The sequence below is a fragment of the Pongo abelii genome, chromosome X, assembly GCF_028885655.2.
Source record: "Pongo abelii isolate AG06213 chromosome X, NHGRI_mPonAbe1-v2.0_pri, whole genome shotgun sequence".
NCBI classification, from domain to species: Eukaryota; Metazoa; Chordata; class Mammalia; order Primates; family Hominidae; genus Pongo; species Pongo abelii.
Genome location: NC_072008.2, coordinates 43,432,221 through 43,576,399, shown reverse-complemented (window position 1 = coordinate 43,576,399; position 144,179 = coordinate 43,432,221). Strand labels below are relative to the sequence as shown.

The following is a 144,179-nucleotide window of genomic DNA, read 5'->3' as shown; positions in this document are numbered from 1 at the left end:
AGCAAAAGCCTTAAGCCCCTGGCGGAAAGACAGAAAATACTCTTTTATTCATGGTCCTGGGAAAGATGCATTGCTTCTGGGGAAGGTAGAAAAAAAACCTGTCTGTCACTGGGATAAAGGTAGAAACCCTTTCTGTGGCCCAGACAGATTCATTGCTTTGGAGAGAGGGGTAGAACAAAGGCCATTTGTCCATAAGATAAAAGATTTTTAAAAATCATCCTCTCCCTAGTCACAAGCAAAAGTAAACTGCCATTGTGGGAGGTGCAGGAAACTTGTCATAAACAAACTATTAGCCTGAACCAAATGACAAGGAATAGCAATCTACCATGTGGATAAGGAACAAGAAACCCTCTCACTACAGTTCCTTCCCTAAAATACACTACTGTTCAAGGAAGACTAAAATCGAAAGCTTCTTCCACCCAAGATCCTCTTCAGATACGAGAAAGAATTTTGTTGCCACAGGGGTAGGAAAAACAGGAATGCTCAGAAATTTCCACTCTATATTCTCAGGCATACATAGCCAAAGACTGAACCTGGATGAAGAGAACTGAGAATTTCCTCATTTCCTGCTCTCAAGATGAGCCCTACACCAAGTAACAAGCAACAAATACTTTGCTCTGGAGGAGAGGCAAGGGCATGGACAGAGATCCATGTAATAAAAGGTGTGCAGGGTCTGTTGAAAGCTGAGGGTGAAAACAGGCAAGCATGGGCAAAATCTTTTAATGCCCAAGACCCCATATGAAGAAAAAAGTAACAGCAGCTTACCACTGGAGGAATTTTAAGTCTATGGTACACTGAAGATGACTAAAATTAACAAATAAGATGTAAACCCAGCTAAACTAGTAAATAGATTGACTTAGACTACTACATACTAACAGCCTGACAGAAGAAAGATGTGATCATTTCTAGGTATAAGTATCACTTACGTCACTCTCTATACAATGTCTAGGATTCAAACAAAAATTATAAGACACATACAAGTAAGTTTATTAGTCCATTCTTACATTGCTATAAAGAAATAGCTGAGACTGGGTAATTTATAAATAAAAAGGTTTAATTGACTCATGGTTCTGCAGGTTTTACAGGAAGCATGATGGCATCTGCTTCTGTGGAGGCCTCAGGGAGATTTTACTCATGGCAGAAGGCAAAGCAGGAGCAGGAATCTTACATGGCAGGAGCAGGAATCTTATAAGGCAGGAGCAAGACCAAGGTGGCAGGAGTGGGGGGGGGGGAGATGCCACACACTTTTAAACAACCATATCTCACTAGAACTCACTATCAGGTCATAGTACCAAGGGGAAAATCCACCCCCTTTGATCCAATCACCTCCCACTAAGCCCCACTTACAGCATTGAGGATTACAGCTTGACATGAGATTTGGGCAGGGACACAGATCCAAACCATATCAGAAAGCAAAAGTGACTCAAGGTCAAAAAATAAAACAATAAACAGAAACAGAACCTGAGATAATCCCAATATTAGAACAACGAAATAAGACGTTTTATATAACTGTAATTATTTAAAAATAAACAGTAAATTAAAGTATTTAGTGCAAAAAGTAGAAAACACCCATGAATAGACGGAGATTTTGAGCAGACAGAGGGAAACTCTAAGAAAGAATTAAATGGAATATGCCGAGCACAGTGGCTCATGCCTGTAATCCCAGCACTTTGGGAGGCTGAGGCGGGTGGATCACCTGAGGTTGGGAGTTCGAGACCAGACTGGCCAACATGGTGAAAACCTGTCTCTACTAAAAATACAAAAATAGCCGGGCATGGTGGCAGGCGCCTGTAATCCCAGCTACCATGGAGGCTGAGCCATGAGAATCACTTGAACCCAGGAGGCAGAGGCTGCAGTGAGCAGAGATGGTGCCACTGCACTCCAGTCTGGGTGACAGAGCAAGACTCTGTCTCAAAAAAAAAAAAAAAAAAAAGAATTAAATGGAATTTCAAAAGTTAAAAAATTAGCAATAAAGAATTTGTTTAAAGCATTCATTAGAAAACTGAACAGAACTGAGGACAAATTAGTAAACTTAAATATAGGCTAATAGGAATGATCTAAACAGAAATACAAATGGATAAAAAGAGTATAGAAACAGAACATCCAAGAGGTGTGGGAAAATAGTAGAGAGCTAACGCAAATATATTTGGAGTCCCAGAGAGAAAATAGATCAGAAGCCCGAGTGTGTGAGAATATTGATTGAGAATTTTCCAAAATTAACGAAAGATAATAAATTATAGATCCAAGAATCACAGAAAAACAAAAGTACAGGATACATTTTAAAATAAAATGTATACAGTTGGACCTTTGTATCTGTGAACGCTGCATGTATAAATTTAACTAATCACAGATCAAAAATATTCAAACAATCCAATAAAAATAACAATAAAAATCAATACAGTATAACAACTAGCATTTACATTATGATTTAAAGTATATGGGAAGATGTGTGTAGGTTATATGCAAATACTATGCCATTTTATATAAGAGACTTGAGCATCTACAGATTTTGGTATTCACAGGGGATCCTGGAACCAATCCCCCATGGATACCAAGGGACAACTGTATAAAAATACCACTAGACATAATCAAATTAATGAAAACAAAAAATAAGGAGAAAATCTTGAAGCCAACTGGAATAAAAGGAAACATTACATAAAGAACAAGTGAAAATTAAAGTAGATTTTATGTCATGAATTATGCAAATGGAAAACAATGGTTCAACTTCTTTAAAGTATTGAAAAAAAATAAGCTATCAACTTAGAATTCTATACTCAGTAAAATTACCTTTCATAAATGAAGGTGACAGACTTTTCAGAAGGTGACAAACAAGAAGGAAAAAATGTCTAATGCCAACAGACCTGGTTTACAATAAATATAAGAGGAAGTTCTACAGGAGAAAAGAATATGATAACATACAGAAATTTTAATCTACCTAAATAAATACTGATTGCTGGAAATGGTAAAAATGAGAGTAATATAAAAACACGCCCCCTTTTCTTATTTTTAAAGGAAATCAAGAAGGGTAACAATGTATTGTGGGATTTCTATGTTAGAAATAACATATACTATGTGTGGGAGTAAAGTGTATGACAGCAGTACCACAGAGGAAGAAAAGGAAGAAAATAGAAGTGTATTCTTATAAGGGTTGTATACATGAAATATATAATATGATTTGAAGGTATAATGTGATAAATTCAATTTGTGCACTGTAAACTCTAAAGCAACTAAATAAAGCATAACTAATAAATCAATAGTGTAGGTATAATAGAAACAAAAATATTCAATTAATACAAACATAGGCACAGAAAAAGGGAATAAAGAACTAAGAAATTATGGAAGTAGTGAAAAAACAACTAGCAAGAGTAAAGATTATAATACAACCATATAGACAATTATGTAAAATCAAAACACCTCCAACATTCCATTTACAAGACAGAAGTTTTTAGGTTGATTTTAAAAAGTAAAATTCAACTCTATGCAATCTGTCAGGATCCTACCTCAAATATGAAGTCATAGCAACATTAAAAATAAAAGGATAGAAAGAGATGGACTAGGCAAACACAAATCCAGAGAAAGCTGGATTCACTGGACAAAGTAGACAAAGTAGATTTCATAATAAGGTATATTACTAGTGGTAAATAAGGATATTATATGAAGGGATTAATCATTCAAGACATCATTACAATTCCCAATGTATATGCAGTTGACAACAGAGCATCAAATACTTAAAGCGAAAACTGAAAGAAATGACACAAGAGATAAATGACACACCATAATCTTAGTTGGCATTTTCAACACTTTTATCTCGCATTAATTGATAGAACGAATAGACAAAAAAAAAAAATCACTGAGAGTATAGAGGACTTGAATAATACAATCACACAACTTGATCTAATTAATATATAACACTTTACCTAATAACAACAGAATACACATTCTTTTCAAGAGTACATGGGGCATTCACTAAGTTAGACTATATTTTGGGCCACAAAATAAATCTCAGCAAATTTAAAATTATTTAAAGCATCAAAAAATGTTTTGTTTCTAATATGGAATTAAACTAAAGATCAATAAGAGAAAAGTAATTAGAAAAATCTCCAAATATTTGGAAATTAAACAACCCATTTATCAAATAAGACTTTTCAAGGATAAATTAGTAATTTTTAATTCAAAGAATTTAAAACAGCAAATCAAAATTTGTTGTTCATGCCTAAAGCCATGTAAGTTTCCATTTTAAGAAACTAGAAAAGGAAGGGCAAATTAAGCCCAAAGCAAGCAGAAGGAAGAAAATGATAAGAGTGGAAATTAATGTAAGAGAAAACAGAAAAACAATAGAGAAATCAATGAGGGGATATCCTTATCACTGTAAACATAAAAATGAATCTGGCTTATTCTACTGTCCAACAGCAAGTGAGATAAAGTGCCTGATCAATGAAAAATTAGAAAAAGAATATAATCTAAAAAATTTTTCATTCGGGAAAAATTCTTTCTTTTGTTATGCAGTTCTATCAAAATTCTATTTCTATCGATTATTTTTCTTTAATTTTTTCTTGTTTAAGTTACCATAATGTTAATTTTTGTTTATTTTCTCTCCAATATTAAAATAATTGTCTCCATCATTAGACTATCATATTCATTTAATTTATAAGATACTATATAAGGAAATAATTTTACTTTTGTAGTTTTATGTAGAATATTTATTTTATAACATGTACAGTAGTTGTGGTTATGTATTATTTTAACTGTTTTCTTTAATGTCTCTAACATTTCCATAGGTTTAAGAAGATGATGTGCCTTCTAAGTTTAAAGAATATATATACTTAAATAATTTACCAGAGAGTATTCTAGGGTACCATGAAATTTTTTCTAGAATCTAAATTTGCATTTAGGAGAGGTGTTTAATTCAGGTAAGAAAGAGAAAAAAAAAGCAGATAACATTCTGTAAAAAAGGTTATCTTTGTTCATACTTACTTGAAACCCACAAGTATTAAATGAGCTTTATTTACATTATATTGGCTTTTTTCAGGGGATCAGTGAGGGCTCAAAGAAAAAGAGTTTTTTTTTTTTTTCTATTGTGCATGATGGATTCCTGAGTATAAAAATCCCAGCTATGCTATTATTGTCAGAAATAAATCTTGAGGCTTCTGGTGTTTCCGCTGGGGCCACAGGGCCATCCTTCTAGGATAAAGGTTATTAAAAAGTACCATCATGAATCAAATCAGTGTATGAGCAGTATGTGCAAAACATAGTCACCTTTAAACCTTCTGTTTAGAAACATATGGGAGTGCAGAAGAGCAATATATCTGAACTTTCCAGAAAGTTAATAATGAAAAAGTCCCAAGGTCCTTCATGAATATTAAGATGACCTTTTCTTTTGATCATAAATGTATTCTGGAAAAGCTAGTAGAAGGTTATAATTATTGTTGTTAGGGTTTGAGGAGTAAATAAAATCCTAATTCAAGTATATTTGAGGAATCTGATAAACCCAGGAAAAATTCAAAATATATGATAAAAAGATAATTTCTTTATTATCTTTTGTGTGACTCCAGGCCAAACAGGTTTACACCATTATCCAAATACATGTCACTTACGTTTCTCCATGTCTGTACTCATGCTGTTCCCCTTCATGACCTTACCGGAAACATTCTCCATCTCTTCCTGCTCATGTATATATCACCCATATTCCTTGACTCTACTACACCATTAAATAATTGCTGATCACTTTTTTACAGTGATTTTTGCCCTTCTCTGATATCTTGTAACACTAGTTTAGAATATTCATTTACCCTAAACCACGTCTCTTATAATGTACATCCAAAAGTAAGTATTTATCTTTTTAATTAGATTATTGACTTTATTTTAGGAATTAAACATTATGTTGGGTTTTCCAAGGCAGTATTTTTCAAACTGTGAGTTGTACCCCATTAGCGTATTACAAAATCATCTTAGTGGCTTATGGCCAGCAAATTTTATCATAATGTCTCTACCATTGTGGTTATGATACAGAATTTGAGAAGACAGTAAAAATTCACCCCAAATCCTACACCCAGAAATTTTCATAATTAACATTAAATAAACACCAGAAAGTCATCAAAACCTCAGTGTGTATGGGTAGATAGATAGCTAAATAAGTAGGTAAGTGAACAGAAATTACTCTTAAAAAGAAGATTATTCCACAAATTACTGTGTTTCATAAAATTGTTTCATATAATTTACTTAAAGTACCACTTGGTTTATAAATTGTGCTTAAACAATAGGGAACCTTGTCTCTTGTGATCGTGTTGGACCCCATCTGACTTAATATCACTATCAAAACCCCGAAAAAATATTGTTTTGGTTTATTTTCCTGTGGGGAGTTGAATACTTAAAAAGGGTTTATACTGAAAAAATTCAAACATACACAAAAGTAGATAGAATATCATAATAAATCCCTATACTCCCTTCACCTAGATTAAATGGTTACCAAGATTTTGCCATATTTGCTTTATCTAATTGTTTGTTTTTGCCTTCACTAAAGTAGTTTAAAACAAATCCCAGATATAATATCATTTTTAACTCTACATATTTCAGTATGCATTTGTGTGTGTGTGTGTGTGTGTGTGTGTGTGTGTGTCACAGGGTCTTGCTCTGTCATCCAGGCTACAGTGCAGTAACCTGGAACTCCTGGGCTCAATCAATCCTCCCGCCTCAGTAACTGGGCATGTGCCACCACAACTGGCTTATTATTATTATTATTATTATTATTATTATTATGATACTTTAAGTTCTGGGGTACATGTGCAGAACATGCAGGTTTGTTACATAGGTATACACGTCCATGGTGGTTTGCTGCACCCATCAACCCGTGATCTATATTAGGTATTTCTCCTAATGCTCTCCCTCCCCTAGCCCCCTACCCCCCGACAGGCCCTGGTGTGTGACATTCCCCTCCCTGTGTCCATGTGTTCTCATTGTTCAACTCCCACTTATGAGTGAGAACATGTGGTGTTTGGTTTTCTGTTCTTGTGTTAGTTTGCTGAGAATGATGGTTTCCAGCTTCATCCATGTCCCTGCAAAGGACATGAACTCATCTTTTTTTATGGCTGCATAGTATTCCATGGTGTATATGTGCCACATTTTCTTTATCCAGTCTATCATTGATGGACATTTGGGTTGGTTCCACGTCTTTGCTGTTGTGAACAGTGCTGCAATAAACATACGTTTGCATGTGTCTTTATAGTAGAGTGATTTATAATCCTTTGGGTATATACCCAGTAATGGGATTGCTGTGTCAAATGGTATTTCTAGTTCTAGATCCTTGAGGAATCGCCACACTGTCTTCCACAATGGTTGAACTAATTTACACTCCCACCAACAGTGTAAAAGTGTTCCTACTTCTCCACATCCTCTCCAGCATCTGTTGTTTCCTGACTTTTTAATGATCACCATTCTAACTATCGTGAGATGGTGTCTCATTGTGGTTTTGATTTGCTAATTTTTAAAAAAACTTCTGTAGAAATGGGATCTTGTTATGTTGCCCAGGCTAATCTCAAACTCCTGCCCTCAATTGATCTTCCTGCCCCTGCCTCCCAGAATGCTGGAATTACAGGCCTGTGCCACTGCACCCAGTCTCAGCATGCATTTCTAAAAATTATGGATGTATTCTTCATCACAATTAGCATGATTACCAAAATTAGCAATAATTCTTTGGTGTCAACTAGTACACAGTCATATCCAAACGTCTTTAATGGTCTCAAATTGTCCTTTTATGTTAGCGTATTTGAAGCAGGGTGGAAGCAATGTCCACACATTGCCATGGGTTATTTTCCTTAGATTTCTTTTAATGTACATTAGTCATTCCTTCCATTCTCCTTCTGTGCTTCTACTTTTTTTTTCCTGCCATTTTCTGGTTGCAGAAGTCAGGCCCATTTTCCTGTAGAATGGTCTACATTATAAGTTCAGTAGATTGCCCCTTGCTGTGTCACTTATTCTTTTATATCATTTGTATGTTTGGTAAGTGGGACTTAGTACTAGAGGCTTGATTAGATTCAGCTCCAATATTGTTGGTAAAAAATCTTTTACAGGAGAGGCTATGTGCTTGATATTGCATAGCACCTCAGAAGGTTTACAGAGTAAGTTGTCTTTACTATCCATGATGCTACAATTAATCAGTGAATTTAGTTGCCAATAACCTGCTCCTGCCATTATCAATCTTCTACCCAAACTTCATCTAATGGTTTCATCTACTGATAATAATGGAAGAATCAATTATTAGGGATTGAAAGGTGGTTATTTTCTAATTGGTTACTGTAAAAAAAATGATTCATAGAGGAAAGGCAAGGTAAATGCTTATTTATTTATTTGCCAATTTAGATAAAGACTTTATACCCTTGTTTCTTTCATTTTCATCCAATCATCCTATTTTTTCTCTTATTTACTTTTAAATACCATTAGACACATGATAATATACTCAGTATGTGTTATCATTTGTATTCATCATTCAATTTAATGTTCAAATTGTCCCATTGTGGCCAATGAAAATCACTTTTGTTGGCTCTGGTCTCTTCTTGTCTCTACTTTTTAGTCTTTGATAGCTTTTTCCTTACTGGCACAACAAGATGTTTGTATGTTTTCTGACCCAAATCTGGTAATAGACTCCAGGGAACCGTGATTTCTTTTGGTGAGGAATGATATTTTGAGACCATAATCTGGGTGCTTAGTTGTGCTCACTATAGTGTGAACTATTATTGTTTCTAGGTCTTTTCAGTAGATGGAGCTAAGACCTATGTATATTAAAAGAAAAAGTAATAATTATTCTTAATAATTTCAATTCAAAGTTAACATTATCTTTTTATTTAAAATATTTGATTTTATACTTCAATCTTTTTCTCTTATAATATTCCCAACACTAGTCCCATAATTACTTATTTGCATTATTTATAATATTAAAAATAGATTCAAAATAATACAGATACCATCACTAACAATTTGGTTAATGAATTAAATTTAAGATTTCTTTGCAGCTCTATTTTTCTTATGAATATATTTCACTAAAGATGTACAGTAAAGTGCCAGGTTCTAAAGTTACTTAAAAGGTTACTTAAAACCTTTTGGTTATGTCACCAAGTTGATATGTAATTAGGTTAATTTATTTTAAATTATTTAAAATATTTAGATATTGCTTCTTTCCTTTTACATTTAATTTTATGTTTGAACATGTAAAACAATTATAGGAGTCCAAAGTCAAAATTATGTAATAAGGCATATTCAGAAAAGTGTCTTTCTTTACTCATCCATCTACCATATGTTTTCTTCACACTAAAGATAAGCATTTTTATTAGTTTTGGTTTACCCTTACAATTTTTTTTCTGGTGGCAGGGGTAAAAATATACACATGATGTATATATATATATTTCCTTTTTCCTCATTTCTTACACACAATGTAGCATATTACATATACTGGCCATAACTCCAGAAAATCATTCCAGATCAGTGTAAAATGATCGTCTGCATTTATTTTATGGCTATATAAGTACTCCAGTTAGTAAATCAGCTCCCTAATGATAGAAACATGTATTATGTCTGCTGTTTTGCTATCACAAATAATGTTGTAAATAATAACTATGCATAAATGATTTCAGGTGTACAATAGTGTATATTTGGGACAGAAGTGATATTGCTGAGACATAAGCTGTACACAAACATAATTTTCTTAGATCTTGTCAAATTCACCTCCATAGGAGCTGTATCATTTTGCATCCCTACCAGTGATGTATGATTATGAACGTTTCCCTATGGCTTTACAAATGGAGTATTTTGTTAGAGTTTTAGAGTTTTGTCAACTAGCATGTAAGAAGTAGCATCTCTCTGTAGTTTTAATTAACAATTCTTATACGATAAGCAATACAGAGCATATATTCACGTTTAAAATTTATTTCTTATTTCCTTTGTGAGTTTAAGATCATATCTTTGTCCATTTATCTTTCATACTGTTGGTCTTTTATGCTTTCTTTTCAGGATCTCTTTGTATATTAGAGACATTAGTCTTATTTCTGTGATATAAATTGCAAATACATTTTCCCAAGTTTGTCTTTTGATTTTGCTTAAAGTGTTTTTTGCCATGCAAAAGATTATAATGTAATAAAATTTATTAGTCTTTTATTTTATTGTTTCTAAATTTTGGATTATAATTAAGGAAGTTTTTTTCACCCCCAGGTTGTAAAGAAATCTATTTGTATTTGTATTTACGAAATTACTTACATAATTTGATATTTTATATTTAAATCTCTGATTTCTTTGAAATTTATTATTTTGCAAAAAGATCAAGACCTTTTAAGGGGGAAAATCAGATTTCCTTTTTGACATGAAGGCCTTAAGCCAAATGAGAATAGAGTAACATATTTAAAATACTCAATGAAAGAACATATGAGCCAAGGATTTTATATCTAGCCAAGCTGACTTTCAAGTATAAAGGCTACAGACATATTTTGAGCATACAAGAATTCAGGGGATGTTTTTCCCATGAATACTTTTTCAGAAACCTACTGGAGCATGAATTTCAAAAATCCAAAATGGCTGAAGAGACATTTGCATACAGACTAGTTTTAAGCATCAAATATATAATTTCCAGTAGAGTTGAGTCTAAATAATAGATGTAGAAGAAAACATTATAGTGCAAAATATTTATATGTTAGGAAAATGGACAAGAGGGAGAGTATATCGGAAATAGAATAAGTTTGCTGATTGCTTTGTACATACTGTATTATTTTCCTGTTGCTGCTGTAATAAATTCCACAAATTAAAACAACACAAATTAATTTTCTTATAGTTATGGAAGTCAGAAGTCCAAAATGGTTCTTCAGGGTTATATTCCTTCTGGAGGCCGTAGGAGGGAATCTATTTCCTTGCCTTTTCCAGCTTCTGAAGTTTGCCTACCCTTCTTGGCTTGTGGCTTTCTGGGTGCATCACTCCAACCTCTGTTTCCATCATCATATTGCATTTGCTCTGACTCTCTTTCCTCCCACTTATAAGGACTCTTGTCATTATAATCCAGAATAATCGTATAATCCAGAATAATCGTCTCATCTCATGGCACTTAACTTTAATAACATATACACAGTTCTTTTTGCCATGTAAGGTAATAATTTGGGGAATTCGAACATGAACATCTTTGGGGAAGGTATTATTCTGCCAACCACAGGTAGTAATGGGATTAAAAACATAATACTTCATATAAGACCACGGTTAAGAGGAAAGTAAGGGAAAAGAAAATACAACTAACATGTTTCTATAGTGTTCATAGCAAGGAACCAGTAGAGAGCATCCAAAAACGGGGAAATGTGTATAGATCTTTGAACAACATGGGTTTGAACTGTGCAGGTCCACTTATATCTGGGTGTTTTTCAACCCAAACTCAGATACAAAATACAGTATTCCCTGGATGTGAGCTCCACATATACAGAGGGATGACTTTTTATATATGTGGGTTTCATAGGGCCAACTGCTGGACTTGAGTATGTGGGGATTTTGGTATACACAAAGAGGGTGTGTCCCGGAACAAATACCCTGTGTACACCAAGGGATGACTATATATATATGTGTGTGTATATAAAATGATATTAGTATAAAAGTAACCATAAGTACAAAATTACAACCTTTTCTAAATATCAAACGATATAACAAAAAGAGAGCAAATTAAAACATACTTCCAAGTAAAATATTGTATATATGAGGAGTCTTCAAAACATTAATGGAAAATGTGTATTATGGAAAAACTACTCATGGATTTAACAATTTTTTGCATGCTAACTTCTTGCTACATGTCTGAGCAGGATCTGGTTTGAGGCACTAAAAGAATAAGACAACAGGGAGGCCGAGACAGGTGGATCATGAGGTCAGGAGATGGAGACCACCTGGCTAACACGGTGAAACCCCGTCTCTACCAAAAATACAAAAAAATTAGCCGGGCATGGTGGTGGGCACCCGTAGTCCCAGCTACTCAGGAGGCTGAGGCAGGAGAATGGCGTGAACCTGGGAAGCGGAGCTTGCAGTGAGCTGAGATCGCGCCACTGCACTCCAGCCTGGGCGGCAGAGCGAGACTCCGTCTCAACAACAACAACAATAAAAACCAAAAAAACAAGAAGACAACGGGCTGGGCATGGTGACTCACACCTGTAATCCCAGCACTTTGGGAGGCTGAGGCCATGAGGTCGGGAGATTGAGACCCTCCTGGCTAACACGGTGAACCCTCATCTCTACTAAAAATACAAAAAATTAGCTGGGTGTGGTGACGGGTGCCCGTAGTCCCAGCTACTGGGGAGGCTGAGGCAGGAGAATTGCTTGAACCCGAAAGCCGGAGGTTGCAGTGGGCCGAGATTGCACCACTGCGCTCTAGCCTGGGCGACGGAGTGAGACTTCATCTCAAAAAAAAAAAAAAAAAAAAGAATAAGACACCAGTTTGAAAAGAGCATTTGCCAGTGCAACATGAATTGTGCTAAAATTGAAGCAAGAACAAAAAAATTTATGGTGAAGTTTGGTTGGAAGAATGGTGAAAACATTGATGCTTTATGAAAAGTTTGTGGGGACAATGCCCCAAAGAAATCAGTAGTTTAGAAATGGGTAGCTCATTTAAAAAAGGGATGATATGATATTGAAGATGAAATCTGAAGCAACAGTCCATCCACACCAATTTGTGAGAAAAAAATTTATCTTGTTTGTACCCTAATCGAAGAAGACCAACAATTAACAGCACAAACAATAGCCAACATCATAGACATCTCAATTGATTCAGCTTACACAATTCTGACTAAAAAGTTAAAGATGAGCAAACTTTCCACTGGACGGCCACCACAATTGTTGTGTTCAGATCAGCTATAGACAAGAGGAGAGCTTTCAATGGAAATTTTAAACAAGTGGAATCAAAATACTGAAGTATTTCTTCAAAGAATTGTAACAGGAGATGAAACATGGCTTTACCAGTATAATTCTGAAGACAAAGCACAATCAAAGCAATGGCTTCCAAGAAGTGGCAGTGGTCTAGTCAAAGCAAAAGTGCAAGGGCAAAGGTCATGGCAACAGTTTTTTTTTTTTTTTTTTTGGATGCTCAAGGAAATTTGCTTATTGACTTTCTGGAGGGCCAAAGAATGATAACATCTGCTTATTGTGAGAGTGATTTGAGAACGTTAGCCAAAGCTTTAGGAGAAAAATGCCCAAGAAAGCTTCAACAGAGAGTCCTTCTCTACAACAGTGTTCTCACTCATTTATCTCACCCAACAAGGGCAATTTTGTGAGAGTTTTCATGGAAAATCTTTATGCATCCACCTTACAGTCTTGATTTGGCTCCTGCTTTTTTTTGTTTGTTTGTTTATTTTTATTTTATTTTATGATTATTATACTTTAAGTTTTAGGGTACATGTGCACAATGTGCAGGTTAGTTACATATGTATATATGTGCCATGCTAGTGTGCTGCACCCATTAACTCGTCATTTAGCATTAGGTATATCTCCTAAAGCTATCCCTCCCCCCTCCCCCCACCCCACAACAGTTCCCAGAGAGTGATGTTCCCCTTCCTGTGTCCATGTGTTCTCATTGTTCAATGCCCACCTGTGAGTGAGAATATGCGGTGCTTGGTTTTTTGTTCTTGTGATAGTTTACTGAGAATGATGGTTTCCAATTTCATCCGTGTCCCTACAAAGCACATGAACTCGTCATTTTTTATGGCTGCATAGTCTTCCATGGTGTATATGTGCCACATTTTCTTAATCCAGTCTATCATTGTTGGACATTTGGGTTGGTTTCAAGTCTTTGCTATTGTGAATAGTGCTGCAATAAACATACGTGTACATGTGTCTTCATAGCAGCATGATTTATAGTCCTTTGGGTATATACCCAGTAATGGGATAGCTGGGTCAAATGGTATTTCTAGTTCTAGATCCCTAAGGAGTCACCACACTGACTTCCACAAGGGTTGAACTAGTTTACAGTCCCACCAACAGTGTAAAAATGTTCCTATTTCTCCACATCCTCTCCAGCACCTGTTGTTTCCTGACTTTTTAATGATCGCCATTCTAACTGGTGTGAGATGGTATCTCATTGTGGTTTTGATTTGCATTTCTCTGATGGCCAGTGATGGTGAGCATTTTTTCATGTGTCTTTTGGCTGCATAAATGTCTTCTTTTGAGAAGTGTCTGTTCATGTCCTTTGCCCACTTTTTGATGGGGTTGTTTTTTTCTTGTAAATTTGTTGGAGTTCATTGTAGATTCTGGATATTAGCCCTTTGTCAGATGAGTAGGTTGTGAAAATTTTCTCCCATTTTGTAGGTTGCCTGTTCACTCTGATGGTAGTTTCTTTTGCTGTGCAGAAGCTCTTTAGTTTAATTAGATCCTGTTTGTCAATTTTGGCTTTTGTTGCTATTGCTTTTGGTGTTTTAGACATGAAGTCCTTGCCCATGCCTATGTCCTGAATGGTAATGCCTAGGTTTTCTTCTAGGGTTTTTATGGTTTTAGGTCTAACATTTAAGTCTTTAATCCATCTTGAATTAATTTTTGTATAAGGTGTAAGGAAGGGATCCAGTTTCAGCTTTCTACATATGGCTAGTCAGTTTTCCCAGCACCATTTATTAAATAGGGAATCCTTTCCCCATTGCTTGTTTTTGTCAGGTTTGTCAAAGATCAGATAGTTGTAGATATGCGGCATTATTTCTGAGGGCTCTGTTCTGTTCCATTGATCTATATCTCTGTTTTGGTACCAGTACCATGCTGTTTTGGTTACTGTAGCCTTGTAGCATAGTTTGAAGTCAGGTAGCGTGATGCCTCCAGCTTTGTTCTTTTGGCTTAGGATTGCCTTGGTGATGCGGGCTCTTTTTTGGTTCCATATGAACTTTAAAGTAATTTTTTCCAATTCTGTGAAGAAACTCATTGGTAGCTTGATGGGGGTGGCATTGAATCTATAAATTACCTTGGGCAGTATGGCCATTTTTATGATACTGATTCTTCCTACCCATGAGCATGAAATGTTCTTCCATTTGTTTGTATCCTCTTTTATTTCATTGAGCAGTGGTTTGTAGTTCTCCTTGAAGAGGTCCTTCACATCCCTTGTAAGTTGGATTCCTAGGTATTTTATTCTCTTTGAAGTAATTGTGAATGGGAGTTCACTCATGATTTGTCTCTCTGTTTGTCTGTTATTGGTGTATAAGAATGCTTGTGATTTTTGTACATTGATTTTGTATCCTGAGACTTTGCCAAAGTTGCTTATCAGCTTAAGGAGATTTTGGGCTGAGACAATGGGGTTTTCTAGATATACAATCATGTCATCTGCAAACAGGGACAATTTGACTTCCTCTTTTCCTAATTGAATACCTTTTATTTCCTTCTCCTGCCTAATTGCCCTGGCCAGAACTTCCAACACTATGCTGAATACGAGTGGTGAGAGAGGGCATCCCTGTCTTGTGCCAGTTTTCAAAGGGAATGCTTCCAGTTTTTGCCCATTCAGTATGATATTGGCTGTGGGTTTGTCATAGATAGACCACTAGCAAGACTAATAAAGAAGAAAAGAGAGAAGAATCAAATAGACGCAATAAAGAATGATAAAGGGGATATCATCACCGATCCCACAGAAATACAAACTACCATCAGAGAATACTACAAACACCTCTATGCAAATAAACTAGAAAATCTAGAAGAAATGGATAAATTCCTCAACACATACACCCTCCCAAGACTAAACCAGGAAGAAGTTGAATCTCTGAATAGACCAATAACAGGATCTGAAATTGTGGCAATAATCAATAGCTTACCAACCGAAAAGAGTCCAGGACCAGATGGATTCACAGCTGAATTCTACCGGAGGTACAAGGAGGAACTGGTACCATTCCTTCTGAAACTATTCCAATCAATAGAAAAAGAGGGAATCCTCCCTAACTCATTTTATGAGGCCAGCATCATCCTGATACCAAAGCCGGGCAGAGACACAACCAAAAAGAGAATTTTAGACCAATATCCTTGATGAACATTGATGCAAAAATCCTCAATAAAATACTGGCAAACCGAATCCAGCAGCACATCAAAAAGCTTATCCACCATGATCAAGTGGGCTTCATCCTGGGGATGCAAGACTGGTTCAATATACACAAATCAATAAATGTAATCCAGCATATAAACAGAACCAAAGACAAAAACCACATGATTATCTTAATAGATGCAGAAAAGGCCTTTGACAAAATTCAACAACCCTTCATGCTAAAAACTCTCAATAAATTAGGTATTGATGGATTTGGCTCCTTCTAACTTCTTTTTGTTTCCTAATCTTAAAAAACTCTGTAAAAGGAACCCATTTTCTTCAATTAATAATGTAAAACAAGACTGCATTGATATGGTTAAACTTCCAGGACCTTCAGTTCTTTAGGGATGGATTAAATGGCTGGTATGATTGCTTACAAAAGTGTCTTGAACATGATGGAGCTTACATTGAATAATAAAGTTTATATTTCTTATTTTCATTTTTGAATTCAATTTTCCATGAGCTTTTTGAAGTCTCCTTATATGTATACATGCATATGTACACATACATATAAAAAAATTATATGTGTTTGCATATATATAAAAAAAGTATTTGTGTAAATATGAGGAAAAATAGATGACAGATACACACTAATAGACCTTTATATAACTCTCAATCTAAGAATTAGTCAATAAAAATTTAGAAAGATCCAGGAAGCAATTAATAATATACATCTCATAGCAAACTCTTAACCTATAGAATAGAGAATATACTTTCTTCAACTATATATGAATCATTAATAAAAATTGACTAGATCTTAAGGCCACAACAAAAGCTTCAATAAAATCCAAGAATAGAAATAATACAAACAAGTATTTCCTGATCACACTGCAATAAAACTAGAAATTAGTAACAACAATTAAAAAAAATGTTTTCTACCTGAAAATTACAAAAGACGACAACCTCACTAAACAGCTTTTGAATCAAAGGAAGAATGCAGACCCAAAACTGCAGAATTCTTGAAACAACAATAAAAACATATGATCAGTATATATGGTTACGGCTAAAGCACTTACCAGAGGAAAATTTATAGCTTTAAATACTTACACAAATAAAACGAATATATATTTTTCTTGATAACTGCCTCAGCCAGAAATCCAATTGCCTCAATCGCAACTGCAGTAGATACAGTGCTAGAGCTGGAACTTATCCTTTTTTAAAATTTTAATATTTTGTTCATCATAACATTTTTGCATTAATTTTGATTTTTAAAATGATTGCATCAAAATAGTTTTTATCTTGATTAATGCGTTTTTTCATACTTTCTTAAATTTTGCACCCAAGGTGGGTGCCTCACCTACCTTTATCCTAGTCCCAGCCCTGAATTAGACCTCAGAAATCATCACTTTTCTTGAAAACACAGTCGGGCATGGACAGCACCCACCACGCTAAGTTGAGTGAGTTACCTTCAACTGCAGCTGAGAAGCTGGTGGAACTTCTGCATTTATCTGAGCTGGGGAGGGGAGTGGCGAAGTTTGATGGGACTAGCCATCCCATCAAGCATCAAGAGTGCTTACAAACTCCCATGGGTCTTACCACAAGTCTAGCAGGTTTTCAAGCATAAATGCCCCTCGACTATTATAAGTCTTTGTCAATTTCCAGAGAACTGAAATGGTGGTTTTGTCAATTTTGTACAGCTCCATGGTTGTTATTTAGGGAGAAAATTCACCCATGTCCTCGTGTGGCCATAACCAGAATTCTGGCCTCAGGCCAGCATTTTTTTGATGTCAAAAACTAGAGGATTTTCAAGAAGTAAAAGGAAGTAATAAGCCAGTAAAAACCAGTCAGATCTGCAGGCTATTTTCAATATTTTTAAAAGGCCTAACTGAAATAACATATTCATTTCAATAAAGATGTCCAGAATAACTTAAAAAGTTACCTTACCTTGCTTCTGTTGTAATCACATTATTTCAGGGTAGAATGACACTCAATGCTGTTCAGAAGCTGTGTTTGGTAGTTATAGATGTTTGTGATTAACTAAAAACAGAAAAGCAAATGATGTCTTAATGAATACAGTTTGTTTTCTAGACACTGTCTTTCAAAACGTGAAGTCTGTTGGGGAAAGAAGTAATAAATAAGTGGTGTTTAGTGGCTGAAAGGCTGAATCAGTACTTTAAAGAAAATTTACAGCAGCAATGTCTCTTAAGCAGAGGGAATTTGGAGAGTTGGAAATAAGGTAAACACACACTTCAAAGGCTTCCTGAGGAATGGCCCTGGGATTAGGAATTTGGATCTCTTTCAGTAAAAGAAATTAATACACTGATTAAAAAACCTCAGTTGGGCACAGTGGCTTACACCTGGAATCCCAGCACTTTGAGAGGCCCAGGCGGGTGGATTGCTTGAGCCCAGAAGTTCGAGACCAGCCTGGCCAACATGGCGAATCCCCATCTCTACTAAAAATACAGAAGCTCTAAAGTAAAACAAAACGGCTCACTTTTCAAATCCTCCTCAGATACCAGTAACACAACAGATTTGTGCATTTTGAAATATGTTCCAGTAATGCTGGGGATCCTTTTTCTTGCATCCCTTTCTGTTCTCTTGCATCTCGTTGTTTTTTGTTTGTTTGTTTGTTCCATTCAAATTCTCTCAGATCTGAAAAGAAGTATCCATCTACAATGTTGCCAATGGCATAAACCACAAACTTTCACAGCATTGAAAGGAGATGTGAGACTGCCTTTAGTTTTTTTTTGTTTTTGTTTTTTGTTTTTTTTTTTTTGAGACAGAGTTTTTTTGCTCTGTTGCCCAGGCTGGAGTGCAGTGGCATGATCTTGGCTCACTGCAACCTCCACCTCCTAGGTTCAAGCGATTCCCCTGCCTCAGTCTCCCGAGTAGCTGGGATTACAGGCGCATGCCACCACGTCCAGCTAATTTTTTATATTTTTAGTAGAGATGGGGTTTCACCATGTTAGCCAGGCTGGTCTCAAACTCCTGACCTTAGATGATCCTCCCACTGCGGCCTCCCAAAGGGCTGGGATTACAGACGTGAGCCACCCTGCCTGGCCTTGCCTTTAGTTTTGAAAACTCATGAGAAGAGATGTGGAGAAGCACTCCCATGAGGCCAAAATGGCATCAGTTATAAAAGTGGACACTTACCATAGTGAATTGTGCTGTACCAATACTGAATGCCAGATCAGGAGTGCCAGAGACTCCCATGTGTCCTTTTTTACATTTTTTATGTGTGTATATTTGTGGCACTGGGATCCTTGAAAGCATGAGCCTCAGGGCAGGTGCCCCTCTTGTCCAGTTCTGAAAATGGTACTAGTGAATTTAGGCATTAAGTATGGAAAATTGCAAAGAGAGACAGGAACCTCAAGAAAAGACGTTACAAAACAAAAATTTTTAATGAGTTTAAAGGTTTTTCGGTTGTAATTGGGAGACATGTGGACACCTGAAACCACCTCGGTTTAAAAATATCTAGGTTTCAGTTCAAGATGGCTGACTAGAAGCAGCCAGTGGGGCACCTCTCTCATGGAAAGGAATCAAAATAGTGAGTAAATACTAACACTTCAAGTAGATCATCTATGAGAGCATGCTGGAATTGATCAGAGAAGTGACAGGAATCACAGAAAGCAGAGGAGAGTGAAGCCAGGCAGCCTGCTGAGCTGGGACTGGCACAGGGCCAGGAGAGGTTTTCTAATGTAAGGAAGGGATGAGTGAGTGAGAGACCCCTGGGGTTTCATACTTCCACCATGGACCTTTATAATCCTAGCCATGAGGGAGCCCCCTGGACCCTCCCAGGCCTACATACTAACACAGGGACTGCCTGGAAACTGCAGAGGCACTGCCTGAGCTCACATGGAATCCTACAGGCTTTATCCCTGAGCTGCCCAACATCATCTGCCCCCACTCCACCAAGAAGGGAGGCTGGGCACTTTTGCACACCCCAAACACAGATACCATAGCCACAGTATGGAGGAGAGGGCACACTTAGCACCACACAACTCCCCACGTCCACTGCTCCATGCTGAAGAGGGCCCAATCGCTTTGGTTTCAAGTCCCCAGCACAGCAGCTCTACCCCCATGTGAGCACTATGGCTGCAGCCCGACATTCTTCTGAGAGCCAAGGCCCCAGAGGCCAGTGATGTACCTTTCAGTTCCCACAGCAGTTGCCACCACCAATGCCGCCACTACCACTTTTGACACCCCCAGGCCAGGGAGAGTGCATGGAGGCTGGGTGTATTAGTCCATTCTCACACTGATGTGAAGAAATATCCAAGCCTGGATAACTTATAAAAGAAAAAGGTTTAATTGACTCACAGTTCCACATGGCTGGGGAGGCCTCAGGAAACTTACGATCATCATGAAGGGGGAAGCAAACACATCCTTCTTCACGTGGCGGCAGGAGAGAGAAGTGCCAAGTGAAGGGGGAAAGTTCCTCATAAAACTATCAGATCTCATGAGAGCTCACTCACTATCACAAGAACAGCATGGAGGAACCGCCCCGATGATCTAATCACCTCCCATGAGGTCCTTCCCCGACGCATGGGGATTATAATGCGATTACAATTCAAGATGAGATTTGGGTGGGGACGAAGAGCCAGACCATATCACTGGGCATCTTCACATGCCACCAATAGCAAAATCCACCATGGGTTCTGGGAAGGAAAGTGTGACTGGGCCATGCTGCTAGTAGATCTCAGAGCTGCTAGTCTCCACTGCCCCAGGTGAGTGGGCCCTGCCTTCCCCAGTGAAAGGCCTGCAGCACAGGTGCCCTGCTCCTACCTGACCATTTCAGCTGTGGTCTGGAGCCCTTCTGAGAGCCTAGCCCCACAGGCCTGTGATCTTTTCTGGGGTTCCCACCACCTGAGCATTCTGCTGCTGCCTGAACATTCTTCCTGCCCCTGCCTGAGAGTTCTGCTGGTGACCCAGGAACCAGCCCACTCCTCTCTGTCACAGCCAGCTTGTGAATTCTGTGGCTTCCAAGAACAAGTCTACAGGCCTATTCCTGTTTCAGTCCCCTTAGGACTCATACATGCCATTTAGTGGGCCATCTGGGGGCCTTGGGATCAGAGGTTTGCCTAGCCCAGTTCACCACCGTTGGCCTCTGACTACTCCTTCCATGTGACTCAAAGCAATCTACAGATTCAATGAAATTACTATCACATCACCAACACCATTTTTCACAGAACAATAACAAAAAAAATTAAAATTAATACAAACCCCAAAAAAGAGCCCAAATAGCCAAAAGAATCTTAAGCAAAAACAATAAATATGGAGGATCAAATTACCTGACTTCAAATTATATTACAAGGCTAAAGTAACTAAAACAGTACTGTACTGGTACAAAAATAAACACATAGACCGATGGAACAGAATAGAGAACCCAAAAGTAAAGCCACATATCTACAACCACCTGATCTTTGACAAAGGTGACAAAAGTAAACACTGTGGAAAGGATGTCCTTTTCAATAAATAGTGCTGGGAAATTTTTCTAGCCATTTGTAGAAGAATGAAACTGGACCCCTATCTCTCACCATATACAAACATCAACTAAAGATGAATTAAAAATGTAAATTACAAAACATAACTTGAACAATTCTAGAAGAAAATCTAAGAAATACTCTTGTGGACGTTGGCCTAGTAAAAATTTATGACAAAGACCCCAAAAGCAAATGCGACAAAAACAAAATATACAAATGGGACTTAATTAAACTAAAAAGCTTCTTACAGCAAAAGAAATAATCAGAAGAGTAAACAGACAACCTACAGAATAGGATAAAATATTTGAAAATTATGGTTCCAACAAAAGACTAATATCTAAAATCTATAAGAAACTCAATTCAACAAGAAGTAAGCAAACAACCTCATTAACAGTGGACAAAGTACATGAACAGTCATGTCCTCTTAAAGGAAGATATACAAGTGGCCAATAAAGCCATGAAAAAATGCTCAACATTACTAATCATCACAGAAATAAAAATTAAAACCACAATGAGATACCATCCTACACCAGTCAGGATGGCTATTATTGAAAATCAATTCTACATAACAACCAGCTTACAATACAATGGCAGGATCAAACCTGTGCATATCCATATTAACCTTTAAACAGGTTAAACACCTTTATTTAAAAGGCACAGAGTGGCAAGTTGAATAAAGAAGCAAGACCCAATTGTATACTGTCTTCCAGAGACCCATCTTACATGCAAGGATACCTATAGGCTCAAAGTAAAGACATGCAGAAAGATCTATCAAACAAATGGAAAACAAAAAAAAGAGCAGGAGTTGTTATTCTTATTTCAGAATATAATGGACTTTAAACCAACAGTGATAAAAAGTCGCAGAGCCAGGCATGGTGGCTCATGCTTATAATTCCAGCACTTTGGGAGGCCGGGGTGGGTGTATTACTTGAGTCCAGGAGTTTGAGACTAGCCTGGGCAACATGGTGAGACCCCCGTTTCTACAAAAAATACAAAATTAGCCAGGCATGGTGACATATACCTGTAGTCCAAGCTACTCAGGAGGCTGAGGTGCAATAATTGCTTAAGGAGGTTGAGGCTTCAGTGAGCTGTGATTGCACCATTTCACTCCAGTTTGAATGACATAGCAAGAACCTGTTTTTAAAAAGAGACAAAAAAGGGCCTCATACAATAATAAAAGGATCAATTCAACAAGAAGACTTAACTGTCCTGAATATATGTACCCAAAACTGGAGCACCCAGATTCATAAAATGAGTTCTTAGAGACTTATGAAGATACTTAGATAACCACATAATAATAGTAGGAGACTTCAACACTCCACTTACAGTACCAGACAGATCACCAGGGCAGAATACTAACAAAGATATTCAGGACATAAATTTGGCCCTTGACCAATGGACCTAACAGATATCCACAGAACACTCCACTCAACAAAAATAGAACATACATTCTTCTCATCTGCACGTGGCACATACTCTAAAATTGACCACATGCTTGACCATAAAGCAATTATCAACAAATTCAAAAAAACTAAAATCATACCAATCACACTTTTGGAACACAGTGCAATTAAAATAGAAATCAATACCAAGAAGATCTCTCAAAATCATACAATTAAATGGGAATTAAACAATCTGCTCCTGAATGACTTCTGGGTAAATAATGAAATAAAGGCAGAAATTGAAAAGTTCTTAGAAATGAATAAAAACAAAGATACAACATACCAGACTCTCTGGAACACAGGTAAAGCAGTGTCAAGAGAGAAGTTTACAGTGCTAAATGACCACATCAGAAAGTTAGAAAGATCTCAAATTTTAAAAAACACTAATATCACACCTAAAGGAACTAGATAAATAAGAGCAAAGAAAACACAAAGCTAACAGGGAAAAAGAATACAAATCACAGCTGAACTTAATGAAATGAAGATGAGAAAAACCGTACAAAAGATAAACAAAACCAAAAGTTGGTTCTTTGAAGCAATAAATAAGATAGACCACTAGCTATACTAATAAAGAAAAAAGGGCAAATAAACAAAGCAGTAATGACGAAGGGGACATTACAACTGACTGCACAGAAATACAATAAACCCTCTAAGACTATTATGAATAACTCTATGCACACCAACTAGAAAACCTACAAGAAATGGATAAATTCCTGGAAACATACAACCTCCCAAGATGGAACCAGGAAGAAATTGATACCCTGAACAGACCAATCACCACTTCTGAAATTGAGTCAGTGGTTAAAGACCTACCAACCAAAGCCCTGGACCAGGCAGATTCACAGCTGAATTCTACCAGACATATAAAGAGGAGCTGGTACCAATCCTACTGAAACTATTCCGAAAAATTGAGGAAGAGGGATTCCTCTCAAACTCATTCTATGAGATCAGCATCATTCTGATACCAAAACCTGGCAGAGACACAACAACAAAAAAGAAAACTTCAGGCCCATATCCCTGATGAACATTGGTCTAAAAATCCTCAGCAAAATACTAGCAAATCAAATCCAGCAGCACATCAAAATGTGAATACACCATGATCAAGTAGGCTTTATTCCTGGGATGCAAGATTGGTTCAGCATTTGCAAATCAATACATGTAATTTGTCACATAAATGGAATTAAAAACAAAAGCACATGATCATCATAGCAGACACAGAAAAGGCTTTTGATAAAATTCAACATCCCTTCATGTTAAAAACTATCAACAAACTAGGCATTGGAGGTACAAACTTCAAAATAATAGGAGCCACATATGTCAAACCCATAGTCAACATCATACTGAATGGGTGAAAGCTAGAAGCATTCCCCTTTAGATCTGGAACAAGACAAATATGCAAACTCTCTTCATTCCTATTCAGCGTAGTATTGGAAATCATAGCCAAAGCAATCAGGCAAGAGGGAGAAATAAAAGGCATCCAACTATGAAGAGAGGAAGTCAAACTTTCCCTTTTTTTTTTAGATAACATGATACTATAAAAAAAGCATCACGATACTAGAAAACCTCATAGTCTCTGCCCAAAGTCTTCTAAATATGATAAACACCTGCAACAAAGTGTCAGTGTGCAAAATCAACATATAATAATCAGTAGCATTTCTATATGCCAATAACATCCAAGCTGAGAGCCAAGTAAAAGTTGCAATCCCTTTCACAGTAGCCACAAAACGAATAAAATACCTAGGAATACAGACAACCAGGGAAGTGAGAGATCTCTATAATGAGAATTACAAAAAACTGCTACAAGAAATCAGAGATGACAGAAACAAATGGAAAAACATTCCATGCTCATGGATAGGAAGAATCAATCTTGTTAAATGGCTATATGATCCAAAGTAATTTACAGATTCAATGCTATACCTACCAAACAACCAACAACCTTTTTCACAGAATTGGAACAAAAGGGTTCTCAAATTCATATGGAACTAAAAGAGAGCCTGAATAGTCAAAGCAATCTTAAGCAAAAAGAACAAAGCTGGAGGTATCACACTACTCAACTTCAAATCATACTACAAGTCTACAGTAACTAAAATAGCATGGTACTGGCATAAAAACAAACACATAGACAAATGGAACAGGTTCCAGAAATAAGGCTGCACACCTACAGCCATCTGATCTTTGACAAAGGTGACAAAAACAAGCAATGGGGAATAGGCTCTCTATTCAATAAATGGTGGTGAGATAACTGGCTAGCCATATGCAGAAGATTGAAGCTGGACCCCTACATTTCACTATATATAAAAACCAACTCAAAATTGATTAAAGACTTACATGTAAAATGTAAAACTATAAAGACCCTACAAGAAAATCTAGGAAATACCATTCTGTATATTGGCCCAGGTAAAAACTTAATGATGAAGACTCCAAAAGCAATTGAAAAACAAATAAACAAAAATTGAAAAGTGGGTTATAACTGAACAGCTTCTGCACAGCCAAAAAAAAAAAATTAACAGAGTAAACAGACAACCTACAGAATGTGATAAAATATTTGCAAACTATGCATGCAACAAAGGTTTAATATCCTGAATCTATAAGGAACTCAAAGAAATCAACAAGCAAAAAATAACCCCATTACAAAATGGGCAAAGGATATAAGCAGACACTTCTCAAAAGAAGACATACACACGACCAACAAGCATATGTAAAAATGCTCAACATCACTAATTATTGTGGGATTGCAAATCAAAACCACAATGAGATACCATCTCACACAAGTCAGAATATCTATTATTAAAATGTCAAAAAATAACAAATGCTGGCATGTTTGCAAAGTAAAGGAAACACATACACTACTGCTGGGAAAATAAATTAGTTCAGCCATTGTGGTAAGTCTGGAGATTTCTCAAAGAACTTAAAATAGGACTACCACTGGACCCAACAATTTCATTACTGGGTATATACCCAAAGGAATATAAATTATTCTACCATAAGGATACATGCACACATATATTCATCGTAGCACTATTCATAATAGCAGAGACATGGAATCAACCTAGATGTCCATCAGTAGTAAACTGGATTCAGAAAATGTGGTACATATATACCATGAAATACTACGCAGCTATAAAAAATGAGTTCACGGCCTTTGCAGCAACATGGATGGAACTGGAGGCCATAATCCTACGTGAATTAATGGAGGAACAGAAAACCAACTGTCACATGTTCTCACTTATACGTAGGAGCAAAATGTTGACTATGCGTGGACACAAAGAAGGGAACAATACACACTGGTGCCTATCTGAGGGTGAAGGGTGGGAGGAGGGTAAGGATTTAAAAACAACCTATTGGGTATTACGCTGATTACCTGGGTGACAAAATTATCTTTACACCAAATCCCCACAACATGCAACTTACCCAGGTAAAAAACTTGAAAACTTGCACATGTACTCCTTGAACCTGAAATAAAAGTTGGAAAGAAAAAAAAACAAGTCAAAAAAGAACAGCCCCCGCCCCCGGCCCGCCCGGCCCGAGGCTGCAGCTTGTCGGCCGTGCGGCCTCAGCAGCAGCAGCAGTGGCGGCGGCGGCGGCTGCAGCGGCCGGCGGCGGCGTGGGTGTTTATGTCGGGGTCTCGCGGCAGCATGGCGGACTACCTGATCAGCGGCAGCACCCGCTACGTGCCCGAGGCCGGGCTCACCGCGCAGCAGCTCTTCGCCAGCGCTGATTGCCTCACCTACAACTTCCTGATTCTCCCAGGATTCATAGGCTTCATAATTGATGAGGTGCACCTGACCTCAGCCCTGACCCGGAAGATAACGCTGAAGACGCCGCTGACCTCCTCCCCCATGGGCACTGTGACAGATGCCGACATGGCCATCGCGATGGCTCTGATGGGAGGGCTCTGATAGGAGGTATTGGTTTCATTCACCACAACTGCACCCCAGAGTTTCAGGCCAATAAGGTGCAGAAGGTCAAGAAGTTTGAACAGGGCTTCATCACGGACCCCTTGGTGCTGAGCCCCTCGCACACCGTGGGTGATGTGCTGGAGGCCAAGATGCGGCATGGCTTCTCGGGCATCCCCATCACTGAGACGGGCACCATCGGCAGCAAGCTGGTGGGTATCGTCACCTCCCGAGATATCGACTTTCTTGCTGAGAAGGACACCACCCTCCTCAGTGAGATGATGACGCCAAGGACCGAGCTGGTGGTGGCTCCAGCAGGCGTGACATTGAAAGAGCAAATGAGATCCTGCAGCGTAGCAAGAAAGGGAAGCTGCCTATCATCAATGATCACAATGAGCTGGTGGCCATCATCACCCGCACCGACCTGAAGAAGAACCGAGACTACCCTCTGGCCTCCAAGGATTCCCACAAGCAGCTGCTGTGCGGGGCAGTTGTGGGCACCCGTGAAGATGACAAATTCCGCGTGGACCTGCTCACCCAGGCGGGCGTCGATGTCATAGTCTTGGACTCTTCCCAAGGGAACTCGGTGTATCAGATGGCCATGGTGCATTACATCAAACAGAAGTACCTCCACCTCCAGGTGATTGGGGGGGAACGTGGTGACAGCAGCCCAGCGTGGGCATGGGCTGTGGCTCCATCTGCATCACCCGGGAAGTGATGGCCTGTGGTCAGACCCATGGCACTGCTGTGTACAAGGTGGCCGAGTATGCCTGGTGCTTTGGTGTGCCCGTCATAGCCGATGGCGGCATCCAGACCGTGGGGCACATGGTCAAGGCCCTGGCCCTTGGAGCCTCCACAGTGCTGGCCCTTGGAGCCTCCACAGTGATGACGGGCTCCTTGCTGGCCGCCACCACGGAGGCCTCTGGCAAGTACTTCTCAGACAGGGTGTGGCTCAAGAAGTACCGGGGCATGGGCTCGCTGCATGCCATGGAGAAGAGCAGCAGCACCCAGAAATGATACTTCAGAGAGGAGGATAAGGTGAAGATCACGCAGGGTGTCTCGGGCTCCATCCAGGACAAAGGGTCCATTCAGAAGTTCGTGCCCTACCTCATAGCGGGCATCCAGCATGGCTACTAGGATATCGGGGTCCACAGCCTGTCTGTCTTTGGGTCCATGATGTACTCAGGAGAGCTCAAGTTTGAGAAGCGGACCATGTTGGCTCAGATCAAGCGTGGTGTCCATGGCCAGCACTCTTAGGAGAAGTGGCTGTACTGAGGACAGTGGTGGAGGCCGAGGTGGTTGAGGGGGCACACCCCAGTGTCCACCTTCAGGCACAGCCTCCCTCCATAACTGAGTGGTCCACAGATTTGCACTACGGGTTCCCCAGCTCCTTTCCAGGGAGACAGGAGGGGAGGTCCTGAGGTGTCTGGGGCCCCTCACTGGGCATCCCCTGCAGAGTCATTACTGCTCCCTGGGTCAGGCTGCCCGGGGAGCCCCTCCTTCCCCACCCCTCCGCCGCCCCGCCCCAGTCAGCCGAGCTCTCAGGCCCTGAGCCTGCCTCAGGTCTTTCTTGCTGCAGCCTGCTCCAGCCCAGCTCCCACCCCAGGGGCAGGCGTTCCCTCCTAGCTTCTCCTGTAGGGCACCTCCTTGCCCCCAGCCCCCCAGGAAATTGTGCTGTCCTGGCCCTGCCTCTGGCCCTTCCCAGGCCGCTTCCCCCTCAGCCATGTGGCACTTCTGAACTCCTGACCTAGGCCAAGGGGAGGTCTCTGCCCCCTTCCCCGGCCCTGGGCTACCCTTGGGTCCTGCTCCTCAGGCCACTCCCCTGTCCCTGGCCTTGGGGAGGAGGCTGCCCTGGTCATGGCCGCCTGCCTGTCGTTCCTGACTCACCACCGTCCCCAGGTGTACCATTCCTACCCTCTCCTCAGCTGCAGTTGAAGACTTTAACTTTGCACACTTTGGGATCATAGTTGCGTCATTGTGTATTAAATAATTGGAAGAAATCAAGCAGGTCTCAATGCCTCCAAAAAAAAACAGATGTTGGCATGGATGTGGGGAAAGGGGAATGCTTATACACTGTTGGTGGGAATATAAATTAGTTCAACTTGTACACAAAACAGTATGGAGTTTTCTTGGAGAACTGAAAATAGAACTACCATTCAACTCAGCAATCCCACTACTGGGTATATACTGAATGGAAAATAAATATTTTTTTCAAAAAGATATCTGTACTCATATCTTTTTATTTTTTTGAGACAGAGTCTCACTCTGTCATCTGGGCTGGAGTGCAGTGGTGTGATCTTGGCTCACTGCAACCTCCTCCTCCCAGGTTCAAGCAATTCTCCTGCCTCAGCCTCCTGAGTAGCTGGGATTACAGGCATGTGCCACCATGCTTGGCTAAGTTTTTGTATTTTTAGTAGAGATGAAGTTTCACCATGTTGGCCAGGCTGGTCTCGAACTCCTGACCTCAAGTGATCCGCCCGCCTCAGCCTCCCAAAGTGCTGGGATTACAGGCAAGAGCCACCACGCCCAGCCTGCACTCATATCTTTATCACAGCACTATTCACAGTAGAAAAGTCATGGAATCAACCTAAGTTTCCATCAACAGTGAATCGGATAAAAAAAAAAAATGTGGGTATATATACACCATGAAATATTAAGAAGCCATAGAAAAGAATGAAATTATGTTATTTGTAACAACATGGGTGGAGCTGGAGACCATTATCCTAATTGACGTAACTCAGAAATAAATTATCAAATATCACATGTTCTCACTTATAAATGGGAACTAAACAATGGGTACACATGGACATAAAGATGGAAATCATAGACACAGGGGACTCCAAAATTAGAAATGTTGGAAAAAGGGTGAGAGTTGAAAAATTACCCATTGGGTACAATGTTCACTACTTGGGTAATGAGTACACTAGAAACCCAATCTCGATGATTACACAATATACCTATGTAACAAACCTGCACATGTATCCACTGAATGTAAAATAATAGAAAATTTTAAAAAATTAAAATGTCTAGATAATTTTATATTGCTTATTAATGATTGCACATATCCTTTTGCAAATTGCTTTTTTCTCTCTAGTTATTATAAGTTTTTTCAGGTTGATGCATATGGATTAGCCCAAGTTCACTGATTGTATTGATGTATTATATTCCATGGTATAAATATACTATAAATTATTCATCAATTCCTTAGTTGATGAGCGTTTATGTTGTTTTCAATTTTTCACTATAAAAATAAATCCTGACATAAATATTTTATATGTCTCCTTGTGCTAATGTGTTTCTCTAAGATATAGCCCCAGAATAATATTTAGGTTAAAGGCTATGCATATTGTCAGTTTTCTAGTTATTGCCAAATTGTACCAATTTGCATTCCGCCACCAGCATATGAGAGTCTTCATTTTTCTGCATCCTAGTCCAAACTAGGTAATGTCAAACTAATGATAGATATAAAACCATATCTTATTATTTAAATTAGTATTTCCCTGATTACTAGTGAGGGTGGTTATTTTTTCATATGTTAATTGACCTTTCAGAGTTCTCCTTCTATGAAATGCTTATTTAAATTCTTAATTTTGGATATTTTGTTTTTATGACAATGGGGCTTTAATTAATTGTTCACATCTTCTCCTAATCCTTAGGATACCTTTTTCTAATTTTTATTTTTTTAAAAATTGATAATATATTAATTTGGCTTAGGTTTATGTAAAAATGTATTCAGGAGAAATCTCATTCCTATTCCAGCCCCATTAACCCCACTGCCATGCAAACCCTTCATTGATAATTATTTTTCAATTTGCCCTTTTAGTGTTTATTTATTCTTTATTAAAGAATAAAATGAAGAGACATGCACTCACCACTCAACTAAAGAAATACACCATTACCATGACTTAATAAGTTCCTTCTTTGTTCTTCCTAGGTTAATTGCATCTCCCTTCCCATCACTAGAGATAACCGCTATTATTAGTTAGCTTTTCTTTCTAGCTTACCTTCATTTATGTATTTATTCTACCTTCATATTTCATTGATGGTTTGTATGAGTATGGGATTCCAGGTTGGAAATATTTCTCCTTCAGTACTTTGAAAATATTAATCCATTTTATTCCAGCTTTAAGTCTTGCTAATGAAACACCTGAAACCACGTTGACTCATGGTTCTTCAGTGTCATATGACTTTCCCCTCATTTCTGGAATCCATGCGTAGGCATATTTTCACCTATTGTGCTGGGCGCTTGGTGGGTTCTTTCAAAATGAAAACTTATTTCCTTCTGTTCTGATCAATTTTGTTGAATTATTTCATTCATGATTTCCTCCCCTCCACTTTCTCTCTACTATCTTTCCATAATTCCTATTATTCTGCTTATAAAATTCCTGGACTGTGCTCAATTTTTTTCTTTTTCACTCCAACTTTCCATTTCTTTTTTATTATTCTAATTCTGGGGAGATTAGCTAAAGGAACTTGAATTCTAGACCCAACAATATCCTAATGATTATCTTGGTCACTCTCTAAATTTCAGTTTCATCAGGTTTAAAAGAAATCAGTTGGCTGTAAGTACATGAGTTTATATCTAGGTTATCATTTCTGTTCCATTGGTCTATGTGTCTGTTTTTAAGCCAGTACCATGCTGTTTTGGTTACTGTTGCTTTGTAGTATGTTTTAAAGTCAGGTAGTGTGATACCTCCAACTTTTTTTGTTCATGATTGCCTTGGCTATTCAATGTCTTTTATGGTTGCATACAAATTTTAGGATTGTTTTTCTATTTCTGTGAAAAATGTCTTGCTAAAAGCACACATTGGAGAAAAGATAGTTCCTTCAATAAGTGGTGCTGGGAAAACTAAATATCTACATGCAGAAGAATAAAACTAGATCCTTATCTCTCATCACTGACAAAAATAAACTCAAAATAAATTAGAAACTTTAATGTAATACCCCAAACTATGAAATTACTAGAAAACATAGGGGAAATGCTTTATTACATTGTTCTGGGCAAGCATGTTTTTTAATAACACCTCAAAATCATAGGCAATAAAAGCAAAAACAGACAAGTAGGATTACATCAAACATAAAATCTTCTGCCCAGCAAAGGCAACAGTCAACAGAGTGAAGAGACAACCTATATAATGGGAGAAAATATTTGTATACTATGCTTCTAACAAGGGGTTAATATCCAGAATATGTAAGGAACTCGACTCAATAGCAAAAAAACAAATGGTCTGATTTAAAAATGGGCAAAAGATCTAAGTAAACATTTATCAAAAGAAGATATACAAATTGTCAACAGGTATATGAAGAAAACACTCAACATCACTAATCATCAGGGAAATGCAAATCAAAACCACAATGAGATATCACTTCACATCTGTTAGAATGGCTACTATAAAAAAAAAACAACAAAAAACAAATGCCAGCAACGATGTGGAGAAAAGGGAAGTAATACACTGTTGATGGGAATGTAAATTAGTACAGCCATTATGGAAAACAATATGGAAGTTTCCCCCAAATTAAAAATAGATCTACCATATGATCCAACAGTCCCACTAAGTGTCTATCAATAAACGAATGGATATAAAGGGCTGGTGTATATTCACAATGGAATACTATTTTATTTTGTTTTTAATTGACACATAATTGTACATATTTATGGGGTACAGTGTAATTTGTTTCTTTGTTTTGAGACAATGTCTTGCTTTGTCACCCAGGCTGGAGTGCTTTGGCACAATCATGGTTCACTGCTGCCTCAAACTCCTGTGCTCAAGCATTCCTCTTGCCTCAGCCTTTTTTTAGGCCAAAAAAAAACAAAAGGCAAAATCCTGTTATTTGCAACAACATGGATGAATGTGGAGGACATTATATTAAGTGAAATAAACTAAGCATAGTAGGACAAATATCACATGATCACACTCATAAGTGTAATCTAAAAATGTTGATCTCATAGAAGTAGAGAGTAAAATACTGCTTACCAGAGGCTGGGTAGAGTAGGCGGGAGAGAAGGAATGGGGAGAGGTTGGTTGATATGCACAGTAGTAGTCAGATAAGAGGAATAAGTTCTAGTGTTCCATTGCACAGGAGAATGATTATAGTCCACAATCATGTGTACTTCAAAATAGATAGAAGAGAGGTTTTCAAATGTTATCATCACAAATGACAAATGTTTGAGGTGATGGATATACTAATTACCCTGATTGAATCATTACACAGTGTATATTTGTAGCAAAACATCACAGTGGGCCCTGCGTGGTGGCTCACACCTGTAATCGCAGTACTTTGGGAGGCTGAAGCAGGAGGATTGCTTGAGGCCATGAGTTCAAGACCAGCCTGGGCAACATAGCAAAACCCCATCTCTACAAAAAAAAAAAAAGTTAGCTGGGTGTGTTGGTGCACACTTGTAGTCCTAGCTACTTGGGAGGCTGAGGCAAGAGGAATGTTTGAGCAGAGGAGTTTGAGGCAGCAGTGAACCATGATTGTGCCAAAGCACTCCAGCCTGGATGACAAAGCAAGACATTGTCTCAAAACGAAGAAACAAATTACACTGTACCCCTTAAATATGTACAATTATGTGTCAATTAAAAACAAAATAAAACTTATTTTTAAAAGGAATAAGTTGAATTATATAATGCTTAACTTGCCTTCCATCTCTCACTTATTATGAGGTTCACATTGAACCATCAGGCAGGCAGACAGGCATACTGTTACCTATGTGTACAGATGAAGGAATTACATCTCAGAGAGTTTAAGTAAAATAAGAATCAGAACACATCCTTCTGATTCCTGTTTTAGTCTGCCTTCCATTAGGTTATATTATCTAGGACAATACTCATAATAATGTGGTCATGAACAGAGACTAGTTTGACTAAAATCATGAACAGAGACTAGTTTGACTAAAATAATAGTTTGTTTTTGGGCTAGCCTTCCTGTACTATACACATATGTAGATGATCTCTAAAGACTCTACCTATTCTAAATTTATCTTTCTATGATAATAATTCTTACTCAAGGAGATAGTAGCTACTACTATCAGTAGGTATAATATACTGCTAATGAAGGATAATTAGTTTTCACACTATGAAATTAAATTAACACTTTTAACACTCAACTTTTTCCTTGAATAAACTACATTACAAGTTTTAATGGAATTGGAGCATTTAAGTTTAGTTTTAAAGCTGTGGTTCTGAATCTAAACTGTATCTTTGTCCTAATTATATAATACAGATTTTTGTTCTAAGGCCTCTAGTTATGATTATTTTTATTTACTTAAATGCCTATCTTCACATCTTTCTCTTCCTTTCTTTTTCTCCATATTTAAATGGTGAAAAATACCATATACACAAGATGAAATATAAAATATATTTGAGGTTAAAATAATAAAAATTCAAAAACTTCTACATGCCCATAATTCACATGAAAATATAAAAAATTATCATGGCCTTAGAAAATCTATCTATGGCCTTTCATGATTGCATCCCTCTGCCCTTACCGCCAGACAAATCCATAATCCTGACTTTATTAGTGTACTCAGGCTGCCATAATAAAAATATCACAGATTGGGTGGCTTAAACAATGGAAATTCATTCTCTCACAGTTCTAGAAGCTAAAAATCTGAGATAGATCAAGGTATGGCAGTAGGTTTCGTTTCTTGGGAAGCTTTTCTTTCTGGCTTACAGATAGCTGCCTTCTTGTTGTGTGTTCACATGTTCATGTCTGTGCGTCTTCACACGATCTTTCCCCTGTGTATGTTGTGTCCTAATCTCTTCTTATAAGGATACCAGTCGTATTGGATTAGGAAGGGTCCACGCTAATGAGCGCATTTTTACTTAAGTTACCTCTTTAAAGGCCCTATCTCCAAATACAGTCATATTGGAAGGTACTGGGGGCTAAGACTTTGACATAAATTTTGCAGGACACAACTCAGCTCATAACACAGACTTTTGTGTTAATCATTTACATATATATATTCACCTATGTGTATATACTTAAACATGACTCAGTTTTGCCAATTTTTGAACTTTATATCAATGGAACCAACACTGGGACATGCCTCTGTCATGGTAATTATATATATTTTGAACTTTTATAGTAGGTTTATTTTCATTTATTTTGTATTTTTTAATTGATGAATAATAATTGTACATATTCATGGGGTACATAGTGATGTTTTGATACATATAATGTATACTTATTGGATCAGGATAACTAACATATCCATCATCTCAAACATTTATCATTTCTTTATGTTGGGAATGTTCAATATGCTCCTTCTAGCTATTTGAAACTATGTAATATATTATTGTGAACTGCAGTAATCCTACAATGGTGTATTGAAATATGTGGTTGATTTCCACTTCACTATAGCAGTTTATTACATGAAATATACTACAATTTTTTCATCCATTCTACTATTAGTGACATTTCATTGTTTCTAGTTTTTTCATATTATGAACATTGCTATTATAGACATTCTTGTACATGCTTTCTAGTGTGTATTTGCAAGAATTTCTCTAAGGTGTTTAAATAGTAGTAGAGGGTTGGGTCGTGAGATTTGTATATGGTCAATTTTACTCAAGGTGTTTTTTATTTCTGGGAACATTTTAATTATTTCCACTCAGTGGCAGAGACTTTCAGTTGCTTCCCAATAGACATTCTCCTCTTCTTTCTTTAGCGGAACCCTGATTTTTAGCTGCACACATGACTATGCAGAATAGACACTATTCTCAGCCCCCTTGCTGAAATGAAAGCATAAATGTTGGGTAGAAGTTTTGAGGAGACTGCTTAAAGAAAGCTGATGCTGCAAGATTGCTTTTTGTCCTTCCTGCTACCTGAAATACAAGTTAGATAGTAGAGATCCAACTGCCATCTTGACTTTTAAGGATGGAAGCCATGTACTAGTATGTTGGAGCAAAGATATTCTGGTTCCTTAAGGACACTGTTGACGTTCCTACCAGTTTTGGACTTTCAAATTTCAGAATCTTTTAATGTGAGAGAATAAATCCTTATGTGTTTAAGCCACTATTTTGAGTATGTGTACTTGCAGCCAAACACAATTCCTAACTGAATTCACTTTCAAATTTAATTTGATAATCTGTATCTGATATTTGAGCATACAAACAGTATTTTGAATTTTCAGTTTATGTCTCAAGTTTGGTAATTTCTTGATATGTTTTAGAGAAACTTTTTTTTTTTTTTTGAGACAGAATTTCACTCTTGTTGCCTAGGCTGGAGTGCAATGGTGCGATCTTCGCTTACTGCAGCCTCCACCTCCCAGGTTCAAGCAATTCTCCTGCCTCAGCCTCCCGAGTAGCTGGGATCACAGATTCCCGCCACAACACCTGGCTAATTATTTGTATTTTTAGTAGAGATGGGGTTATCAGATCAGGATAATTGAGACAATGGATATGTTAATTATCCTGAGCCATGTTGGTCAGGCTGGTCTGGAACTCCTGGCCTCAGGTGATCTACCTGCCTCTACCTCCCAAAGTGCTAGGAATACAGGCGTGAGCTACTGCGCCCGGCCTAGAGAAAAATTTTCATTTCAAAATGTCAGTTGTTCCCCCAATAAATAAGAGATTTTTGATAGGCACACTTGATAGTCCTGAAGAAACCATAGCAGTGATTCTCTATATAACAAGAAGCCTCTGCCTTTAACAAGTATGCCCATGCAAAGGAGAAATGAAAAGGATGAAATAATTATTATCTAAGTTGTGCTTAATCTTACTATACACATTTGCCATCTATCTATATGTTCTTCCCAGTCTCACCCCCGGCCTCCCCTCAGAATTAACCATTATCATTAATTTTTAAAATAATTTCATAGCTCTGAACATATGACTCAAGCAATACGTTGTCAGATTTATTTGTTTTGGAGTCTATACAATTGCACTTTATATTCTGGGATCTGCTTTTTTCCTCTCAAAATTAGGTTTCCAAGATTCATCTGAAATTTAATAAGTTGCTAAAAGCATGATTTAGGGTATAATTATCAGTCATAATAGGTAAACTCTCAAATCTCAATATTACAACTCAATAGAAGTTAATTTCTTTCCCATATAAGATCTAAAATGTACTGCATTAATAGTGGATGGCTCTCATCCAAGTGGTGAGTCAGAAACTTAGCATTCCTTCATCTTACTCTCTGCTGTCCTCAGCATATGGCTTCCTCTGTTGCCATACTTATCTTCCTCTAAGCTGCAGAGAGAGGAAAATCATGGAGGATCCATATAAAATATTGCTATGGGTCAGTACTAGAAGTGGCACATATCATTTCTTCTCTTGTTTCATTTGTGTAAGCTCAGTCACATGGTGTGACAGCCATGGAGGTGGGCTTCTCAGATCTCCCTCCAAGAGAGAAGATGCTAGAAAGGGTCCAGTGAGCTGACTGCAGCTCCTTCAGGATCTCTCACAACATTCAGGCTGAGGCCAGGCTTTTCTCAGGCAGTTTCTAGGCGACGCTGAGAACAGTAAGTATACTAGGGCCTGGACATTTCTGCCAAATGTAGGATTCATCTGTGGGTAGTCTTTGTGTTGGAACCCAACACTGGGAGTATGAAACTTTCTCAGCTTTATTGCAGTCTGACTTTTTCCTACCCACCCTTCCTTTGTTATCCTCTCCTTTCACAGAGGTCAGACAAGCATCCTGGTCTGAAGTCTCTCTCCACCTACTTTTGCTCCCTCTTCCCTTTGTTGCTCACAGAGTTCATCCTCAATAACATTCTTGTACTTCTAGTTCCATCTTTGTGTTGGCTTCCCATAGGATCCAAACTGAGACATACGCTGACACATAAACACAAAGGAGGCTGGAAAATATGGTTTAGGTACATGCCCAGGAAGAAGAGGAGCTAGCTTCAGTGAATAGCCACCCAGTATCTGCCATGATTTAGCTCATTGACTTTTACTGATTTATGACAGTTCTTTTGTGAATATACCACAGTCTACTGTATTTATTCTCCTGTCAGTGAATATTTGGGTTGTTCTGAGTTTTAGGATTTTTGTTTTTACCATTACAATTATTGATGCAATAAAGAATCTGGAATATATAAACTAGAAAACCCTAAAGATTCTACAAAAAGACTCCTAGACCTGATGAAAGACTTCAGTAAAGTTTCAGGATACAAAAGAAACATACAAAAATCAGTAGCATTTCTATACAGCAATAATATTCAAGCTGAGAACAAAATCAAGAACAAAATCCCAAGATGTAGAGCAAGATGGTGGAATAAAAGGCTCCACTGATCATTCCCCTGAAATACGCCAATTTAACAGCTATCTGCACAGAAAAGTACCTTCATAAGAATCAAAACTTAGGTGAGCACTCAACAATACCTGGTTTTTAACTTTGTATCACTGAAAGAGGCACTAAAGAGGTAGAAAAAACTGTCTTGAATAGCCGATGCCACCCATACCCTATCCCCCAGCAGCAGCTGCACGGTGCGGAAAGCATTTCTGTGTAATGGGAGAGGGAGAGCACAGCAATTGTGAGGCACTGAACTCAGTGCTGTCCTGTTATAGCCAAATGGGAAATCAGACCAAGCTCAGGTGACACCTGCTCACAGACGGAGCATTTAAATCAGCTCTAGCCAGAGGGGAATTGCTAATTTCAGTGGTTGGAACTTGAGTTCCCACAAGCCTCACCAGTGAGGGCCGAAGTGCTCTGGGGCTCTAAATAAACTTGAAAGGCAGGCTAGGCCACAAGAACTGCAACTGTTAGGTGAGACTTAGCGCTGAACTAGGCCCAGAGACAATGGACTGTGGGGGCACGTGACATACTGAGACACCAGCTATGGTGGTTAAGAAAGTGCTGGCATCACCCCTTCCCTGTGTGCTCCAGGCTACACAGCTCATGTCTCCAAAAGAGATCCCTTCCTTCTGCTTGAGGAGAGGAAAGGGAAGAGTGGGAAGGATTTTGTCTTGCATTTTGGGTACCAGCTCAGCCACAGCAGGATAAGGCCCCACTCAGAGTCCTGAGGCCCCCATTCCAGGCCCTAGCTCTCAGATTACATTTCTAGACATACCGTGGGCTAGAAGGGAACCTAATGCCTTCTGAAGGGATGGATCCAGTCCTGGCAGCATTCATCACAGGCTATATGAAGATCCCTTGGGCCCCCGAAAACCAGCAGCAATACCCAGGTACTACATCAAGGACCTTGGGTAAGACTCTGAGGCTTGTTGGCATCAGGTGAGAGAACATTTCCAACTGTGGTGGCTATGGAGTAAGACTTCTTCCACTTGAGAAAAGCAGAGGGAAAAGTAAACGGGACTCTGTCTTACACCTTAGGTACTCCCCTGCTTGGCCAAGCGCCAAGCAGGCTCTTGAAGGGGAGTAAAGCGCCAAGCAGGCTCTTGAAGTCCCTGATTCCAGGACTTGGCTCTTGGACAGCATTTCTTGACCTGCCCTGGGTGAGAGGGGAACCCACTTCACTGAACAGTGAGTCCCAGCCCAGCTAGCATTTACCACAAGCTGACTGAAGAGCCTTTGGGCCATAAGAGAACATCACCTGTAGTCTGGCAGTACTCCTTCTGGTTCTGTGGTGGTGCAGGCCATGGGATAAGGCTGCTCTGCCTTTGGGAAAGAGACAGAAGAGTGGTAAGGATTGTCTTGTGATTTGAGTGCCAGTTCAGCCACAGTACAATAGCACACCAGGTAGACTTCTAAAGTTTTTGACTGTAGTCCCTGGCTTCATATGGCACCTCTGGACCCACCTGGAGCATGGGTAATTTTGCCAACCTGAAGAGTGGCCTGACTGGCTTTGTCACTTGCAAATTGCAGAGCACCAGAGCCTTGAGAGAACATAGTCAGTAGCTAAGGAGTGGTTACAGCAAGCCTTGCATGAAACCCAGTACTGTGCTGCTTTCAGGTCTAACCCAGCACAGTCATATAGGTAGTGGCACAGGGGTGCTTGTGTCACTCCACCTCCAACTTCAGTGGCTCAGAACAGAGAGAGAGACTTCATTTGTTTGGGAGAAAGTAAAGGAAGAGAACAAGAGTCTCTGCTTGGTAATCCAGCTAATTCTCCTGTATCTTATCCAATACTATCAAGGTGGTACCTCTATGAGTCTGCAAAAACCACAGGATTACTGAGCTTGGGGTGCCCCCTAAAGCAGATATAGCTTAGATCACAACACCCAAGTCCTCTCAAATATCTGGAAAGCCTTCCCAAGAAGGACAGGTACAAACAAGCTTACACAGTAAGTACTACAATAGATACATAACTCTTCAATGCCCAGACATCAAAGAACATCTACAAGTATCAAGACCATCTCAGAAAAGATAACCTCACCAAATGAACTAAATAAGGAACCAGGAACTAATCATGGAGAAACAGAGATATGTGACCTTTCAGACAGAGAATTCAAAGTAGCTATGTTGAGGAAACTCAAAAAAACTCAAAATAATACAGAAGGAACTCAGAATTCTGTCAGATGAACTTAACAAGGAGATGAAAATAATTAAAAAGAATCAAGAAGAAATTCTGGAGATGGAAAATGCAATTGGCATACTGAAGAATGCATCAGAGTTTTTAAATAGCAAAATTGATCAAGTAGAATAAAAAATTAGTGAGCTTGAAGACAGGCTATTTGAAAATTCACAGTCAGAGGAGACAAAAGACAAAAAGAATAGAAAACAATGAAGCATGACTACAGGATCTAGAAAATAGCTTCCAGAGGCAAATTAAAAGGGCGAATCTAATAGTTATTGGCCTTAAAGAAGAGCTACAGTAAAAGACAGGGGTGAGCTGGGCACAGTGGCTCATGCCTGTAATCCCAGCACTTTGGGAAGCCGAGGTGGGTGGATCACCTGAAGTCAGGAGTGTGAGAGCAGCCTGACCAACATGGAGAAACCCTGTCTCTACTAAAAATATAAAATTAGCTGAGCATAGTGGCACATGCCTGCAATCCCAGCTACTTGGAAGGCTGAGGCAGGAGAATCACTTGAACCCAGGAGGCAGAGGTTGTGGTGAGCCAAGATCACGCCATTGCACTCCAGTCTGGGCAACAAGAGTGAAACTCCAACTCAAGAAAAAAAAAAAAGAAAGAAAGAGAAAGAAAAAGACAGGGGTAGAAAGTTTTTTTCAAGGAATAATAAGAGAACTTCACAAACCTAGAGAAATTTATCAATATCCAAGTACAAGGAAGTTGTAGAACACCAAGCAGATTTCACTCAAAGAAGACTACCTCGAGGCATTTAGTAATCAAACTCCCAAAGGTCAAGAATAAAGGAAGGATCCTAAAAGCAGCAAGAGAAAAGAAACAAATAACATGCAATGAAGCTCCAAGACATCTGGCAGTAGACTTTTCTGTGTAAACTTCACAGGCCAGGAGACAGTGGCGTGACACATTTAAAGTGCTGAAGGAATAAAACTTTTACCCTAGAATTATATATCTGACAAAAATATCCTTCAAACATGGTGGAGAAATAAAGACTTTCCCAGATAAACAAAAGCTGAGGGGTTTCATCAACACCAGACCTGTCCTACAAGAAATGCTAAGAGAGCACATAAGTCAGAAATAAAAGAAGGTTAATGAGAAATAAGTTATCACCTGAAGGTACAAAACTCTCTGGTAATACTAAGTACACAGAAAATCACAGAATATTACTACACTGTGACTGTGGAATGTAAATTACTCTTATCCTACATAAGGAAGACTGAACAATAAACCAATAAAAAATAATAACTACAACAACTTTCCAAGACATAAACAGTACAATAAGGTATAAATGGAAACAACAAATTTAAAAAGCAGGGAGATGAAGTTAAGCCATAGAATTTTTATTTGTTTTCTTTTTGCTTGTTTGTTTGTTCATGCAAACAGTGTTGTTATATAGTTAAAATAATGAATTATAACATAGTATTTGCAAGCCTCCTGGTAACCTCAAACCAAAAATCTTACAATAGGTACACAAAAAATAAAAAACAAGCAACTAAATCATATCACTGGAGAAAATCACCTTCACTAAAGTTAAACAGGAAAGAAAGAAAGAAGGAAGAGAAGACCACAAAACAACTAGAAAACAAATAAAAAAATGGCAGAAGTAAGTCCTTATTTATCAATAATAACATTGAATGTAAATGGACTAAACTCTCCCATCAAAACACATAGAGTAGCTGAATGGATGAATAAACAAGACCCATTAATCTGTTGCCTGCAAGAAACACACTTCATCCACAAAGCCACACATAGACTAAAGGGATGGGAAATAGATATTACATGCCAATGGAAACCAAAGTAGAGCAGGAGTCACTATTCATATATCAGATAAAATAGAAGTCAAGACAAAAACTACAATAAGAGACAAAGAAGGTTACTATATAATGATGAAGGGGTTAATTCATCAAGAGAATATAATAATTTTAAATATATATGCACCCAACACTGGAGCACACCAACCTGTAAAGAAAATATTATTAAAGTGAAACAGAGAGATGGGTCCCAATACAACAAGAACTAGAGACCTTAACACCCCACTTTCAGTGGTGGACACATCTCCCAGACAGAAAATCAACAAATAAATATTAAAATTAATCTGCACTACAGACCAAATGAATCTAATAGATATTTACAGAACATTTCTTCCAATGACTACAGAATACACATTATTTTCCACAGCACATGGATCATTCTCAAGGTTAGACCATATGTTAGCTCACAAAACAAGTCTTAAAACATTCAAAATAATTGAAATAATATCAAGCATCCTCTCTGACTACAATAGAATAAAACTATAAATCAATAATAAGAGGAATTTTGGAAAGTATACAAATATATAGAATCTAAACAATATGCTCCTAAATGACAAATGGATCAATGAAAAAATTAGGAAGAAAATTGAAAAATTTCCTGAAACAAATAACAATGGAAACAAAACATACCAAGACCTATGGGATATGGCAAAAGCAGTAGTAAGAAGAAAGTTTATAGCTATAAATGTCTACATCACAAAAGAAGGACAACTTCAAAAAAATAAACTAATGATGCATCCTAAAGAACTAGAAAAGCAAAAGCAAACAAAACCCCAAATTAGCAAATGAAAAAAAAAAAAAGATCAGAGCAGAAATGAATGAAATTGTAATGAAGAAAAAAGTAAGAAAGATCAATAAAACAGAGTTAACTTTTTGGAAAGTTAAACAAAATTGACAAAACTTTAGCCAGACTAAGAAAAAAGAGAGAAGACACAAATAAATAAAACCAGAGATCAAAAAGGAGACATTATAATTGATACTAAAGAAATTCAAAGGATCATTAGTGGCTACTATGAACATCTATATGCCAATAATTTGGAAAATCTAGAAGAAATGGACAAATTTCTAGGCATATACAATCTCCCAAGATTGAACCAGGAAGAAATACAAAACCTGAACAGATCAATAACAAGTAACAAGATTGAAGCCATAATAAAAGCTCTCCTAGTAAAGAAAAGCCAGGAACCTGATGGCATCACTGTTGAAGTTTAGCAAACATTTGAAGAATAACTAATACCAATTCTACTCAAAATATTCTGAAAAATAGAGAAGGAGGGAATACTTCCAAACTCATTCTACAAGGCCAGTATTGTCCTGATACCAAAACCAGACAAAGACACATTAAAAAAAAAAGATAACTACAGAGCAGTATCTCTGATGAATATTGATGCAAAAATCTACAGCAAAATACTAGCAAACTTGATTCAACAATATATTAAAAAGATCATTCATTATGACCAAGTGGGATTGATCTCTGGTATGCAAGAATGGTTCAACATACACAAGTTAATCAATGTGATACATCATATCAACAGAAAGAAGGATAAAATCCATATGATCATTTTAATTGATGCTTAAAAAGCATTTGATAAAATTCAATATCCCTTAACAACAAAACCCTTACAAAAACTGTGTATAGAACGAACATATGTCAACATAATAAAAGCCATATATGACAAATCCAGAGCTAGTATCATACTGAATGGGGAAAAATTGAGTCTTTTTTCTAAGCTCTGAAACATGGGGAGGATACCTACTTTAACCACTATTATTCAACATAGTACAAGAAGTCCTAGTTGGAGCAATCAGACAAGTGAAAGAAAATAAAGGGAATTCAAAATGGAATGGAAGAAGTGAAATTATCCTGTTTGCAGATGATATAATCTTATATGTGGAAAAACCTAAAACCTTCACCAAACAATTATTGGAACAAATAAACAAATTCAGTATTTTGCAGGATACAAAATCACTAGCATTCCCATATGCCAACAGTGAACAATCTGAAATTTCAAAAGTAATCCCATTTACAGTAACCACAAATACAATTAAATACTTAAGAATTAACAAAAGCAGTGAAAAATATTTATAATGAAAACTATAAAACACTGATGAAATAAATTGAAGAGGACACCAAAAAATGAAAAGATATGCCATGTTCATGGATTGAGAGAATAAACATTGTTAAAATGTCCATACTGTCAAAAGCAACCCACAGACTTAGTACAATAGCTATGAAAACATCAATGACATTCTTTACAGAAATAGATAAAACATCACTGATCATTAAAGAAATGCAAATCAAAACCACAATGAGATATCATCTCACACCAGTCAGAATGGCTATTATTAAAATATCAAAAAATAACAGATACTAGTAAGGTTGTGGAGAAAAAGGAACTCTTATACGCTGTTGGTGGGAATGTATATTAGTTCAGGCATTGTGGAAGATGGGGGGCAATTCCTCAAAGACCCAAAACCAGAAATATCATTTGACCCAGCAATCCCATTACTGGGTGTATACCCAAAGGAATAAAAATCATTCTATTATAAAGACACATGCGTGAGTATGTTCATTGTAGCACTATTCACAATAGCAAAGACATGGAATCAACTTAAATACCCATCAGTGATATACTGGATAAAGAAAATGTGGTACATATCCACCACAGAATACTATGCAGCCACAAAAAGAATGAGATCATGTTATTTGCAGGGACATGGATGGAGCTGGAGGCCATTATCCTTAGCAAACTAACACAGGAACATAAACCAAATACTTCCTGTTCTCACTTATAAGTGGGAGCTAAATGATGAGAAAACATGCACACACAGAGGAAAATAACACACACTGGGAACTTTGGGAGGGTGGAGGGTGGGAGGAGGGAGAGGATCAGATCAAATAACTAATGGATACTAGTCTTAATAGCTGGGTGATAAATAATCTGTACAACAAATCCCCATGACAGAAGTTTACTTGTGTAACAAACCTGCACTTGTACCCCCAAACTTAAAATAAAAGTTAAAAAAGGAAAAAAAATCCTAAAATTTATATAAAACCACAAAAGACCCAGAAGAGCCAAAGCTATCCTGAGGGGGAAAAAAAAACAAAACAAAACTGGAGGAATCACATTACCTAACTTCAAACACAGACACATAGACCAATGAAATAGCATAAAGAACCCAGAAACAAATCCACACACCAACAGGGAACTCATTTTCAACAAAACTGCCAAGAACATACACTGTTTAAAATAAAGTCTCTTCAATAAATGGTGCTGGGAAAACTGGATACACATATGCAAAAGAATGAAACTATACCCCTATCTTTCACCATAAATGAAAATCAAATCAAAATAGCTTAAAACTTAAATCTAAGACTTCAAAATATGAAACTATTAAGAGAAAATATTGAGGAAAATCTCTAGGACATTGGTCTGTGCAAAGATATCTTGAGCAATACCCCACAAGCACAGGCAAAACAAGCACAAATGGACAAATGGGATCGCATCAGGTTAAAAAGCTTCTGCACAGCAAAGGCAACAATCAATAAAGTGAAGAGACAACCCACAAAATGGGAGAAAATATTTGCAAACTACCTATCTCACAAGGAATTAATAACCAGAATATATAAGGAACTCAAACAACTCTTTGAAAAATCTAATGATCCAATCAAAAAACGGGCAAATGATTTGACTCGACATTTCTAAGAAGACATACAAATGGCAAACAAGCATATGAAAAGGTGCTTGACATCACTGATCATCAGAGGAATGCAAATCAAAACTACAATGAGATATCATCTCACTCCAGTTAAAATGGCTTATATCCAAAAGACAGGAAATTACAAATGCTGGTGACAATGCGGAGAAATTGGATCCCTTGCACCCTGTTAGTGGGAATGTAAATTAGCACAACCACTATGGATAACAGTTTGGAGGGTTCTCAAAAAACTAAAAATAGACCTACCATGTGATTCAGTAATCCCACTTCTGGGTATATACCCAATAGAAAGGAAATCAGTACATCGAAGAGGTATCTGCACTCCCATGTTTGTTGCAGCACTGTTCACAATAGCCAAGATTTGGAGGTAACCTAAGTGTTCATCAACAGTTGAGTGGATAAAGAAAACATGCTGGTTATACACAATGGAGTAATATTCAGCCATACAAAAGAATGAGATCCTGTCAGTTGCAACAACATGGAGGGAAATGGAGGTCAGTATAAGTGAAATAAGCCAGGCACAGAAAGATAAACTGTGCATGTTCTCACTTATTTGTGGGATCTAAAAATCAAAACAATTGAACTCATGGATATAGACAGTAGAAGGATGGTTACTAGAGGCTGGGATGCATAGTTGTGGAGTGGGGGGGTGAAGTGGGGATGGTTAATGCATACAAAAAAATTAGTTAGAAAGGATGAATGAGACCTAGTATTTGCTAGCACAAAAGGGTGACTATAGTCAATAATACCTTAATTGTACATTTTAAAATCACTAAAAAATATAATTGGATTGTTTGTAGCATACAAGATAAATGCTGAGGGGATGGATACCACATTTTCCATAATGTGATGATTACACATTGCATGTCTGTATCAAAACATCTCATGCACCCCATAAATATACACACCTACAATTTACTCAAAAAATTATAAATGATTTTTTTTTTCAAAAAAGAACACAATCCCATTTACAATAGGCACACACATACAAAAATAGAATACCTAGGAATGCCTTTAACCATGGAGGTGAGATGACTCTATAAGAACTCCAAAATACTGTTGAAAAAAATCATAGATGACACAAAAAAATAGAAATTCTATGCCTGTGGATTAGAAGAATTTATATCATTAAAATGCCTATGCTGCCAAAAGCAATCTGTAGATTCAGTGCAATTCTTATCAAATTACCAATGTCATTTGTCACAGAATTAGAAAAAAAAAAACTCTTCTAATATTCATATGGACCAAAAAATGTGCCCGAGTAGCCAAAGCCAAAAAAGCCAGAGGCATCAAATTACTCAATAAATAGTGCTGGGAAAACTGGTTAACCATATGCAGAAGAATGAAACTGGATCCTTACCAAGTTTCACCATATGCAAAAGTTAACTCAAGAGGATTAAAGACTGAAATATAAGACCTCAAAGTATAAAAATCCTATAAGAAAACCTAGGAAATACTCTTCTGGACATTGGCCTAGGCAAAGAACTTATGAGGAAGATCCCAAAAGCAAATGCAACAAAAACAAAAATTGACAATTGGAACCTAATTAAATTAAATGAAAGAGCTTCTGTGCAGCAAAATAAACTATCAACAGAGTAAACAAACAACCTACAGATTGGGAGAAAATATTTGCAAACTATGCATGCAAAGAAGGACGAATATCCAGAATCTATAAGAAATTTAGACAAATCAACAAGAAATGAAACAGAAAAACATTAAAAATTGAGTAAAGGATATGATCAGAGACTTACCAAAGGAAGACATACAAGTGGCCAACAAACATATGAAAAAATGCTCAACATCACTAATTATTAGAGAAATACAAATCAAAACAACAATGAGATATGGTCTCACATTCATCAGAATGGCTAGCATTAAAAAGTCAAAAACCAACAGATGTTGGCGAGGTTGTGGAGAAAAGGGAACTTTCATACACTGCTAGTGGGAGTGTAAATTAGTCCAGCCACTGCATAAAGCAGTTTGGAAATTTCTCAATGAACTTGAAACAGAACTACCATTTGACCTAGCAATGCCATTACTGGGTATCCACTGAAAGGAAAACAAATTGTCCTACCAAAAAGGAACATGCACTCGAATATCTATCACAGTACTATTCACAATAGCAAAGACATGGAATCAACCTATGTGCCCATCAAAAGTGGAATGGCTAAAAACTGTGGTACATATACACTATGGAATACTATGCAGCCATGAAAAAGAATGAAATGATGTCTTTTGCAGCTATCTGGGTGCAGTTGGAGGCTATTATTCTAACCGAATTAATGCAGAAACAGAAATTCAAATACCACATGTTCTCACTTATAAGTAGCAGTTGAATGTTGGGTATACATGGAATAAAGATGGAAACAATAGACACTAAGAACTCCAAAAGCAGGTAGGGATGAGGGCACGGGTTTAAAAACTATCTGTTGGGTACTCTGTTTACTACTTGGTGGCATGATCAGTTGTACCCCAAATCTCAACATTATGCCATATATCCATGTAACAAACCTGCATATGTACCCTCTGAATCTAAAAAAATGTGATATATATTCTAGAACATATGTGTGAGAATTTCTCTTAGTTATACATACTTAGGTGTAAGATTGCTAAACTGTAAGATGTACACATGCTCAGGTTTGTCAGATTATACTCAATTATTTTCAAAAGAAGTTGTATCAATTTATATTCATGCTAGCAATATATAAGAGCTCTCTTTGATATACATCATCCACCTTCTGTTGTTTTACTACAGTTCTTAATTTTTGCCATTATGGTGAGATAGGAATAATATTGAATTTAAATACTAATTTTCCTCTGTCTTTCATAGGTTCTAGGATCTAGTACAGAAGGTTTATAAGCATAAAGTCCTAGTATATCCAGCCCCTCTCACTATTAGCTCATTCATACCATTCATCCCACTCGGGTCTATCTATTTTTATTTTCCTTCGTTGTTACCATTCATCATCTTTTGTTTCTATATATAGAGTTTTTCACTTTGTCTTCCTCTTTTAATACTCTCAGATTCTTTCCTTATTAAAAATATTCCATTTGACATTTTCTTTTGATTAAGCTTAATATCAGAACCTTCTTACTTAAAGAAAATTAAGCCACACTAAATAAATAGGACAAACTGGAGAAAGGGGATCCATGAATCTACATTATACACACAACCCAGCAAAATTTGATGGTTCTCCTTTTCTCATTCCAACTCACTGAATACATATATACACGTGCACACACACACGTGTGTGTATATATAAGATGAATGTGTGAATATATACATATATACACATATACCATAACATATCTGTGCATTATACATTTGCATTATGTGTGTGTGTGTGTGTGTGTGTGTGTGTATGTTCATGTGTGTGTATTCAAGGCACCTAACAGAACACTACCCTGACTCGATGTTAGAGGTTGTCACCTCCGTCTATGGCTTGCTGAGATGTACTATTGGGCAGAAATGGCCATTCCTCTCCCCCATAAACTCAAATAAGAAGTCCTAAAGGAAGAGTCTTCTTTAGGAAGATTGTTATGTTTGTGGTCAGAGTCATTTCTTCTTCTTCTTTTCAAAGGCCCTAGATTTTGGAGCCACTGAAGAAATTAAAGATTATAACATTTTTGGGGTCTGTCACTGCATGTGGCAGAGTCACGAACTTTAGCAGAATGTGGGGGGAAGCAGCTGACCAATGCCTAGGGCAGCAGCATAAGAGAGAGTCTTCATTAGTGCGGCTTATGAGAGCTACCACCTGCCCACAGAATCCGAAGCCAAGAAGTCATAGTGGCAATTAGAACTAAGCAAGGAAAGGAAATCAACCCCACCATGGACCATTATGTAATGGCACATTAGGCTTTCCTCACTCTTTTATGTACAAGTTATTGCAAAGAATATGAAGTGGAAGGTGGTTATAAGAGTGGATCTGGTGCTTCACCTTCACCCTCAGACCCTTAGGATCCCCTTCATGCAAGCTGATAGTGACACAAATTTATCTTTTCCTCTGGAGAAGAAAAAAGCTTTGGACTGAATATGGCATTGACTTTGTAAAATGAACAGGGTTAAATAATGGAAACTTGAATGGATAACTGAAAGCGTCAGGAAAGGCATAAAATTAAGATATTATTAAACTCCTCCCTAAGAAAGAATAGATTTGGAGCACCGTTGGAAACAGTAATTGAAAAAACAAAAACGTTTTATATTTCTCTCTCAATGATTTGTGACCCTTCACTGAACACTACAAATGTTTCTGTGAGTTTAAAATACAGGTTCTACACTAACTTGCCAGAGTAAGAAACTTGATATATCAGTGAACCTCAGTTGCTTCAGTTATAAAACTCATGGGTTCACTCATACAATCCATAATTATTGTGTACCTTCTATATGACAAGGACTCTGCTAGGCAATTGAGGTACATTATAGTGGTCATACAAGATTATTTCTCTAATAGTCTATAATTCTGTTATTACATTTATTTTTGACATATATGTAATTAAAAGACAAGCAATTCTGTGAAAATGAGTGTCACAACTCATGACTGTGGGGAGGGCAGTTGAGGGTGAAAAGTTGGAGTTTACAAACTGATTCTAGCAGGGGAGTCAAAGCCCCATTTACTAAATTTAGCAGAGAAAAGGGATGAGGGCATTTTCTTACTGATGTGTCAGCATGACCCTTTGTATGGCATGTGTGTGTTGAAGCAGGAGAGGAGGAGTATGGGCACGTAGGCACCATTAGTAGGCTGCCACCTGCTGAGCTCAGTCAAGAATATGATCAGATTGGAGGCCAATGAAAGAGAAGGGGCCAGGGAAGGTGCTAGGAAACCAAAGTTTAGTCAAGAAGCAGAAATGGTCTTCTTGCACCATAATTGCAACATTCAGTTCTAGAAGACCCTGTTTACCAAGATTAAGAACGAAAGATGTCCTCTGTTGCCCCTTCTTTCAGGTTACCAGGGCTGCCCATTTCTTTTGCATAGCCTTAAGATGGTAGATAAATGGGAGTAGCACCTCCGACTAATATGAAGTCAGGAAATACAGAAAGCTCACTTTGCCTGAGGAGCCAAGAATCAACAGATTTTGTTTCATGTTTTAGAGCAAAATGGGATGTTTTAAACTCAGCCATTTGATGTCATTTTGTGTTTAAACGAAATGAGGGATGAATGTGAGTGAAGAAAATGACTCCTGATCCCAGTGAAGTCTTATATGAAAACAGTGCTTTGCAGGCACCCAACTCACCTGGGAAATTGCTGTAAAATCTAGCAAAATATTGAGTCTGTTGCAGCTCAGACTCCGTTTTTGGAACCATGAAGAGAGGCAGAAAGTCAATTCAGATACTTTCAAGATCATCCTATTTTTAAAATTTAGGTTTATATTGTAACACTGATTACCATTTCATAAGCAGCTTAACTCTCGGTTCTGATGAGGTAAAGTTACAAACTCCCGCACCTGGGCCTGGTGGTTCACTCAGGGACAAAATAGAATTAACCCACATAATTAAATAATGTAACACCTACGGATGTGTCTTAGCCACGGCTGCCATAACAAAATACTACAGATAGGTAGCTTAAACAATAAACATTTCTTTTCTTTTTCTTTCTTCCTATTTTTTTTTTTTTTTTTTTGAGATGCAGTCTCGCTCTGTTGCCCAGGCTGGAGTGCAGTGGCATGATCTCGGCTTACTGCAACCTCCGCCTCCCAGGTTCAAGTGATTCTCCTGCCTCAGCCTCCTGAGTAGCTGGGATTACAGGTGCCCTCCACCATGCCTGGCTAATTTTTTTTGGTATTTTTAGTAGAAACAGGGTTTTCCCATGTTGGCCAGGCTGGTCTCGAACTCCTGACCTTAAGTGATCTGCCCACCTTGGCCTCTCAAAGTGCTGGGATTACAGGCATGAGCCACCACACCCGGCCCATTTATTTTCTCACAGTTCTGGAAGCAGAAGGTCTGAGATCAGTACCAGTATGATTGGGTTCTGGTAAGGGTTCTCCTCCTGGTTGGTAGATGGCCATCATCTTGTGTGTTCACATGACTTCCGAGAGAGAGAAAGAACAAGCTCTCTGGTGTCCCTTCTTATAAGGGCACTAATCCCATTATGAGGGCTCCACACGCATGATGTCATCTCACTTTAGTTACCTCCTAATGGCTCCACCTCCACTGGGGGTTAGGGCTTCATCATATAAATTTTTGGGGAAAAAAATCAGTCTATAACAGGGTGCTTCGTGCTTCTTGCTTCTTGTCAGCTTTATCTACAGCTAAATTGACAGGGATTTGGGGCTTTTCAGCTGTTGCCCTGGTTTTATTAAAGGATGGATATTCCCAGAAATTCCAGAAACACCTAATGTATGCAGAAGCAACTTACGCTTAGGGTGTAGTGTCAGAAACCTCCTTCTTCCTCAGTCTCTTACGTCTTAACTCAGTTATGAGTACCAACTTGTCACCAGCTTTGCTTTCAGGCCTACTACCGTAATGAGTGAGAAAGAAAAAAGCAGGCTCTCACATTCAGAATTGATCTGACATTCACAGCTAGACCTCAATATTATTTATAAGTTAGTCTGATGTTCAAGGCAAGGCTATTTTGTTCTTTCTTTGGAGACATACAATCTCACAGAACACCAACCACAGACAAGGTTACTCTGAGACGATGATAAAATGAAACAAAACAAGGCCACGTTCATAATTTTGTCTAAGCACAGACAAAATCAAGGTCACTGTGCCACCCGTGAAACACCTAACCATAGAATTGCCCTCACTTTCTTGCAGTATCCAATATAGAGTGAATTCTTGCTTTCTTAGACCCTCCTCCAAATCATCCAACCAAAGCCCAAATTCTATAAGAAGTTATTCCTATTATCCTCTTACTGAGACAGGTATATTTTTGTGCTTATAGAGAAAGCAGGACAGAAGCCTTGTCTTCAATTGACAGCAGTTTACATACAAGAAGTTTTGTTCTTCCAACCTGCTAGATGCTCTGTCTCTACTGGCTGGATCATTGCTGGTGGGTTCAGGTGCTACGCCTTGGCTCCATCAATTTATGCTGCACCTGGACAGTCTTCTGCCAACTTTGCAGAGTTCCTTGTCTAATATCCATTCCCCAGGGCTGACACTTGAGAGGTCAGAAACCTAGTTTACTTCCCCAAAGTTCAGGCTGTGTTAGCTGCCCCCTTGGGTTCTAAAATGTTTATGGTTATTTACTATCATTGCTAAGAGTTAAACTGTTTTGCTTAGAAAGAGAACATCCAGACTCCATCCTGTTTTCCCCAACTTGTGTTGAAGTCATCTCAAAAGAGACAAATATTTATTTAATCAGCCAAGCAAATTTGAATTGGGTACCTAGAATGGGTAAGGCACCATGTAAGGTTCATTTGGAGGCACAGCCAAAAATATAAAACAGTCTTTGTATCCAAAAATCTGTCTGTTGGGAAAGATGCACACAATCATATCAGGAGACAAAATAAAATGCTACAATATAGGAAAAAGGAAAGTGCAGATAATTTAAGTCTAACTTAAAGAGAATGGAACCAAATATTTACTTATTCCACTGGAATTTTCTCCTCCCAAATAAATGAGAAATTACAACTATCTTTGCTTATTTCTCTTACCATTGCAATACACTGAATATTATAAAAATTTAGAGTTAAATTGATTTGCATAATATGTAAGAAGCTTTAAAATATGGGTGCATGATATATCAAAATTTGCAAGTCTGTCTTAATATAATACATAGTGTAACCCAGTGATTCTGTGGGACATACTAACTTCTCAATATGTTTCTTAATGTCTTAAAGTAGAACTGTAAAAGAACTTAGAATAAAAGAAAAACACAATAAAACCCAGAATTGGGACATGATACTTGGTTACTGATATAGTTTGGATGTTTGTCCTCTCCAAATCTCATTTTGAAATGCAATCCCCAATATTGGAGGTGGGGCCTGGTGGGAGGTGTTTGGGTTGTGGGGGTAGATCCTTCATGAATGGCTTGGTGCTGTCCACAAGACAGCGAGTGAGTTCTCTCGATATCTGGTTGCTTAAAAGTGTGTGATACCTCCCCACTCTCTCTCTTGCTCCCACTCTCAACATGTGAGATTCCAGCTTCCCCTTTGACTTTCACCATAATTGCAAGCTTTCTGAGGCCCTTACCAGAAGCAGATGCTGGCACCATGCTTCTTGTACTGTCTGCAGAACCATAAGCTAATTAAACCTCTTTTTTATGTATTACCTAGCCTCAGGTGTTTTTTTTATATCAACGCAAATGAACTTATACAGAAAATTGGGACTGAGGAGTGGGGTATTGCTATAAAGATACCTGAAAATATGTAAGTGACTTTGGAACTGGGTAATGGGAAGTGGTTGGAAGAGTTTGGAGGGCTCAGAAGACAGGAAGATGAGGGAAAGTTTGTAATTCTTTAAAGACTGGTTAAATGTTTGTGACCAAAATACTGATAGAATTATGGATAGTGAAAACCAGGCTGATGAGATCTCAAGTGAAAATGAGGAGTTTATTGAGAACTGGAACAAAGGTCACCTGTGTTACACTCTAGTAAAGAACTTGGTGGTGCTGTGTTCATGTCCTAAGGATCTTTGGAAGTCTGAACTTAAGAGTGATGATTTAGGGTATCTGGCAGAAGAAATTTCTAAGCAGCAAAGCATTTAAGATGCGGCCTGGCTAAAAACATATGATCAGATGTAGGAGCAAAGGAATGACTTAAAGTTGGAATTTATTTTTAAAAGGAAAGCAAAGCATAAACGTTTGGAAAATTTGTAGCCTGGCCCTGTGGTAGAGAAAGTATCCAAGCAGGCTGTGGAGCAACCACTTGCTAGAGAGATTAGCGTGACAAAAAGGGAGCAAAGCACTAGTATCAAGAGTATGGCAAAAAGGCCTTGAAGGCATTTCAGAGATCTCAGAGGCAGCACCTTTCATCACAGACCCAGAGGCCTAGGAGGAAAGAATGGTTTCAAGGCCAGGACCAGGATGCCCTATCCAGCCTTGGGACACTGCTTCCCACATCCTGGCCGCTGTGGCCGTGGCTCACAGGGCCCCAGGTACAGCTTGGGCCACTATTCTGAAAGGTGCAAGCTGTAAGCCTTGGCTTCCACATGGTATTAAGCCTGTGCATGGAATGCAAGCATGAATGAGGCTTGGTGGCCTCCACTTAGATTTCAGAGGATATATGAGAAAGCCTAGGTGCCCAGGCAGAAGCCTGCCACAGGGGCAGAACCCTCAAGGAAAACCTCTGCTGGGGTAATGCCAAGGGGAAATGTGGGGCTGGAAGCCTCAAACAGAGTTCTCACTAGGGCACTGCCTAGTGGAGCTATGGGAAGGGGGCCACCACCCTCTAGAGCCCAGAAAGGTAGCTCCACCGGCAGCTTCTATGCTGCATCTAGAAAAGCTGAAGGCATTAAACTCCAACCTATGTGAGCAGCCAAGTGGGATGCACCCTGCGAAAACACAAGAGACAGAGCTGCCCAAGGCCTTGGGAGTCTACCCCTTGCACCAGTGTGCCTTAGATGTGGGACATGGAGTCGGAGAAGATTATTTTGGAGCTTCAAGATTTAATGGCTGCCCTGCTGGGTTTCAGACTTGTGTGGGGCCTATTGCTCCTTTCTTTTGGCTCATTTCTCCCTTTCAGAATGGTAATGTTTATCCAATGCCTGTACTACCATTGTATCTTGGGATTAAATAACTTGTTTTGGTTTTACAGGCTCATAGGCAGAAGGATATGAGTCTCGGATGAGACTTAAGACTTTGAACTTGATTTTGGAGCAAGTTAAGACTTGGGGGGAAGAGACTATTATATTTTGCAATATGAGAAGGACTTGAGATTTGAGGGGCCAGGGGCAGAATGATATAGTTTGGATGTTTCTCCCCTATAAATCTCATATTGAAATGTAATCCCTGATGATGGAGGTGGTGCCTAGTGAGAGGTGTTTGGGTCATGGCAGCAAATCTATCATGAATATCTTGTTGCTGTTCTCATGATAGTGAGTGAGTTCTCGTGAGATCTGGTTGTTTAAAAGTGTGTGGCACCTCCTACCTCTCTCTCTTTCTCCTGCTCTTGCCATGTGAGATGCGTGTTCCTCCTTTGCCTTTTGCTGTGATTGTAAGCTTTCTGAAGCCCTCACCAGAAGCAGATATCAGCACCATGCTTCTTGTATAGCCTGCAGAACCACAAGCCAATTAAAACTCTTTTCTTCATAAATTACCTAGCCTCAAGTATTTCTTTGTAGCAACACAAATGGACTAATACAGTTACCAAACTTGATTTTGCCAAGCTAGTTTCGTATGACTTAGTGATAAAGAGTGAGGATTCTAAAGCCACACTGCCTGGATTTGAATTCAGATTCTACTCTTTACTTTCCAGTGTGACCTGAGAAGGGATTTAATTTATCTCTACCTTATCTATAAAATAGGGATAATAACAGTACCTACTTCATAAGGATTAAATGAGTTAATTATATTAAGTACTTGGAACAGTTTTTGGCACCTAGAAAGCCCTGTATACATTTGACTATTGCTATGACTAAAGGTCTTAAATAATAGTATATCTTATTACTGACATTTTCTTATGAGTAAAGTAAGGTTTGATACTGATGAAGTGAGAACTAACAATACACGTAGAATTGCTACATTTCCCTTTTAAATTTAATTTAATTTAAATTTTTAGTTCTCTGGGTCCTAATGAATGCCTTATCATGAACAAGCATTTGGGTATTTAGTGGACACTAATTTAGTTTAAGCCTTTTACTATACTTTAAAGTGGAGAAATGATGTTGTCAAACTAGTTATGAATAAAACAAAAAATAGGAACCAAACTTCTTCTTAGTCTAGTGCTGTTGGTTTAACTCTATATTGTGCAGGGTAGCAGGGCCCTGGGCCTGGTCCACAAAATCATTATTCCCCACTAGGCCTCCAGGCCTGTGATGGGAGAGGCTGCTGCAAAGTTTTCTGAAATACCTTTGAGGTCTTTTTTTCCATTGTCTTGGCTATTTGCCCTTGGCTCCTCGTTACTTTTGCAAATTTCTGCAGTCAGCTTGAATTCCTTTCCTGAAAATGGGTTTTTCCTTTCTACCACATGGCCAGGTTGCAAATTTTCCAAACTTTTATGCTCTGCTTCCCTTTAAAATATAAGTTTTCATTTCAGATCATCTCTTTTCTCACACATATAAGCATATGCTGCTAGAAGCAGCCAGGTCAGTTCTTGAATGCTTTGCTTCTTAGAAATTTCTTCCACCAGATACCCTAAATCATCCCCCTTAAGTTCAAAGTTCCACAGATCTTTAGAGCAGGGGCACAATACCTCCAATCTCTTTACTAATGCATAACAAAAGTCACCTTTTCTCCAGTTCCCAAAAAGTTTCTCATCTCCATCTGAGACCACCTCAGCCTGGACTTTATTGTCCATATCACTATCAGCATTTCAGTCATAACAATTTAACAAGTCTCTGGGAAGTACCACACTTTCCTTCATCTTCCTGTATTCTTCTGAGCCCTCCAAACTGTTCCAACCTCTGCCTGTTACCCAGTTCCAAAGTCACTTTCACATTTTCAGATACCTTTATAGCAATTCCCCACTCCAGGTACCAATTTTCGGTATTAGTCCATTCTCACACTGCTATAAAGAAATACCTGAGACTGGGTAATTTATAAAGAAGAGGTTGAAGTAGCTCATGGTTCCACAAGCTCTACAGGAAGCATGGATGAGGAGGCCTCAGAAAACTTACAATCATGTCAGAAGGTGAAGGGGAAGCAGGCATATCCTACATGGCTGGAGCAGGAGGAGGAGGGAAAAGGGGGAGGTGCTACACACTTTTAAACAACTAGATATCATGAAAACTAACTCACTATCATGAAAACAGCAAGGAAATCTGCCCATAATCCAATTACCTCCCACCAGGCCACTCCTCCAGCATTGGGGATTACAATTCAACATGAGATTTGGGTGGGGACACATATCAAAACCATGTCATCCAGCTACCAAACACTCCCAGTTCTCTTGGGTATATCATAGAATTGAATTTCCCTGACCCTTTGTAGTTAGGTGGATACATGTGAGTTGCTTTGGCCAATGAAATGTGAGCAGAAGAAATGTGTGTCACTTCTGGGTCAAACCTTAAAGAACTAGTACACAGTTCACCACATTCTCTGTTTTTCCCTCAGCAACTGTGTGAGAACAGAGGTGGAGCCTCCCTCAGAACTGGATTACTGAGGATGGCACAGATGTGAACCTTCTGCTGACCTACAGCAAACATGCAATGGGAACAAGAACTTTTGTTGTTTTAAGCCATTGAGATTTTGGAGGGTGTCTGTCACTATAGCATAACCTAGCCTCTACTCTTTGATACATGCAGGTATGCTTTAACCCCTCCTCAATCCTCCCCTCCTCACATATACTTAGTACTGAGGGAAGTTGACTTTCATGTGGAATGGTATCTACTCTAAATGAAATAGCATTGTCTAAGTGGCACTTCATTCCTTCATGCTTCTCTTCCTTGTGCATAATAAAGTGCCAGACAGCTCTAATTCAAGCACAGAATTTGCTTACAAGTGACAATCATCTTGGAATGGTTTACAGTATATTAACTACTGACAAATATGTTGTTTGTATTGCTCCCTCATTGCCTCAAAAGTCTAGTGAAGAGGAAAATGGAAAAAGAGCCTGTTAGTGAGCTGCAGAATGGCCTCTTCTTCCAGTTAAAAACTGGGCTAGGAAAGGCCAGGCTCTGCATTATCTGCTGGAGTCAAATTAGAGATGGATGTTCCAGCTTTAATGGTAATGCTGAGTTTGGAAGTCAGAGCCCTTTGATTCACTTGGTCCCTGCTTTAGCATAAATATGGTGCTGCTCACCCATATTTATAGGTAGAGGTTACACACAGATTGAGAAAGATTTCTGTTATGTTCTCTGAGCAGATCCTCAGTTCTCTCACCCCTCTTACCATCACTATGTGGTTGGAACAAATAATTTTATTCCATTTATTCTATTTCTATTTATTTTGAGTTGGTCAAGGAAGTCAATATAGATAGACCCTTATTGCTTCTGCAGCTTTTGTATATGATAGTGGTTCTCTATCCTTTTTGTACATTAGAATTATCTTGGAAGTTTCAAAATTACAAATATCTAGGACTCACCCTCAGATATTCTGATTTAATTGCTTTGGTATGGGTCATGGGCTTGGGAAATTTTTAAAAGATCCTTAGGGAATTCTAATATCTAGGTGGCTGGGTTTTCCCAGGAAACAGATTCTCAGATGGAGATGTGTATTCTGAAAGTTTATTGGGGAGTACTCTGGAGCTCAGCATCAGTAGGGGAATGAAGAATCAGGTTTGGCAGAGGGAGAAGTTGAATTGTAATGCAGTCACAACAAAGACTGCAGTTGACCTCATAGGGAGATTCAGAGCTGAGATGGCCCTTTGGAGTTGTCTTGAATTGGAGCAAGGGAGCTGCACCACAGTTCCTCTGCAATAACTAGTCCTTAGATGTGGCTGCTCCTCAGGAAAAGGGGCATGACACTGGGCAATAAACAGGATGGATGAAGTCGCTGACATCATGAATTTGTTTTGTTGTTTTGTTTTTGAGATGGAGTCTCGCTCTGTCACCCAGGCTGGAGTGCAGTGGCACGGTCTTGGCTCACTGCAACCTCCGCCTCCCGGGTTCAAGCGTTTCTTCTGCCTCAGCCTCCTGAGTAGCTGGGACTACAGGAGCCCACCACCATGCCTGGCTAATTTTTGTATTTTTAGTAGAGACGGGGTTTCACCATATTGGCTAGGCTGGTCTCAAACTCCTGACCTTGTGATCCGCCCGCCTTGACCTCCCAAAGTGCTGGGATTACAGGCGTGAGCCACCGTGCCAGGCCGACATAATGAATCTTACTTGATAGTTGGGGAAGTCAGAAAAAACATATAAACATAAAAGCAAGATAATAAGTGAGAAGGATTAATGCTATTAATGAAAATTTAAAAAATTTTAAATGTTAGTGGCTGGGAGAGGCAGCATAATGTCATGGTTAAGGCATGGATTCTGGAAACTGACTGGTTGAGGTCCAGACCTGGCACTACCATTATTTGCTAAGACCTGAGACAAATTAAAACCCTTGTGCCTCATTTTATAGTTTACTTATCTATAAAATACGAATATAGTAGCTACTTTACAAAGTTGTTGTAAGGACTTAGTTAATTTGGATTGTTTCAACTGATTTGAGGAGCGCTTGGCACATAGTTTCCGGAAAGTGTTAGCTGTTATTCTCATTATTGTTGCAGGGCAAAGAAGTAGGTGGTTAGGGAAACACCTTATTAAGAAACTGACATTTGTTCATCTTCTCATCATTCAAACTGGATTCAAACTGAATATTGAGAAAAAGCTAGCTCTGAAGAACCAGAATGGCACCCCTACAGACAAATGGAAAAGCAAATCAGGCGGGGTGAGGTGGCTCATGCCTGTAATCCCAGCACTTTGGGAGGCCGAAGCAGGCGGGTCACTTGAGGTCAGGAGTTCGAGACCAGCCTGGCTAACATGGTGAAACCCTGTCTCTACTAAAAATACAAAAATTAGCCAGGCATGCTGGTGGGCGCATATAGTCCCAGCCACTTGGGAGGCTGAGGCAGAAGAATCACTTGAACCTGGAAGACAAAGTTTGCAGTGAGCTGAGATTGCGTCACTGCAATGCAACCTGGGGGACAGAGCAAGACTCTGTCTCAAAAAAAAAAAAAAAAATTGTCAGTTAGCTAAATGTGAGAACTCCATTTACCCATGTAAAAATGCATAGATTTCAGCTTCTGAAATATTAAGAATATCAACATTAGGTGTCTGGGTGTGGTGGCTCACACCTGTAATCCCAGCACTTTGGGAGGCCGAGGCGGGAGGATTGCTTGATCCCAGGAGTTCAAGACCAGCCTGGGCAACAGGGTGAAACCCTGACTCTACAAAAAAATACAAAAAAAAATTAGCTGGGCATGGTAGCACATGCCTGTAGTTCCAGCTACTCCAGAGGCTGAGGTGGGAGGATCGCTTGAACCTGGGAGGCTGAGGTTGCAGTGAGCCGAGATCGCGCCACTGTACTCCAGTCTGAGTGACAGAGCAAGACCCTGTCAAAAAAAAAAAAAAAAAAAAAGAGAAAAGAAAAGGCTGTAGTGGAGAAAAAGCTTGGCTTATTACAGAAACAGAGGGAAGGCCAGTGTGTTTACAATGTAGTGAAGAGGGTAGGTTTGAAGGCTGAGAGACAAGTGTAGCATAATAGGAAATACATATGTTGTCTTTGTCCCTAGTTCCTGACACAGAGCTCCTAAAATTCTTGTAATTTTCTGAGTGATAGGGGTGTCTTATTCACTACAAGTTCCTTTCAACCATACCTGAGATTTTGCTAATAATGTGACTCCTGGTGAGCCCTAGATAGCTTCAGGATGGAGACTGGTCACGAAAGGAACCAACCATCTGATTAGAGGATTGGAACTTTCAGTCCCACTCCCTACTTCTGGAGAGGTGAGAGGGCCTGAAGATTGGCCAGTGATTTAGTCAATCATGCCTATGTGATGAGACCTCCACAAATTCCCTCAACAACAGGGTTTGGAGATCTTTGGAACTGGCAGACATATTCATGTGCCAGGATTAGTGCACCCAAAATCCACAGAGACAAAGCTGGGCTTAAGACATGTCTGGACCTTGCCTTATGTACCTCTTCATCTGGCTGTTCATTTGTATTGTTTTTAATAAACCAGTGAAAGTAAAATGTCTTCCAGATTTCTATGTTATTCTACCAAATTATCAAATATAAAAGGGGGAAGTGTGGGAACCTCCAATTTTATAGCCAAAGTGGGCAGAAGTATGGGTACCTTGGCCTCCAATGCTTGCTACTGGCATCTAAAGTGAGGGTAATTGTGTGGGACTGAGGCCTTAGAACTTTGAGTCTGACACCATGAGTAGTTAGTGTTAGAATTTAATTCAATTATAGGATGCCCAGCTGGTGTCCAAATTGTTGAGAACTGGTTGTCGGTGTGGAAAAACCCCACATGTTTGATGTCAGAAGTGTGGTGAGCAAAGACAGCTCGGTAGGCACTGACCAAATTAGGCTGGGCAACAGTGAAGAGTCATCATCCATTTGTTTGTCTACGCCACCACCACCTCCCTGACCCACACAGTGACTACTTTAGGAAAGGGACTGTAGTGGATCCTATAATACGCTGACCAGGTCCTCCTTCAGGACTGAAGGACCTATTTCCCTTCATGTTGGAAGTGCTGCAGGCACTCAACCCTCAGCGTCGGCCCTCTTTCCAAGAATTGCCTTTGGCTGGAGAAAGATACCTCACCCAAGATCACATCCTTCTGGGGGAAGCCTGCATCCAATGACTGGTTGATTTGGGAATATAAGAGTCCAGCCTCATCACTTCAACTGGGGACAACTCTATACTGGAGACAATTTTATATGACCATTCCAGCCTCAGAGCTCAGCATCAATTTGGCTGAGGTCTTTCTTGTTACTATGTCACAGCCTGACATTACCCTCTGTCCAATCCTGCTTTGTTCTCTTCTTTCACAGACACTCATCTCAAGATTACTCCCTAGTAAAATTTCTACACGCTAATCTCCATGCCAGAGCTTTTTGGGGGGGGAACACGACTTGAAATGAGTACCATGTCTTTTGTGTCTTCCTACACCCAGTCTCATCATACATCTCAGAACCTCAATAAATATTTGTCAAATTAATAAATGACAGAAAAGGTGGTAGCCGATACTAGGATGGGTTGGATAGATGTGTTGGTGGTGGCATGAGTGATTGGAAGGGGGAGAAATCGTGGGAAATATTAAAAAGGATATGGAAACCACAAGGGGGGGAAATCTTCCAGTCTTTTCCTTTCTAAGAAGTTGAGAACAGGATTCAAGATGGTATATGTGGCCGGGCGTGGTGGCTCATGCCTGTAATCCCAGCACTTTGGGAGGCCAAGGTGGGTGGATCACGAGGTAAAGAGATCGAGACCATCCTGGCCAACATAGTGAAACCCCATCTCTACTAAAAATACAAAAATTAGCTGGGCATGGTGGTGCGTGCCTGTAGTCCCAGCTACTTGGGAGGCTGAGGCAGGAGAATCGCTTGAACCCGGGAGGCAGAAGTTGCAGTGAGCAGAGATCGTGCCATTGCACTCCAGCCTGGTGACAGAGTGAGACTCTGTCTCAAAAAAAAAAAAAAAAAAAAGATGGTGTATACTTATTGGTGCTACCAGAGCAGCAGATCTTTGAGGGATAAAAACAAACTTGCATCACCATCAAAACGTCAACAATCTACTTTGTGAAGCTTATTCATCTACTCTCTACTAAACCAAGAAATTTATCTGTTTAAATGTTCTATTTGTAATAAAGTTAATTTGGGTAGATTGTATTTTCCTAGAATATACAATCTATTTCATCTAGGTTTTCAAGTTTCTATGCATAAAATGTTGAAAAGCAGTCTCATGGTCAAAAATTTTTCTCCATCTCATTTTTATTTCCTCCTTGTCAATTTTGATTTTCTATATTTGAGATTTCCCTCTTTTTTTCTTAACTAGGTTAGTTAGTGGTTTGTCTATTTTATTGAATTTTGCAGGACCAGAATTTTGGTTTATTTATTATTTCTTAATTTTTTTCTGTTTTCTACCTCAATCATATACCCTTTTATCTTTATTAATTCCTTCAGTTTGCTTCCTTTTAAATTATGATGCTGTTCATCTTATAGATTCAAATTCATCCATATGCATTTTTTGTTTTTATTGCTTAGTATTTAAGGCTAAATATATATGTGTGTGTGTGTGTGTATGTGTGTGTGTGTCCCTCAAGCAAGCAAATTATATAATGAGGAAATATTAGGCATTCTCTCAAAGGTCAGAAATGAAACCTTAATGCCTACTATCTCCTCTGCTATTTTACATTCTATTCTAATTATTAGAAATGAAATCAGAAAAGAGAAAAACTAGAGGTATAAAATTGAATCAAAAAAAGAACACTATCACTATCTGTAGATGATATGATAGATAGTTTACCTGGAAAACCCATAAGGACAACAATAAAACTAACACAAATAGTAAAACAAGTTGATAATTTAGTAGGATATGAAATTAATAAATAAAAATCAATATCCTTCATACATAAAAGCAACTAGTGAAATGATGCAATGAAAGAGATAACCCAATTTGCAATAACAACAAAATGATAAAATACTTATAAGTACACAATTAAAAATTGCAAAACCTATATGAGAAAATATTAATACAACTACTAAGAGATACAAGTTAGACACACAAATGCAAAGAAAGCCTTTTTTCTTGGATAGCATGATTCAATATCATAAAGAAATAAAATCTTCTCCATGTTTGTTTATAAGTGTGTGTGTATGTGTGTGTGTGCATAAAAATAAAATATTTAATTTTTAAAAGAGCTAGATAAATTGATTCTTAACATTTGTTTGAAAAAATAACATGCAAAATCTTGGGAAACCCTGGAAAAGAAGAGCAAAGAGCTGAACGAATCCTACCAGTTATTAAAACATAACTCCTCTATAATTAAAACTGTTAGTGATGGCACATGAAAAGGCAGACAGAACAGAAGAATAGAACAGAGCAGTCCAGAAATATACCCAAGAACATATGGCAATTTAGGATATGATAAAGGTGGCATCTTGCATCACTAGGGAGAAGAGGGACTTAGACTGGGTTGAGATAAATGGATAGTCATTTGAAAAAAAAATAAAACTGGGTTCATACCTTATACCATAGACTAAAATGAATTCCAAATGGATTAGATATTTAAGTGTAGAAGTAAATAAATTAAATCACACAAACACTAGAAGAAAACTTGAGTGAATTACTTTATAACCTGTATGTGAAGTTCTATGACTCGCAATTCAAAGGCAGCCATTAAAAAGACTGATAAATTTGAACTCATAAACATTCTCTGAAAAATTTTTTCACATGGGAAAAATATACCATGAGCAAAGTCAAAAGACAATATGGGAGAAGCACTATGCTAGATTCAGTACTCTGAATCCTCTCATATGACAGTGTTCCTATCGTGGCATTCCACTTTTTGCTAATCATTATTTTATATATATGAGACCTGATGAAGTGATGAGTTAAATGATATTAATTTCCCAATATATGTTTCCAAACTTTGACTATAGTTTTCAGCCACTTCCTCTCTACAGCTACAAACGAGATTCTTTAACATGGTCATAATAATTCTATCATTTTAAGTTTTTGCATTAAACCAAGAATTTAGAACTTTAAGATCACTCCTACAATCCCTGAATTCCTCATTGCCTTTATTCACGTTTTTTTGGAAGTAGTTACTATATCCCTCAAAGCTGTGCCTTCACTAGGTACTTTATTTTTAGTGATCATAGGTGATAACTTAAGTGGTTGCTTGCTATGTACTATGAACTACTAAGTCCAATCTTTCAATACTAACCAGGTGTCCCAACAAGCTGATAGAATTAGATGTACAATAGATTTGGTCAGAAATGGGATGTGGGGGATTCCTGTGAAGGATAATGGGGGCAGAAACAGGCATAGGCAGGGAGAGCCTTTTTGTTGAATCATCATAGCCATTGATGAAGGCTGCTTAACATCAACTGGCCAAGACATTTTGTCTGTTTGATTTTTCAGCCACGCTTCTGTGGTAAATGCTTCCTGGTGACCCTTAAGGTGTGATACAAAAGTCTTTACACTTATGCCCTCCTCTATTCATATATATGCTCTATTACTTCAAGGCACCATAATTCCCATAATTATCAGTGAGCCCAGCTCTGTCACTGCCTTGCCTACTGTCTGCCCTGGCTTGGAGAGGATAACTACCACTGAAGTCAGTGATGCTGGTTCCCATCTCACCATCACATTCCTGATGGCCTGGGTGGAAGAGGGTGCCCTTTGGGTCCTCTCATGAACCATAAGCCTATGATGAATCTTCTGGTCTCATGTAATATATTAATTCCAGCGTGCCCACTTCCCTCAGTCTCTTCATTCCCTTCTCTACTATCTGCCAGGGCAGTTTTCACTTGATCCTTGTTGACTGTCACTTCTTCCAGGCTTCTAAAAGCTAACTTGTCAGTACATTTGCCCCATCCCTTAGGGTCCCTGCCAGGTCATTAAATTTCATGTCCTGAAAAAGTGTTCCCAAGTGAGTTAACTTTTGCTTACCTAGTCATATGTTCCAGTTTCTTTCAAACACTTTTAAATCCTGGTCTACAGATACTCTCTGGCTCCTGCTAGTGAATGCTGGGTAATTCTTGATGCTCCTACTGTATATAATCTCTTTATTCCCTTATCAGACCTAGCATTTTTCCATACAGGTTATACTGAGATTTAACCTTAGTAATAAGCCTAACAGCCAGGAGAGGAGGTGGGGCAGCTCCTGATGTATCCCACCTATTGTCTTACAGGGCACAAGCCTGCAGCATTTTCCTGTATGGGGGAAATGCTAGTCTTAAGAAGAAATGGTTATCTTGGCCAGGTGCGGTGGCTTACGCCCATAATCCCAGCACTTTGGGAGGCCGAGGTGGCCAGATCACGAGGTCAGGCGATCGAGACCATCCTGGCTAACACGGTGAAACCCCGTCTCTACTAAAAATACAAAAAATTAGCCGGGCATGGTGGTGGGCGCTTGTAGTCCCAGCTACTCGGGAGGCTGAGGCAGGAGAATGGCGGGAACCCGGGAGGCAGAGCTTGCAGTGAGCCGAGATCCCACCACTGCACTCCAGCCTGGGTGACACAGCGAGACTCTGTCTCAAAAAAAAAAAAAAAAAAGAAATGGTTATCTCTACAAGCTCTAAGGGTTCAGGGAGGTCTGAAGAGCTATAATCCTCAAATGCAAGCATCCTGATGCTTCCATTTCACGTTTCAGGGGCCCAGATTATCCCTATCAGGGGCTAGAACTTCATGTAACAGGCCTGCCTTGGCTCAGCATTTAAATGCCTCTGGAATTCTGCAGCTCAATCAGATCTTGTGTCCACTCCTGTTAACACCTATGTCTGCCCTTCCGCTGCAGGAGGTAAGGTTTATTTCAAGCAACTACAGAGGCACTCTGGCTCTCATAGTTAGTCTTTAACTGTTTGTTAACAGCCTGCAGACTTCCATTATCTCTCTGCAGGATGTCAATCGAACTTAATCCTATCAAGCCAACTCTCCTGTCCTTACAGGTATTGTTTTACCTGTCTCTTTCAAGTGCCTGAATCACCAAACCAGCAAGGGCATTCCCCTCCACTGTGAAATTTTCCCAGATCACTACAGGTGAAATCGCCAACAGTTGGGTTGACACATTGTATCTGGGACTATTCATGCTCTTATAGAGGCACTCAGTATGGTGTCCTGCTTTTCAGACAGGTACTTAGTGAGCCAGTGGCCATATCCCATTTTTATGAGTTTTTCCTGCCCACTGTCAGTTAGGTTAGTTAGGTCTTTTGAGAAGCAGTTGCCAAGATGGGATCAGGGGTGAGAGATTTATAGGGGGAAATGCCTATGAAGGGTAAAGGCAGAGGAAGCATTTTAGGAGGTGAGAGGCTTCAGTCTGTGTTGCAAGTGTGGAAAAAGAGAAAGAAGGAAGAATTGGGTAAGAAGAGCCTCAGACCATAGGGCAGTTCTGAGAAAGTTTCCACTTGGCTGAAAGGAACTCCCCAAACCAAAGTTGCTCCTTAGAGGAATCCCAGTTTGAGGCAGGAGTGAGCTGGCCCCAGTACCTCTGCCATGCTCAGGCATTGGCTGGGAGGAACAGCAGCTGGAAGCTGTCAGTCACTATGTTCACTGCTCATGGAGCAGGTTCTGTTGAAAGAGAGCTGAGCAGCATGTTTCCATGGCTGCCATGCCAGATAACCAATCACAAAACTTCCCCATTTCCCAGGGGTTCTGTTGTCTGCATCAACTTCTGGTTCCAATTTCTGTATCCTTCCAGATTCTTAGCTGCATATAGCAGAAGCTGACTGGCTGATTAGGCAAAAAGAGAGTTTTTTAAAAAGGGTACTGGATAGCTCATAGAATTATTGAGAATGTCTTAGGCTAAGTTTCCATGGTCAATGCCAGAAAGCAACCTACAGAATTCGATAATGAAGAAAAACACAGCTGTTTCCCCTGCTGCTACCAAATCCTAGAAGCTGCAGATTGAACAGCTGCTATCTACTAGAAATGACTGAAGTAGCTGCTGCTGTTAGCCCCAAACTCACTTCTAAACCAGGAACTCAACTTGCCTGCTACTATCTCCCTTGACAGCCAGAAGACTCTGCTATTGATATCCGGGACCAGCAGTCTAGTCTTTCACCCTTCAGGCTGTTTTTGGCTTGAAGGTGAGGTTTCACCAGGGACCCGCCCCTATCTGCCTAGGCATTTGGCTGCCTCCTGTCACTATCATTGTAATCCTCTCCAGGAAAGTGGATTAAGTAGGGAAGCTGCTCTTCACCAATCAAACTGAAGCAGGGGGTATATCTAAGTCACATGATTGTGCCCTAGCTGAAAGGAACCTGTGGAGGTGAGTTGCCTGAATTCTAAATTATAGAGATGAGACTCTAATTCTCTAGACATTTCAAAGATGCTCGAAAAGTTCTGGAAAACAGGTCAAATACCAACTTCAAATGTTCAACTTCATGCCTGCCTCATGCATAACTATAAAATCATTTGTATTAGTAAATACTTAAGGACAACCTAAATACCCATCATTAGATAAATGGTTAATTAAATAACGAAAAGTATTTACTTTGGCATACTATGTAATAATAAAAAGATTGAGAAAGTTCTGTATGTGTTAGCAAAGAATAGTATCTAATATGTCTTTATGCAAACAAATTCAAGACAGAAATATATATATACCTATATGCACATATGTGTTTGAAAGTTAATAGCATGATTCTATTCATATTCATAAACATATATGTAAGTATATACATATTATTCTCTATTTATACATAGAAAAGGACTAAAAAATATATATCCATATGATACATTTGCTTACTTTTAGTTAGGTAAGACGATATTGAGTGTTGGGGCACAGTAAATGGAACATTCACATTTAATTCTCTACAACTCTCACTGTATAAATCTATTATCATAAGACTATATTTGTGTTTAGCTATTACATTTATGGAGAAGATGAGGCTTTAGAATATAAATAAGTAGCCCAAGTGATCTACAAATTTGGTTCTGAAGTCCTTAATGGCCAAAAATGGTAACAGCCTCCATTTCAGTTTGCTTTGTCCATGGGAAGGGGGAGATTCCAATTACCTGGGGCATAAACATTTTACCTGGTGTTATTGTATTGTAGTATAATGCAAAATAAGTATTTGGTCATTGTCCTTGGTTCTTGGCACAGAGCCCCTGAAACCCTTGGAATTTCCTGAGTGATGGATATTTTTGTATGCTAATGAGATATTTGGTGGCTAAGGGCCCCTAAATAGCTTTAGGATGGGGGCAAAATAAGAGGGTTGGAATTTTCAGCCCCCTCACCACATCCCCCCACCATGTTTGGGGAAGGGAGAGGGACAGGAGATTGAGTTCAAAAACCAATGGCCAATGATTTAATCAATCATGACTACATAATGAAACCTTTATAAAAATTTCTGAATGACAGTCAGAGAGCTTCTGGGTTAGTGAGTATGCTGGGAAGGTGGTGTGCTCAGAGAGGGTATGGGAGCCCTGTGCCCACTGACCCCATACTTTGCCCTATGCATACCTTCCATTTGGCTGTTCCTGAGTTGTATCCTATATAATAAACTGTTACTAGCAAAGCACTTTCCCGAGTTCTGTGAGTTATTCTAATGAATTATTGAATCTAAAAAGGGGATTGTGTGAACCCCCAAATTTATGGCTTGTCAATAAATATGGGTGGAAACATTGAACTTGTGACTGACATCTGAAGTGAAGGCAGACTTGTGAAATGAGCCCTTAACTTGTGGGGTCTATGCTAACTTTAGATAGGTAGGGTCTGAATTGGATTGAAGTGTCGGACACTCAGTTTGTGTCAAGAATCAGTGAATTTGTGTTGGTAAAGTTACCACATATTTGGTGTCAGGGGAAAAACACTTTTCAAATATGCATAACTTTTTCATATGAGTCTCTAAGTAGGCATATTGAGCAATGTACCTGACAATTTTCTTCAGAACACATCTACATTAAATGAAATAGTGAATTCATTAGGGCTGTTTCTTGGGGTGTCACTTAATACAACTAAGCCATAATGCAAAAGTTCCAACCTAAAGAATCAATCATGCAAGGATCAAAGTTCCTCCAGTTAGTACCTTCAGTTAGTTCCTCCAGTTGGTACTTCTTGCTAAATAATATCATTGGCCATCAGTGAAAGAGGCAGTTGGAGGAAGGAGAGTTACAGCTGTACCATCAACTCAAATATAATGCTAACTATGAATCTTGACCCAAGTGGAACTCCATCAGTAAGGATAAAACACTAGTCAAATGGGAACTTTTGTAAACATTAATGCTTTGTAGTAAGACCGGGGCTCATTTTTCAAAAGCTAGCTTCTTCTTTTTTTGAGATGGATTTTCGCTCTTGTTGCCCAGGCTGGAGTGCAATGATGCGATCTCGGCTCACTGCAGTCTCTGCCTTCCGGGTTCAAAAGATTGTCCTGTCTCAGCCTCCTGAGTAGCTGGGATTACAGGCCCCCACCACTACGCCTGGCTACTTTTTTGTATTTTTAGTAGAGACAGGGTTTCACCATGCTGACCAGGCTGGTCTTGAACTCCTGACCTCAGGTGATCTGCCCGCCTCGGCCTCCCAAAGTGCTGGGGTTACAGGTGTGAGCCACCATGCCTGGCCAAGTCAGCTTCTTTATAGGTCAGGTTTAATGATTTGAAAGGCATATTTACATTACTCCCTCTCATTGTCAATAACTTCTACTAAGCCCCTTCTAGATGCAGAACAAAGCATAGAGTAGACACTGTTGATGCTCTGTTTCGTATTTCTTTGGCCTACATAAATTCACCTGCAGATGCAAATAAAGACAATTACCAGCACCTGTTAGCTTCCCAGCTCAATCACCAGTCTGTCTTCTCGGGCTGAGGATTTTATCCAGCATGGAAACTTAGGCTACTATATACAGGCACAACATGGAAGTATGGGGAGTTCATGCTATTTGAGAGAAACTCAGCCAATGAAGTACGGGATCTGTGAATAAGAGCTCCAGTGTCCCTCTCAACCCCACCCACCTCCACCACAGTCCTTGGGAAACCTCTTCCATGTGATATTTCAGAGGTGCCCTAGCAAAATTAAGCTCCAGTTGCCCACAGCGATAACCTGCTAATGAATACCCACTTCATTAGCTTTCCTTTTGTATTTTCTCACTAACTCACTTCTCCATTCTGCTTCCTATGCTCACCTCCCAAATAAAAAATTTGCACCCGTGTCCTCACCTCAGAGTCTGCTTTTGAGAGGGGCCAAAGTAAGACAAAGAACATGTGTTTATTTTTGCAATCTCATTTGAAATAAATTAGAATAAGGTAAAGTACTACTTAGGAAGTAACTATGAGCCCTCTTAAGACAGAAAATTTTTTAAAAGATTTATTTAAAAGCTTAGGAATCAGTATCTGACATTGTAGATAAAACACAAAAATCACATTTCTAGTAACCACTGTTATAGCCTGACCGTGAAAGATCTGTTTTCCCTGTTAACATTCCACAAAATCAAATTAAAGATTGAACCCTTTGGAGACCCTTGTATTGAATGAATAAAGAGCCTGTCTTTATCATTTCCTTCAATCAATCTTCTTGAAGATGTGATAATCTTGCAAAAGCAAAAAGCAAAGTCAAGTGATTTATTTAAACATGTCTACCAGGTGATCACTGCCTTAGTTGTCTTTTCAGAAATGGTAGCAGCCCAGAGGGTTTCCCGTGCTCTAAGCCTGAAATTAGTTCTGGAGAATAAAGAGAAATTTGCTGTCCCGAGTTATGAGATCTTGAAAGACAGTGAGTAATATGTGGGTGCATGACCACTCTCCTAAGCTTGAGAGACAGCTGAGAAAATCATATTCTTTTATTATAAAACCTGTGTTTGCTGAGGTAAGAGAGGTTCAGAGAAGAAAATCAAAGGAAAAGATAATGGCCAATATTTGGAAATGTTTTGTAGTAAATGTGATAACATTATGAAATCTGTTTTCCCCCTGTCCTGCAAATCTCAAATATGCAGAGCCTGACACTTGATTCTAAATGAAAAATTTATCTCTAAGGGTCAGAAATACTTCAGTTCACATATGGCCACAAGGTTTTAAATGATGACTCATTTGTTTTTATCCCCTCACTTGCTTTTAATTTCAAAAATATCTTTCACGTAGAAAGCTTTCCAATATGCTCCATTCAACACACAAGTTAGGTGTTGATGTTTGTGGACAGAATATCTGTTTTGAAGTAAATGCCAAGTTTGATCAGGACCTATTGCACTTGGTTTCTCATAGCTGTTTATTTTTCTTTCTGGAAAGGTAAAATTGCATTCAGAAACCAAGCAAACCTTATTTCAAAGATCCTTATCATTTGTTGATGCCAGCCCTTCCCTAAAATCAACTACTGTCCTGAAACTACAGTGGTATTGGGATAATCAAAGCAATAGTAAAGGCTTTATTCTATCAGAATCTTAAATATCTTAAAGACTGGAAATTTTGATAGTGTTATATTCAGATCTGATAATGGCTCACGGCATTATTGGAAATATAATTTCTTAATTTCTCTGTATCTCTTGTCACAGCCATAAAATCTATTTGCCTCTTCAGTTATATAAAGTCATCCTTATCAGCTATTGAAAGTATTTATTAAGTATCAGTTTATAAATGGAGCCACGCTTGGCAGAGAAAGGCAGATCAGAACTTCCTCTGGAATGTGGTTAATTTATTTCAATGCACCACTATGATAGACTGAATATGTCTATGATACATAGATAATTGAATAATAAACATTTATCTGAATGAATAAGCATAATGTTCAGGTGTCTGCATTATGTGGAAGTAAGGAATTACTGAATTTATATAGAAATTAGTGAGTGGAAAGCCGATGTATGTTTTATGTTTGGACATGGTAATGGGAAAACTTTTTTACTCAGGCAATTAATTCATGAAAGCGTTATTGAGTACATGGGGTTTTGAAAGCAACGATGACACTTGGCGGTGATGTGAAGAGGTAAAATAGCACTTTTAACTGAGGATGGCAGTGACCCCTCTATTTCCTTGGCTGAATAAAGTGTTCCTTAGGGTCCCATGGGTGGCAGGTACACACAGAACAGGGTTTCACAACTATGACGGGGCAAACTATTTCAGTGATACTCCCATTTGAAGGTTAAAGTGGGGAGAAGACAGAGGGAAAGAGAATACTGTAATTCTGATGGTATTTTCAACAAATTTGTATGCTTTTGTTGATATTTCTAAATACTTGACTATTCATGCTGTGCAAATTTGTTTCAAAATGGTTAACATGAAACTACCTATACCAAGAACATGTTTTCAAATTAGGAAATGAATAACCACACTGCTGTTCTAATGAAATTAGTCTAAATTGTAGCCAAAAACTTCTCACCATATTTATGCATTAAAACTCTTTAGGAAAAAAAGGTATTTTAAGACTTATTTTGGCTACCTAAAAATATGACTTTAAGTCACTATTTGTAACAATACAATTTTTCTAATAGGAAAGGTTTTCTAATTACAAAGATTCTGTGAAATTCGAGGGGCATAAAATTCCATTTAAATAAGGCAAACTGCTTATATAAGAGGGAAACTAAGAAGCATTCAACGGAAATATACAATTTTTAGATGAGAAGATAAATTCATGAAAAATGAAGCTTGCACTACATAAAAAAAAGTTATCGTGTAATTTTGTCTCTATGTCATGTGTGAAGAAAGGAACCAGAATTTTGAAAAGGCAACTGCAATTTCCCTGTTCTCTAATGGCATCTCCAATTTTCCTGTTCTCTGATGACATGGGCAGGCACAATAGATGCTTCAGTTCAAGACAAAATATGTAGGTAACTAGTTACTGAGTCTTCAAGTCTCTGAGTCACTACTCAGAGACATTGAAAGAATTGAGTACAAATTGCTACGATGGGCTATAGATTATCAAAGGTTTCAGATGACTCTTTTCTACTCCCTGCTGACTTTTTGGCATGCATTTCTATGAGTCTTAACACATGTATAAGTTAATGTATCCATTAATACCACCACAGTCAGCATACAGAGCAGTTTTATCACCCCTCAAAAATGACTTCATGCTCTTCCTCTATAATCACATCCTCTTCCCCCCTCTCAACTTTTGGCAACCACTGATTTGTTTTGTCTCCCTAGAACATGTTACAAATAGAATCACATACTATGTAACCTTTACAAAATCGCTTCATTCACTTAGCATAATGTCTTTGAGATTCATTGATGTTGTTCCATGTATCAATAATTTATTCCTTTTCATTGATGAGTATTATTCCATTGCATGGGCATATCACAGTTTGTTTGTCTACTCACACTTTAAAAAAGGTATATGGGTTGCTTCCAGTTTGGGACAATTATAATAGAGCTGTGATATATATTAATTTGCTGGGTTTTGTATTAACATAAGTTTGTATTTCTTTGGAGTAAATACCAAGGAATAAGATTGTTGGATAGTATGGTAAATGTAGGTTTAACTTTATAAGAAAACTGCCAAATGATTTCACAGAGTGGCTATATCATTTTGCATTCCCAGGTGAGGGTTCCAGATGTGTCACAATTTTGCAAACAGTTGATATTGTCAGTATTTTTTAGCCATTGTAATATATGTGTAGTGGTATCTCCTCATTCTTATTTGCATTTCATTTCTCTAATAACTAAAGATGTTAAATGTTCTCTCACATACTTATTTGCCATCTCTGTATTTTCTTTGGTGAAGTGTATGTTTTAGTGCTTTGCAAAATGTTTTTGAAATTTTTATTGTGATATAATTGTAAATTTACATGCGGTTGTAAAAAACAATATGGAGAGAGTCTTTGTATGCTTTACCCGGTTTCTAACAATGATAACAATTTGCAAAAGTATATTATAGTATCACAACCAAGATATTGACATTGATACCTTATAAACATATACAATTGTTATTAATTAAAAGTAAAATATTATAGTATAGTATAGTGCACTATGTAACCTTCTGAGACTGGCTTTTTACACTCAGCATGATTTCTCATAGATTCCTCAAATTGTTGCACGTATCAATAGTTTGTTCTTTTTCATTGCTGAGTGTGTATATACCACAGTTTGTGTAACTATTCATTCCTTGAAGGGCATCTAGGTCGATTCCAATTTCTGACTATTACAGATTAAACTGTTATGACATTTATGTTCAGGTTTTTGTATGATCATGTTTTCATAACTTTGGAATAAATATCCAATAGTACAATTGCTGGGTTGTATGGTAGTTGCATGTTTAGCTGTATAAGAAACTGCCAAACTGTTTTCCACAGTGCCTATACCATTTTACATTCCCATCAGCAATGCGGGCGATTCATTGTTTACATCATCTCAAGCATTTGGTGCTATATCTATTTTTTTGTTTATTTTAGTCATTCTGATAGATGTGTAATGATATCTCATTTTAGTATTAATTTGCATTTCCTTAACTAATAGTGTCGAACATCTTTTCATGTGCTTATTTTCCATCTGTGTATCCTTTTAGGTGAAATGTCTTTTCAAGACTTTTGCCCATTTTCTAATTGGATTGTTTGTGGTTTTGCTGTTGGGTTTTGGGATTTCTTTATATCCTACATAATAGTCCTTTGTCAAATATGTGGTTAGCAAATAATTTCTCCCAGTCTGTAGACTGTCTTTAATCCTCCTCATATGGGATTTCACAGAGTAAAAGTTTCTAGTTTTAATGAGGTACAATTTATCAATTTTTCCTTTTATGAATCATGTTTTTGGTGTGAAGGCTAATAAAACCTTGTCTAGTATTAGAGCCCAAAGATTTTTTCTTTTGTTTCTTTTTTCTGTATATTTTACACTTAAGTCCATTATCCATTTTAGGTTAATAGTTATATAAGGTGTGAAGTTTAGGGCAAGGTTCATTTTTTGCTTATGGAGGGCCAATTGCTCCCACACGATTTCTTCAAAAGGCTATCCTTCCTCTATTGAATAGTATTTGCACCTTTGTCAAAAATCAAGTGGTTGTACTTGTGTGGAAGCAATTTCTGTGTTCTCTATTCTATTCCATTGATCTATGCATCTGTCCCTTCACCATACCATATTGTCTTGATTATTGGACTATATAGTAAGTCTTAATATTGGGTAGAGTAAGTCCTCCCACTTTATTCTTCTTTATCAACATTATCTTAGTTATTCTAGGGCCTGTGCTTTTCCCTATGAGTTTTAGAATAAGCTTGTATATGACTATAAAACACCTTGCTTAAATTTTGATAGGAAATTTGTTAACTCTCTATATAAATTAGGAGAGGATTGACATCGATACTGTGTTGAGTCTCCCAATTCATGAACATGGCAAGTCTCTTCATGTATTTAGGTTTTCTCTGATTACATTCATCATTTTGTAATTTTGCAAACAGACCCTATATGTGTTTTGTTAACTATACACTCAACTCTTTTATTTGGCAATTTTAGTAGCATAGTGTCTTAAATTTTGGTTTCTGCATGTTTTTTATCAATATATAGATACACAATTGATTTTTGTTGTTTGATATATTGTTCTAATATCCTAATATCCTGTGACTTTGAAGAACTCACTTAGACCTAGGAGTTTTTATTAATAGGTTTTCTTTCTTTCTTCTTTTCTGACCTGTATGCCTTTTTATTTCTTTACTTTTCTTTATTGCATTGCCTAAAACTTCCATCACTATGCTGAATAATAGCAGTGACAGTAGACGTCTTTACTTTGTTTCTGAACATAGCTGGGAAACGTTCATTCTTTCACCATTAAGTATAATGTTAGGTGTAGGGTTTTTGTAGCTGTTCTTTACCAAGTTAAGGAAGTTGTCCTGTTTCTATTTTCCTGAGACTTTATAATAAATAAGTGTTAAAATTTATTAAATGCTTTTTATGTATCCATTGACAAAATCATTAATGTTTCTTCTTTATCTTGTTATTATGGTGGAATGAAATTATTTATTTTTAAATATTTAACCAAGCTTCGATCCCTGGAATTAACCCCAGTGGTTATGGTGTATAATTCTTTACATCATAGAATTCAGTTTGCTAATATTTTGTTGAGGAATTTTATATCAAAGATTATGAGAGATATCGATCTATACTTTTAGTTTTGGACACCATCTTTGTCTGCTTTTGGTGTCACAGTAATAATAGCTTCATAAAATTAATTGAGAAGTGTTACCTCTTCTATTTTCTGCAAGGGATTGTATATAATTGCTATCAATTCTTTTTGAACATTTGGTAGAATTTTCCAGTGAAACCATCTGGGCCTAGAGTTTCTATTTGGGGAGTTTTAAAAATTACGAATTCAATTTATTTAATAGTCATAAGGCAATTCAAATCAACTATTTAATATTGGGTGAGCTGAGGTACTTTATGTTTTTCTAAAAGTTGATATATTTCATCTAAGTTGTCAAATGTATGAGTATGGAATTGTTTGAAGTATTTCCTTATTATCATTTTGGTATCTGCAGGGTCTGTAATAATACACTCTTTCATTCCTGACATTAGTTATTTGTGTCTTCTCTTTTTGCTGTTGTCAGTCTTGTTAGAAGTTTGTCAATTTTATTGATCTTTTCAAAGAACCAGCTCTGTGTTTTATTGTTTAACTTCTCTCCTCAAAGCACAGATAAGCATCCTCCCCGTTCATTTTAAGAGCTAAAAGGCTTCATGTACCATTTAGCATTGAATGGTCACTCATCGCAACAAGGTTGCCTTGTTGTTATGTTTTGAAAACTCACATGTTTAACATAAACCACCTAGTTATGTCACAGTTGATTCCTGGCCAGAAGACTATGTTATGTCTACCTCCTTATATACACGTCTTGTTACTTTGGCCATGAGGAAATTATTCCTCCATGACAGAAGGCAGTGTCAACCACAGCCTATCCTGATGACAGCTCATGTCAAGTGGAGGAAGAGGAGTGCAAAGAAAAGGATGCTTTAGACGTTTTGATAAGCAGCCTGGTTTTCAATATGTGCCTGTTATGGGGTGAATTGTGTCCCCTCAAACGTCATAGCCCCCAGGTATAGTTCAGCACATTTCATTTTCCTGTGGATAACTGGTCTCTTGAGAAAAGTATATGGAGAAGCTGCTGGAAAGATTTCCCTATAGTTTTCTCTTTCAGAGTTGGATAAGACTGTGAATTGAATAGCTATTTACCCATCTGCTCTAAGATGCCCTGTAGCACTTTTCCAATGGCAACTGAGAGTCTCTTTGATTGTAGCTCCCAGATCTTTTTTCTTATCCTAACTTCTTCTAGCTACTCAATAAATTGATCAGTTAAAGTTCAAAGGATTTATTAAATTGAAAATCCTCAACCTGAAGAAAAGAAATAAACCCAAGCAACTTTTGTGAGACTTGTCATGTGTCCTTCAGCAAACTTAATATTAAACAAGAGTACTTTTCACCTTAAGCAATGGAGACAGATGGAGAAAACCAATGTATTGAAGACTAATGAATCCACTACTAAACTTTATCTATCTTGTAGCTCTAAAATTGCACTGTTTAGAATACACTATGGTAGCCACTAGACATATGGCTACTTGAACTTGAATTGGTTAAAATCAAAATTAAGAATTTAATTTCTCACTCACATTAGCCACATTTCAAGTGCTCAACAGACACATGTGGCTAGTGTCTACCATATTGGACAGCATAGACTTAAAGAACATTTCCATCATTGCAACATGTTCTACTGGTAAGTGTTGCTAGACAATGTCTACAAAAAAGACAATGTCTAAACAATATCCAGACTAATGTGCTCACCACTATATGTCTTATGTTTACATATACATGTACACATACAGAAGGTGTATATATTAATGTATACCCCTAGGCAGTCTATATAACAGTACATTTTAATATAAAAATGGTCCACTCCCAATCATAATACCTTATTTTAATATATTTCCTTCAATTTGCATATATTTTATGCTCTCATATATGATATGCCACTTTGTGTTCTGCTGGTTTTACTTAACATTATATGAAACATTTTGTTTATGTTTCTACATAAACCTAACTATCATCTTAATACCTGCATAATATTCCATCACTTTACCATAATTCATTAAACCAGTTCTCTAATATTAGACTTTTTCTTAGTGTTTCTTTCCTTCTTTATCCTGATTAAGGTTACAAGGCATTTTCTGTGTGTAAATGTTTCTGCTGTTCTCTTATATTTCATAATTATTTCCTTTATTCACATGTGCTTTACAATGAATATCCCATTTAAAGCCTCTATAGTACCCAGAACATAAAGCTGTCTCTGAGTTAATCCAAGAACACTCAAAACAAATAGTTTATGGAAGACAGTGGATTCTGTAGTTATTTAGACTGTATGCCTTTGGTGGATGACCTTGATTTAATTGTTCAATTTTCATTATACTGCAGCTTTCATTCCCTGATATCCTACAATGCTTTCAGCCCCAGAGACAGTTTCTAGAATAGAAGTCATATGAACCAACAGAAATAACTGTCAGTCCCTATTTGAATTTCATCTGTAAGCTCAGTCCTCCTCCCACCTTTGAGTTATATTCCTGACAGAAGTGGGGAGACTAGGATCTGTTGGCCAAATTTTGTCTATGCTGTGCCTATGTTGTTCCCCAATTTCCCTCTACTTACACCCAGAACTAAGATCTAGGATTCCACAGGCATCTTTATGGCCTCTTACTCAGGCCTAAAGCAAAGACTGGAACACCTACTGCTTTGCCATTTTTTCCAATTTATAGTCTCCAAGACTAGTGCTTGCTTCACCTTTTAAGGTAAATTTTAGGAGGAGGGTCCAAGGTCTCAGCCTTAAATATAGGGTTTAAGAGTGTGTTTGTTTTGCATTGCTATAAACGAATACCTGAGATTAGATAATTTATAAAAATAAAAGGTTTATTTGGTTCACAGTTCTGTAGGCTGTACAAGAAGCATGGTGCCAGCATTTGCTCAGCTTCTGTTGAGGGACTCACAACGCTTACAATTGTGGCAAAAGGTGCAGCTGGAGCAAGCATGTCACATGGCAAGAGAGGGAGCAAGGGAGAGGGGAGGAGTTGCCAGGCTCTTTTTACCAAGTAAATATCACAGTAACTAATAAAGCACAAACTCACTCATTACTGTGTACCAAGCCATTCATCAGGGATCCATTCCCGTGACCCTAACACCTCCTACTAGGCTCCACCTCCAACATGGGGGATCACATTTCAACATGAGATTTGGAAGGCACAAATATCCAAACTATATCAAAGGGTATAACAATCACCCAGAGTCAGACAATTGAAAGGACTTACTTCACATGTAAGGCTTTAATAAGGGCAAGTATAGCAGAAGAAAGAAAATACGGTCAGTCACTGAGGGGTTTAACATGTCCAGGAGCAGCTCACAGAGTCCTTTCTCAATTGCAAAGGATGTGCTTTGCATTCAGATTATAAAAAACTAAGATATGTGCAAGGTATCTTAATATCAAGGAAGCTAAGACACAAGTTTATTGAAGGTTTTATCCTCCACTGATCACAAATAAAATCAGAATGTGTAAATGATTAAAGCAGGTGCAAACCATCAATCTATCCATCCTTAAACAATGTAGACAAGCCAGCAGAGGATACCTCCAAGGGAATTTTGGACTTTGTATAGCACAGTATAAATCATTAACCAGCACATTCCATCCTTATCTTAGACAAGGGTCAGTACTAGACTTTCAGACCTCTCTGGAGATAAGCATTTATCTATCTCAGTCCAGGTGCAAGTTAATACACTATCCTCACATAGAGAGATAAGATATCTAGGGGTTATGAATTTTGAGGGGGCAATATCAATGTATTGAGGATACATCCTCCATATTGCAATGTTGCCATGATGGAAATGTGCTTTAAATCTATGCTATCCAATATGGTAGACACTAGCCACATGTGTCTGTTGAGCACTTGAAATGTGGCTAATGTGAGTGAGAAATTAAATTCTTAATTTTGATTTTAACCAATTCAAGTTCAAGTAGCCATATGTCTAGTGGCTACCATAGTGTATTCTAAACAGTGCAATTTTAGAGCTACAAGATAGATAAAATTTAGTAGTGGATTCATTAGTCTGCATTTTTTTCCCAATGCCATTAATATTTTTTCTATGATCAGTTAGGGTCCTTAAACGTACTTTGTCATACACCTCTCCCTTTGGAGCAAGAAATCTTGTAAAAAGTTCACCCTGGTATACTGCAAAGGATAAAAGAACTCCATTCACTCGCTATTTCAGTGGAATTTTGGTTCATCAGTTTTGGTATATCAAAAATCTTTATTGTAGTCACAGATATACTAGAGACCTATGGTTACCCAAAAAGTTGTCCCTTTCTGGTACAAAAACATAAGAAACCAGAAAGACAGCAGGTTATACATGGGCATCCTCACTTATTTTGGTCTGTAAGGTACATGATCAAAGGGTTCTTGCACAGTCAGTAACCTGGTAAATATGAATGAGAAAGCAAACAACCTTAGTTCTCCCACTTGAAAAAATATGAGGACTCCATATAATTTTTCATTTATCTCTGGAATATTTTCCTCCTGTGTCTCTAGTAAGCAGTGTCCACCTGAGTCAGGTGGATCTCATCCTGACTTCTGCATTATCATACTGCTTTTTCTTCTATATTTTTGTGTGTTCACATTCCCAACCATACTTCTCTGCTCCTGTCCTCTACCTTCACCTTGGAATGCCATTTTTATTCCCAAAGGAAGTATTGAGCTAGATCTTGAAGGGTAAGATAATTTGGATTAGAGATGAGTAAGGGAAAAAAACGACTCAAACCTAGTGTGATGTAATTACCAGCCTCCCTCAGAGCAGTCATTGTTATGCCTGATAATTTGCCTGGGGGTTGTTCTACTAAACCTATCTACAAATTTTAAAAAATTGGTGATATTATTTACTACCTACTCAGTTATGTATATTTAGACTACTAGCAGCAGTCTAAATATCTTTAAACAAACATTCTTTTTCATTTTTTACTCATTCTAACAATGATTTCTTTTTCCAATCAGTCTTTTTTCCTGTGTCTCCACTAAGAGTAAAATATTTCACTTGTCTGAGTTAGAGGCTTAGTCTCTTGCATCAAACTTAAAATAAAACTTTGAAATAATGAATTTGTTATATATATTTTCCTTAAGAATTTGGAGGCACTACCAAGATGGCTAAAGTCACTATGTTGGTATTCACCAGAATGAAGTAAGAACAGCTCTGAGTCAAGTAACACCATACCAAGAATGACACTGAAAGCTTCAGATCTCCGTGGCTTTACTATTCTGCAGCTACTGCCATTGACTGTTTTGATGAGATATAGAAATTGGACTCAATTTTAGAGCTTTTGCTTTTCAAAATCTGATGGTGAAAACTTTTAGAGAAAGTTTGGAGCTAGAGTACTGGGTGTTCTCATGTTTTGGACAGTTACAATAAATGTCACCACCCCTGCTTCTCCCACGAATGCCTGGAAATGTCATTTGATGTCTGAAGGATGTCATAAGACTGGAGGAAAGGAGATTCGGGTGTGGTACCATAGGCTTTTGGTCAGCAATTATATTACTAGAGGATGACAAAAGCCCCTAGAAAATATATAGTGGGCAAATAATCGGTTATTTCTTTTGGTTGCAGGAAGTTATTTTGTGTTTCTTCCACATGGATTTTGTGTCTTATTTTCATTTTTCTTTTAGCTAAAATTGTATAATTTGCCCAGCAATTTTTCACATGTTGGCCTATGTCTATAAACAGTCATTTATAATTCTTTGTGTTTGTGGTCAGAGAGATTCTAGATACACAACTGCCTGTTTGCTTAAAATATCTCTGGAAACTTAAAGGTAATTGATCGCAGGAATTGGTCATTTGTGTGCACCATGAAAACATGAGTTCAAACAGACAGGTCCATTTTGAGATGAAGACGGAATGGAAAATCTGTTCAACTAATATCACAAAAATATCCTATCTTCTTCTGTGACATTAAAGAGAAAGACAGTTTCCTGTGCTGGGCACAGTGACTGAGGGATTGGCTAGAATAGGCAGAGATAGAACCAACTCTGGAGATATAAATAATATTATCAAAGGCAAACTATTTACTTACTTAACGTTGCAGGTTGGGTTCTCCTGGGTGCAGACCTTGAGATAGAGCTTAGCGTGCATAATATTTATGAAGGGATCAACACCTGTGGGAGGTAAGAGGTTTAAACAGGCATGGGCAGAGGGAGAAGGCCAACTTGCAGTGCCAGCCTAACAAAGGTTTTGGGCAACCCTATGGGGGCACTCTGCAGTTAAAATAGCTCTTCAGAGTTGTTCCTTTTTGGGTAGAGAGGTCTGGACATTTCCATCTCCATTTGGATCAGGGTAGTAGGGGAAATTTGTAGCTACCTTTGGCTGACACATCTTTGACGTCTCTCCCAGAAGCTGAGGCAAATCTTTCCCTGAGGTAGGATCTAGGTAGAGCATAAAGGGATCTCCCTCCTTAGTTATACATTTTTGTGGAACTAAATTGACTAATCTGGATAGAAATTAACAATGTTGTTAAATTTATCATATTTAATGGAGCTCATATTGTAACTGGTCTAGGAACTAAGTTCATATAATTTTAGAATAAATAGTCTCAAGAATGCATAGACAAAAAGGAAGAAACAAAAAAACTGTGCCTAAAAGGGAACAATTAAGTTTTAGGTATATGGGTGAACTTTAGGTTACTATGATAAGAAGCAAAGAAATGAACATTGGTACACTGGTATAAGGCCAGTTTTAAGAAACTATTCTAAATGATGATGTTAAAGCAAAATTAAAATAGTTTTAATCTTTTCTGATAAATATGAGAGGATTACAAAGGTTCTTTTATTACTTTTAGTTATAGTAAGTCATGGACAAATGAAACTGTTTTGATAGATTTGTTTTAAAAGATAGTTACATGTTTTCTTTCTTACTTTATCACAGTGTAGAATATAATATAAAGTACTTTATATATACAGTACTTGATTTTATTTTCTTACAAAAGTGTCTGGTTAACTGGAACTTTTCTATACTTGTCTTATGGGGTCAGATAAATAATCATTACTGATACAAAAATTTTAGGACATGTAAATTTAAACATGGATGTTCAACTAAATTGATTTACAATAACTAATATCCTTATGATTTTTTGCTATTGTTGTTCTTGTAAACTCCAAGCACAGTTTCAAATTATGTGAACCCAAGAATTACTTAACTTGTACCAGGTGAAATTTCAGGGTGTTATACTTTTCTGGGAAGTTTTTTTTAAATATCAACAGTGACTACACTGTTATTTAATTAACTTACAGCTAAATAAGGATCTTGAAATTATAATTTATTTATTTATTTATTTAGAGACGGAGTTCTCTCTCTGTTACCCAGGCTGGAGTGCAGTGGTGCGATCTTGGCTCGCTGCAACCTCCGCCTCCTGAGTTCAAGCGATTCTCCTGTCTCAGCCTCCCAAGTAGCTGGGACTACAGGTATGTGCTACCACGCCTGGCTAATTTTTATATTTTTAGTAGAGACAGGATTTCACCATGTTGGCCAAGCTGGTCTCGAACTCCTGACCTCAGGTGATCCATCTGCCTTGGCCTCCCAAAGTGCTGGGATTACAGGCGTGAGCCACTGCACCCGGCCAGCAATTATAATTTAAAGCCTTCTCTAAGTATTATATTGGGGTCATTAAAAAATAATCTCAGGTTATCTGGAAAATTGTTAAAGAAATCTAAGTGAATAAAGATGAAAACAGCAAAAGTAATTGGTCACCAAACAATAGTTTTCATTTATGTATTTTCATTTATATTTAAATATAGTTGACACTATAGAAAAATATTCTTATATGTTTAGAAAAGTTAAAAGCTACAGCTTACATTTTTAAATTAAGTTATAATCTGTTATTTTTTAGTGTGATTGTATATGAATTTTTTTTATTAACAAATTTTATATTTGAGTGAGAGAAGACACTGGTAGCTCAGAAGACAAAATAAAAGGGTCTTTAGAATAATGTCTGTTCTAAATGTGAGACAATAAAAAGTTATCATTTGCTTTCAGCATCTTCTACCCAGATGGCAAATGATTTTTGCCTCACCCACCCCGACTGTGCATTCTCAAAAGAGTCTGTTAATTTTTAGGTTTCTTTCTACTTTTGGGAATTCCATGACTAGAGACAACTCTAAGCAAAGTGACATAAAGAACTAAATTCCTGAATGTTTATTATGAAACAATTCTGTTATGGTTGTTACATGGTGTTGCTACTCTCTGGAAGTTTCTTATCCTCACATTGTACTCCCATCTGAAAACTATTATGACATCACATTCCTTCGAGTTCAGACCTCAAATTTAGAAAAATACAACCAAAAAGTAATCTAGAAATGATTTAAAGTATACAGAAGGATGTGCATAGGTTATGTTTGAATACCATGCCACTTCATAGTAGAGGCTCAAGCATCTGTAGATTTTATTATCCATGGTGGGTCATGGAACCAAGCTAGTGACATCTTTACTTTACATTAGTCTGAGAAGCTGAAGGACAGTGACCCTGAGAGAAGGGAGACAAATGAAGAGAGCACTATAATTATCTTCAGAGAATTACTAGTCCATGACACAGAGAGGGGGATCACGAAGAGTCCACAGATGCACTGAATTTAAGAGGAGCTGAGAATCTTGGAGAACAAAGTGGCCTAGAGTTGGTAGGACAGAGTGCCAGAAAGGATAGGGCTGTAAGAGAACTCTAGGAAAAGAATTCCAATGCAGAGGGTTCCCCACTGAGTATCAATTAGTACGTGTGTGAGAAAATTACCTGAGGATGGAGAAAGAATCAGATGAAAGGATTAGAGAAAAAAAATGCTCCCAAAGGGCCAGAAATAGTGCTTTACCTCAAGATTCATAGGATTTAAGCTGGGTGCAGTGGCTCATTCCTATAACCCCAGTGCTTTGGGGAGGTGGAGGTGGGAAGATTGCTTGAGGCCAGGAGTTCAAGACCAGATTGGGCAACATAGCAAGACCCTGTCGTTACTAATTAAGTAAATAAATAAGTAAGCAAATAAATGAATAAATAAGTAACTAAGATTCATGGGGGGTTAAATACAGTACACAGAAGGGTCTAACCTCAATAATGGGCAGTAGTCCTAAACTGACCAGTGTTCCAGGCCCACCTAACAAATCTGAAAGCAGAATCTGAAATGACCAAAATGTTTCCAAGTAACTTAACTCTAGGAAGAGAAAAATTTTCAAGAAGATTTATAGGAATGCAAAGATATCCAGCACCCGGCAAGGTAAAATTAACAATTTATGACATCCAATAAAAAAAAGACAAGTCATACAAAGAAGGAAGAAAATAAGGTTGTATTCACATTACAATAGGACCCAAAAGAACAATGTGCTTAGGAATAAATTTAACAAAAGAAGTGCAAAACTTGTATTCTGAAAACTACAAAATATTGTTAAAAGAAGTTAAAGAAGACCTAAATAAATGAAAAAAATCTATGTTCATGGATAAAAAGACTTAATATTATTAACATAGACATACTTCCTAAATCGATTACAGATCCACACAATTACTAGCAAAATTTCACCAGGCTTCTTTGCAGAAATTGAAGAGCTGATTCTAAAATCAATGAGGAAATTCTTCACAGGGCCCAGTATAGCTAAAACAAATAAATAAATAAAAACTTGACAAATAAAAACAAATTTGGAGAATTCACACTTTCTGATTTCAAAGCTTACCACAAAACTCCAGTAATCAAGACAGCATGGTACTGGCAAAAAGATAGAAATATAGATCAACTAAATAGAATTGAGGGTCCAGAAATAAACTCTCACGTTTATGGTCAAAAGATGCCAAGACAATGCAATAGGGGAAAATAGTTTTTGAATAAATGGTGGTGGGATAATTGAATATTCACACATAAAAGAAGGAAGAAGAACACTCTCCTAAATCCATAGAAGAAAATTAAATCTGATCTTAGACCTAAATTAAAACTATACAACTTTTAGAAGAAAATATAGGAGCAAATCTTCATGACCTTAGGCTAGGCAAAAAGTTTTTAGACGTGAAAACAAAAGTACAAGCAACAAAAGAAAACATAGATAAAATGGACATCATCAAAATGTAAAACTTTAGTCCCTTAAAGAATACTATGAAGAAAATGAAAAGGCAACCGCAAATGGAAGGAAATATTTTCAAATCTTATATTTGATAATGGATTTGTATTCAGGATACTTACCATTCAATAATAAAAAGATAAATAACTCAATTGAAAAATGGACAAATTATATGAACAAATAGTTTTCTGAAAAGATACACAAATGGCCAACAAACACATGAAAAGATACTCAACATTATTAGCCATTAGGGAAATGCAAATCAAAACCACAATGAGATACTACTTTATACTTACTAGCATGGCTATAATAAAAAAGACAGATAACAACAAGTCTTGGGTAGGATGCAAATATTGATCTCCACAAAAGATGAAGAATCATCAGAATGGTAACTACATGGGTAAATATGTAACACCTTTTCCTCATTATTTAAATATCTTTAAAAGATAATTTACTCTTCAAAAAATAATAAAAATGTAGCCTGAGATTTATAGCATAAATTAAAGCAAAATGTATGAAAACCAAAGTACCAAGGTCAGCAGGGGAGAAATAGATGTGTACCACTCTGAAAGGTGGAAAGAAGTCAGACAAGCTAGCAACTTCGGGATCAAAAGAGTGATTAGTGGAGAATCGTGTGTGTGTGTGTGTGTGTTTGACACATATTTTCCAAACTGAGCACTGGAGAAGCCAGCAACTCAGAAACATCAATAGGCAAACACCAAGGGAAAACAACAACAACAACAAGAAATCCTACTTTCTATAGTCTATCTAGCCTAAGAGCCAGGAGAGGAGCAACCTAGATGGATAGATAGAAAATATTTATTATTAGAAAATAGCTCCTCTACCAAAATACCACAGAAAAAATGTGGCTTAACCACCAACACTGATAGAAATGGCTAAATGAGCAAGTGTAGACTTCCTCTCATGTGAGAGTCTTCTCTGTCCCTGCGTCTTCAGAGATAAGAATGTTCTTTTCCTTATCTCTGAAGATAAGAGAGGGCACCTTTGGAATATTGGTCTTATAACCTGCTTCAGGGACAACTCAGAAAATCCTTCCTAGGTTTTATAATCTGCCTCAGGGGAGAAGGACAAGGGAAGGCTTGAGAGACCTTCCTGCTCCTGCTACTTTCTCAAATGCCAAGGTGCCACATTTTGGGGTAGTCCTGTGCCCCATAACATTATTATATTGATGCAAATGAGGAAGAAAGGAGCAGACCTAATAACTTTGTAATATAGTGTTTTGACTGTAAGGATAAAGGCAAAAAGTACTGTGTACAAACACTGTGTTTTAGTTGGTAAACTTGTCTAGCATGGGATATGGATTAGCAATTCTGAAACTATATAAGCACTACAGTGAACAAATAAGTGTGCTGTAGAACAGGGGTTGGCGTACTATGGACTGTGGGCCAAATTTGGCTTATTTTTCTATGGCCCACAAAAAACCTTTTTTTTTAAATTATTGAATGGCTAAAAAAATCAATAGAAAAAATATACTTTATAATACATGAAAATTATTAAAAAATTCAAAGCTGAGGAGTTGTGATGGAAACATTATGGTCCCCAAAGCCTAAAATATTTACTGTCTTTTACAGGATCTATTTACATGAAAAGTTTGCTGACCCTTATAGTAGATAATAAGAGCCAGAATTCTCAGTGTCATGGAAATAAGTTCTAAATAAGCAAAAAGGGAGGACCAGAATATACCCTGTGTTGCTGGATTAGAGTTGGAGACATCAGTATAAATTCATATTTAATATACATATAAATAGATACAGAAAGGTAGATAAATATGTATACATGGGTTAGCATACATACATATATTTCCCAGCTCTGTCTATTGAGAGGGCTGTATTGTATTAATTCAGCCTAGCTCCCATTCCTGCTATCTGTATTAAATATAAAATTTGACTAAGCAAGAAATTCAATTAATAAATTTAGCACAAAAATATATTCAGATATTTTTCTAACAAAACCAGTTCCTTTATGATTGTTTCCTTCAAAAGCAGAATCTGAGAAAGAAAAATTGAACCAGACTTGGTCTAAGAAAAAATATTTTAACCTAATATATTTCAAAATCTTTTGATAAATAATTCACATCTCTAATAAAATGCTTAGGCAATTTCCTTTTTCATTTACTTTTCTTCTTCAACTTTTATTTTAGGTTCAGGGGATACATATGCAGGTTTGTTACATCGTTAAATTTTGTGTCACTGGGGTTTGGTATACAAATGATTTCATTACCCAGGTAGTGAGCATAGTACCTGATAGGTAGATTTTCAACCCTTACCCTCCTCCTAACCTCCACCCTCAAGTACACCCTGGTGTCTATTGTTCCCCTCTTTGTGTTCATGTGAACTCAATGTTTACCTTCCAATTATAAGTGAGAATGTGCAGTATTTGGTTTTCTGTTCCTGTGTTAGTTTGCTTAGGATAATGGCCTCCAGCTCCATCCATATTGCTGCAAGGGACAGGATTGCTTTTTTTTATGGTTGTGTAGTATTCCATGGTGTATATGTACCATATTTTCTTTATCCATTCCACTATTGATGGGCATCTAGGTTGATTCCATGTCTTTTCTATTGTGAACAGTGCTGCAGTGAACGTATGAGTGCATATGTCTTTTTGGTAAAACAATGTATATTCCTTTGGGTATATATCCAGTAATGGTATTGCTGCTTCAAATGATATTTCTTTTTGAAGTTCTTTGAGAATTCTCCAAACTGCTTTCTATAGTGGCTGAAATAATTTACATTCCTACCAGCAGCGTGTAAGTGTTCCTTTTTCTCCACAATCTCACCAATATCTGTTATTTTCTGACTTTTTAATAATAGCCATTCTGACTGGTGTGACATGGTATCTCATTGTAGTTTGATTTGAATTTCTCTAATGATTAGTGATGTGGATAATTATTTTCATGTGTTTGTTGGCTGCATGTATGTCTTCTTTTGAGAAATGTCTGTTCATGTACTTTGCCCATTTTTAATAGGGTTGTTTGTTTTTTTCTTACTGATTTAATTTGCTTATAGATTATGGATATTAGACCTTTGTCATATGTGTAGTTTGCAAATATTTTTTCCCATTCTGTAGGTTGTCTGTTTAGTCTGTTGAAAGTTTCTTTTGTTGTGCAGAAGCTGTTTAGTTTAATTAGGTCCCAATTGTCTATTTTTGTTTTTGTTGCAATTGCTTTTGGCATCTTCATCATGAAATCTTTGCCAAGGCCTATGTCCAGAATGATATTTCCTAGGTTTTTTTCCTAGGGTTTTTATAGTTTTAGGTCTTACATTTAAGTCTTCAATCCATCTTCAGTTAATTTTTGTATGTGGTGAAAGAAAGGGGTCCAGTTTTAATATTCTGCATATGGCTAGCTAGTTATCCCAGCATCAGTTATTGAATAGGGAGTCCTTTCCCCATTGTTTGTTATTGTCAACTTTGTAAAAAATCAGATGGTTGTAGATGTGCAGCTTTATTTCTGGGACTTATAACCTGTTAAATTGGTCTATGTGTCTATTTTTGTACCAATTCCATGCTATTATGGTTACTGTGGCCTTGTAGTACAGTTTGAACTTGGATAATGTGATTCCTCCAGCTTTGTTCTTTTTGCTTAGGATTGCCTTTGCTATTTGAGCTATTTTTGGTTACATGTGAATTTTGAATAGTTTTTTTTCTAATTCTGTAAAAAATGACATTGGCAGTTTGATAGGAATAGCATTGAATCTATAACTTGCTTTGGGCAGCATGGCCATTTTAACAATGTTGATTCTTCCTATCCATGAGCATAGAAATTTTTCTCATTTGTTTGTGTTCTCTGATTTCTTTGAGTAGTGTTTTGTAATTTTTATTATAGAGATCATTGACTTCCCTGGTTAGTTGTATTCTTAAGTATTTTATTTTTTTGTGGCTATTGTGAATGGCACTGCATTCTCGATTTGGCTCTCAGATTGGACAATGTTGGTGTATAGAAATACTAATGATTTTTATACAGATTTTGTATACTGAAACTTTACTGAAGTCGTTTATCAGTTCTAGGAGCCTTTGGGCAGAGACTACGGAGTCTTCTCTGTATAGAATCATATCATCTGCAAAAAGAGATAGTTTGACTTCATCTCTTCTTATCTGGATGCCTTTTATTTCTTTCTCTTGCCTGATTGCTCTGGCTATGACTTCCAGTACTATGTTGAGTAGGAGTGCTGAGACTGGATATTTTTATCTTGTTCCAGTTCTAAGAAGGAATGTTTCTAGCTTTTGCCTTTTCAGTATGATGTTGGCTGTGGGTTCATCATAGATGGCTCTTATTATTTTGAGGTATGTTCCTTCAATGCCTAGTTTGTTGAAGGTTTTTAACATGAAATGATGTTGACTTTTATTGAAAACCTTTTCTGCATTTATTGAGATGATCACGTGGGTTTTGTTTTTACTTCCGTATATGTGATTAATCACATTTATTAACTTGTCTATGTTGAAACAACCTTTCATCTCAGAGATAAAGCCTACTTGATCATAGTGGAATAGCTTTTGGATGTGCTGCTGGATTAGATTTACTAGTATTTTCTCCAGGAGTTTTGCATTTATATTCATCAGGGATAGTGATCTGAAGTTTTCTTTTTTCATTGTGTTTCTGCCAGGTTTTGGTATCAGGATGATTCTGGCCTCATAGAATGCGTTCAAGAGGAGTCCCTCCTCCTCAATTTTTTGGAATAGTTTCAGTAGGATTGGTACCAGCCCTTCTTTATACCTCTGGTAGAATTTGGCTGTGAATCCATCTGTTCTGGGGCTTTTTCTGGTTGGTAGGTTTTTTTATTACTGATTCAATTTTGGAACTGGTTATTGATCTTTTCAGGGTTTCAATTTTTTTTTTCCTGGTTCAATCTTGGGAGACTGTATGTTACCAGGAATTTATTGATTTCTTGTAGGTTTTCTAGTTTGTGTTTTATAGAGGTGTTTGTAGTAGCCTCTGAGGGCTTTTTTTTTTTTTTTTTTTTGTATTTCTGTAAGGTTGACGGTAATGTCCCCTTTGTCTTTGCTTATTGTGTTTATTTGGATCTCTCTTTTTTCCCTTATTCATGTACCTGGCAGTCTATCAATCTTATTTATTGTTCCTAAGAACCAACTCTTAGTTTCATCGACCCTTTGTATGGGTTTTAATGTCTCAATTTCATTCACTTCATCTCTGACTTTGGTTATTTCTTTTCTTCTGCTAGCTTTGGCTAGCTCTTGTTTTTCTAGTTCCTCTAAGTGTGATATGAGGTTTTTAATTTGATATGTTTCTAACTTCTTGATGTAGGTGGTTAGTGCTATAAACTTTCCTCTTAACTCTGCTTTAGCTATGGCCCAGAGATTCTGGTATGTTGTATCTTTGTTTTTATTAGTATCAAAGATTTTTTTAAAATTTCTGTGTTAATTTCATTGTTTACTGAAAAGTCATTCATAAACAGGTTGATTAATTTACATGTGCTTGTATGGTTTTGAGAGATCTACTGGTATTGATTTCTACTAGTATTGATTTCTATTTTTATTGCACTGTGGTCTGAGAGTGTGGTAGGCATGATTACAGTTTTTAAAAATTAGTTGAGAATTGCTTTATGGCCAAGTGCGCAGGCAATCTTAAAGTATGTGCTGTGTGCAGATGAGAATGTATACTCTATTGTTGTTGAGTGGTATATTCTGTACATGTCTGTTAAGTCCATTTGGTCAGGCATTGAGTTTAGGTCCTGAATATTTTTGTTTGTTTTATTTCTTGTTGATCCAACACTGTCAATAGGGTGGTGAAGTCTCCCACTATTATTGTGTTGTTCACTAATAAGAACACAATAATAGTAGGAAGGTTTTCTTAGGTCTCTAAGAACTTATTTTATGAATATATGTGTTCCAGTGTTGGTGCATATATATTTAGGATAGTTAAGACTTCTTGTTGAATTGAACCGTTTATCATTACGTAATGCCCTTCTTTGTCCTTTTTTATTGTTGTTGGTTTAATGTCTGTTTTATTTGATATATCAACTCCTGCTGTTTTCTGTTTTCAATTTGCTTGATAGATCTTTCTACATCTGTTGAGCTTATGGATGTCATTGCATGTGAGATGGGTCTCTTGAAGACAGCGTACAGTTGTGTCTTGTTTCTTTATCCAACTTGCCACTCCATGTCTTTTAAGTGGGGCATTCAACCCATCTACATTCAGGGTTGATATTAATATATGAGGATTTGAACCTGTCATCATGTCGTTAGCTGGTTGTTATGTGGACTTGATTGTACAGTTGCTTTATAACGTCAGTGGGCTATCTACATAATTGTGTTTTTGTGGCAGCAGGTGTTCATCTTTTTTTTCTATGTGTAGCACTCCCTTAAGGACTTCTTGTAAGGCAGGCCTGGTGGTAAAGGATTCCCTTAGTATTTGCTTGTCTAAAAAGGATTTTATTTCTCCTTCACTTATGAAGCTTTGTTTGACTGGATAAGAAATTCTTGGTTAGAATTTTTTTTAATTATGCTGAATGTAGGCCCCCAATCTCTTCTGGCTTCTAGTGTTTTTGTTGAAAGGTCCACCGTTAACCTGATGGGGTTTGCTTTGTAGGTGACCTGCTACTTCTCTCTAGCTGCCTTTAGGATTTTTTCTTTCACATTGACTTTGGAGAATCTGATGACTATGTGTCTTGGGGATGGTCATCTTTTGTGTTATCTCATAAGGGTTCTCTGAATTTCTTGAATTTGTATGTTGACCTCTCTAGCAAGGTTGGAAAGTTTTTCATGGACAATATCCTCAAATATGTTTTCTAAGCTGCTTGCTCTCTCTCCATCTTTTTCAGGAATGCCAATGAGTCATAGGTTTGATCTCTTTATAGAATGCCATATTTCTTGGAGGTTTCGTTCATTTTTAAAAATTATTTTTTCTTTATTTTTGTTTGCCTGCATTGATTCAAAGGGGCAGCCTTCAGGCTCTGAAATTCTTTCCTCAGCTTGGTCTATTCTGTTATTAATGCTTCCATTTTCATTCTGTAATGCCTGTAGTCAGTTTTTCACTTCAAGAAGTTCAGTTTGATTCTTTTTAAAAATCAAACTGGCTATGTTGTCTTTCAACTCTTGGACCATATTACTGTGTTCCTTGGATTGGGTTTCAACTTTCTCCTGTATGTTGATAAGCTTCCTTGCAATCCAGATTCTGAATTCTATGTCTGCCATTTCAGCCATTTCAGTCTGGCTAAGAACCATTGCTGGGGAACAAGTGTGGTCATTTTTTTGTCATGAGAAGACACTCTGGCTTTTTGAGTTGCCAGAGTTCTTGAACTGGCTCTTCCTCATCTGTGTGGGCTGATGTTCATTTCATCCTCGAAGCTGCTGTTTTTTGGATGAGAATTTTTGCTTTCATATTTTTTAATGTTCCTGAGGATTTGACTATAGTATACTTTAGGTTTAGTTGTTTGGCTTCATTTCTAACTGCTTCCAGAGAGCCAAGGCTCAGCTCAGCACTCTGGCTACGTGTTCTATCCCTGAGGGGCTGGGAACAGGCCTGCAGCTTTATTCTCTTGCCCATTGAGTTAAGCACCTGACACAATGGAAGGCCCAAGGTGCTCCCAGTCTGCTGACAGTGATGCTCTGATGGGGGCTGCTGGCAAGGGTCCTCTGGAGGGGTGGCAATAGACCCCTGCATGCATGCATGTCAGTGAGGCAGTGAGAGGTCCCCATGTGTATGCATGCCACCAGTGGCAGGATGTGGGAGGGGTCCCTGTGTGCATGTGCCCTGGAAGAGATGATAGTGGGTCCTGTGGGGCTCCTGCATGTGCATGCTTGTGGGGTGGTGGGGATCCCTACCCATGTGTGTGCTGGTGAGGGAACAGGGAGAGGCTGTGGATAAGTGTGTGCTGGTGGGGAAGTGCTGCCGGTGGTGCAAAAAAATGCTGGCAGGGTCAAATGTGCAGGTGAGTGAGTGCTTGTGGGAGTCAATCTGTAAAAGCACATGGATGGTTAGGCGGGGTTTGCTGGCAAAAGAGCTGTGGCAGTGGCTGCTGGCAAACTGAGGCTGCCCTGCCAGCAGGTGCTGCAAGGCAAGGACCCTGGGAGAGGCCAGCAGACAGTGAGTTACTCAGGTCAGACTGCGTCCATCCCATGGGCAAGACAACCCTCCTCTGTTTGGATGCAGCTGGTAACAGACTAGAGCTACCTAGAAGAATATGGTGAGCCTTGAGTGATGAGTACCCATGGTTGTGCTTCATTGCAGCCAGCCATTCCTGCACCAAACCCTCTGGACTTCACACAGGCTGGAGTTCTGTCTCTGCCAACTCTTAAGGCAGTTCTCCCTGCCGGACCAGATGTCCAAGGGGGTCATGGGGTCTCCTGGACCTGGGATCTTGGAGGTTCATGGCAAGAGTGGGCCTATGCCTATTTCACTTATCCCTTCTCTAGGAGCCACTTAGTGTCAGAAACATGTCCTGGTGCTTGGCAACCTTGTGCAGGATTCCCAGCTTCCTTCACTTTCAGCCTGGGGCCTGCATCTTCCCTCTGTCCACACTCGATGCCTTATTTTTGAAGATCTATTTGGAGCGTGTTGGTCTACCTGATGATCTTGTCTCTCTTGGTGGGTGCATCTAGTAAGCCATCTTGGCTCTCTCCCTGCCCCACAATTTTCTGATAAGCCTAAATGAGATTCACAACTGCTAGGAAATTCTTCATCTTACGTTTCCATATCAGTCCATCAGTCGGGGTGTAAAGCTCTTTAACCAGAGGTTCTCTATCACTTGTTTGCTTGCACTTTTATTTTATCCTACTGAACAGTGATTTCCTAGCCATGTCTTTTTTTCATACAAATATTTTTAAGAGAGAAATCTTTGAATTGGCTTGCATAGAATCTTAGAGGAAGCATGATGTAGAACTTTGGCACATGCTTGTAAATTAAATAATTTTTCAAGTAGTGGAGATGCACGAACGAGGCAGTCAGAGAAGAGAGACTATGTACAAAAGAAATACAAGACCTAATATATTAACATGTCAGTATATCTACCACTTCCCCACTGCCCTCATGCCCTTGCTCCCAAGTGGAAAATTTTTCTCTTCTCTGAAATTTTCTACTTTCTTTTTTTTTTTTTCATGGACAGGAATCATTACTCCTCTGAATGCATGGACCCTGTGGAAAGAAAATTAATTTATTTACATATTCCCAAGGAAGCCCAAATGCCTGCTGTTCATTTGCTGAATGAATACATTTTGTAAAAATGGTATAGATAGTGAAGATACTATATGGCTGTATGGCTCATCACAGAACGAACATTGAAGCAGCATATTTTCTAAGATTATACTTCCCCTCCTTCATACATGCTTTTCATGTACATTATTCAAGGCGAGGTAGGACAAGGAGCCCTTCTTTCAGTAGCCCAATCTCCTTGCAGGAGTTTCCCAGCTAATCAGAATTTCAAGGAACACCTACAATGCCTCTGCTCTTTGCTCTTTTGAAGAGTTTTAACTGCTTACATTATTCCTCCACCACAGAGAAAACTCTTAGATTATATTAGAAGAAAGTATAATTTTAGACAGATATTTGAAAACAATTTTACCTCCACAAAAGAAAAAGAAAAACCTCAATGGTAGCCAGTAGAGGTAGCAGAAAAAGCATAATGCAACACTTCACCAATTTTATTAATTTATTCAATAAATATCTATTGAGTACAGATGCTCTTCGACTCATGATCAGGTTATGTCCACATAAACTACATCCTAAGTCAAGGAGTATAAAGAATGTTTATGGTTTTCATATCGTAGTAAAGTTGTAAAGTTGAAAAATTGTAAGTTGAACCCGTCGTAAGTTGGGAACTGTCCATTATACTCTGTAATGTCCATAATACTCTGTGTGGGGACTCAAGCAAGAAAATAGTTCTGCCCTCAAAATACTTATGGCCCATTTCCACAATCTAAAATTGAAAAGCACATATGATACCAATATTAAATAGTCCAATTCAATAAACTTCATCAGCATGAAAATACCAAAAGAACTGTATTTTTCTGGGCCAAATGTTGTACAAATATATCACTATTGTAAGGGACAAAAAGTAATAACTTTTCCTTACTCATTGCTAAATTCATGACTGTGTATTAGTCTGTTCTCACATTCCTATAAAGAACTACCTGAAACTGGGTAACTTGAAAAGAAGTTTAATTGACTCAAAGTTCTGCAGGCTGTACAGGTAGCATGGCTGGGAGCCCTCAGGAAACTTACAATCATGGTGGAAGGTGAAGAGGAAGCAAGCGTTGTCCTCACATGGCAGATCAGGGAGAGAGAGAGAACAAAGGGGGAAGTGCTTCACATTTTCAAACAACCAGATCTGATGAGAACTCACTCACTATTATGAGAACAGCAAAGAGAAAATCTGCCCCCATGATCCAATGACCTCCCACTAGGTCCCTCTCACAACATTGAGGATTACAATTCAACATGTGATTTGGGTGGGGACACAGAGCCAAACCATATCATTCCCTTCCTGGCCCCTCTCAAATCTCATGTCCTTCTCACATTTCAGAACACATTCGTGCCTTCCCAACAGTCCCTCAAAGTCTTAACTCATCCCAGCAATAACTCAAAAGTCCATCACCAAAGTCTCATCTGAGACAAGGCAAGTCCCTTCCACCTATGAGCTTGTAAAGTAAAAAACAAGTTAGTTACTTCCAAGATACAATGGGATACAGGTATTGTGTAAATTCTCCTGTTCCAAAAGGGAGAAATTGGCCAAAACAAAGGGGCTACAGGACCCATGCAAGTCCAAAACCCAACAGGGAAATCATTAAATCTTAAAGCTCTGAAATTATCTCCTTTGACTCTATGTCTCAAATCCAGGCCACACTGATACAAGGGGTGGGCTCCTAAGGCCTTGGGCATCCATACCTCTGTGGTTTTGCAGGGTATAGCTCTCTCAGATGCTTTCATGGGCTAGCATTGAGTGCCTTCATCTTTTCCAGGTGCATGATGCAAGCTGTAGGTGGATTTACCATTCTGGGGTCAGGAGAACAGTGGTCCTCTCCTCACAGCTCCACTAGGCAGTGGCCCAGTGGGGACTCTGTGTGGGGGGTCTGACCCCACATTTCCCTTCCCCAGTGACCTAGTAGAGGTTGTCCATGAGGACTCGGCCCCGGCAGCAGACTTCTGCCTGGACATCCAGACTTTCAATATATGCTCTGAAATCTAGGCACAGGCTCCCAAGTTTCAACTCTTGCCCTTTGTGTACCCACAGGCCCAAGTCTACCTGGAAGCCACCAAGTCTTGGGGCTTGCACCCTTGGAAGCAATGTCTTAAGCTGTACCTTGGCCCTTTTTAGCCATGGCTGGAGCTGGAGCTGCCATAATGCAGAATATCATGTTTGCCTGCACAGAGCAGAGGGGCCTGTGCATTTTTTTCTTCTAGGCCTCCAGGTCTGTGATGAGAGGAACCATTTTTTTCTTCTAGGAAACCATTTTTTTTCTTCTAGGCCTCCAGGCATGTGATGAGAGGATCTGCCATAAAAATCTCTGAAATGTCATAGAGGCATTTTCCCCATTGTCTTGGCTATTAACATTTGGTTCCTCTTTGCTTATGCAAATTTTTGCAGCAGGCTTGAATGCCTCCCCAGAAAATGGTTTTTTTTTCTACCACGTGGTCAGGCTGCAAATTTTCCAAATTTTCATGCTCTGCTTTGCTTTTTAATATAAGTTCCAATTTCAGACCATCTTTTCACAAATGCATATGAATGTATGCTATTAGAAGGAGTCAAGTCACATCTTGAATGCTTTGCTGCTTATAAATTTCTCCCACCAGATACCCTAAATCATCTCTCTCAAGTTCAAGTCTCCACAGATCCCTAGAGCGGGGCACAATGCCAGAAGTTTATTTGCTAAAGCATAGCAAGAGTGACCTTTACTTCAGTTCCCAATAAGTTCCTCATGTCAATCTGAGACCTCAGCCTGGACTTTACTGTAGGTATCACTATCAGCATTTTGGTCACAACAATTTAACAAGTCTCTAGGAATACCAAACTCTCTTTCATCTTCCTGTCTTCTTCTGAGTCCTCCAAATTGTTCCAACCTCTGCTGGTTACCCAGTATCAAAGTCACTTCTACGTTTTCAGGTATCTTTATAGCAATGCCCTACCTCTCTGGTACCAATATTCTGTATTAATCCACTCTCACATTGCTATAATGAACTACCTGAGACAGGGTAATTTATAAAGAAAAGGGTTTTATTTGACTCACAGTTCTGCAGGCTGTACAGGTAGCACGGCTGGAAGGCCTCAGTAAGCTTACAATCATGGCAGAAGGCAAATAAGAAGCAAGCACTGTCCTCATATGGTGGAGAAGGAGAGAGAGTGAAGGGGGAACTGCTACACACTTTCAAACAACTAGACCTCATGAGAACTCACTCACTATGACGAGAACAGCAAAGGGAAATGTATTAGTCCATTCTCACACTGCTATGAAGAAATACCTGAAACTGGGTAATTTATAAAGGAAAGAGGTTCTTTTGACTCATGGTTCTGCATGGCTGGGGAGACCTCAGTAAACTTATAATCATGGTAGAAGGAAGGAAACATGTCCTTCTTCACATGGTGACAGGAGAGAGAAATGCCAAGCAAAGCAGGGGAAAGCCCCTTAGAAAACCATCAGATCTCATGAGAGTTCACTCACTATCACAAGAACACCATAGGACAATGAATTTATTTAGTAAGAGTTTTACATGCCACAAAGCCTTCAGAAATGAAAAACCAACCCCCTAAGGAGGTACAAAAGCTTATAAACCATCTTTTGAAAAATAATTTTTATTTTTATATTTTTAGATACAAAATTTCTCTGCTGACTGAACCACAGTTACTGCTTCTATTCACATTTCATTGGCCCAGGCAGGTAGAGGGCCGCAGCTAATTTCAAGGACAATGGGACAATGCAATTCTATCAGATACCTTGAAGGAGGAGAACTGAACTATTTGTTTACAGCCTTAATAATACACTTTCCAAAGCATATTTCAGAAAAGCTAGAAAACTGAAAGTCTCCTAAAACCATTAAAGTAATACCAGTGACAAGAAATTTGAAGAATTCAGTTTCAGGTGTCTTCAATGGGAAGTTTTAACCAGTAGTCAACAAATAATTTTTTTCATCTGTTACAAATTCATCACAATATAACTGGCTAGCCATATGCAAAGGATTAAAACTGGACCCCATACTTATACCATATACAAAAATTAACTCAAGATGGATTAAAGACTTAAATGTAAAACTCAAAACTATAGAAACCCTAGAAGAAAATCTAGGCAATGTAATTCAGGACATAGGCACAGGCAAAGATTTCATGATGAAAACACCAAAAGCAATTGCAACAAAAGCAAAAATTGACAAATGAGGTCTAATTAAACTAAAGAGCTTCTGCACAGCAAAAGAAACTATCAACAGAGTAATCAAACAACCTACAGAATGGGAGAAAATTTTTGCAAACTATGCATCCAACAAAGGTATACTAGCCAGCATCTATAAGGAACTTAAACAAATTCACAAGAAAAACAAACAGCTCCATTAATATGTGGGCAAAGGACATGAACAGACAAAAGAAGACATACATGCCCCCAACAATCATATGACAAAAATGCTCAACATCACTGATTAAAGAATGCAAATCAAATCCACAATAAGATACCATGTCACAGCAGTCAGAATGGCTATTATAAAAAGTTAATAAATGACAAATGTTGGCAAGGTTGTGGAGAAAAAAAAGAACACTTATACACTGTTGGTAGTAGTTTAAATTAACTCAACCATTGTGGAAGACAGTGTGGCGATTCCTCAAAGACCTAAAGATAGAAATATCATTTGACCCAGCAATTACATTACTGGGTGTATACCCAAAGGAATATAAATTATCTTACCAGAAAGACACATGCACACAGAATTTTATTGCAGCACTATTCACTATAGCAAAAACATGGAATCAACCTAAATACCTATTGATGATAGACTGGATAAAGAAAATGTGGTACATATACACCATGGAATACTATGAAGCCATAAAAAGGAATGGAATCTTGTCCTTTGCAGAGGCATGGATGGAGCTGGAGGCCATTATCCTTAGCAAACTAATGCAAGAACAGAAAACCAAACACTACATGTTCTCACTTACAAGTGGGAGCTAAATGATGAGAACACATGGACACATAGAGGGGAACAACACACTCTGGGGTCTATTAGAGGGTGGAGGGTGGGAGGAGGGAGAGGATCAGGAAAAATAACTAATGAGTACTAGGCTTAATACCTAGGTGATGAAGTAATCTGTACAGCAAACCCCCATGACATAAGTTTACCTATATGACAAATCTGCACATGTACCCCTCAACTTAAATGTTAAAAAAAAATTATGCCAATAAAACAAATGGGGGAATATACTCTGAATTACCTTATAAGGTTAGTATAACCTTGATGTCTAAGATAATTCAAAGGAAATACAAGAAATAATAATTAAAGGTAAATCTTATTCATTAATATAGATACAAATATCCTGGACAAAATATTATATTCGATCAAACAATATTTGAAAATACACTACATCAGCCTATAGTGTTTATATCCCAGGAATGAAAGTACAGTAAAACATGAGAAACCAATTTATATAATCCACCACATTAACATATTAAAAAGGATATATATATATATATATACACACACACATATATTGTATATATACTCACCTCAATAGATTTGGAAAAATCTATGCTATTTAATATCCATTATCTTTTTTTAATCATCTTTACTGAACAAGAGCAAATGCATTTTTGAAACATTTTTACTGAATAAGAGCAAACGTAAATCATACTCAATGGTAAATTCAGATTCCAACTTTATCCTTGGTATCAGAAGTAAGACAAGGATATCTCCTATCATTACATCCATCCTTTATTTTATCAGATGCCTTGGTCAGTGAAACAGAACAAGAAAAAAAATAAAAGCTATTAGTCTAGGAAAGGAAGAATCATACTATCATTTTTCACGGATGACACTGTGCATTTAGAAAATCAAGAAAAGGATTAGAAACAGCTGCAGTATGCAGCACTTACGGAAAGAAATTAAAAGGGGTGAGTGAATCCAGTATCTTCAACTGAAATAGCCAGGTTCTCACTTTGGGACTGACTAGGCAAACAACTCGACCCACAGAGAATGAAGAAAAGCAGGGAGCAGGGTGATGGCCCACCTGGGAGTGGCACAGAGCCAAAGGAACCTCCACCCAAGCCAAGGGAAGCAGTGACTGATAGTGCAACCCCACCTGAGAAACCACACTTTTCGCACAGATCTTTGCCACCTGCAGGTCAGGAGACCCCCTCAAGAGCTCATGCCACCAGGGCCTTGGGTCAGATACACAGAGCTGTGTGGAGTCTCAGCAGAGCAGCTGCTTAGGCATACACAAAGACACAGGAGTTTTACATACTCTGGCCCTGGGATCCCTGGCAAGGTGGGAAATCTGTCCATACATATCCCTAGAAAGGGAGCTGAATCCAGGGAGCCAAGCAGCATCTTTCTCTGGGCCCCACTTCCATGACATGTCACAAGTTAAGACCCACTGGCTTGGAATTCCAGCCAGCCAATGGGAACAAGCTGGAATCGCCTGAGATGGGTCTGAGTTCCCAGGGGGAGGGGCAGCTGCCATCTCTGTGGTTTGGTAGTCTCAGCTGTTCCAGCCTGTTGGCTTTGGAGATGGTCCAGATGAGGAAGAGTCCCTTACAATGCAGTACAGCTGTTTTGCCAGATTGTGGCCAGACTGCTTCTTTAAGTGGGACCTCAATCCATTCCTCCTCACCGGGCAAGACCTCCCTGTGGGGGCTTCAGCCACTCCAGCCAGAGTTCTATGGACAGAATTCTTATCTCTGGGACAGAGCTCCCAGCACAAGGGGCAGCCACTACCTCTGCAATTTGGTCACCTCAGCCATTCCAGCCTGCTGGCATTGGAGAATACAAATGGTCTGGATGAGGAAGGGTCCCCCAAAACATGGTACACTTGCTCTACCAAAAAGCAGCCAGACTGGTTCTTCAAGTGGGTTTCTGATCTTGTTCTTCCTGACTGGATGAGACCTCTCAATTGGGGTCTCCAGCCACCTCCTACAGGTGCGTTCAGGGCAGTGACAGATCAGTACACCCCTGGGACAAAGTTTCCAGAGGAAGGAGCTGGCTACCACCTTTGCAGTTTCACAGCCTTCACTGGTGAAACCTCCAGGTATGGGAAAAACCAAGGCAACTAGGGTCTGGAGAGAACTCTCAGCAAAAAACAGCAGCCCTACAGTAGAGTGACCTGACAGTTAAAAAACAAACAAACAAACAAACAAACAAACAGAAAACAACAATATCAACAAAAAAGACCCCACAGAAACCTCACTCAAAGGTCAACAACCTTAAAGAATGAAGGTAAATAAGTTCACAAAGATGAGAAAGAATCAACGCAAAAACACTGAAAAATAAAAAAGCCAGAGTGCTTCTTCTCCTCCAAATGACCACAACACCTCTCCAGCAAGGCTACAGAGCTGGAGTTGAGGCTAAAAAGGCTGAATTGACAGAAGTAAGCTTTAGAAGGTGGGCAATAACAAACTTTGCTGAGCTAAAGGAGCATGTTGTAACCCAATGCAAAGAAGCCAAGAATAATGATGAAACAATACAGGAGCTGATAGCCAGAATAGCCAGTTTAGAGAAAAACATAACTGACCTGATAGAGCTGAAAAACATGAGAACTTCACAATGCAATCACAAGTTTCAATAGCAGAATAGATCAAGTGGAGGAAAGAGTCTTAGAGCTTGAAGACTAGATAGTCCTGAAATAGGACAAGCAGACAACAATAATAATAAAAAAAAAAGAATGAAAAGGAATGAACAAAACCTCTGAGAAATATGAGATTATGTAAAGAGATCAAACCTACTACTCATTGGGGTACACTAAGGAGACTTGAAAAATGGAATCAAGTTGAAAAACACTTCAGGATATCAACCAGGAGAACTTCCCCAACCTAGAAATACAGGCCAACATTCAAATTCAGGAAATACAGAGAACCCAAGTAAGATACTCCATGAAAAGATCAATCCCAAGACACATAATTTGCAGATTTTCCAAGGTCAAAATGAAAGAAAAAAAATGTTAAGGCAATTCAGAAAGAAAGGCCAGGTCACCTACAAAGGTAAACCCATCAGACTAACAGCAGACCTCTCAGTGGAAGCCCTACAAGAAGACAGGGGGCCAATATTCAACATTCTTAAAGAAAAGTATTTCCAATGCAGAATTTAATATCTAGCAAAACTAATCTTCATAAGCAAAGGAGAAATAAGATCCTTTTCAGACAAGCAAATGCTTAGGAAATTCATCACCATTAGGCCTGCCTTGCAAAAGCTCCTGAAGGAAGCACTAAATATGGAAAGGAAAAACCATTACCAGCCACTACAAAAACACACTGAAGCATACAGACCAGTGACACAGTGAAGCAGCCACATAAGCAAGTTGGCAAAATAACCAGCTAGCATCATGATGACAATTAAATTTACACATAACAATGCTAACCTTAAATGTAAATGTGCTAAACGCCCCAATTAAAAGACACAGAATGGCAAGCTGGATAAAGAGCCAATACCCAGTGGTATGCTGTCTTCAAGAGACCCATCTCACATGCAAAGACACACATAGGCTCAAAATAAAGAGATGAAGGAAAATTTACCAAGAAAATGGAAAACAGAAAAAAGCAAGGGTTGCAATCCTGGTTTTTGACAAAAGAGAATTTGAACCAACAAAGATCAAAAAAGACAAATAAGGGCATTACATAATGGTAAAGGGTTCAATTCAACAAGAAGAGCTAGCTATCCTAAATATGCACTCAATGCAGGAGCATTCAGATTCATAAAGCAAGTTCTTAGAGACCTGCAAAGAGACTTTGACACCCACAAAGTAATAGTGGAAAACTTCAACACCTCACTGACAATATCAGGCAGATCATTGAGAGAGAAAATTAACAAAGATATTCAGGACACAAACTTAGCTCTGGATCAAGTGGATCTGATAGATATCTACAGAACTCTCCACCCAAAAACAACAGAATATATATTCTCATAGCCACATGGCACTTGCTGTAAAATCGATTGCATAATTGGAAGTAAAACACTGCTCGATGAATGCAAAAGAACTGAAAAAACAGTCTCTCAGACAACACAATCAAATTAGAACTCAAGATTAAGAAATTCACACAAAACCACAAAACTGAATGGAAATTGAACAACCTGCTCCTGAATTACCATTGGGTAAATAAAGAAGTTAAGGCAGAAACCAAAAAGTTCTTTGAAACTAATGAGAACAAAGAGATGATGTACCAGAACATCTGGGACACAACTAAAGCAGTGTTAAGAGAAAAATTAATAGCGCTAAAATGCCCACATCAAAAAGCTAGAAAAGTCCCAAGTTAACAACCTCACATTTCAACTAAAACAGCTAGAGAACCAAGAGCAAACAAACCCCAAAGCTAGCAGAAGACAAGATCAGAACTGAACTGAGGTAGATAGAGATATAAAAAACCGTTCAAAAAATCAACAAATCCAGGAGCTGTTTTTTTTTTGAAAAAAAATCAATAAAATAGATAGACCATTAGCTAGACTAATAAAGAAGAAATGAGAGAAGAATCAAATAAATGCAATCAGAAATGATAAAGGAGATATCACCACTGACCCCACAGAAATACAAACAAGCATTAAAGAATACTAAAAACACCTCTGTGCACATAAACTAGAACATCTAGAAGACATGGATAAATTCCTGGACACATACAACCTCCCCAGACTGAACCAGGAAGAAATTAAATCCCTGAATAGACCCATAATGAGTTCTGAAATTAAGGCAGTAATAAATAGCCTACCAACAAAAAAATAAAAACAAAAACAAACAAACAAACAAACAAACAAACCAAAAAAGCCCAGGACCTGACATATTGACAGATGAATTCTGTCAGAGGTACAAAGAAGATCTGATACCATACCTACTGACATGATTTCAAAAAAATGAAAAGAAGGGACTCCTCCATAACTCATTCTATGAGGCCAGTATCATCCTGATATCAAAACATGTCACAGATATAACCAAAAAAGATTTTAGGCCAATATCCTCGATGAATATTGATGCAAAAATCCTCAATAAAATACTGGCAAACTTAAACCAGCAGCACATCAAAAAGCTTATACACCATGATCAGGTTGGCTTCACCCCCAGGATGCCAAGTTGGTTCAACATATGCAAATGAATAAATGTGATTCATCACATTAAACAGAACTAAAGCAATAATCACATTATCTCAATAGATGCAGAAAAGGCCTTCAATAAAATTCAACCTATCTTCAAGTTAAAAACTTTCAATAAACTAGGTATTGAAGGAACAGACCTCAAAATAATAAGACCCATATATGACAAACCCATAGCCAATATCATATTGAATGGGAAAAAGCTGATATCATTCCCCTTGAAAACCAGCACAAGACAAATATACCCACTCTCACCACTCATATTCAACATAGTATTGGAAGTTCTTGTCAGGGCAATCAGGCAAAAGAAGGAAATAAAAGGTATTCAAATAGGGAGAGTGGAAGTCAAATCTTCGTTTGCAGATGACATGATTCTATATGTAGAAAATCCCATCATCTCAGCCCCAAAGCTTCTTAAGCTAATAAGTAACTTCAGCAAGTCTCAAGATACAAAATCAATGTTCAAAAATTGCTAACATTCCTATACACAAACAACAGGCAAGCAGAGAGCCAAATCATGAATGAATTCTCATCCACAATGGCTACAAAAAAATAAAATACCTAGGAATACAGTTAACAAGGAAATTGAAGAACTTCTTCAAGGAGAATTACAAACCACTGCTCACAGAAATCAGAGACGATACAGTCAAATGGAGAAACAATCCATGGTCATGGATAGGAAAAATCAATATTGTGAAAATGGCCATACTGCCCAAAGTAATTTATAGATTCAATGTTATTCCCATTAAACTACCATCAACATTCTTCACAGAATTAGAAAAAAACTATTTAAAAATTCATGTAGATCAAAAAATGAGCCCAATTAGCCAAGATAATCCTAAGCAATAAGAACAAAGCTGACGGCATCATGCTACCTGACTTCAAACTGTACTGCAAGGTTACTATAACCCAAACAGCATGGTACTGGCACAAGAACAGATACATAGACCGATGGAACAGAATAGAGAACTCAGAAATAAAACCGCAAACTTACAACCATCTGATTTTTGCCCCTGACAAAAACAAGCAATGGGGAAAGTACTCCCTATTTAATAAATGATGCTGAGAGAGCTGGCTAGCCATATGCAGAAAATTGAAACTGGACCCCTTCCTTATACCATATACAAAAATTAACTCAAGATCGATTAAAGACTGAAATGTAAAACCCCAAACTATAAAAACCCTAGAAGAAAATCTAGGCAATATCATTCAGGACAGAAGAATGGGCAAAGATTTCATAACCAACATGCCAAAAGCAATTGCAACAAAAGCAAAAATTGACAAATGGAATCTAATTGAACTAAAGAGCTTCTGCACAACAAAAGAAATTATCATCAGAGTGAAGAGACAACCTACAAAATGGGAGAAAATTTTTGCAATGTATCCATCTGACAAAGGTCTAATATCTAGAGTCTACAAGGAACTTAAATTTACAAGAAAAAAAAAACAACCTCATTAAAAAGTGGGCAAAGGACACGAACAGACACTTCTCAAAAGAAGACATACATGTGGCCAACGAACATTAAGAAAAGCTCAACATCACCGATCATTAGAGAAATGCAAATCAAAACCACAATGAGATATCATCTCACACTAGTCAGAATGGTGATTATTAAAAAGTCAAAAACAACAGATGCTGGAGAGGCTGTGGAGAAAAAGAAATGCTTTTACACTGTTGGTGGGAGTGTAAATTAGTTCAACTTTTTTTTTTTTTTTTTTGAGACGGAGTCTCGCTCTGTCACCCAAGCTGGAGTGCATTGGCGATCTTGGCTCACTGCAAGGTCTGCCTCCCAGATTCATGCCATTCTCCTGCCTCAGCCTCCTGAGTAGCTGGGACTACAGGTGCCTGACACCATGCCTGGCTAATTTTTTGTGTTTTTAGTAGAGACAGGGTTTCACCGTGTTAGCAGGATGGTCTCAATCTCCTGACCTCGTGATCTGCCTGCCTTGGCCTCCCAAAGTGCTGAGATTACAGGCATGAGCCACCACACCTGGCCAATTAGTTCAACTATTGTGCAAAACTATTGTGCAAAAACAGGGTGGCAATTCCTCAAAGACCTAGAGACAGAAATACCATTCGACCCAGCAATCCCATTACTGGGTATATACCCAAAGGAATATAAATCATTCTATTATAAAGATATATGCACGTATATGTTCATTGCAGCACTATTCACAATAACAAAGACGTGGAATCAACCTGAATGCCCATAACTGATAGACTGGATAAAGAAAATGTGGTACATACACACCATGGAATACTATGCACCCATAAAAAGAAATGAGAGCATGTCCTTTGCAGGGACATATATGGAATTGGAAGCCATTATCCTCAGCAAACTAATGCAGGAACAGAAAACCAAACACCACATTTTCTCACTTATAAGTGGGAGCTGAATGACGAGATCACATGGACACATAATGGGGAACACCATCACTGGGGCCTGTTGAAGGTGGGAGTTGTGGGGACGGAGAGCATTAGGAAAAATAGTTTATGCATGCTAGGCTTAATACCTAGGTGATGGGATAATCTGTGCAGCAAACCACCATGGCATACGTTTACCTATGTAACAAACCCGCATATCCTGCACATGTATCCCAGAGCTTAAAGGTTGAAGGAAAAAACAAGAAAGAAAATCAAGAAGAATCTATAGCTAAATTATTAGAATTAAGAGTTTAGAAAGTTTGTAGAATACAAATGTATATAAAAAATTGCATTTCTATTTACCTGTGTAGGGAAGGAAAACTATCTTTTCCTTCTACCCTTCTGAGTTCTTGATTGTGGCCTCTGTAATAGAAGACAGAGAAAAGCATACAAAAGACAAAAGAGAAGCATACACATTTTAAAAATATAAGCTTTACATGCCGTGAGAGCTTTAATAAGGAAATGAAGACCCAAATAAGTGATTAAACCTGAGTGTTTTTAACACTATATTTGATGAAGAGTGGAGAGTCACAAAGAAATATAAGACAAAGGGGGTATGAGCTAAGGTTAGTAAAGTGGAGGACACAGCAAAAATTTTGTTCATATTTCCCTCTGTGTCCTTTTGTCTTCACAAATAAGAATGCTTCTTTTCTTAGAATATAGGGAGGTGAAGGGGGAAAATAACCCCATAGGCTTTTTTTTTTTTTTTTTTTTTTTTTTTTTTTGAGACAGAGTCTTGCTCTCTCCACTAGGCTGGAGTGTAGTGGTGTGATCTCGGCTTGCTGCAGCCTCCGCCTTCTGGGTTCAAGTGATTCCCCTGCTTCAGACTCCCAAGTAGCTGGGACTACAGGTGCATGCCACCATACCCAGTTAATTTTTTGTATTTTTTAAATAGAGATGGGGTTTCACCATGTTGGCCAGGATGGTCTCAATCTCCTGACCTCATGATCCGCCGGCCTTGGCCTCCCAAAGTGCTGGGATTATAGGCGTGAGCCACCATGCCTGGTCCCCCATAGTTTCTTAGTTGGAATGGACCCCTATAACAAAAAACAGATTAACAGGAGTAAAACAAATGGAAGTATGTTAACATGTGTATTTCATATATACATGGGGAGACAACTGGGGAATGAATAGTTCTCGGAGAGATGTCTTTAAATTACAGCTTATATAGCATCTTCAATAAAGAACAGTCAATTTTTAGAGAAGTGACAAAACAAATGAAAAGGACTTTGACAGTAACTTGGGAGAAGGCAAATAAATGGCAGATAAAGGCGAATTAATAAAGCTTGTTAATGTAGATTTCTCTAGTACCATCTACAGGCCAATGAGGGTCTAAAGCTGTCTCTGGCAGTTAATCTTTTTCTTCCTGGCAGAAGGCAAGGATACCTTTAGTCTTTGTAAGTCTTTATCCTGCTTTTAAGCAAATAGAGGGAGGGCAGAGAGCTTTCCTGCATCTGCTTCTTCTTAATCATCTTCAGCTCAACAATTCTTCATATTTTGGGGTGACATATTCTGTTCTTCCACAGAGGGTTCCTCTCACAGGAGGGTTTTATGACCTGCTTCAGGAAACAGTCAGAAAGTCCACACCACACATGCCATTTCTCAAATTTTTTCAGCTTAAAATATTCAATAAGACAAAATGTCAAATTTTGGAGTAACATGTCCTGAACTACATCATGAGCATTTAGATAATAAATATTATTACAGTAATTTAATGGCATATCACTCAAGAATAAAAAGAATAAACTCCTGAAACATGAAACAACATTGCCGAATCTCAAAAATGTTATCCTGAGTGAAAGAAGCTAAACCCAAAAGAGTGCCATATTAGTTATATATTGCTGCATAATATTACCAAGACATTCAGTGACTTAAAGCAACATTTATTATCTCAGTTTCTCTGGGTCAGGAGTCTAGCAGCGGCTTAGCTGGATGGTTCTAGCTCAGTGTCTCTCATAAAGTTGCAATGAAGGTTCATCTAGAGCTTTCAGTCATCTGAGACATGATGGGGGTGAAGGATCTGCTTCCATTTTTAATTACATATATGGCTATTGGCAGTAGGCTTCAGTTCCTTGCCACATGTGCCTCCCCATGGGGCTTCTCAGGGCGTAGCTTCACCAAGAACAAGTGATCCAAGAGAGTGAGAGTGAAAGAGACTGAGATGGAAGCAACTGTGTTTTAATAACCTAATCTCAGAAGTGATATACAATCACTTCTGCTGTATGTGATTGGTCACACAGACCAACACTGGTACAATGTCGGAAGGGGCTACACAAAGATATGAATACCAGAAGCCAGGGATAATTTTGGATCAACTTGGATACTGGCTATCCCAAGGGCATAGTGTATGATTATATTTATATAAAATTCTTAAACAGGCAAAACTAATCTAAAGCTGGTGAAAGCTAACAGATTAGTGGTTGCACAGTGATGGTAGTTAAGGATGAATGTTTAAAAAGGGGCATAAGGGAAGTTCTAAATTTCTATAGAATATTTATATAGAAATGGGATGCTGGTGACATGGGCGCATATACTTGTCAAAACTCATTGAATAAAACATTTAAAATGGATTCATCTTATTTACTTATTTATTTATTTTTTGAGATGAGGTCTTACTCTGTCGCCCAGACTGGAGTGCAGTGGCACAATCTCAGCTCACTGCAACCTCCGCCTCCTGGGTTCACGTGATTCTCTTGCCTCAGCCTCCTGAGTAGCTGGGATTACAGGCGCTTGCCACCACGTCTGGCTGATTTTTATATTTTTAGTAGACACGGGGTTTCACCATGTTGGCCAGGCTGGTGTTGAACTCCTGACCTCAGGTAATCCACCCACCTCAGCCTCCCAAAGTGCTGGGATTACAGGCTTAAGCCACCATGCCCAGCTGATGCATCTTATTTATATAAATTATATCTCAAAAGTTGATTTTTTAAAAAATAGAAAATGGAATTCAAATAAAGATACCATTTATAATAGCATACAAATCAAAGCACTTAGAGATATAGAAAAATAGAATTCAAATAAAGATACTATTTACAGGCCAGGTGCAGTGGCTCACACCTGTAATCCCAGTAATTTGGGAGGCTGAGGTGAGATCAGGAGTTCAAGACTAGCCTGAACAACATGGTAAAACCTTGTCTCTACTAAAAATACAAAAATTAGCTTGGGTGTGGTGGTGCATGCCTGTAGTCCCAGCTACTTGGGAGGCTGAGGTGGGAGGATCACTTGAACCCAGGAGGTAGAAGCTGCAGTGAGCCAAGATTGCACCACTGGACTCAGCCTGGGCAACAGAGTGAGACCCTGTCTCAAAATAATATATACTATTTAAAATTGCATAAAAATCAAGGCACTCAGAAATATATTTGATAACCTAATTAGTAATCAAGGAAATAAACATTAAACATCACAATAGTCAACAGATTAACACACACTGAAAGTCTGACAATTCAGACCGGTGATGACATGGAGCAACAGGAATTCCCAGGTACTGCTGGAGGGAAGATAAATTGGTCTAGCCACTTTTGAAACAATTCGGCATTCTCTAGTAAAATTGAAATTGTATCCTACTACTGGTGATATACCTGAGAGAAATTCTTTCATGTGTGCACTTGAATACAGAGTATTTAAGCAGTATTGTTCATAAAGCCAATAACTGGAAACAATCTACGTGTACTCAATAGTACACCAGACAAACAAATTTTGTTGCATCCAGAAAATACAAAAAGGAAAACCGGGGAGAATGGCTATATCCAACTGTCACAAGCACTGTTAAGCTAAAGAAGACAGTCACAAAAGACACCAACAATATGATTTTATTCATGTCAAAGTTCAAAAGCAAGGCAAGCCAAACTATGTCATGTAGGAATCCATACTCAGGTTGAAAATCTGTAAAGAAAATGAAGAAAATAATCATCACAGATGGCTAGACCATGGTTGTCACTGGGAGAACAAGAGAAGAATGTGATGGCAAGGGGGACCATAGTAGGGTACTTAGGTGTAGGCATTGTTTGATTATTATTATTAACACAGGTGGTAAAAATAACAGAACTCAGGTATCCTACTAGTTTTAAACAAGTGTTTGATATATAATTACTTTATAAACTTTGTGTATTTTTCTTATTACCCTTGACTCCATCTCCCTTTATTTTTTTTCCAAGCAGTTAAATGAGGCACAAGGTGGTAACCAGCAGTGCATACTCACACAGACCTGCTGCTCCTGCTGCCACTGACATGCCCACAAAGTCTGAGCAGAGGTGGCTGTGCCCAGCCCTCATCTTCAAAATCACTGAGGCCTCCTCTAATAGCATCCTTGTGAGGTGCTGCCTCAGGGCCCTCAATCTTGGACTGTGATTTAGTGAGTATTTTCTGAACACAACATATTTTGTCTCCTAGGTTAAAGGCGGTGGATTTAGATAAACAGATTATAAATTGTGACAGAAAGAGCGCCTAGGATTGCTAGAAGAAATAAGCCAGCAATGCCTGCTATCTGGCATCACCAACAAAAATGCTGGAACTAACATGGTTGATGTCTTATCACACCAATGTCCTTACATATTAACTCTTTCTTTCTCCTGTAATAGTGCCTCCTCATAATGAGGCTTAGGCATGAGTTCCTGGGAGCTGGACTGGAGGACTGAGTCAGGACTGAAATCACTGACTTTGTTTTCGGAAACAATCTACATGTACTCAATGGTACACTAGACAAACAAATTGTGTTGCATCCAGAAAGTATAGAAAGGAAAACGAAGGGAGAATGGCTATATCCAACTGTCACAAACAATGTTAAGCTAAAGAAGACAGTCACAAAAGATACCAACAATATGATTTTATTATTGGATTGTGATAAGATTGTCCTTTTCCCTCAGATCCTGTCCACTGCCCTTGGCCATGTTCTATCCATATGACTCTGCCCTTGGCCATGTTCTATCCATATGACTCTTTTTCCCTCATGGAAAGTCCTTCCCAGGAGGCAAATCAAACTCTCATATAAGGAGATATTTCTCTGACTGCCTCCTCAGGATTCCAGACATTCCCAAGCATGTATAAATCCTAGAAAGAAAGGAGGAGCTGAGGACAAAACTTGGGTTCATCTTGCCAAGTTATAACAATTCTACTTGGACACTGTGATGGTGAGGTGCAGTGTTTATAGCCCACCTAGATTATTGTTTTTGATTGTAGCAGCCTATGGGGAAGGTTGCTGTAGAAGCAGACCTATATATTTTTTTCAGATATCGTCAGAAATGAATACATATATGAGGGTCGTGGCAGAGAGACTTGAGGAAATATGGTATTATTAGTGGAAATTTCTGAATGCATAGTGAAAGGCTTAATAAATAGACTTTAAATTTTTCCTGATGTTTAAAACATATTGTCTAAAATAATAATTTTGGCAAGTTCAATTTTGCAGTATTATCAAAGATAAAGTTTTGCCTTCAATTAAGCAAGGGTCACAAGTCAATCAGATTTCAAGTTAAAAAGGAAAAAATAGTCTATACTGGATCCACCCTGCCAGATTACTGAGGACCAAGGACATTGAAGTCCAGGCTGAGATGTGGTAACCCAGGAGTTTGGGCTAAGTGTGGGGGCTGTGGTGCAGAAGGCTAAAGCAGGCTGTCTAAGCTTGGGGAGAAGGTAAACCAAAAAGCTGTACTTTCTATCCTAATGAAATCAATTGGAAGGTACCTGGCATAGGGATGTCACTAAGTATACTGCTGAGTCTCTTTTAGCATTTCAGAGCATCGTTTTTCCAGTTACTGTGTGTTTTTCCTTGAAATCGCACACCTGTGTTTCTCTTTGAAGGCCCACTCTTGGGCTACTGGGTTTGCTTTGCCTCAACAGCAAAAAGTTTGAAGTGCCTGAGAGTTGACAAACCGCCCTTTTACCCCTACCCTAAAGCCAGTGACTCTTATTCCAGGACTGGCTGGTGCAGGAGTTATAAAGCCCAGCTACTTTCCTTGAAACAGCTCCAACTCTGAGCTGTGATTTACGCAGGATTAGGCTGAGGTAAGGACCTGGCCTAAAACCACACACTTGCTTGCTTCTTCCTCTTTCCTCTCCTGTTTTTCTCACTCTTTTACAAGATTCTCCTGGCAGTACTTCCTTCATAAACAACTTGCACCTGAATCCTCATCTCGCGGTCTATTTCTGGGTAACTGACAATGATCATCAAAAATTTGTATATACAAATATATAGATAGTGGAAAGCCACTACTTCCACTCACAAAGAAACTTCAAGTATGCAGGTTCCCTTCTTCGAAATTCTTGTCTTAAAAGAGAAAATAAATGTTATTTAAAAAGAAAAGTTGGATGGATATTGAAATAAGCAAATTATATTTCATCTTATTGCATGTATGTTCAGGGTTGCTGAAAATCACATTTCATAACTGGATTAGTAGAGGAAGTAGAAGAAAAATAAGACTCAGTGCTCGTCTATTAATAAATGCATATATACTAGGAACTGCTTGAAAACAATCAACTTCGAATCAGGTTCAAATTGGCTGCTGCTGAGAGTGGAAATGAAATTCACCCTCTGAGCCAGTGTACAAAATGTTCTGCTTCTAGCTTGAATCATAAGAAAAAAGAAAAGGAAACTCTATCTCTTTTCTTTTCCCTTTTAGAATTGGCTTAAAAGATAAAATACTGTTCTGCTAAGTAAATTCATAGATATACTGGTCAGATTTCTGTTTATTTTCAATCCCTGTGCAACAACATTTGACATAAATTGACTTCATGTTTCGCTGCACAGCAAGATTTGTTGTTCATTCTGAATTAACATTATTCTGTAGCATGCATTGTTACCATTCAGAAGCCAAATCAGGAAGTCAAAATGGCAACACTAATCAACTTTGAAGCTTTTTCAAATCGCATGTTTTGGAAACCCTATACATTTATAACATCATCCAAATTTGAAAAAGTAATCAAACTTCTTCATCATTTCTTGTTGGATACATGCTAGTTTGGCATTAGGACTGTACAATTTTTCTCAGAAAATTCCATTCTGAGAAATCTTTTTGTAGTGGTGGCCATTTTAAAGATCTCTTTGCAGCCCATGGAACAAAAAATTACCTGTTTTAATGGAAACTCTTTCCTCTTAATGACAACATGGATGCTTATACAATGTTATTCCATCTCCTAGGTATACTTCAAGGACCAGGGTAATCCAGTCAGAATCTATACTCTGAGAATCTGGAATAGGAGCTAAGATAATCTTGTGTCAGTCTGTACTGAGCTCTGAAAGAGAAAAGGTGTAAAATCTTGGGCACAAGGCTGTTGTTAATTAATGCATTAGGTTCCTAGGGCTGCTGTAAGAAAAGTACCAAAAGCTTGGTGGCTTAAAACAATAGAAATTTATTCTCTCACAGTTCTGGAAGCCAGAAGTCTAAAGTCATGGCCCTGCTCTGTCTGAGTTTTCTCTCATCCTTCCTTGCTTCTCCTAGCTTCTGGTGTTTGCCAGCAGTTGTTGTCATTCCTTAACTCGTGGATGCAGTACTCTAGTTACAGGGCCATCTTCGCCTTGTATATCTTCCCTCTGTGCATGTCTGCCTCCATATCCAAATTTCCCCTTTTTATAAAGATAGCAGTCATATTAGAATAGAGTCCACCCTAATTGCCTCGTCTTAACTAATTACATCTGCAAGGACTTTATTTCCAACATATCTTTACTGAGGGATGCAATTCAAGCCATAACAGTTGGGTTCCCATGAAGCTGACCCTGAGATGAGGATACGACTGCAATCAAATCATTAAGTGCTCACAGGAAAAATCAGTAAGGCACTAATGGAAACAAGGCAGGATAAAGGAGGAAGCAAAAGCTCCATAGAAGGTTGGATTACTCAATTTTATCCTGTAACGGAACCCTGGAGTGTGAGTTACATTTTGGAGTTTTTCTGATTAGAGACAAGCAAACAGGGCATGCCTATGCTTTCAGCGATTATCATTGACTAAGGACTGCCTTGGGGGTGGTGGGGGAATGTAAATCCCCAGGCACTTTCATCTCTGCTACATCCCAGCAAATGGGACTCCAAGACTCTCTTGGCAGTCCTCTAAACAGAATTGTAGGTGTGAACTACAATTCCTATGCCCTAAAAGAGAAAATAAATGTTATTTAAAAAGAAAAGTTAGGCCGAACGCAGTGGCTCACGCCTGTAATCTCAGCACTTTGAGAGGCTGAGGCGGGTGGATCACCTGAGGTCAGGAGTTCGAGACCAGCCTGGCCAACATGATGAAACCCCGTCTCTACTAAAAATACAAAAATTAGCTGGGCATGGTGGCACACACCTGTAGTCCCAGCTACTTGGGAGGCTGAGGCAGGAGAATCCCTTGAACCTGGGAGGCAGAGGTTGCAGTAAGCTGAGATTGTGCCATTGCACTCTAGCCTGGGCGACAAAGGAAGACTATGTCTCAAAAAAAAAAAAAATTAAATGGATATTGAAATAAACAAATTCCATTTCATCTCATTGCATGATATGGTTTTGCTTTGTGTCCCCACCCAAATCTCACCTCTAATTGTAATCCCCATGTGTCAAGAGAGGGACCTGGTGGGAGGTAATTGGATCATGGGGGCAGTTTCCCCCATGCAGTTCTCATGATAATGAGGGAGTTCCTATTAGATCTGATGGTTTAAAAGTATTCGGCAGTTTCCTCCATCACTCTCTCTGTCCTGCTGCCACGTAAGATGTGTCTTGCTTCCCATTCGCCTTCTGCCATGATTGTGTTTCCTGAGGCCTCTCCAACCATGCAGAACTGTGAGCCAATTAAACCTCTTTCCTTTATAAATTACCCAATCTCAGGTAGTTCTTTACAGCAGTGTGAAAACAGACTAATACATTGCATGTATGTACATGGTTGCTGAAAATCACATTTCATAAACAGATTAGCAGAGAAAGCAGAAGAAAAATGAGACTCAGTGCCTGTCTATGAATAAATGCATACATACTAGTATCTGCTTGAAAACAATCAATTTCAAATCAGGTTCAAATTAGCTACCACTGAGACTGGAAATTAAATTCACCCTTTGAGCCAGTGTACAAAATGTATACTGGGGAGGGGAGGGAAAGGGATGCAGGTGGGCTAGCCCTCAAATTTGGGGCTTAGCTTAGGAGGGTTCTTGGCTTTTCTCAAGAAAGAATTCAATAATGAACCAGCAGTGAAAGACAGCACCTTTTACTGAACCAGTACTGCTTTCTGTGGAACAGGACTAATGCATAGGCAGTGTGCCCAGAGTTGGCACTTGTGGGCTATTGGCTAGCTGTATTTATATCTACTTTTATGGGCTATTGGCTAGCTGTATTTATATCTACATGCAAATTAAGGGGTGGTCTATGCCAAAATCTCTAGAAAAGGAGCATTAACTTCCAGGTAGTTGCCATTGAAAGGGGTGGTAACATCTGGGTCATTGCCATGGCATTTGTAAACTGTCATGGTGGTTATGGGAGTGTCTTATGCTAATGAGCAGTGAGGGCAATTAGAGGTTGCTTTCAGCACCATTTGTTGGTTCCAGCAAGTTTCTTTGTTTCATCTGGTCGGGACTAGGAAATAAGTCCTCTGATCTTCTACCTCAAAAACATACCAAAGCTAGGGGATCCACAAAAAAGACAAATTGGAATTGGAAGGTATTTGGGCAGAACACTGATATCTGCCACAAGTCGCATGGCCACCTCTCAGCATGTGGACTGTGTAGCAGAAATAACAGGTCTGCAGAGAGAGAATAAGGAGGCCAACACAAGAAAGAAAACCCTATGATGGAGTCATTTCTGGGTACTTGATGGCTTTCTTTCCCAACTATACTCTTTCTGAGGTTTTAACGTATTCTTTCCAATTATTTCCACAGTATTCCCCTATATTACCACAATAAATTCCTGCACCCTTCTACTTCTTCTTCCTAAGCTAATAAAAGTTGTTTCTTTGACTTGCAACCATACAACCCAACCACCAAATATGGCACTCTTCTTGGAATGGTTTGAATGCAGTCCTGCTTGGAAGGTCCTTTGGATTTAAACAAAGTAAAAAAGTTAAAAAGATAAATGGAAAAAGGTAACAAAAATCTTTTTGAATAAATATCCCCTCTTTCACACTGCTTATAAGGTTAGTTACCTGAATGTTCCAAACTCAGCTCATCACCTCTCTGGAAGTTTTTTTTTTCTTTCTGTGAATGACACCACCATCCATTTACTCAGTTACCCAAGCTCATAAGTTTGTGTTATTTCCACTCCCCACACCCTATCAGATTCTGAGACGTGTGAAATAATCTCTCTGTTCTCTCAATTTCCATTGCTGTCTCCCTGTTTCAAAACCTCTTTACTTACCTTTTTGTGGTATTATTCAAGTAGGTTCCAAACAGCCTTTCTGCTTCCTGTCTCACCAATTTATTCTGCACACCACTACTGTTCATATTCACCCAGGCATATATCCATTCATTCCTCAACTATTTACTGAGCACCCATGCTACAGGTAGAAGTGAAAAATATAAATATGGATATGATATTGATAGAAATGGCATTTACTATTGTGCCTTGCATTATTCTAGGTTCTTTACATGTTTTAGCTCATTACATTATCTTTAAAAATTATGGTACAATTTTTGTCTATACTTTAGAAATTAAAAGAGAAAACGGGCATAGAAAAAGTAAATAATTTATCTAAGCTTGCAGCTTCTCTCATAAGAGGTTCAGTGAGATAATTAAGCGCTATAGAAAATGACTGGAGTGACTATTTTCTCAGTTCTTCCAAGAACATATAACTAACACCATTCTGGTAACATAGGAAATAAATTAATGCATTGTATAGAACAATTGTTTTGGAGTGTTAGTGCTTAATTCTCTGATGGAACCCTATTAAGAGCAGTCATGTCACGGGACTAGCAAATGACAGTTTTGATCTCAGTCTATTGACTCTGTGCCCATGCTCTCAGCCACTATGAATTGCTGAGACATGCAATAGTGGACAATGTTCATTGTCACAGCCGTATAGCACCCAATTCCTTCCTATTGTTGGGATTCTCTCATTTCGTATGGAGCCTTGTCTTGCATTTAGAAAGTTGAAATTGTCCTCCTTCTCTCTGCCCTATGGTAGCCAGGCATATACCAGTAATTCAGATTCCATCATGGGGGTCTGCAATTTGAGACTGGAAAGAGTAACTCAGTGACACAGGGAATGTTAGGGAGTCCTCACAGTCACTGAGGCCATGTCAGCAACATTGTAACACAATAGTGGTGTCCACTACATGAATAACAGCATGCCAGCCAGAGAATCTTACAAGGATATGGTTTGTCCTCCTGTTCTTGGCCCTTTGATGCTGTCTTCATTTCTGTTCAACTGTACTGCAGGGTGAAAAATACATACAATCTCATCAGATCTGATAAGAAGTTGGCCTAAAATATTCAAGATTATCAAGAAGACTATTTGAAACATGGATTTATGCCTAAAATTGTAAATGCTGGTTCACCTCACCCTAAGATTACATATATTATGTTCATTTTTTATGTAAGGTCAGCCATCTGTATCTGTGGGTAATGCACCCGTGAATTCAAACAACCACAGATATAATTTTTTTTTAATTGGGTCCGTAAAGACATGTTTTCTTGTCATTATTTTATAAGCAATATAGTAAAACAACTGTTTTTATAGCACATTATATTAGGTATTATAAACAATCTACAGATGATTTAAAGTATATGGGGAGATGTGCATAGGTTACACATAAATACTAAGGCATTTTACATCAGGGACTTGAGCATCCATGAATTTTGGTATTTAAAGGAAGTCCTGGAGCCAATCTCCCACGGACACTGAGGGAGGACTGTATATATACATATATACAGTTATGTACAACATAACATTTCAGGCAACAACAGTTTTGCATATATTGATGATGATCCCATAATATTATAATACCATATTTTTACTGTACCTTTTCTAGGTTTAGATACACAAATGTTTACCATTTTGTAGCAATTTCCTACAGTATTCACTAAAATAATGTACTGTATAGGTTCATAGCCTAGAAGCAACAGGCTATACCATATAGCCGAGGTGTCTATTAGGCTATCCCATCTAGGTTTGTGTAAGTGCACTCTCTGACGTTTGCACAACAACAAAATTGCCTAACAATGCATTTCTCAGAACATATCCTCCTCATTAAGTGATGCATGACTATATATACATTATATAGGATGAAATGAAGCATTATTTATAGTTTAGCATTATTACACATTAACTCTTTAAAGACAGAGCAGCTTGTTTCTAAACATGTGCCTCTTAGAGTTGTGAGGATTACATTTATATCTATCTATATCTTTATATCTATATAGCTGTATATAGATACATAAATGTTAGAGTGTGGTGAGTGACTATTTATAATTGTATAAATAAATCCATGTTTCATATATTTTATATATATATGTATAATAAATACACTAAAGAAACAGATGCACTGGGGAAGGGGACATATGCTTTTCTTTTTAACTGACATTGTAGAGGTCGCTAAGCTTTTTTGATCAAACATCCTAAATTTATCGTTTAAAATCTCTCATGGTATCTTCTAGGGTTTTAAAAATTTCATTTCGTTATATTTAAACATTTCACATCTTTGGAATTTATTTTGGCTAAAGGAGTGAAGGAGGGATCCCTCTACTGTTTTCTCTCCCCACCACCTTATTTTCTAAGGCCAAACCAACTCTATGAATTGTCAGTAATCCATCCTCAGCCTAATGTTATAAAAACTATCTTCAAAATATTCTGGAAGACATTTGTTATAGATCATTTATTTGCAAAAAAAAAAAAAATTGTGTGGTTAAGGGAACATGAGGTTTCAGCTTGCTTGGATTTAAATCAAGAGTCTCAGAGATGGTTTACATGGATTTTGCAGTACAGTCTGACAAGACTGGCCTGATAGTCTTGCAGTAAAGCCCCATGTGCCACAGGCTTCTTGAGTGACGACTTGGCACTTGCTCTTCTTCTCCTGACAAAGACTAACAGCTACAAATTTGTTGCCTTCCCCCACCCCCAGCCTCTTTCTGCCATGCTGAGCACCTGTTTTTTCTCGGACTTTTTTTGTTCAAGGCTGCCCTCCTTGCCGCTCTGTGTTGGAGTGGCTTCAAGGAGGCACTCTCAGTCCAGCCCAGCCTTATATCAGAACTTTCTTTGTTAAGTGAGGGATTTTTCTGCCACTTCTTTTTGGAGAGCTCTGTGCTCTACTCAGGTTCCAGAGTTCAAATTTCAGTTTTAATAACCAGTAGTTTTGTGATCTTGGGCAAGTTACTTACCTTCTCTATGCCTCTGTTTCATTGCTTGTAAATAGGGAAAATAATATTACCTATCTCACAGGGTCATCAGGATTAAATTAGTTCACACTTAGAATATTTCTTGGTATATGGTATATCATTGATACTTAACAATACTCTTTAATATGTGGAGAATTTTAGGTCTATCTTGGAATCTATCCCTGTTTAGGTTTCAGTTCCACTGCATTTGGCTGGTATTTGTAGGGGGCAAGGCCCTTGGCCCACTGAAGGTTCCCTAAAAATCACTGGCATAAGGCATATTGATTAATAGGAGAATAGGTATGTATATTTATTTAACGTGTATACAAGGGAGCCTTCAGAATGAAGATCCAATCCCCCAGTGAAGTATAGAAGCTTATATAACATCTTTTAAAATGTATTCATTTATTTTTAGAGATGGGGTTTTACTCTGTCACTCAGACTGTAATGCAGTGACATGATCATAGCTCATTATAGCCTCCAACTTGTAGGTTAAGCTATCCTCCTGCTCAGCCTCCCAGGTAGCTGGGACTACAGGCACATGCCACCATGCCTGGCTATTTCTTTTATCTTTTTTGTAGAGACAGGGTCAGGCTATGTTGCCCAGGCTGGTCTTGAACTGGCCTTAAGCAAAATCTACCTCCCAAAGTGCTGAGATTACAGGGGTCAGCCACCACATCAGGCCCTTATATGCCATCTTAAAGTTACAGAAAGAATGGGAGCTTGGATCCTTGCAAAACAAGAGAAATTCTATTGAGGAGCAGTAAAGGATTACTAGAGAGAATGAATGGTTGGGGAACAGAGATAACCTGGTAAGTGGTTCTCTCTGTTCAGGTGTGGTTACATTCTTGGTCTTCTTTTCTGCAATAGGTAATGAGATAACAGGGAGGGGAAGAAAAATCCATTGTTTTCCTTGGTGAATTCAGACTTTAGGCAGATAAAGGAACTTCAGAGAACAACTTTATCCTATGCTTTTTTTTTTTTTTTGAGATGGAGTTTCACTCTTGTTGCCCAGGCTGGAGTGCAATGGCACGATCTTGGCTCACCACAACCTCCGCCTCCCAGGTTCAAGTGATTCTCCTGGCTCAGCCTCCCAAGTAGCTGTGATTACAGGCATGCGCCTACACGCCCGGCTAATTTCGTATTTTTAGTAGAGATGGGGTTTCTTCATGTTGATCGGGCTGTTCTTGAACTCCCGACCTCAAGTGATCCGCCTGCCTCGGCCTCCCAAAGTGCTGGGATTACAGGCGTGAGCCACCGTGCCCGGCATATCCTATGCTTTAAGAGAGACTATTACAGGGAGTGAGGAAAGTCAGAGGGACCTTAAAGCTTCTTCAGTTCACCATGACCAAATGTCATATTTTGGGGTATCAGTTTTTGAGCTCCAACATATTCTTTTTGGTATAGTTTGTTGTGTGGCTCCTTCCTTATTTCATTAAAAATAAAACTTTCTTCCTTTATATTTTCTTTCTTTTGAGTGTCTATGGTGATTGATTTAATATGGGAAGAATATCTCTTCACCTCAGTTTTTCAATGTAACCTAAAGAGATCATTTTATTGTAGGGGAGGAAAAAAATATTTTTTACCACTATGCTTCATAGTTCTTAGTTGGGATAGACACCCCCCCCCTCCCCGTAACAAAAGACAGATTAACAAGAGAAAAACAAAAAAGTTTATTAACATGTATGTCTTACGTATACATTGGGAGATACTGAGAGCAAAAAGTAAATCTCAGAAAAATGGCTTTGAATTCAGGCTTAAATACTATCTTCAGTTGAAACAAAGAAAGAAGGGTGTGGAGGGGAAGCAGTTAGGGGAATGTGACTAGAAAAAACATGGTAAACAAGGGTAACATTTGTTATGCAAATTTAAGTAGGTACCTTCTCCACTGATAAGAGTTTCTAGTGATTTAGAGTAAGCCCTCTCTTTCTGGTATGGAGTGGGAGACACCCTTACAAATGGAGTTTTTTTTTTTAATAGATGTGAATTTCTCTTACAAAAGGGTAACTTCTCTGTTTTTAGAGCTTCTCCTGTGTCTGTAGTTTCTTAGAATAATAAACTGAAAATAATCCTTATGCCAAAGAGGCATATTTTGGGGTGGCATATTCTGGACTCCTACACTATACATATATAACACATTTATAGTTATAAGAAGAAAATATATAATTTCTCTCTCTCTCTCTGCTTGAATTATTTTCAATATTTGCTTGAATATTTCTGAACACATTAATTTATCTGGAAACAATTCAGATACCTTGAGTTGTTTTTCTTTGTTGTTCCTCTATTGTATTGTTTTTATTTTAGAAATATCTAAACACTCATTTTATAGAAATGCTATCCAATTTGAAGAGTTGGGGAAGAGTGTGATATAATCGTCTTTCATTTTCAATAATTAACTGCAAACTAATAGGTACAGTTTTATTTGGGTAAATTTTAAAACCCTTTTCTCCTGCAATTGTACAAATAGAAATCTATAGGCAAGAGCCATTAATCTTTATTTTCCTAATATTGTTTTGTGTAAATGCAGTAGTTGTCCTTTCAGATTAGTTCCCTTTGAGCTTACATTGTGTTTCTCCATACAAGACAGGGCTAGTTTCTCAAAATATGCCTTACAGAGTTGTTGTGAAGATCAAATCAGACCAAATCATGTAATGATTAAAAAACAACAACACTTAGAACCGTGCTTGGTGCCTGGCATGCAGTAAGCACTCAATTAATGTTTGCTATTATTGTTATCTTCTTTTGTCCTACAGGAGGAAATTTCTCCCTTTAGAATGTCTTCCTAAACATTGAGTTGTGGTCATTTATATCACACACAGAGCTCCCTTCTGCCTTCTATCTCCTTCCCATTTTCAGACACCCACAAAGAAACCCCACAGGGATTCAACAGCATCCTTTTGTGGCCCTTTTACTAAATTTAAGTTTTGTGTTTCATCCCAACTTCCTTGTCTTCCTTTATTCAGATTAGAAAACCCTTGGTGAAATCATTTGTAAACTGTACTTGAAATGCAGGGTTCAGATGCCCCTGTGATCCACACTTTTAGAGGTAAAAATGGTTCAGTGCAGCTGTTTGTTTGAACTTGTTGAATATCTATGGGTGGAACCTCCGTTTCTGATTATTTTATGTCTGAATAACACCTGGCTTAATGTTTTGAAGGCATAGCATTGAGCCTTGGCAGACGTCCATTTGAGGTTTTGTTGTTGTTATTGTTAGCTATGTGACCCAGGTGAGGTACCTAAAAGCTCAGTGCCTCAGCTTCCTTATCTGGGTAGTGGGGATAACTAACAATAATGACTATCCTACTGGATGAAGGTGAAGATTAAAGGAGTTAAGTATATAAAGTTTTTAGCACATTCTAAAGATAAAATATATTATTATGTTGTATTATTTTATTATTGTTAAATAAAAATCATTCATGACACTTATTAAAGAACAGTAAGGCAGACTATAGTCAGAACTGTTGCAATAGGTATAGGGACCACTGTAATGGGGTTTTGCATTTGGGGAGAGAGATTGGGCTCAACTTCAAATATAACAAGGAAAAGGGGAATTTACAACCCAGGATGAGGGGTGGAAAAAAGGCATTTCATGCAAATGGACTTTAAAAGCAAGCAGGAGTAGCTATTCTTATTTCAGACAAAACAAACTTCAAAGTAACAGCAGTTAAAAAGGACAAGAAGGGATATTATATAATGGTAAAAGGCCTTGTCCAACAGGAAAATATCATAATCCTAAACATATATGCACCTAACACTGGAGCTCCCAAATTTATAAAACAATTACTAGTAGACCTAAGAAATGAGATAGACAGCAACAGATTAATAGTGGGGAATTTCAATACCCCACTGACAGCACTAGACAGGTCATCAAGACAGAAAATCAATAAAGAAACAATGGGTTTAAACTATACCTTGGAACAAATGGACGTAACAAATATATACAGAACATTTTATCCAATAACAGCAGAATACACATTCTGTTCAACAGCACATGGAACTTTCTCCAAGATAGACCATACGATAGGCTACAAAATGAGCCTAATAGATTTAAGAAAATTGAAATTATGCCAAGCACTCTCTCAGAGCACAGTGGAATAAAACTGGAAATCAACTCCAAAAGGAACCTTCAAAACCATGCAAATACATGGAAATTAAATAACCTGCTCCTGAATGATCACTGGGTCAAAAACAAAATCAAGATGCAAACTAAAAAATTCTTCGAACTGAACGACAATAGTGACACAACCTATCGAAACTTTTGGGATCCACCAAAGGTGGTGCTAAGAGGAAAGTTCATAGCTATAAATGCCTGCATCAAAAAGACTGAAAGAGCACAAACTGACATTCTAAGGTCACACCTCAAGGATCTAGAGAAACAAGAACAAACCAAACCCAAACCTAGCAGAATAAAGGAAATAACCAAATCAGAGCAGAACTAAATGAAATTGAAACAAACAAAAAACCCCCAAAAGATTAATGAAACAAAAGGCTCATTCTTTGAACAGATAAATAAAATTGATAGACAATTAGCAAGCTTAATCAAGAAAAGAAGAGAGAAAATCCAAATAACCTCAATAATAAATGAAATGGGAGCTATTACAACTGACACCACAGAAATCTAAAAGATCATCCAAGGCTACTGTGAACACCTTTACACACATAAACTTGAAAACCTAGAAGAGATGGATACATTCCTGGAAAAATACAACCCTCCTAGCTTAAATCAGGAAGAATTAGATACCCTGAACACAACAATAACATGCAGCAAGATTGGAATGGTAATTAAACAATTATAAACAAAAAAAGTCCAGGACCAGACAGATTCACAGCAGAATTCTACCAGACATTCAAAGAAGAATTGGTACCAATCCTTTTGACACAATTCCACAAGATAGAGTAAGAGGGAACCCTTACTAATTCATTCTATGAAGCCAGCATAACCCTAATACCAAAACCAGGAAAGGACACAACCAAAAAAGAAAACTGCAGATTGATATCCCTGATGAACATAGACACTAAATCCCTAACAAAATACTAGCTAACTGAATCCAACAACATATCAAAAAGATAATCCACCATCGTTAACTGGGTTTCATACCAGAGATGCAGGGATGGTGATGGTTTAACATACACAAGTCAATAAATGTGATACACCTAGGCAAAAATTTACATTTTGACAACATCTGCATTTTACCAATAATCTTTAAGGCTGTTTTTATTTCTGAAAGATTAAAGTCACATGAACTAAAAAGTACCATAGCTTTTATCTTCCCTTTAAAAAATATTTCATCCAAGTGCTTATCCTTCTTTAAGTCAATTAATTAGAGCTCTTTTTTATAGACATCACACACACAACACATGTATAACCACACAGACAGGCAGAAGAAGATCCAGTAGCTATAAAATTTTTCCTTTGCCAACCTCCTAATTGCATTATTGGCTTCTGGGTGGAGCCCTTTAAGAGCAAGGCTAGGAAAGCATGTAGTTTCTAGGGTCTAATAAACAAGTGTAGCTGGAAGACAAAAACAGGTTTTGAGAGGGATCTATACACCTCTAATTCCTGGCACTCCACAAGGAAAACAGGTGTCTCCAAAAATTGAATCTGTGGTACCTTTTCTGTTTTTCCCAAAGAGTCCCAGGCCATCAGAAATTATCTTAGAACCTCTCATGCATTCAGTAAGAGTGGCAAGGCAAAATGGAGTTCAGTCGACTGAGAAAAAAACCTTTTCCCAGCAAAACAAGATCCAAGAAGAGAAAACCATAAAGTCCTTTTAAATATACCCATAACTTGGATATCCACTTTTAATTAAGCTGAGCGCTCCTTAAGAGAATCCTTTTAAGTCCCTTATTACCCGACTTTAGCCATGCCAAGCGGCCAATATTTCTGGCTTTTGAACTTTACCGAAGGTAACCTCCCAACTACTCCAAGAAAGGAAACTACAAGGTGGTTCATGGAGCGGAAGAGAATCAACAAATGGCAAAGGTCACACAGATATCAAACCAGAAAGGACTCATTCCCTAAGCCAGGATTGAACCTGGGCCACCATTGTAAATGGTGGAGGCTGAAACAAAGCATTGCCATGTGGTTACAGGTCACACTCCCAATAATTTAAAACAAGATGGAGGCCTTCAGCAAAGTTTGCCACTGACCAGTTTGTTGGGCTTGAACAGTGGACCTATGTAATCCTAGGCCTACATCCCATCCTAAGATATCTCTCTTTCTGACAGAACCATAAAGAAAAACATGCAAAACACACCAGATTGAGTATAGCTTAAGACCAACCTCAAAAATCCTTTTTTTAAAAAAAAATAATTAAAACTTTACAGAGAATATAAACAGTGATAGTTGGGGTCCTGGCCTAGTCAAACGTCTTCTAAAAGGAAAATAAAAAAGCCTCTCACATAAAAGTTAATGCCTGGCCTAGTGGAGAAAAGAAAAAAACAGCTTAAAGTGCAGAGTTGGAAAGTGTATTAGTCTGTTTCCACACTGCTGATAAAGACATATCCAAGACTGGGAAGAAAAATAGGCTTAATGGATTCACAGTTCTATGTGGTTGGGGAGGCCTTACAATCATGGCAGAAAGTGAAAAGCACCTCTTACATGGTGGCAGCAAGAGAAAATGAGAATCAAGTGAAAGGGGTTTCCCCTTTTAAAACCATTAAAACCATCAGATCTTGTGAGACTTATTTACTACCACGAGACCAGTATGGGAGAAACTGCCCTCATGATTCAATTATCTCCCACAGGGTCCCACCCACAACACTTGGGTATTATGGGAACTACAATTCAAGATGAGATTTGGGTGGGGCACAGCCAAATCATATCAGAAAGATGCCTGGGGAAAGAACTGCTTGTTCTTATGTAAATGGTTCTTATGTAAATGGTTTCTTCCAACAGGGAGAGAAACTTAATTGCTGTTTCTTCCCTGGGGCTCAGACAGAGCTGGACCCCTCAGCTAGGGGAGGGGAGGCCAGGTGAGGGGAAGACATCATGGACGTGTGGTGGGGAACACTGGCCAGCCTGCCACGTGGGGGCCTTGGGCCATGTGCTCCAGCCCCACCTGGGAGGGGAGGGGAGCAGGGAGTCATGCCTGCAGCCATTGGGGTGGGGGTGAAACACCCCCAATATTGTGAAAGAAAGGATAGGTGCCAGTACAGTCTCAAAAAAAGAAGGAAAATGCCATAGAAAATCTGGATTGGACCGAGACTGACACTGCTGACCCCTGAGAGCAACGAGGTGGGGCACAGTTTACCCTCAAAAGAAGTCCAAGGACAAAAAGTGTCAGAAACAAAAGGGACAAACATTTTTTGGTCTGTATTTTACTCACCTTTCCTCATGTACCAGTATGGGCCACCAAAATGATCCAGGATCTTTTGCTCTTTAGTTCAGCTAAAATCCAGGTTCTTGTCACAAGACCAGGAAAAATTAGGCATACGGGCACATTGAAAGGTGAGGAGAGCGGAATTTATTAAAAGAAAGCTCTGAGCAAAAAGAAACCAAAACGGGTCCTTCCAACACACCGTCCACCTCACAGATTGAATGCCAGGCCACCACACACACAACCTGAAGAGGCCACGCTCCTCCCCACTGCATAAGGAACGAATCCCCAGTGGCTCACCCCATTCTTCCAGTGCACAGGCCAGCCCGCAGTCCATTGCGGGCATGTCCAGACAAGGGCCTGGGCAGGTTCTCTCATGTGCATAAAAGCATCTGATGTAAACACTTGTGGGGTGGGTCGGAGATTCTCCAGGGATCCTCCCTTAGCTGCCTCCTGCAACTATCACCAGGACTAAGAAGTTTCCCATAATTTCAGACAAGTTTCCTTTGAAGATTGAAAATACACTGCGTATTGTTTTGGTTCACAGGAGGCCGTGTCTTACAGTATACTTACAGAGTATACTTACAGAGGCTAAGTATATGAACTTTGGAGAAAAAAATGACTTGGATTTTAATTCTGGTTATGTCACTTTCTAATTATGTGACTTTGGGCATTGCTATGGTTTGAATGTTTGTGTGCCCTCCAAAATTTATGTTGAAACATAATCCCCAACGCAACAGTATTAAGATGTTTGGCCTTTGAAAGTTTCTTAGGCCATGAGAGCTTTGCCCTCATGAATGGATTAGTGCCTTGTAAAAGGACTGGAAGGAACTAGCTAGGTCCTTTTGCGTTTTGCTCTCTGCCACATGTGGCTTCAGCAAGAAGGCACCATCTTGGACACAGAGAGAGCAATACTCACCTAACACTGAATCTGCTGGCACCTTGATCTTGGACTTCCCAGCCTCCAGAATTGTGAGAAATAAATTTGTATTATTTATAGATTACCCAGTCTGTGGTATTTTGTTATAGCAAGATTAATGGACTATGACAGGCATGTTAACTCTCAGATCCTCAGTTTTCTCATGTAGAATCTTTGAACCTAGTACCTACCATATAAGAATGTTGTAAAGACTAAATTAGATGATACTTGGAAAAGACCTCACGTAGGTGCTCAGTGTATTAGCACTGGAGTCTCTTCCTTGTACTTTGAAATGTACCTGCTATGGTTTGAATATTTGTTCCCTCCAAAACTCATATGGCAATTTAACTGCCACTGTCACAGTATTAAGAGATGAAACTTTAAAGAAGTGATTAGGGCATGTGAGCTCTGCCCTCGTAAGTAGGACTAATACCTTTCCTACAAGGGCAAGTTTGGCCCTCTTCTTTCTCTTTTCCCTTCTTCCATGTGATGGTGCAGCAAGAAGACCCTTGCCAAATGCTGGCACATTGTTATTGGACTTCCCAGCCTCCAGAACTGGGAGCCAATACATTTCTATTTGCTATAAGTTACTCAGTCTATTAGTCTGTGGTTTTCTACTATAGCAACACAAAAAGACTAAGACAATCACTTATACATATCATGATGCAATATGTGAGAAATGCATCCAACTATATCAATATGACACAGCAATTAGGACTAAGAGCTAAGATCATCTGTGTCAACATGACTTAGTTATTTGTTCCAAAAAAAACCTTGCCCAGGAATGATAAGACTGCAAACCAATAAATAGTTTCAGTCTTCACTTCAGGAAATTCGTACAAGTCACTTTATCTGAGACAACAGCCTGCTCTCCTGAAAAACAATTTATATATTAAACGGTTTATTTACCAAGGCGTGCTTCAAGACCTTGTGTCTACCAATCTTAAACCATTATGTTACAAACTGCTGAGTCTTGATCAGGATACCACACTGAAATCCACACCTTAAACCAGACCCCAGATCCTTTAAATATCCTCTTTTGATCTTCTGATTTTTCTTTTTTTTTTTTTGAGACAGAGCCTCGCTTTATTGCCCAGGCTGGAGTGCAGTGGTGCACTCTCAGCTCACTGCAACCTCCACCTTCCAAACTCAAGAGATTCTCATGCCTCAGCCTCCCAAGTAGCTGGGATTATAGGTGTGTGCCACCATGCCAGGCTAATTTTTATATTTTTAGTAGACATGGGGTTTCACCATCTTGGCCAGGCTGGTCTTGAACTCCTGGTCTCTAGTGATCCATCCGCCTTGGCCTCCCAAAGTGCTGGGATTACAGACATGAGCCACTGCACCTGGCCTGATCTGATTCTGATCTGGCCCCTGGACACTTTTCTGGCCTCATCTCCTATGATGCCTTACTTGCTAATTGGAGCCACACTGACATACTTGTTGCATTTCAAATGCTCCAGGAATACTCACACCACTGGATTTTATATTTGTTTGTCCCATGTATATCCACATGATTCACTCTCTTATTTCATTCACATCTTTGTAAAAATGTCTCATTAGCAGAGTGACTTTTCCTAAGCACTTCATGTAAAATTAACCCTCCAAGTACTGTTTATTCCTAATTTGTGTTTCTCTATAGCACTTATAACCTATTGTATAGCTTTATGTATATGTATATACATGTTTGTCTATCTTCCTTTCACTAGAATGCAAGCATCATTAGAGAAGTGACTTTACTTTTGTTTGTCATTATATCCCTAGTACCTAAACAGTGCCTGAAACATAGTGATTAATATTATTTGATGAATATTTGATATATATTTATTGTGAATAAATATTTGATGAATATTCATTATATGGTTTGGCTGTGTCTCCACCCAATCTCATCTTCAACTGTAGTTCCCGTAATTCCCACGTGTCATGGGAGGGACCTGGTGGGAGGTAATTTAATCATGGGGGCGGTTACCCTCATGCTGGTCTTCTCATGACAGTGAGTGAGTTCTCACAAGATTTGGCGGTTTTACAAGGGGCTTTACCCACTTTTGCTCAGCACTTCTCCTTGCTGCCACCATGTGAAGAAGGACGTGTTTGCTTCCCCTTCTGCCATGATTCTAAGTTTCCTGAGGCCTCCCCAGCCATGCTGAACTGGAGTCAATTAAAACTCTTTCCTTTATAAATTACCAAGACTTGGGTATGTCTTTATTAGCAGTGTGAGAACAGACTAACACAATTCATCAAGTAAATATTTGACAAATAAAGAAATGAGGGACAAGTGAAAGTAGAAAAAGACAGGATAGAGTCTCAGTTGTTGACACTTGCTAGAAGCAGCCATTTCATCCAATCCAAACTTGGATGCCCTGTGGATGTTTCTGGCATGAATCAGACTGTTTAGAGCAGTGCTATCCAAAACTGATCATGTCATTTCTTGCTTAAACCCTTCAATAGTTTTCTATTGGTCAGGAGTTGGTAAACTATCACCTAAGGGCCAGATCCATTCTGATGCCTGTATCTTGTACACAGAGTTTTATTGGATCACAGCCATGCTCATTCATTTATGTATTGTCTGTGATTATTTTCTTGCTATAACAGCACAATCGAGTAGTTGCAACAGAGACCATATGGACCACAAGCCTAAAATATTTATGATCTTGTCTTTTACAAACAAAAAAAAAAATTCTGACCCCTGCTATTGGCTAAATTAAGTACAATGTTCTTCGTACCTGTCTCATACTTGGAAGAACAGCAGTATGGCATTTAGCTAAGAGTTTGGAATTATGTAGGTTCTGTAGGGGTCAAAGGAAAACTTTCCCATTGCTGTCTGAAGTTTTGCTGAAAATCACTGACAAAAGGCAGATTAATAGGAGAAAAGGCTTACATATTTATTTGATCATAGTTTTTTACATGACATGGGAGCCTTCAGAATAAAGACCCAAAGATACAGGGAAAACTGTCCATTTTTATGCTTAGGTTCAACAAAGTATGGATAGCTTTGTAGAAATATAATTGGACAAAAAGGTATGATCTAATGCCAACAGACTGAGTGGGGAAACCCAGCACGTCCTTTCTGTCTGGATTCTTCTTGGCCTCTTTGAGCAGCATTCTTTCCTTCTGGGTGTGGGACAGAACCCTCTCTTGATTAGGGCTCTTATGACCTACAATTAAACAAAGTAAGTCAGATAATTTCTTTTTTTATTTTTATTTTTATTATTATACTTTAAGTTCTAGGGTACATGTGCACAATGTGCAGGTTTGTTACATATGTATACATGTGCCATGTTGGTGTGCTGCACCCATTAACTCGTCATTTACATTAGGTATATCTCTTAATGCTAACCCTCCACCCTCCCCCCACCCCACGACAGGCCCCGGTGTGTGATGTTCCCCATCCTGTGTCCAAGTGTTCTCATTGTTCAATTCTCACCTACGAGTGAGAACATGCAGTATTTGTTGCTGTCCTTGTGATAGTTTTCTGAGAATGATGGTTTCCAACTTCATATGTGTCCCTACAAAGGACATGAACTCATCCTTTTTTATGGCTGCATAGTATTCCATGGTGTATATGTGCCACATTTTCTTAATCCAGTCTATCATTGATGGACAGTTGGGTTGGTTCCAAGTCTTTGCTATTGTGAATAGTGCCGCAATAAACATACGTGTGCATATGTCTTTATAGCAGCATGATTTATAATCCTTTGGGTATATACCCAGTAATGGGATGGCTGGGTCAAATGGTATTTCTAGTTCTAGATCCTTGAGGAATCACCATACTGTCTTCCACAATGGTTGAACTAGTTTACAGTCCCACCAACAGTGTAAAAGTGTTCCTATTTCTCCACATCCTCTCCAGCACCTGTTGTTTCCTGACATTTTAATGATCGCCATTCTAACTGGTGTGAGATGGTATCTCACTGTGGTTTTGATTTGCGTTTCTCTGATGGCCAGTGATCATGAGCATTTTTTCATGTGTCTGTTGGCTACATAAATGTCTTCTTTTGAGAAATGTCTGTTCATATCCTTCACCCACTTTTTGATGTGGTTGTTTGATTTTTTCTTGTAAATTTGTTTAAGTTCTTTGTAGATTCTGGATATTAGCCCTTTGTCAGATGAGTAGATTGCAAAAATTTTCTCCCATTCTGTAGGTTGCCTGTTCACTGTGATGGTACTTTCTTTTGCTGTGCAGAAGCTCTTGAGTTTAATTAGATCCCATTTGTCAATTTTGGCTTTTGTTGCCATTGCTTTTGTTGTTTTAGACATGAAGTCCTTGCCCATGCCTATGTCCTGAATGGTATTGCCTAGGTTTTCTTCTAGGGTTTTTATGGTTTTAGGTCTAACATTTAAGTCTTTAATCCATCTTGAATTAATTTTAGTATAAGGTGTAAGGAAGGGATCCAGTTTCAGCTTTCTACATATGGCTAGCCAGTTTTCCCAGCACCATTTATTAAATAGGGAATCCTTTCCCCATTTCTTGTTTTTGAAAAGATCAACAAAACTGATAGACCGCTAGCAAGACTAATAAAGAAGAAAAGAGAGAAGAATCAAATAGATGCAATAAAAAATGATAAAGGGGATAGAATCAGATAATTTATTTATAGACAGTTTTTACACACAAAGGAAGAGGTGGGTGGTGGCGGGGAATTAGAGTAATAATTTTAGGTTTTATGGCTGGTTCTGGGGAAAAGGGGTTCTGACTTCTATGGCCCAGCTTAGGGAAGAGGAATTCTAGTTTCTATGGCTACTTCAGGGGAAAATGAAGGCCAGAGCAAGAGGGTAAGAGAAGCAAGAAAGATGCTTCTGAGGACTTCATTTTGGGGTATCGTTTTCTGAGACCCTGAAGTTCAAATGTCAACTCAGACAATTGTTAGCTGTGAGAACTTGCATGAGTTACTTGCCTTTCTGAGCCTCATTTTCTTCATCCGGAAAATGAGGATCCTAACGGTGCTTACCTCAGTTGTTTGTTAGAATTAAATGATTGTCTTTAAGGTTCTTACCAGTCTTCCATATAGCAGGCACACATGCAATTTAATCTATAATTTTTATTGCTGACTCTCTGGCTACTTCATGCCCTATGCTTCATTTATTATTCACACTCAACTGCTGAGAGTTCCTGTACATTGCAAGTTGCTTTTTGCTTCTCTAAGTTGCCTACTAATTTCCTTTGCTTGGAACACATAATTAAAACTTTACTTGGCTTTGCAGACCTCCATTAAGGCTCCTTCTCCTCTCAGAAAACTTCCCTGAAAGCCAAGGGTAGAGTCATTGGTCCACTGCGGTACCATAGTGGTCTTGCAGTCAGACCCCTCTCTTAGGACTGAACGGATCAAGTCGAAATGATGTAAGTTCTGTCTCCCACACTAATAGCTCTTAGTGATGGTGGTGGAAGGAGTAGAGGGCAGTTCTTACCCATTTTTCTATTCCCAGTACCTGGCACAGTGCCTCTAATATAGCTAATGTTTTTTACTATCTTAGTTACTCTAAGGAGGATATATTACCTTTTGTTCATTCCCTTTTGTTCGGATGCTGCTTATAGCTGTTTCTGATTGAAAAGAAAGTATTGATGCTGGCTTACATTTCCTGTAAAAAAGTGAGGAGGGAGCTGCTTCAGCTCAGAGTCTGCTCTGATAGGCTCAGTTGGCTCAGGGCAAACTGCAAGCAGAGAGCAGTTAATTTCCTATGCAGGTACCTGTCATAGCCATGGTGGAATGAAATGAGCAATGCATTATTTTCTGATGACATTTGGTGGCTTCAGTCACACCTGTCACTTATTAACTATATAATTTGTTACTTCTCTCAGCCTCAGTTTCCTTGAAAACCTGGGGAAAATTCTCCTCTCACTGACTTAGTATGAGGTTACATGATATAAGTTTAGTAAAAGCTCTTGGTAAATTGGTCTACACAGATTAAGCACAATTATACTTAAGCCATTTAAGTGAGCCCATTGTCCTGGTTTATTGTGTGGGAGCAAAAATGGGACTAGCATGGGTCTGTTTATAAATTAGTCCACTTGGTAAAGACAAGGCTGGTCCTATGTGGTTGGCCCAGTCCATCAGATTAGTATACGCCATAAGTACTTGTGTGCTAAATATGTTAACACAAAATAATATTTGACCCAATGATGTAATACTTTTGAAAACATTCCTTCACAGAAGACATAGCCTAATTATCTAGAAATTTCTTTGAGGTGTTTTATTTTAGAGGGTTAGTTATCTCTATAGCCCAAAAACATGATGACAATTCTGTTTCTAATATTTTTCTCTGCCATATAACCAACTACAAACTTTGCAACTTACAACAATAGCTATTTATTATCTCACAGTTTCTGTGGGTCAGAAATCTATGTATGGCTTACCTGGGTCCTTTGCTTAGTGTCTCACAAAGCTGCAATCAAGGTGTCAATCAGGACTGAGTTCTCATCAGAGGCTCAACCAGGGAAGGATAAGCTCCTAAGTTCCCTTAGGTCATTGGCAGCATTCTTTCTCCTGAGGCTATAAGATTCATGACAGCGTGCCTCTTCAAAGCCAGAGAGAGAGAGACAGAAAATGAGATTGAACAACAGACAGAGAGAGAGAGAAAAAGGGAGAGGAAGGGAGGGAGGGAGATTCTAATAAGGACACACGATCACCTACATTCCATTATCTTTGTTACATTCGATTGGTTAAAAGAAAGCCACAGGTCCTGCCCACACTCAAGGGGAGAAGATTACACAAAGGCATGAATACCAGGAGGTAGGAATCTTTGGAGCCACCTTAAAGTCTGTTTACCACACTGTGCAACTCCAAAAGTATCTTATTCCTTCATTTAACACTAGCATGTGTGTCTGTGTGTGTCTGTATGTATATGTTTCCAGAGTGGTGGTATGCTCTATGAAAAAAGAGACTTTTGTTTCTTTTGTTCATAATCGTATCTTCATCACCTAGAACAATGCCTGGGATTATAAAAGATGCTCAATATATACTTGTAGAAGGAATGAATTAATGAACAAATGAATTAATGAACCCAATATGTGCATGACACTGACAATTGTTTTGGACCATGTCACTACATGATATATTTAATTTGAAGCATTTTGTATACAGAAGTAGCATAAACCATTATCCTTTTAGTGATAATAAATTCTAAAAGCATTTGACAAGAGTTATGGGATTATTTTGAATTCAGTAAAGATATGTAGCTATTACATTTCTGAAGCCCAGTGATTTTTATGATGTAAAATTTATGACTAAGTCACCTTTCTAAAACTAATTATGAGAAAATAGAACTTTCAAAAGAGTTGGAGAATTCTAACACGATTTAAAAAGCGCTTGACCCTGCCTTTTCTCCATCAAATCTCTTTTCTTTTTTGCATGGGACAAATTTTCATCTTAGCCTTTGAAGAGTTATGCCCTGCAGTAACTTGTAATGACTACCATCTGTTAAGGAGAAATCTTTAACATTATAGAATTATAGAATTGTTATAGCTTTAGGGTTCCTTGATCCTGAATACTGAAAAATAGTACCTCATGACTTCAGCAGATGTTTTTCTTGTTTATAGTCAATTTCCTATGTCAAGAAGCCAGTCCTTGCTCTATCCTCACAGAAAGAAAACACTCCATATTCCATAGTGGAGTATGAAAGAAAAAAAAGAAAAGAAGGAAGAATGTTTTGGATGCCAAACAGCACATGGAGAGCTTCGTACGCCAGGACATCTTGGAACATCGGTGATGGGATGCCTTCTCACAGCTGCTGGAGCCTCTCTGATGAGAAGTCTTTATGGAAAAAAAAAGGCAATCAACATTTTGCAAAGGATGACATTTTCTATTAAATTATCTCCACTTTTTATGTAACAGCTGCAACAGCTTTATGTGGCTTTTCCTAATGATACCTCATCTTACAAGCACATGAAGTATCAGAATAGTTTATCAATGGCCCCCTCTAAATTCACAATGTTTCAGAGTAATGACTCCCACTTCACCTGCAAGTTCCCAGTTCTACCCCAACAATCCAAGATGCCTGTATTTATTGGTGCCTATAACAATACAAAGCATTAAAATTGGCCACTGAATATGAAGGGCAGACTATGTTAGTGGCTTCCCAATATCCCTCTAAAGCACAGAATGTCATTCTTCAAAAAAACTCAGAGGTGGGATGGTCATTGAAGATTTAGAACAGTGCTTATACACCCATTCCATAAATACTCACTGAATGAATGATCAATTAACTTCTCTAGGTTTCGTGTTAATTAAAAAGAAGGTAGTTTCATAGCTTTCATGTTTTAGCATGTTGGTATTAAATGCAGTGGTTGTAAATCCATGTGTTTTCTAAATGCACTCAACTTGTGCCTATGTCCTTTCTCTATAGTAAATTGTTACTTTTTTGCACATGTGTTTAATACAGTAAATTATATACGTTATTGATAAAGAACATAATCTCTTGGAGAAATTTTCCAGATTAATCTAGATCAAGCATTTTGGGCCATGGAATTTGATGGCTCATGTATTAAAGTGCTAGTTTTGAATATTAAAGGTGTGCTTCAAACCTCCTAACTTTTGTTAGGCTTTAATATTCAGAAGAAATTCTGTAATTATTTGGATACACATTGGATAGATTCTTAAATCAATTTCATAAACTTTAAAGTTCCGTTTTTTCTGACTCTGTGTGGGCCTAGGCTAATGTGTGTGTTTGCGTCTTAGTTTTCAACAAAAATTTTTTAGAAGTTAAAAGTAAAAATAGAAAAAATACTTACAGAGTAAGGATATAAGACAATATTTCTGTACAGCTGTACAACGTGTTTGTATTTTAAGCTAAATATTATCACAAAGAGTCAAAAATTTTAAAAAAATTAAAAAGTTTATAAAGTAAAAAAGTTATAGTAAGCTAAGGTTAATTATAGAGGAAATTTTTTTTTATAAATTTAGTGTAGCCTAAGTATATAGTGTTTATAAAGTGTACAGTAGTGTACAGTAATGTCCTAGGCCTTCACATTCACTCACCACTCACTCATTGACTCACCCAGAGCAACTTCCAGTCCTGCAAACTCCATTCATGATAAATGCCCTATACAGGTGTAAAATTTTTTACCTTTTATACTGACTTTTTAGTATACCTTTTCTATGTTTAGCTCTGTTTAGATACACAAATACCATTGTGTTGCAGTTGCCTACCTTATTACAGTAACATGCTGTACAGGTTTGTAGTCTAGGAGCAATAGGCTACACCATATGGCCTAGGTGTGTAGTAGGCTATTACCATGAAGGTTTGTGTAAATACTCCACGATGTTTGCAGAGTGATTAAATTGCCTAACAACACATTGCTCAGAATGCACCCACATTGTTAAGCATGTATTCCTGTCATTAAGTGACACATGACTGTAATAAGTGATTTGTTTCCACAGAGCATTTTGGAACAAATGGGAAAAACAAACACACACACAAAAATAATGACTAACATGAAGGATTTCACAATTAAAAATATAACAAATTTAAAAAGACTTTTTCATTAGCATTATTATAGCCTAAAAGTTACTTTAGAAAAGCCTTCTCTATCCCTGTTGATACCAGGTACCTCTGTTATATTTTCCCAAATCATTTTATACTTTCCTTCCAAGGTACTTATTTATTATACATCTTGATTACATATTTATATGATTTATTGGTCAATTAAGAGGAAGTTACATAAGAACAGGTACAGTGTTTTGCTCACCAGTGATTGCCAGTACATACCACAGTTTTGGGCACAAAATGGAGTGTCAGTAAATATTTCTTGAATGAATGAAAGAAAAGAACATTGCTAGAAGTTCAGCTAGCTGATTTATTTTTAATATCTGCGTAGAGTTTAGTTGCATGGGTGTATTTACTGATCTCATCTTGTATAGATTTATTTTTGCCAATTTTTTTGCCATTTTAAATAACCCAATTTGCCTATAAAATGTGTATGTCAAACTGATAGCAAAAGAGTTTATAAAACATAATGAAGTAGCCCAAAGGCATGCTGGAAAACAGCAGAGAAAATGTCAGTCAGTCTTAAGATAATTGATGCATTAATCCCATGTATATGAGACTAGATATCTAAATTCTAGGACTTAACATTTTCTTTTTTAAAAAATGATTTGGTATCGAAGTCGCAAAATTAAAATGTTCTTGATGTTTACATGCCCTTAATTTGTGGATGATCTGGCTTAAAATATTTAAGACAAGCATATATTTATACAAGACATTATTTTTACTATACTTATACGAAAGAAAAACTTTTCTGTCAGTTTACTAAAATCTTGCCTTTCTCAGGCTGCTGAGACACGCTAATATGGCAAAGCTGCCCTGAGAAATAGCATCATTTTTGGGTTTTGGTAGAAATGAAAGCAGTGCTTCAAAGCAGCCTAATTCAGAGCCCAAATAGTAGTGGCCTCTACTTTAAAAATATTGTATTACAAACCTGTATCTAATTGACAATATTATCTATTACTGTGTTGGAGAATAAATGATATGGGATAAAGCTGACCACAAAATATGTTAGTATGCTCAAAACTAAATAGTAATTTAGAAACAAGTAGTGTTTGTTTCAGTTTTGGTGCAGACTAGGCTTCCCTTGAATGGCAAAGTACCATGATAGTGAAAAACGAGGTCAACTTAACACCAACTACAAAGTTAAAATGGAAAATAAATGTCTGATTCTTTTCAAAAGGTGGATCACAGAAACATAATAAAGTCTGTACATGCATGGAAAAAGAGACTCACATTATGAAACATAAGGAAGGATGGTACTGATGACAAAGCAGGTGGCCAGTGTGGTCAAGCCTGTTGTGATCCCTGGAGGAGGCAGCACTGTTAAGAATTTCCAGTGACCCTGTTTATATCCAGGACAGTACTAGTAGATAATGAGTAAAGACGTGGATGGATTTCAAAGGAGGAAGCAAAGAAAAGAGGGGGGTTGCTTTTGTGCCAATATGTAAACCTGAGTATTTGGGATATTCTTTGATCATCTCTTTTTCTTTACCCCCTGACCGAGTCACTTATCAGGTAAATCAATCGGTGTTGGTGGCTACATATTGCTTCACCTTTGCTACTTCACCTCAACCAGGAAATGATGCGGAAGACACTCTTTTGGCAGTGTTGTTAATAGAATTGGGATGGTAGTGATTTCAAGGTACCTTTCTCAGGGTCCCTTACATCCTCTGGGGATGACAAAAACTGTTCTATATGGGGGAGGGAGGGGGATTGAGGACTCATCAACAATCTGCACAACAGTTTTTTTGTTTTTTTTTGGCAAGGTATAAAAGAGAGGGCTGGATTTAATAATCTGCAAAATCTCTTTCAACTGACACACTGCATGACTGGTCTCTTATTCTACTACTCCATTTCCCAATGTATCAGTAAAACTAGAGTGCTTACCATGTGCTTAAAACATGCTGGGCTTTCCTGTATGTTTGCCTTTGCTCCAACTATCTCTTACACTAGAAAAGCCCTCTCCATACCACCACCTCTCACACTTACATTTTAAGGTCCATCTCAAAATCCTTATAATATCTGTCATGGGGATATTTTCTTCCACTCCTCCTGTCTCTTAACTCTAAGTGTTTTTTCTTTCCAGTTTCTGTGACTCAACCGATCTGTTTATTAAGGAAAAACAACCAACAATGAGTTAACATTTTTCCAAGTGAGATAATAGCATGATATGTCCCCATGTCTCAGGGATTCTACTTTCCTCCTACCTACACATTATGAACCCTTTTAATTGGATGAGACTAACCTTCATTTTTCTCTTTACAAAGGCCTTCTTCCTTTCTTGTTTTCGTGCCAAGTCTTGTCTAATCCAGGCCATTAATGAGTTTTTCACTTTTATTAGCTTTTGGCTTATCTCTATAGAGGGAAAGGATCCATTTCTTCAATCTTATTATCTCTAAACTTTTTATTCACATAGCATACCCATGTGCCAACCGGTAAAGTCAACAATTCTTCAGTCTTAATTTTAATTACATTAAATTAGTTTCATCAAAAGATCTATTGTGCATAACTGCCAGGCACTGTATTTTAGGGATGAACAAGATAAGGTCCTCTCCCGCTGGTAATTTATGTTCTCAAGGACAAGTTCAAACTAACCAACAACTCTCTTTTACAATGTGGTAAGTTTTTCAGTAAAGGGGAAGCAAACAATTTTGCCTGGCCAAGATGGGATCTTATAATAAGGTAGGACCTCTGAGAGGGATGCACGTGAATTTCACCAGTGGGGAATGAGGGAAAGGGCCTTCCTGGAAAAAGAAAGAAGGAAAAACTCAGAGCTTTGACAATATGCATTCTGTTCGATGAAAAACAAGTAGTCTATTTCATCTACCCGTGTCATATTGTGTGTGTGAATGGATGGAGATGAGGTTAGAAAGATAGACTGAGAGGTAGTTATGAAGAGCCTTGATATTAAATCATTATCTAGTTCTGCCAAATTGATTTGCTGATTTTGTACAGATCCCAGAGTACATATTATAATGGAGAGTTTTTTGATCATCTGATACCAGCGACCTGAGCCTGTTCTTCACTTTTTCTAGGGAGTGAATAACTCTGGGGCTCTACAAACATGCCAGGTGTGTGTATTTGTATAAGAAAAGTTCATTTTATTACATTTACGTTTTTTAAAAATATTTTATTTGAAAGTAAATTCATAGGAAATTTCAAAGAGTACAAAGGGTCCCATGTACCCCTCCACAGCTTCCCCCAATGGGGACATCTTATAGATGTATAGCACAATATCAAACCAGAAAATCAACATCGGTACATTGCTGTTAACAAAAAAATACAGACCTTTTACAATTTTCACCATTTTTAAAATCTGTATTTATTTATGTATATGTGTGTATGCATATATATTTCTATATGATTTTTGTATATATTGGTATAACCATCAACACAATCAAAACACAGAACTGTTCCATCACCACAAAAGAACTCCCTCACACTACCTTCTTGAATTTGCACCCATAGCCCACCCAACTCCTGTCCTTGTCCCCTGACAACCACTGCTCTGTTATTAATTTTGATAGTTTTGTCATTTCAAGGACGGTCTATAAATGGAATTATACATATGCAACCTTTGAGATATTCTTCACTGAGCATAATGCCTGTAAAGTCCAATTGGGTTGCATGTATCTTTAGTTCAGTCCTCTTTATTGCTGTGTAGTATTCCAGTGTATGTATGTACCACAGCTTTTTTCAACCGTTCTCTCACTGAAGGACATTTGAGTTGTTTGTAGCATTTTACTACTATGAATAAAGCCACTGTGAATATTCATGTATAGGTTTTTGTGTGAACACACATTTTCATTTCTCTGAGATCATGTCCAACAGTGTGATTGCTATGTCACATAAGCACATGTTTACTTTGTAAGAAACTACCAAACGATTTTCTAGAGTGCCTGTACCATTTGACATTCCAACCAGCAATGTATGGGAGATCTAGTTTCTTCACATCCTTGTTACCATTTAGTATTAGCATTAGTTTTTAATTTTAGCTTTCTAAAAGTTGTGTAGTGATATTTCATTGTGATTTTAATTTGCATTTACCTAACAGATAATGATTTTGAACATTTCCTGTGTTTATATCCATCTGTGTCTTCTCTTTGTAGAATACTTTTCGTGTTTTTTCCCATTTTGCAATTGAAATCTATATTTATTTGTAAAAAAGCAAACTGTTGAGTTTTGAGTGTTATTTATATATTTTAGATATAAGACCTTTTTCAGATATAAGATTTACAAATATTTTCTTCCAGTCAATAGCTTGTCTTTTCATGTTCACAATAGGGTCTTTTGCAGTACTGTTTTTACAAAACAGTAAAAAAGTTTTTAATATTGATGAAGTCCAATTTATACATTTTTTAAAGTGGAATATATTTTTGGTGTCTTGTCTAAGCACTAGCTTTTTGCCTAGTATTATGTCCCAAAGATATGTTTCCTTCTAAAAATTTTATATGTTTATCTTTTACATTTAAATTCATAATCCATTTTGAATTGATTTTTGTGTACAGTGTGATACAGAATTAGATCAAGGTGGATTTTTTTTTTTTTTTTTTGCCTATGGATGTCCTATTGTTCCAGCACAATTTGTTGAAAAAA

The 144,179-nt window shown here is 38.1% G+C and overlaps 1 long non-coding RNA gene and 1 pseudogene across 1 annotated transcript; one reads left to right on the top strand and one right to left on the bottom strand.

Annotated features, from left to right (window-relative positions):
- Window positions 1-26,536: 26,536 nt before the first annotated feature.
- Window positions 26,537-28,072, top strand: LOC100449850 (inosine-5'-monophosphate dehydrogenase 1-like; annotated as a pseudogene).
- A 51,660-nt stretch (window positions 28,073-79,732) lies between these two features.
- LOC103889039 (uncharacterized) lies at window positions 79,733-129,410 on the bottom strand. Its single transcript, XR_653400.2, has 6 exons — window positions 129,197-129,410; window positions 115,675-115,806; window positions 109,999-110,171; window positions 108,916-108,975; window positions 82,944-83,025; window positions 79,733-81,301 (listed from the first exon to the last, which is right to left on the bottom strand). It is a non-coding gene; the product is annotated as an uncharacterized LOC103889039 (long non-coding RNA).
- Between the last annotated feature and the right edge of the window lie 14,769 nt (window positions 129,411-144,179).